A 120,678-nucleotide genomic window follows, 5' to 3' on the forward strand; every position below is an offset into this window, starting at 1 on the left:
TGATACTGTAATATTATTCTGCAAACCACTTTGATGCAGTTATTAATGTTCAAATTAGCATAAAAAACATTATAAATCAAATTGCTTATATGTAACAAGTATTAGAGATAAGCATCTTCACTATCTCCATTGACAGGATGAATTAGCTGAAATCTACCTTATTTTGATACATAAGTACATAAGTAATGCCACACTGGGAAAAGACCAAGGGTCCATCGAGCCCAGCATCCTGTCCACGACAGCGGCCAATCCAGGCCAAGGGCACCTGGCAAGCTTCCCAAACATAGCTTTGGTTTCTTAAAGCAATCCAGGCAAGTATTGGGGGATTTTAGACAGGGGGGAGGGGCAATGTTCCCTCTAAGCCAGGGGTTCTCAACCCAGTCCTCAGAACATACCCCAGGTTTTCAGGATACCTACAATGAATATGCATGAGATGAATTTGCATGTGCTACCTCCATTCTGTGCAAAATGATCTCTTGCATATTGATTGTGAATATCTGAAAACCTGACTGGCCAGCAGGCTTATTTTCGAAAGTGATTGCCGGCCATTTCCCGACATAAAACGGGAGATGGCCGGCAATCTCTCAAAAGCGGCGAAATCGGTGTAATGGAAAGCGGCTTTTTTGACAGCATTGCCACTTTCCTGTCGCCGGCGAAAGTTCAAGGGGGCGTGTCGGCAGCATAGCGAAGGCAGGACATGGGCAGGCATGGGCGTGGCTACCAGATGGCCGACTTTCGCGGATAATGGAAAAAAAAAGTGGTGTTCAGCAGTATTTCGTCGGGTTTACTTGGTCCTTTAATTTTCATGACCAAGCTTCAAAAAGGTGCCCCAATTGACCAGATGACCACCGGAGGGAATGGGGGATGACCTCCCCATACTCCCCCAGTGGTCACCAACCCCCTCCCACACTAAAAAAAATAAAACACTTTTTTGCCAGCCTCTATGCCAGCCTGAAATGTCATACCCAGCTCCCTGACAGCAGTATGCAGGTCCCTGGAGCAGTTTTTAATGGGTGCAGTGCACTCCAGGCAAGCAGACCCAGGTCCATCCCCCCCCCCCCCCCCCCACCTGTTACATTTGTGGTGCTAAGTGTTGAGCCCTCCAAAACCCACTGTACCCACATGTAGGTGCCTCCCTTCACCCATAAGGGTATGGTAATGGTGTAGAGTTGTGGGGAGTGGGTTTAGGGGGAGATTTGGGGGGCTCAGCACCCAAGGGAAGGGAGCTATGCACCTAGAAGCTATTTGTATTTTTGTTTTTAATTTTTAGAAGTGCCCCCTAGGGTGCCCTGGCATGTCAGGGGGACCAGTGCACTAAAAATGCTGGTTCTACCCACAACCAAATGCCTTGGATTTCGCTAGGTTTGAGATCGCTGGCATTTTTTTCATTATCGCTGAAAAACAAAACCAGCAATCTCAAACCCGGCGAACTCTGGCATTTTGCCGGACTAAACTGTTTTATCGAAAGATTTTTTCGATAATACGGTTCCGGCCAGCTGTTGCACCGCCGGCGATCGATTATGCCCCTCTAGGTGTGTCCCAAGGACTGGATTGAGAACCCCTGCTCTAAACTGAGCAGGAGTTCTCCAACCGCATTCTTGCCCATGGGGGGGTGGTGCTTCAATATTATATTTTCGATTGTTCGGGACAGGCAGGTCCCCTGGAGACCTGCAGAGCTTGCCTGCCCCCTCTATTGAAAATGTGATACTGTAATGGCACCCCCCCCCCCTCTCTGGCAGGAGTGTAGATGGAACATTCCTGCTCCGCATAGAGCACTGTTTTCAACCCAGCCAGTCAGGTTTTCAAAGATATCCACACTGAATATGTATGAGATGTATTTGCATACAATGGAGGGAGCACATGCAAATCTCTCTCATGCATATTCATTGTGGATATCTTAAAAACTAGACTGGCTAGGTGTGTCCTGAAGACTGGGTTGAAAACCCCTAGCTTAGAGGGAACATTTTGGGGCAGGGGAGATTTGATCATGCAAATACACTGTCTTTTCAAGACATATTATCCCGAGAGTAATGAGACGTGGAGATGGGCAACCACTGGTGCTGTAGCTCTGACCTGACATGCCTTCAGTGGCTCATTTTGTTGCAATCTTGTTAGGCTGAAGCAGTGAGAATATGCAGTCCAGTAGCCAGTTTCAGGAATGGTTCAATTATTAGGCAAAGTAAAGCAGGGATCAAAGCAATAGCAGAAAAAGGCAGCCACCCCTGCTCAGCCAAAAGTGCAAACTGCTACCTCGGAACAACTGGATGGCAGTTGGCACAGCAGAAGCTGACTGGAGCACCAAGGAACATAAATTTAGGTACTAAGCCTTTGTAAATGTTTAAAGATACCAATTTAGGAGCATAAACCTTTTAAACATGTAAAATCAACCAGTGTTTTTATGAATCTCCATATAGCATCTAACAGCACCATTTGAGCAAACATTTGGCATTCTATTTTCTTTCTGAAGTAATGTTTACTTTTTTTCTTGTAGTTTCTATATTTATTTTTATTTTAGTTACATTGTACCCTGTGCTTTCCCACTCATGGCAGGCTCAATGCGGTTTACATATACAGGTACTTATTTGTACCTGGGGCAATGGAGGGTTAAGTGACTTGCCCAGAGTCACAAGGAGCTGTGCCTGAAGTGGGAATTGAACTCAGTTCCTCAGTTCCCCAAGACCAGAGTCCACCACCCTAACCACTAGGCCACTCCATACTCATATAATCCCCATACTCATTTTCACAGTGTCTATGCTAAGATTAATGTGAAATGAATTTCTCTCACTGACTGAACAATCAGATAGGGTTCTTACATCAGACACGAGGAACTCTGTTTGCTCCTAAAATGTCCCAATGCTTCTCCTGCCTTTCCAAAATGATGTATGGCTTAACATCTGGAAATTCATCTCTAGCACATGAATATATAAATTCACTCCACTGGCCCTTCTCAAAACTAACTGCCATGTTATGTGGCTAAACAGTGTAATTTCACCACCAGCATTAGACAGGGACTGTATGTTGAAATCATTCTAAGTTTAGGTGGCTAATGCTCTGCATTTCAAGATGTAGGCGACCTCAGGACTTTCTACAGCACTGAAGTTCAGCATCTGTCACTGGGGCCCTCACACCTGTGGTGGCAGATTCTCAGCTTTGCTATCAATAAGAGCAGAGACTCACGCATCAGGATGAGTGAATCCAGAAGTATGATGGCAGCTTGAGAACAACTGTGAAACTCTGTAGTGTAACAGGAAACAACCTCAATTTAGAACAGAGAACATTAATGCTACAGAAAAAAGAACCTCCTATCCTACAGCAGAGATCAAAAGACAGTTTACACAATATCATTCTTCCCATCAACCTTCATACAGTCTCCTCCACCCATGACCCGCAGCCTTGGCTGCCTTAGTACAATACACCAGCATCTGGAGACAATCCCACTTTTCAAGGAGCTCTTCAGCTAGCTTTTTATGGCCCAGCACAACTGGAATTTATAAGCCAGGCCTACTGTCTAGGGAGCTTTTCTGTCTCTGTGACTGAATGACCCTGTCTAGCCAGTGGACTAATGATGCTGCAGAGAAACAGTGTGTGTTGAGGAACGAGGACAAGTACTGACTCTGGTACAGCAGTGCCCCTAGGTGGTAATCTGAAGACATGACCACATGTGCAGTTTTGGATGCCACACTTACAGAATTTAATTAACAGAAAATTTAAGGAATGGGACTTGATATACCACCTTCCTGTGGTTTTTGTAACTACATTCAAAGCAGTTTACATAGTATACACAGGTACTTATTTGTACCAGGGACAATGGAGGGTTAAGTGACTTGCCCAGGCACAAGGAGCTGCAGTGGGAGGAGTGGCCTAGTGGTTAGGGTGGTGGACTCCGGTCCTGGGGAACTGAGTTCGATTCCCACTTCAGGCACAGGCAGCTCCTTGCCCCAGGTACAAATAAGTACCTGTATATGTAAGCCGCATTGAGCCTGCCATGAGTGGGAAAGTGTGGGGGTACAAATGTAACAACAAAAAAAAACCCCAGTTCCCCAGGATCATGTCCACTGCACTAACCCTAGGCTACTCCTCCACACTAGATATAAATGGTACAGTGAGGAAGAACATTAAATTCCCCCTAAACATGTGAACATCATCCCAGGAATGTGCTCATTTCCCTTAGGAATGCAATAGGAGATTTGGGATAAACTGACTTGGATCCTGCGACAAGATCCTAACATATGGAGATTGCATCAGGCTTTGCACACAGCTTATCTACTTCTTATGAAAGGAAAGCTCAGCAAAGTATGAAACACCATATAAATAGTAACCTGGCCAGGTTGAAGAGGGCAAATCATCTGCCGCACTAGTCAGTCATTCCTTATGCTATGAAATACAAACCATCAATGTCCATGAACAGAATTGGTATAATCCATAATTATATAGCAGATGCAAATAAATGTGCAGATATGTCTACATTTACATACTGTTCTGTGTTACAGTAGAGGCACAGAAGATCTTGCAGCATGCAGTGTAGTTGTGACATTGAACAAGGGGAAAAAAAAAGAAGAGGGATGGAAAATAGGAAGGCCTAAGCTACCTCATCCTTTTCTTTAAATCACCACAGTGAGTAGAGATAGGAAACATGCAAGCACACGTTAAAGAAAGCAAGAATAAAAAAGAGGGTTTTAAGAAATACAAAAATGAAAAGGAGAGTCAGAGGTGAAAAGCAAACTATCAATTTACATGTAATGGCAGAGGCTGTCAGATATTTTGTAACAAGAATTACCAATGAGTTTCAACAGCCCCTAGCCCCCTGATGGCGAACCTATGACACGCGTGTCAGCACTGACACGCGTAGCCATTTTCAATGACACGCGGCGCCGCCGCAGTGTGGTCCGCCCTCCCTCCTCACTCCCGGAAACTAACCTTAAAGCCTCCTTTCACGTCGCAAGCAGCAGCAGAGCAGGTTGATGTCCATGGCAGCCCCCACCAACCGGAAAAAAACTTTGCGGGCGGTCCCGCACGCAGGGCACGCCCACCGCGCTTGCGCGGCCATCTTCCCGTCCGTGCGCGACCGTTCCCGCTCAGTTGAATGACAAGCAAAGGAATGAGCAAAACGCAACTCCAAAGGGGAGGAGGGAGGGTAGGTGAGAACAATCGGCCTGCTGTCCTCGGAGAACACCTGCTACAGGTATGTATCATTCGCTTTCTCCGAGGACAAGCAGGCTGCTTGTTCTCACGACTGGGGTATCCCTAGCTCTCAGGCTCACTCAAAACAAGAACCCAGGCCAATTGAACCTCGCAACGGCGAGGGCATAACAGAAATTGACCTACGAAGAACAACTAACTGAGAGTGCAGGCTGAACAGAACAAAATCGGGTCCTGGAGGGTGGAGTTGGATTCAAACCCCAAACAGATTCTGCAGCACTGACTGCCCAAACCGACTGTCGTGTCGGGTATCCTGCTGGAGGCAGTAATGTGATGTGAATGAGTGGACTGATGACCACGTCGCAGCCTTGCAAATCTCTTCAATAGTGGCTGACTTCAAGTGGGCCACTGACGCTGCCATGGCTCTAACACTATGAGCCGTGACATGACCCTCAAGAGCCAGCCCAGCCTGGGCGTAAGTGAAGGAATTGCAATCTGCTAGCCAATTGGAGATGGTGCGTTTTCCGACAGCGACCCCCTTCCTATTGGGGTCAAAAAAAATAAACAATTGGGCGGACTGTCTGTGGGGCTGTGTCCGCTCCAGATAGGCCAACGCTCGCTTGCAGTCCAATGTGTGCAACTGACGTTCAGCAGGGCGGGTATGCGGTCTGGGAAAGAATGTTGGCAAGACAATTGACTGGTTAAGATGGAACTCCGACACCACCTTTGGCAGGAACTTAGGGTGAGTGCGGAGTACTACTCTGTTGTGATGAAATTTGGTATACGGAGCATGAGCTACCAGGGCCTGCAGCTCACTGACTCTACGAGCTGAAGTAACTGCCACCAAGAAAATGACCTTCCAGGTCAAGTACTTCAGATGGCATGAACTCAGTGGCTCAAAAGGAGGTTTCATCAGCTGGGTGAGGACGACGTTGAGATCCCATGACACCGCAGGAGGCTTGACAGGGAGCCTTGACAAAAGCAAGCCTCTCATGAATCGAACGACTAAAGGCTCTCCAGAGATGGCTTTACCCTCTACACGATAATGGTAAGCACTAATCGCACTAAGGTGATTCCTTACTGAGTTGGTCTTGAGACCAGAGAAGAACGAGGTTCTAGGGCCTTGCTCTCACACCAAACGACAAACCTCCTCCACTTGAAAAAGTAACTCTTTTTAGTGGAATCCTTTCTAGAGGCAAGCAAGACACGGGAGACACCCTCAAACAGACCCAACAAAGCAAAGCCTACGACCTCAACATCCAGGCCGTGAGAGCCAGAGACTGAAGGTTGGGGTGCAGAAGCGCTCCGTCGTTCTGCGAAATGAGAGTTGGAAAACACCCCAATCTCCACGGTTCTTCGGAGGACAACTCCAGAAGCAGAGGGAACCAGATCTGGCAGGGCCAAAAGGGCGCTATCAGAATCATGGTGCCGTGGTCTTGCTTGAGCTTCAGTAAGGTCTTCCCCACCAAAGGTATGGGAGGATAAGCATACAGGAGGCCGGTCCCCCAATGGAGGAGAAAGGCATCCGACGCTAGTCTGCCGTGTGCCTGTAGTCTGGAACAGATCAGAGGCAGCTTATGATTGGTCTGAGTGGCAAAGAGGTCCACCAAGGGGGTGCCCCACTCTCGGAAGATCTTGCGTACCACTCTGGAATGGAGCGACCACTCGTGCGGTTGCATGACTCTGCTCAGCCTGTCGGCCAGACTGTTGTTTACGCCTGCCAGGTATGTGGCTTGGAGAAGCATGCCGAACTGGCAAGCCCAACTCCACATCCCGACGGCTTCCTGACACAGGGGGCGAGATCCGGTGCCCCCCCTGCTTGTTGATATAATACATTGCAACCTGATTGTCTGTCCGAATTTGGATGATTTGGTAGGACAGCCGATCCGTGAAGGCCTTCAGTGCATTCCAGACCGCTCGGAGCTCCAGGAGGTTGATCTGAAGATCTTGTTCCTGGAGGTACCACAGTCCCTGGGTGTGGAGCCCATCGACATGAGCTCCCCACCCCAGGCGAGATGCATCCGTCATCAGCACCTTCGTGGGCTGCGGAATTTGGAATGGACGTCCCAGGGTCAAATTGGTCCGAATGGTCCACCAGTGCAGCGAATTGCGGCAACTGATGGACAGACGGATGACATCCTCTAGATTCCCAGTAGCTTGGCACCACTGGGAAGCTAGGGTCCATTAAGCAGATCTCATGTGAAGGTGAGCCATGGGAGTCACATGAACCGTGAAGGCCATATGACCCAGGAGTCTCAACATCTGCCGAGCTGTGACCTGCTGAGACGCTCTGGTCTGGGAAGCGAGGGACAGAAGATTCTGCGCCCTTGCTTCGGGAAGAAAGGCCTGAGCCATCTGAGAATTCAGCAGAGCTCCTATGAATTCCAGAGGTTGGACTGGCTGGAGATGGGACTTCGGGTAATTTATCACAAACCCCAGCAGCTCCAGAAGATGAATAGTGCACTGCATGGACCGAAGAGCTCCTGCCTCTGAGGTGCTCTTGACCAGCCAATCGTCGAGATACGGGAACACGTGCACCCCCAGCTTGCGTAGATATGCCGCAACCACCACGAGACACTTCGTGAACACCCGTGGTGCAGAGGCGAGCCCAAAGGGCAGCACACAATACTGAAAGTGCCGTGTCCCCAGACGGAATCTGAGATACTGTCTGTGAGCTGGCAGTATCGGGATGCGAGTGTAAGCGTCCTTTAAATCCAGGGAACATAGCCAATCGTCTTTCTGAATCATTGGCAGAAGGGTGCCCAAGGAAAGCATCCTGAACTTCTCTTTGACCAGATACTTGTTCAGGCCTCTCAGGTCTAGGATGGGGCGCATCCCCCGTTTTCTTTTCCACAAGAAAGTACCTGGAATAGAATCCCTGCCCGGGTGGCACGGGCTCAACCGCATTGGCGCTGAGAAGGGCGGAGAGTTCCTCTGCAAGTACCTGCTTGTGATGGGAGCTGAAGGATTGGGCTCCCGGTGGGCAATTTGGTGGAGTGGAGACCAAATTCAGGGTGTACCTGCACCGCACTATTTGGAGAACCCACTGGTCGGAAGTTATAAGAGGCCACCTTTGGTGAAAAGCTTTCAACCTCCCCCCGACCGGCAGGTCGTCCGGCACGGACACTTTGATGGCGGCTATGTTCCCATGGATCCAGTCAAAAGCCCGTCCCCTGCTTTTGCTGTGGAGGCGCAGGGGGCTGCTTAGGCGCACGCTGTTGATGGGAACGAGCGCGCTGGGACTGTCCCTGTGCCTGAGGAGGCCTTCGGGCCGCCCGGGTGTACCTACGCTTGCTGTAGGCGTAGGGTGCAGCCTGCCGGGCCCGGGAAAAACGTCCACCTGCAGAGCTGGATGCTGAAGGCGCCCGGTGGGAGAACTTGTCGAGAGCGGTTTCCCGCTGGTGGAGTTAGTCCACCAACTGCTCGACCTTCTCGCCGAAAATGTTATCCCCCCGGCAAGGGACATCCGCCAGTCGCTACTGGGTGCGGTTGTCCAGGTCAGAGGCACTCAGCCATGAGAGTCTGCGCATCACTATACCTTGGGCCGCAGCTCGAGATGCCACATCACAGGTGTCATAGATACCCCTGGACAGGAACTTTCTGCACACCTTCAGCTGCCTGACCACCTCCTGAAAAGGCCTGGACTGCTCCGGTGGGAGCTTGTCGACCAGGTCCGCCAGGTGCCTCACATTGTTCCGCATGTGAATGCTCGTGTAGAGCTGGTATGACTGGATGCGGGTCACGAGCATGGACGATTGGTAGGCCTTCCTCCCAAATGAGTCCACTGTGCGAGACTCCCGCCCAGGGGGCGCCGCGGCGGTATCCCTGGGTCTGAGTGGATCCTGTATTGGGACTCCGCTTTCTTGGGGATGGTGGGATTAGATAGTGGCTTCAGCCAGTTCCGAAGCAGTGTCTCTTTAAGGACATTGTGCAACGGCACCGTGGAAGACTCTCTAGGTGGTGATGGATAGTCGAGGACTTCGAGCATCTCCGCCCTCGGCTCATCCACAGTGACCACGGGAAAGGGAATGCAAATAGACATATCCCTGGCAAAGGAGAGACTCTCAGGGGGCGAGAGCTTCCTCTCCGGTGAAGGAGTGGGGTCGGAGGGAAGGCCCACAAACCCCTCTGAGGAGAAATATCTGGGGTCCTCCTCCTCCCCCCACGAGGCCTCCTCTTCATCGGTGTTGGACATGAGCTCTTTCAGCTCAGACCTCAACCGGGCCCGTCTCGACTGCGAGGAACCACATCCTCGATGATGGCGTTGAGCGGTGGACTCCCGCGCCGGCGGGGACGAAGCTCCCTCCATCGACTCCACCTGCGTGCCGATCGACACCGGTGCCGCAAGCGGCATCGGAGGCCTCGGCATCGGGCCAGAGCACACCGGCGCCTCCATCAATGGCGCCGGGGGCACAAGCACCCCCGGTGCCGGCAGAGCCTGGCGCATCAGCCCTTCCAGGATCCCAGGAAGGATGGCTCGGAGGCACTCGTCGAGGCCCGCTATCGGGAAAGGCAGGGGGGCCGGTGTGGGTGTTGGAAGCTGCTCAGGTCTAGGAGACGGTACCAAAGTACCCGCGGACTGACGCAGCGACACCTCTTCAACCGAGGGGGAACGCTCCTCCCGGCACTGCCACTTCCTGGGCGTCGTCATCCCTCGAGGTGCCGGAGCTGGCAGTCCCGTGTGCCGTGGGCGACCAATGACGGTGTTTCTTTGCTTTCTTTCGATGCCCGTCATCGGCGCTCGGCGGAAGGGACGAAGAGGAGGTAGAACCCCCCTGGCCTCGAGGAATCGGATCCGACAGGGTTCGTTCCTGATGGCCTTGGGTAGAGGGAGTGGCCGGGGCCGACTGCCCGCGCGGCCGCTCACCCCCGCCGTCACCGGCAGGCCAACGGTACCTGTACTCCTGGGGTTGGTACCAGGGTCGGCGCCCATTTCGTCGACATCGGTACCGGTACCGAAGACCCAGCCGTCGACACCGATGCCGTCGAGGACGTCAAAGGGCGGGCGCAAATTCCGAAAAGACGGTCCCGAAGAACTTGCCTCTCCACCTGTGTCCGCTTCCTCAAGCCGAGACACAAGGTGCACGTCTTGGAATTATGCTCCGGCCCGAGGCACTGGAGGCACCAAGCGTATCGGTCTGCAAAATCTGTCGGCCGCACCGACCACACTTCTTGAATCCGCTTGGGACCTCTTCAAGGACATCAACGTAAAAATCGCGTCGGCGAAGTCAAAGTCGTCGATGGTGGCGGTGAAAAGCACACCCGAAAAAGAAAACGACTGCGCGGCCACAGGGCCGCAACGAAGCGCCCTCACGGCTAAGAACGACGAGGACACTTTTTTTTTTAATTCGGTAGAAAAAAAATACGCAAACGCGTACGCTAAACAGAAAAAAAGCCGCGGCTAAGCCGCAATCCAGTTTCCGGGGCTAACAAAGAGAGAGACGATAACACGTCTCTCTCCAGCGCGGAATAGAAAAAACTGAGTGGGAACGGTTGTGCAAGGGCGGGAAGACGGCCGCGCATGCGCGGTGGGCGTGCGGGACCGCCTGCAAAGCTTTTTTCCGGTTGGTGGGGGCTGCCGTGGACGTCAACCCAGTCGTGAGAACAAGCAGCCTGCTTGTCCTCGGAGAAATATATATATGTGTGTGTGTGTGTGTGTGTGTGTATCTGGTTTATAGCTTTCTTTTAGTTAGATGGTTTAATTAGTGTGCATCTCACCTAATTTGACCCAGTCAGCGTGTATATTTCTTAACCATTGTATAGACTGAAGCAATAATGATTTATGCACTCTCCATTTAAATAAAGAATTTCATTTACCCAATGTAACGAAGGTTGTTATATTGGAGAAACAGGCCAGATCCTTCAGACAAGATTCAATTTACATAGACATCACATGAACAATATTTATTTATTTATTTATGTTACATTTGTACCCTGTGCTTTCCCACTCATGGCAGGATCAATGCGGCTTACATGGGCAATGGAGGGTTAAGTGACTTGCCCAGAGTCCCAAGGAGCTGCCTGTGCCTGAAGTGGGAATGGAACTCAGTTCCTCAGGACTAAAGTCCACCACCCTAACCACTAGGCCACTCCTCCACAATACTGCCAGTAGGGCCCCAACCCCGGTGGGACAACACTTTAAAGAACCAGGACACTGTACCAGTGATTTTACAGTGAGAATACTGAAAGGTAACTTTAAAACAATACAGGAATGTAAAACCTTTGAAATCAGAATGATTGAATAATTTTGACACCCAACGGACAGGACTTAACAAGGATCTGGGTTTTCTAGCCCACTATAAACCATAAGTTGTATTTCACTGCTTATCACCCTCCCCTCCCCACAGACATCCTGCTAGACTATGGAATGCTTTGAAGTCCCCATGCACATCTCCTACCCACCCAGCTAACACATTTGCTTATTTCTGCTCTGATGAAAAAGGGCAACCTTCGAAAGCTAATCAAGAAATATATTAAGTTGTCCAATAAAAAAAGGTATCATCTTATTTTCTTTTCCATGTTTTAATTTTGTTTGATTTCTAATGATTACATTTACCCAATACGAATCTGTAGTATTTTATTTCCAAAGACAATACAGGACACATTTCTGGATGTCTCCTGGCTGTTTTGGGGGTTGAAACAACATGGGTTATGCCGTTGTTCTAACAAAACCCATCCTTAATCCCTGTACCTTCAGTGGTATATAAAACAATCCTGCATTAAACCAGTGCTTTCCTCAAGTTTACTTGGCCATTAGCCATCTCTTTGCATTTATGTATATATCTTGGCTAATGCCTAAGGTACCACGTAAGCCATACTTAACCTACAAATAGGTGGGAAAATGTGGGATACAAATGTAACAAATTATCTCTTACTTTATAGCCAGAGCGAGGCTTGACCCCTTGGAAGATTTGTCCTAATCCATACACTTTGTTTTCCTCTGACAGGAAGTAGTCTTGTAGTTGGTGTAGCCATTTCTCTACAGCCAAGTCACCTCACCAACCCACTCAATTATGAATGCTTATCTTTTACAACTACCCTAATCACTCTCTTCCTTGTCTTTTTCCCTTCCTAATCACTACACATTACTAACTATCTGATATCCTGAAATGACAATGTTAACAAATCTATGTAAGCCACATTGAGCCTGCAAATAGGGGGGGGAAATGTGGGAAACAAATGCAATAAATAAATAAATAAAGAGGGGACAGGAAGCTGCTGGACCATATGGGCAGAGAGTAAATGCTGGACCATAATGGGGGGGGGGGGGGGGGGGGGGGAAAGATGAGGAGACAGAAGACACTGGGCTACAACAGTGGAGGAAAGGATGATAGTAAATGCAGAAGTGTAGTAATGGGGTGTGAGGCAGGGAAAGAAAGAGACAGGAGAAATAGGAGAGTGGGGCAAAAGGAGGAAATTGAGTTGATCTGAAAGTGAACAGAGGACCAAGAATAAACAGGTGAAATCTAAATGGAGAGACAAAAAAAAGATGCAGACAGATGTATTAAAGGAACAGGAGGAAAGGGGAGAAGAGGACCACTCCCACTGAAAAGAGAGCAGAAGACAGATAGGAAAGCAGACCAGCATGCTTGGGAAAACAAAATGCTAAGATTTTGACTTAAAGTAAGAATGTTAGCTTCGTGCATCACAGATGTCTTTGTAGAAGAAATGCATTTGTTTTCATTTCTCCCATGGTGTGGTATACACAGTTTGACTTCTTAGTATTCCCTGTTCACGATCCCTTATTCTGTATTTGGCGAGATTTATTTGTGTAACAGATGTAGTATTCTCTTAACATGTAAGTTTGTCTAAAACTGTAGCAGTCCTACTTGTTCTGTTTATTTGGATTTATTTACTGCCTTTTTGAAGGAATTCACTCAAGGCGGTGTACAGTAAGAATAAATCAAACATGAGCAATAGACAATTACAGCAGTATGTCAACATATGTAAGAGCATTTTAATTATGGTTAACATATAGTCACCATTTTCTAAACTACTCTTGCCTACTTTAAAGAGAAGTTGCACATAAAGGTCAGAGAGATGTTAATATATAGGTAAGAGGAAGAGGGGTTAAGAGAATAAAGTGACTAATTTAAAGAAGGTGCACATGAGATCAGAGATGGCTAAATATTAAGTAGAGGTAGTGGTGTTCTAGGGGCCCCTGTAATATTTGTAGTAGCACTGCCTATTCTTCAATAGGTTTAAATCATGGTAGTGCTACTGTTGCATGATTAGTATGCTACGATTGGTAGCGTATTGTGAAATACAATACCTGAGAATCTTCTTACCCTACCTCACCTATCCTCTCTCATACCTCTTTTATCCCATTTACCCTTGTTCATTTGTCCTACCACATACCTCCTTGTTGATTCAGATACTACAGATTGTATTCTCTTGTTACTATGTATGCCGCATTGAGCCTGCGATGAGCGGGAAAGCACGGGATACAAAAGTAATAAATAAATGGAGAAATTATATTGCCATTAGTCAGATGACATGATCATATTTTTTTTTTTTTTGGGGGGGGGAGGAGATAAGGTTTTTGTAGATGAACACCCTGTTCATATTTAAATTTCTAAGAACTGCCATGTGTCAGTGTGTGACTAAAGGTCCATGTATGCAAAGCCTTATCCATTAGGTGTCCCAAGTGAAAAGGTTGAAAACCCACAATGTCTTTATGGTAGGGTTACACAGAAGCCACATTACTTTTATTTTCAAAACTCACTCAATTGTTTCTCTGGCCACAAGACTTCTGTTCTATCACCAGCTAAATACCGTCCCCCCCCCCCCCCCCCCTCAACTGTCCTGAAAAGCCACAGGAAGCAAACCACATTCACAAGAAGCAGCCTTTTATTAAACAGAATCACCCAGATGACTTACACAATTAAAAAACAATGAAAAACAAGCATTTTCTGGTAAACCAGATTCAAAGTGGCATGGCATAGTGGTCAGCATTTAGTAACAGCATGTAATGTTACTTTGCTTTAGAACAGACCATGGACGAGGTCTCAGAGATCAGGCAGCCAGTGGTAGTGAATTTTGTCTAGTAAAACACTTTCTGCTAAGTAAAAGTATTATCTAAAGGTTTAACATTTGTACCAACAATTTTTTGTGATAACTTCCAATTTCATGTAGACATTGAGAAATTTATAAGGAAACTGCAACTACGGTTATTTTTTGGTCCAAATAATGTTTCAACAGATAGGACCATAATTCAACCTAATCCGTATGGAAACCATCTGGTCCTTTAAAGATCCGGTTTTAAGTACTTTCAAGCACATTTTGTTCAAAGATATTGAATCCATGAAGAGAAAGCTGTAAATGTCAAAAGAACCTTCAATTTGATGAGATCAGAACATGAGTCTTTAATGTCCCTAAAATATGATCCGGATATAATCATCAAAAAAGCGGACAAAGGGGGTGCTCTTGTTGTGCAGAAGGTAAAATTATGTATAATCATACCTGATAATTTTCTTTCCATTAATCATAGCTGATCAATCCATAGACTGGTGGGTTGTGTCCATCTACCAGCAGGTGGAGATAGAGAGCAAACTTTTGCCTCCCTATATGTGGTCATGTGCTGCCGGAAACTCCTCAGTATGTCGATATCAAAGCTCCATCCGCAGGACTCAGCACTTAGAGAATTACACCCACGAAGGGACACTCTGCCCAGCTCACCACCGCCGAAACGGGGGAGGGGAATTAACCCAGCTCATCCCCACACAAGTGGGGAAGGGGAATCCGTCCAGCTCATCCCCGCGGAGCGGGGGAGGGACACCACACCCGCCGATGCGGGGGGATCTGGCTTATCCTGCAACCGCAACCGCGGGAGGAGCTGACTGACCCTAACACCGCCGAAGCGGGAGGGGTACAAAGCTGCCCTACAGCCGCACGAAGCGGGAGGGAGTGCCGGCAGAATTTATGTCTCAATCCAGCCCCGTAAAACGGAGGGGAGAGGAATGCAGCAGCTCACTGTAACACAAACTCGTCTCAACTCTTGAAGAATCCAAGTGAAAGAAGAACTTGAACACGAAGTCCTCCTGAAGTAACTGAAGGCTAAACTTGAACCTAAAATTCAACCAGAATATAAACAGTACAGATATCTGGGAGGGGCTATGGATTGATCAGCTATGATTAATGGAAAGAAAATCAGGTATGATTATACATAATTTTACCTTCCATATCATCAAGCTGATCAATCCATAGACTGGTGGGATGTACCGAAGCAGTACTCACCCAGGGCGGGACATAGAAATCCCTGACCTCAACACTGAAGCTCCAAACCGGGCCTCCGCCCGTGCAGCCACAGTCAAACGGTAATGCTTGGAGAATGTATGAGCCGAAGCCCACGTTGCCGCCTTGCATATCTCTTCCAAGGAGACGGATCCGGCCTCTGCCATCGAGGCCGCCTGAGCTCTCGTGGAGTGAGCCTTCAGCTGGATAGGCGGCACCTTCCCCGCGGCCACATAAGCCGCTGCAATGGCTTCCTTGACCCATCTTGCCACTGTAGGCTTAGCAGCCTGCAGACCCTTACGAGGACCTGCAAACAGGACAAACAGATGATCCGATTTCCGGAAATCATTGGTCACTTCCAAGTATCTGATGATGACTCGTCTCACATCCAGATATTCAAGAGCGGAGTACTCCTCTGGGTAGTCCTCCCTACGAAAGGAAGGGAGACAGAGCTGCTGATTCACATAGAAGCGAGAACCAAACTTGGGCAGGAAGGCAGGCACTGTGCGAATAGTCACTCCTGCCTCAGTGAACTGCAGAAAAGGCTCTCGACATGAGAGCGCCTGGAGCTCGGAAACTCTTCTGGCTGAAGTGATAGCCACCAAAAAGACTGCTTTCAACGTCAGGTCTTTCAGAGATGCCCTCGACAAGGTTTCCAAAGGCGGCTTCTGCAATGCTCTTAGCACCAGGTTGAGATTCCACGCAGGCACCACTGAGTGCAGAGGAGGGCGCAGGTGATTAACTCCCTTGAGAAAGCGCACCACATCTGGCTGCGAAGCCAGGGAAGCACCCTTCAGGCGGCCCCTGAAGCAAGCCAGAGCCGCTACCTGGACTTTAAGGGAACTGAGCGACAGGCCTTTCTCCAGACCTTCTTGCAGGAACGCCAACACTGAAGAAATTGGAGCAGTGAAGGGAGAAAGTGAGCCTGCTTCACACCATGCTGCAAAGATACGCCAAACCCTGGCGTAAGCAGTAGAAGTAGAGCGCTTCCTCGCTCTCAGCATAGTGGCGATGACCTTGTCTGAGAAGCCCTTCTTCCTCAGACACTGCCGCTCAATAGCCAGGCCGTAAGACCAAAGGGAGAGGGATCCTCCATCACCACGGGACCCTGATGTAACAGGCCCTGCTCCACTGACAGCCGCAGAGGATCGTCGACTGAGAGCCTGAACAAGTCCGCATACCAGGGACGTCTGGGCCAATCCGGACCCACCAGGATTACCCTGCCGGGATGCTTTGCCACCCGGTCTAGCACCCTGCCCAACATGGGCCAGGGCGGGAACACATAGAGGAGCTCTTGTGTCGGCCACTGTTGGAGAAGAGCATCTACTCCCAGGGATCGAGGGTCCCGTCCTCTGCTGAAAAAGCGCGGCACTTGGCCATTGGCCGATGACGCCATCAGATCTAGGCTCGGCTGGCCCCAGCGCTTCGTGATGTCCAAGAACGCCTGAGCAGATAGTTGCCACTCTCCGGGCTCCAAGGTATGGCGACTGAGAAAGTCCGCCTTGACATTCATGACTCCGGCAATGTGGGCCGCTGAAAGCTGCTCCAGGTTCGCTTCCGCCCACTGGCAAAGACTCAGCCTCCTGGCTAGAGGGGCGCTCTTGGTACCTCCCTGGCGGTTGATATAGGCCACAGCCGTGGCATTGTCCGACAGGACCCGTACAGGCTTCAACACCAGTACCGGGATGAACTCCAATAACACCAACCGAATGGCTCTGAGTTCCAGGAGGTTGATAGACCACTTGCCTCTGCAGGAGACTAGAGCCCCTGCGCTGTCCTTCCCAAGCAGTGGGCTCCCCAGCCCATCAAAGAGGCGTCTGTCGTGACGACAATCCACTCCGGGGTCACCAGAGGCAATCCTGCAGACAACTTGTCTGTCTGCGTCCACCAGCTCAGCGCCTTGCGCACTGCTGGGTCCACGGGAAGGCGCACAGCATAATCCTCCGACATCGGAGTCCAGCGCAGCAGCAGAGATAGCTGTAGTGGTCTCATATGAGCCCTGGCCCAGGGCACTACTTCCATCGTGGCCGTCATAGAGCCCAACAGCTGCACGTAGTCCCAAGCCCGAATAGGAGAGGCTACTAGGAACTAGTCCACCTGAGCCTGAAGCTTGACAATCCGATTGTCTGGCAGGAACACTCTGCCCACTTGGGTGTCGAATCGAACTCCCAGATACACCAGGGACTGAGTCGGGCGCAGCTGGCTCTTCTTCCAGTTGATGATCCATCCCAGGGAGCTCAAAAGAGCAATCACCCGGTCCATAGCTTTGCCGCACTCTGCATAAGAGGGGGCTCGGATCAACCAGTCGTCCAGATAAGGATGGACTTGTACTCCTTCCTTTAGCAGGAAGGCCGCTATGACCCCCATTACTTTGGAAAAGGTCCGCGGAGCAGTAGCCAACCCGAAAGGGAGGGCTCTGAACTGGAAGTGTCGTCTCAGGACTGTAAAACGCAGAAAGCGTTGGAGAGGAGGCCAGATGGGAATATGCAGGTACGCTTCCTTGATGTCCAAGGAAGCCAAGAACTCTCCTGCCTTCACTGCCGCTATAACAGAGCGGAGAGTCTCCATGCGAAAGTGCCTCACTTTCCAGGCCCGATTGACCCCTTTGAGGTCGAGGATAGGCCGGACAGAACCTCCTTTCTTTGGAACCACAAAGTAAATGGAGTAACGTCCCTTGCCAATCTGATTTTTGGCACCGGAACGACCGCACCCAGGCGGATCAGGTTGTCCAAGGTCTGCTGCACTACCACAGCTTGACCGGAGACTTGCAGGGAGAGAGTACAAACCCGTCTCTTAAGGGTTGGCAGAACTCTAGCTTGTAGCCGTCTCTGATGACTTCCAGCACCCACGCGTCTGAAGTTATAGTGGTCCACTCGCCCAGAAACGAGGACAGCCGTCCTCCAATCTGCACTGGGGCGTGGACCAAGGCCCCGTCATTGGGTACGAGACCCTGGGGGAGGACCGGAGGGAGCACCTCCGGGACGGCGGTCTCTGCGAAAGGAATGCTGCTTGGGGGAGAAATTCCTCTTGAAGGAAGAGGGGGCAGAGGAACCCGACTTGCCCGGGCGGTACCGATGGGCTTCCTGCAACCGTCCTCTGGAGGTATCGGGACGAGTACTAACCCGAGCCCTGACCTCTGGTAATTTCTTGCCCTTAGACGTGCCGAGATCGGTCACGATTTTGTCCAGCTCGACCCCAAAGAGCAGCTTGCCTTTAAAAGGCAATCTAGCCAGGCGGGATTTAGAGGCGTGGTCAGCAGACCAATGTTTCAGCCAAAGCCACCGCCGCGCAGAGACTGTCTGAGCCATGCCTTTAGCTGAGGCTCTCCAGACATCATACAGCAAGTCTGCCAAATAGGCTAAGCCCGATTCCAGGGCCGGCCAATCAGCCCTCAAGGAATGATCCGAGGGGGAAGCCCGCTGCACCATAGTCCGGCACGCCCTGGCCACATAGGAGCCGCAAACTGAGGCCTGCAAACTTAAAGCAGCTGCCTCAAAGGACGACCTTAAGGCCGCCTCCAATCTTCTGTCTTGGGCGTCCTTTAGGGCCGTGCCACCTTCCACCGGCAACGCCGTTTTCTTAGTCACCGCAGTGATTAAAGAATCCACGGTAGGCCACAGATAGGCCTCACGTTCACTCACAGCCAAAGGATAGAGGCGGGACATAGCCCTAGCCACTTTAAGGCTCGTTTCCGGGACATCCCATTGAGCCGCAATTAAGGTGTGCATGGCATCATGCACGTGGAAGGTTCTAGGCGGGCGCTTCGTCCCCAGCATAATGGCAGAGCCAACAGGGGCTGAGGGAGAGACGTCCTCCGGAGAGGAAATCTTCAAAGTGTCCATGGCCTGTAACAACAGGTTGGGCAAATCCTCTGGGCTAAAAAGCCGCGCTGCAGAGGGGTCATCCGCTCCATCCGAGCGGGGATCTATCTCCACCAAGGAATCCGCAAAGGATCGTTGGGAGACCTCAGACACGCTGCCCTCATCTACATCGGAGGAGACAAAAGTCCTCCAAGGCCTGGAAATCAACCCGAGGGCGTTTACCTCTGGGAACCTCAACCTCTTTATCAGAAGAGGGAGCAGGGGCAGCGTTTTGCATGAGGAAAGCCTGATGCAGCAGCAAAACAAACTCGGGGGAGAAACCCCCCAGACTGTGCACTTCCGCAGCCTGGGCAACAGCCCTAGATGCACTCTCAACCGGCGCTCGCAATAGCGGGGGAGAGACATGCTGCGCATCCAAAATGGCGTCCGGCGCGAAACTCCGTGAAGGAGCCGTGCGGGAAGAACGGCGCTTAACTTTAGCCGCTTTTGTGCCGTCGCCCAAATTAAGGGCGTTCATGGCATTAATGTCTCCAACCTCAAGGGCGGCCCCGAAGAAGCCGGCCGAGCCGCGTGGCCGGCCAAGATGGCGGAGGCGAGGAGCGGGGGATGGGCGTTTATGGCGGGAAAAAACCGCCACGCCGGAGGAACGACCGGGACATTCATCGGTCACTAAACTATCACCCATCAAGGGCGAATCAGGTTGTAAAACCCCCGCATCCCCTCTAGAAGCGCTCCAGCGATCCGGGGAGCGACCCTTTGCGCCCTCGCCCTCCGACGCCATTGCCACGAGGAGAAGAATCGGGGAACCCCCTGCCCGCTATAAAAAGGTAAAATTACCTGCTTGCCGCTCCGAGCTGTAACGAACTGGTGTCCCAGTGAGTAGCTGCAATGAACGTTTAAAGAAACGTCGAATTAAACGCCTTTAAAGACGTTTAAACATTTTTTTTTTTTTTTTTTTTAAACGGAGCCAGCGGGAGGGGGGAGAAAAGGAGGGACCTGGCACCACCAGGTTTGCACTTGCTCAAAAGAGCCCTCAACCCCAGGCCTCAACAAAACCTAAGGATTAGGCTTGGAGGCCTAGCCAGAGCTGCTGCTGTGTGTGACCACCACCTGCTGAGATAGAGAACATACTGGGGAGTTTCCGGCAGCACATGACCACATATAGGGAGGCAAAAGTTTGCTCTCTATCTCCACCTGCTGGTAGATGGACACAACCCACCAGTCTATGGATTGATCAGCTTGATGATATGGAATTGAGGATTATTTACAAGAAGGACTGCAACATTTGTCTAATACTGATGCATATAGATACCTCTCAATCTGACTAAACACCTTTTATCTATAATTCAGAAAATTACCAACAAAGGCATACAAGAAGGATTTATTACTGTCAAAGATAAAAAGTTTGATAAATGATTCAACACCAATAATGTACTTCGACCCGGAGGTTGGGTAAGACCAATCCTTTCTTCTAAGAATTGAATTTTTGAACCTCTTTCTATGCTCGTGGATCAATTTTTAAGACATGAGGTATCTAAAAGTGGATCATACGTTAAAGAAACCACTCATTTCCTGAACAAGCTACAGGATGTGAATTACATCGTCACTCTAGCTGTAAATTCACTCTATACACCATCCCACAAGCAGAAGCAATTAATATCATCAGTGAAACAGCAGATAAAGACCACATTGCATACCGAGTTTTTGATCAAACTGGCAAGATTGGCCATTAAAGAAAATTTTTCTGTTCAATAACTACTACCTGCAAACGAGTGGAGTCACTATGGGCTCCACATTTGCCCCATCTATTGCAAATCTTTATATAAAAAATTTTGAAGAAACATGGATAGAGCATTTGTCTTTTTTTTTTTTTTTTGTAAAATCTATCGATGGTGGAGGTACTTTGCCCAGCAGATGTATGTGCAAATAAGAACAAACAGAAAGAATAATTGGCCACTATAAGTGTAGCACTTGCCAGCTCTGCAGGATTACCTCAGTGATGAAATTCTTTAATAATCAAACATTTCATCTAACACAATAAACTAATGGCAGATCAGAGTTTGTAGTATATGCCATCACATGCCCGTGCAAAAAGATCGATGTAGTCATGACAAGGATGTTTAAAGTCCAAATGCTAGAACATAGAGCGAATTTGGTGAGACAAAGCATAAAAGAACCTATTGTAGAGCATTTGAAGAGTTGCGCTGCTGTGTTCTTGAGAAAGTAGAGGGCAATCGATGAGGAGGAAATAGAAATGCTGCAACGAAAAGAAGCTAAATGGACATTTAAGCTTAAATCTTTAGAACCTGCGGACCTCAACAACAAGATTGGCATGTATTTTATTAACTAATTTAAATATTGATCCTATTGGATGCCTTCTGCAAGCAGCTGATCAAATTGTTATTTAAAAGTTCTTCTTGGTGTGTGACATCACAGCACCATTTTGTTTTTGAAGTGGGCAAACTGAATGTATGTGGACTGGAGTGAAGATCAATCCTTTGTGTTATGGTTATGAGTTTTACAACTGAGTTTTTTATTTTCACAGAAAACTGTAAAGCTCTATAAATACAATAAGCAAGTGAGCACAGGAGTCCCTGAGGAAGCCACTTTATGGTGAACGGTAGCGCCATCGGACATAAAGCTAAGTGCTACATTTATTGCTTCAGTAGAGTGTAAATGTTGCTCGCAGTTGGCGCTTCCAGCATTACTACGGTGAAGAAGTAATTCTAGTTGTAATTTTGAGGCATTTTATTTGCACATAATAAAAGGAAAAAAGTGGAGAAAAGTTTATAACCCCCGTGATAGAAACTATCAACGGCCATTTTTTTTGGCATATTGTAAACCTAGGACGTGTGGTCCAATAGGGTTTTCTCTTATAATATCACTATGTGATTGGCTATTTTGACTGGTGTGTTTTTAGTATAGATTTACTTATTGATCATGCCAGCGTATTCCTGCATTCACAGATTTGAGTGTGAAGCTATAAAAGCTGCCTGCTTATGCTTCCTACCTCTCACCTCCTGGCACCCCCCCCCCCCCCCCCCCCCCGGAAGAAAAAAAAAAAGTCCCTTGTGGTTAAGGACCCTAACCCACAATTTATTTTTAAACTTTTTGCCCAGGTAGTCTAGTGGACCCCCCCCCCCTTTAAGTTTTGCTGGTGGTCCCAAACCCCTTCCCATGCCCACCCCCCTTCCCTGTACAGCAAGGTGGAGGCATGAGCAACAGCTCCTGTCCCAGGCCTGCTCAGAACAAAATGGCAGCACCCAGGACCTGCCTAGTCGGTTCTGGAATGCAGTGGGCAGGGCTAAGAAAAACTCCTTATATAGTGTTTAGCCCTGGCAGGTGTGGTCAGGGTTAAACACCATTTTTTTTTTTTTTTTTTAAGTGTGGTTGGGGAGTTCCAGTGACAGAAGGCTGAAATCCATCCGATAGCTTGAACTCGCAAACAGTGAGGATGCACAAAGGGGGATCTGTGCAGCTCATTTGCATCGCTAGCTGTTAGCGATTCAGCCATATTTTACAGCTGCCTTTGTGGACTGAAGATAACCCCTTTGTTAGTCTGGTTAAGTGCAGAGAAATAAAGATAAGCAGAGGCGCAGGAGATTAGTTTCCTGAATTTGCAGCTCACCGAATTTCTATGTGCATTTGTTCAGCAGGAAACATGGCTTTAAACAATAAGACACTGACAATGTATACAACAGTGACATACAGCCTTGCTAATAAAGATTAGGAGAAGATGGTATGATTTTCAGCAAGTTTCTGGCCACCTCAGCAGGCAAGATTGCTCCTTTTCACCTGTGGAAAAAAAAAACCAAACTAATTTCTACAGTGGAGACAAGTGATTATTTTTTTCTACTTAAGCAGTAGGTTTAAAACAAGTTGCTAGAACATTGTAGAGCTTAACATAGGAAGCTGTCAGCTGCACCTCTATGGGTGGGGTGGCACAGAATTTATAGCTAGCTAGTCAGCATAGCACAACACTCCTCAAACACCCTTTCCAACTGTTTTAAATTAATGCTAGAGAGACAAACTACAGGCAAACCTTCAGCTAGTACATCTACTCACTATCTGCTCCTGCAGCAAACTGCGCAGACACCCAACTTGCATCTCCTGTTACAAGCTAGTAGAAATAACTCTCCAGAAGATTGAACATTTATGCTTTAACTCACTAAATTAGGCACCAAGTGGTATTATAATTGAAGTTAATTGACATTAAGTGCAGTTATGCATAGAACTGCACTTAAACCAGTATTCTAACACCTTAGTATGCAAATTCTATAATTTTGCAGAGAATTTAGGTGTGAGCATTTACACCAGCATTCTATAACAGCAATTATATAGATTAGAGAATTTGTGCTTAACACACAGCATCCAAGTGCCTAAATCTGCAGAGAAGGCTTTGGGAGAACTAACAGCACTACATCTCAAGCTTGAAGCCAACTTTAAGGGGGTCTTATTAAGCCACAGCAGAAATGAACTGGCAGTTATAGATAATGTTAAAAGCTGTAAATAGCTGACATAGTGGAGAGCTGCAGATTGTGGGAGCAGATGACCAGATGCCAGCATGACCAATGAGTCATAAGAGACATGTGAGAACAGAGAAAGGATGTTGAGCAGGTGAGCGGGTGTAGCAGATGGGTAAGGTGTGAGAAGCCCGGAAAGAATGTAACTGACAGCTGCAGAAAAGAGCAAAAGGGCTAAGTAATGTGGGAATAATGCTGACGTATGTGATGAGCTAACCATTGTGTGAAGATGTATATAAATGATACTGTGAAAGCTGAAAGCTAAGCAAAAAGGTTACAAGCTTTTGATTTGACTCTTGTAAGTATGTTGATTTTGCTTCCTGTATAGTGTTCTTATACAGCCTCTGTCCAAGGGCGGACAGTTGAAAAAAATAAAAGTTTTTTTTATTCTTTCTTGCTGAATATTGTGAATGTGATTTGTATAACCTAAGAGAATAAGGAGGTTTTAAACACAGTAAATGCAGAGGCAATAGGAACCTTAGCATTTACCACCAGCTGATCGCTACCACAGCTTACTAGAAGACCCCCTAAGTTCATAGAGCCAAAGATACTATAATGGAAGTGTATGTGTCTGACCCCGCAAAATTCAGAAGGCACACGTGCACAGCCACAGCCAAAGTGCCATTCCGAGTGAAGAAGGCCACTTTGATGTACGACAGCCTAAAATCACACCGCCCAAACCTTATGGCAGTGAGAGGAACAGCCGTCGGGGAAAGTGCTCGTTACAACAGAGCATATAAACAGTGAAATTCACATACCCTACACGTCTTTGTCCGAGAAATCACCATTTATTTGGCCCCACTTCAAAAAGGTGTAGCTCCTGCCAGAGAAACAAAGAAATCAGTTTTTGATGCTCAACTTTACGCTTGTGTTAGTGTGCCTTGAATGCTCTAATGATTTCAGCGCCAGAACCAAAACATTTTGAGCAGGTAATAAGCCCTGTTAATACAATTTACCACCTACTACATTGTTCTAAGCACAGTTTTTATGAAATGAAGAACTTCACTACCACCTTCAAAATATCTGTCTTTAAACCCTGGGGCATTATTTCAGCTTGCATGCATACACAAGTTTTGCTTGGAAAACCAAGTTTAAACTTGTAGTATTATAGGCTTTTTAATAACCCTTTATATAAATTATTCCAGGGTATTTCCTAAGGATTCTCATCTCTGCAGTTGTTGCTGGTATACCACAAAATGCCCCTTTAATACTGCAGCTCTTACTACTACCAAAAACAGTTAAGATAAATGAAAAGTACTGAATTTATACTAGCCGAGATGCGCATCTTTAGAGGAACGCTGCAATATTAATCACTTCTGAAACACTACTAAGTAGCCCTGTACAAATACCAAGAAATAGTCCTCTCTCTGTGGCACTTATAATCTAGATGTGACAGAACAAGAGAGTTCTAGATGTTACCAATATTAAAAGCAGACAAAAGGGTGAATTTTTAGACTGGATTGCAATATAGCACACTAAATCAGGAAGTTTGTTCTGGGAAAATGGTGCAGCAAAATGGTAAGAGTGCAACTGGAAGATGGCCACGGAGAAAGTTACAGATTACAATCATTTCATTTACCTGTTGAATGGAGCTCACAAGGAAGGATGTAAGGAGAGGGGAAGCCCCAAATATTTGCCAATTGCAAAAACTGGTGTTCAGGGAACATTACTATCAAAGTATTTCTCCACAGATCTGACAGCACCACCTGCTTCCCAAAAGAAATAGACGGGATTTTGCATTTTGTCAGCCGCTGTCCATCCTAGGTTGTCCGACCATCTCATTCTTGACCAGTGAGGGAGGAGTGCATCTTCTACCCATGGCAACCTGTACACCTAAAAGAAGGTGGTGAAAATGATGTTTATTTTGCTTTGTATATGATCAGATTCTTCAGACTTACTGGACTGCCAAAACCAATTGGAAGCTGTCCTTTGCATATGAACTGCAAATCTGAAATGAGATGGCATACCTAGTTTTCCTATAACATCGTCATAAAACAGATTCACTCCTACAGTAATTCAGATTATATTGCTGTTACCTTCCAATTCAGTGTAGCTTTATACATAAAGCTCAGTAAACAATATGGAGGCCTGCTCAGGGTATGCATATAATCACTGAGTAAATCAGGTGAAACACGGACTGAACATACAGATCATCATTGCAGAACCTCCAGTGTGCACCTGTTCCGACAGAGCAATACTTCAAAATAAGTACTAGTAGTGGTTATGGTAGCACTGTATATTCCTGGGCACTTTTATCCTCAGTCACATGGTCATAACAAGAAATGCTATACTAACTACTAAAGGTCTGCCTATGAAATGCATTTTCTACAATGGAGATCATTCTGTAATTTCAGTTGATATTCATATTCAAGGTATTTCCCCATCTCCATCGGGTTTATAACAGAAATTTGCAGCAGAGGCAACAGAAGGTGAAGTGACTTGCCCAAGGTCAGATCTGAAGCTTAGCTGCTTCTTGATTTGCTATTTTAAACTATGAAACTACTACATATCTTAATGCAACTATACACATTCACAAGAACATTTGTACACACATACAAGGCATCTATAAAGGAAAGGCAAGGGAGGAAACAATATATATTATATGGGTATTGTTTTTCGTACCTGGGGCAATGGAGTGTTAGGTGAGCTCAAACAGCTGGGGTGGGAACTGAACCCAGTTCCCCTGATTCTCAAGCCGCTGCACTAACCACTAGGTTGCTCCTCCACTCCAACTCAGGGCTAGAAAACTATACTTAAAGAAAACAGTTTTCCTTAATAAGCAATTTTACCGTTCAGTGAATCCAGACTATTAGATTGTAAGCTCTTTGAGCAGGGACTGTCTTTGTTAAATTGTACAGCGCTGCGTAACCCTAGTAGCGCTCTAGAAGTGTTAAGTAGTAGTAGTATGCAGTTTTTATCCCGCACCCCTCCCCCCCATTTGTCTCGCTTCCCAGATATGACCTGGTACGACAATCCACGATAACTCCTCAAAGACACCAAGGCACACGTACTCGGCTGCCCTCACACTCCCCAATCACTCCTCACACGCATTCTGGGACCGGTCTACCATGTCTTCCTTTCTCTTCCGCTATAGCAGATCCGCCCCCCTCTCCTTCCTGTCCGCGATCCAGACCCCCCCCCCCCCTCAATCAGAGGTTACTTAAATGGCTTGGAACAACAATCCACGATAACTCCTTAAAGACACCACAAGTCACACGTACTCGGCTGCCCTCACATTCCCAGCACCCTTCCTCACACTCATTCGGGTATAGGTCTCCCTTCCACGTGGTCTGCCATATCCCCCCCCCCTCCTTTCTGTCCGCGATCCAGACTCCCCCCCCCCCCCCGGTCAAACTCTTATCAGAAGCTGCCCACAACACTCCCGCAAATTTCCCTCTCCGATTCCCGTCTCCTAAGCCGCACAACCTTCTATCCAGGCCCTAAGACGTCCCGCCTTGCCAGAGACAGGAGATAAGCAGTGGTTGTGTCAGAAAAGACCGGAAAAGGAAAGCGGAGGGCGATCTCAAAGAGAAATTAGTTGCTTACCCGCGGTGGTGCTCCTTGGACAGTTGATCATTTAATCACACAGACCCACTCGCAGTTGCTACCAGCTTCTGGATCAAGAGAATCGGGAAGGGAGTGGGACAAAAGGAAAGAGAACAGTGAACACACACTATTTATAGTAGCTATCTCAGGCGGGAAGATTAGCACATGCGCAGAAAGCTCTGCGAGTTCGCTATGCTTTGTAAAGGGCGGCACTGGTCAGTGACGTCACCTTGGAGACAAGCTTCTACTGTGCGGCACAAGGAGGTTAACTTGAGAACAGGAGACGATATAAAGCTATAATCTATCTAGTCTATTATGTAGGTTGAAGCCAGGAGTAGGCAGAGATTGTCGCCACATTTGTTCACCCAAATCAATAGCAAACGATATTGAATAGTAAAACAGTAGGAATAACGAACTGCCTATGCGTGGACATGGTCCATCTGTAAAACGTCAAAACCCTCTAGTGGCCTACCCGGGATAGGACAGCCCCTTATTCTTCACAACATATAAGATAGAGTAACAGGAGTAAGAAAATAAGGTACTAATTTAAGAAAAGTTGCAAATGAGGTCAGAAATGTGCTTGAATATTATGTTAGCTAAGGTAGGATAAACATGTCCTGCTATAAAATGTGCAGCCGGTATCATAATTTGGTTTCTGGATTTTCCCTTAATTATAAACAATGCATTTTTTCTAGCAAAAAAGGTGCTGGTACTCAAAAGCTTGGCCACCCTTTAGGGGTGGGGTAATCAGGGACCCAACCCACAATAGCCAGGCACCCTGCAACCAGTCATAGAATCTATGACAAGGTAGAATTGGTGTGTAAAGCCTGAGCTCGTTTATTAAAACTTGGGATCCATGGGTCAATTTTAGCAGACTGTAGATAGAATGTATTTGGATACAGGCAGCAGATGATGTTTTGTATATTCCTGAGAATCTAGCATGTGATGTTTTTGTTCTTTCCTGAGAAAGTAGCAGAATAGCAGGTGATGTTTGTACATTCCTGAGCAGGTTCACGAGCTGTTCATGTAGAGTTGTTCTTGTAAGCAATGCATGATCATGGTTGTGTAAGCAAAATGTAACCAATAGTAATGATAATACATGTAATATCCATGAATATTCATAGAGTATATAAGAAGGGGATTGACTCCCAAATAAAGAGTTTTTTGCCCAGACACACGAGAGGAGAGTTATTTTGCAACATCTGGTGATCCCCGACGTGATCGGTGAAAACGTGACGTACTTACTACGACTGGAACAGTCAGCGCGCCATTCCTTCTACGGAACACTGTAAGTATGGGGGGAAATTTAACATCATCACATAAACAACATGCACAGGAGCTATATACTATAACGCAAAGATATGGTTCCTCCCGAAATCCAATAACTCTTAAAGATATAGAGCGTTTAATTGAGGAAATAGTTTGTCAATGTCCCTGGTATCCAGAGAAGGGATCATTCGATCCTCAAACATGGGAAAAGATAGGGCAGCAGTTTCGTTTAGAGCCTAGAGTTTCGACTCCTATATTATTGACTTGGAGAGAGATATATTCTACTATAGTAATTCTCTCTTCTGGATTGACAGGCATTACTAACGAAAATATATCCAACAAATTGCCAGGCAAGACCTGGTCTCTTTTACCTCCCGCGACTCTTGGACCTACACCTTCTCCTCCTTCTTGTCGGCTGGCCACCGATATGGGAAGGGAAGAGCAAAACAAAACTCCTGACTTTACTACTACTACCCCTAATAAACCAATTGAAAATATCCAAAACAACAACGCTAATGATAGCGTTATTATTACCAAAACACCAAAGAGCGTAGAACGACCTAGTTTAATTCAATTAGGTATACAGCAAGCACGAAAAAATGGTGAATTCATTTGGAACGATGATCTATGGGATAATTCGGAACCTAATCCTAATTTATACCCAGTTACTAGAACTACAACAATAGAGGCAGGGAACGAAACACATCATGCAGAATGGACTGCTCTACCTTATCAAGTTTTGAGAGAATTACGTAGAGCTATCGTAGAATCAGGTTTAAAAAGTTCATTTGTTCAAGGCATGATAGAAGGGATTAGTAACGGTTACTTAATGACTCCAAAAGATTGGAAAGACCTTTTCCGTATGCTGTTAACTCCTGCGCAATATGTAGTGTGGGATAATGAATATAAGCAAGCAGCACAACTTATCACTGGGACTAATTTGGTGCCTGATCAAATTTATGGATCGGGACCATTTTCAACCCTTGATATGCAAATTCAACAAAACGATACCTGTTTTCAAGCCATAGGCACTTGTATCTTGCGAGCATTTAAAAGAACACCAGAAGGGAATAAACCAACAAAATCTTTTGCATCAATTAAACAGGGTGCAACCGAATCTTACCTTCAATTTGTTAATCGATTGCAGGAAGCTGTAACTAGGCAAATTGATAATCTTGATGCGCAAACAGAGTTATTGATTAAATTAGCCCAAGAAAATGCAAATTCAGATTGCAAAAAGGCATTGCAGACTGTAGCTCATCGCCCAGGAATTACTTTAGCAGATTTATTGAGCGCATGTGCAGATGTGGGGACTCATGGTTATTCTATGAATTTGTTAGCAGGAGCTATACAAAAAGGTAATAAGCCACAGGGGACGTGTTTTAATTGTAAGAAACCAGGACATTTTCGAGCTCAGTGTAGAGCCCCAGGAGGGGGTGCCAACTTTGCAAAAGGACCTTCTCGACCTTCTCGAAAATGTCCTCGATGTCAAAAAGGATATCATTGGGCCAATCAATGTCGCTCTAATCCAATTAATTCCACACCGCCACCCCCAAAAAACTTTGCTCCGGGTTAACTCCTAACCTCGGTCCAAAGGGAGTGCAAGGGTCTTTTGCTCATAGTACTACTGCTACACAAGGTAGTGCAGGAATTGACCTTATTGCAGCGGAATGTAAAACTGCCATCTTACCTCATGAAGTTTTGGTATATAATACTACCTTTAAAGGACCCATTCCAGCGGCTACTGTAGGTTTAGTATTACCTCGCTCCTCTGCATCGAAGGCAGGTATTCATGTTATCCCTGGAGTTATTGATGCTGATTACACAGGCATTGTTAAAATTCAAGTATGGTCCTCATCACCTTTAACAATTTCTCCCGGGGACTCGTGGGCACAATTAATTATTTTACCATATTTTACAGCACCTATTCCTTCTACTGTCTCTCGTACAGGGGGCTTTGGATCTACGCGACAGGTAAGTGCAGTTTTAAAACCGGTTTCTAATGCACGACCCACTGCTCAATTTTTATTGCAACAAAAGCCCTTTGTTGGTATATTAGATACCGGGGCGGATGTTTCTGTCATAGCTTATAAACAATGGCCTGTGGAATGGCCCATTGAAGATACTTCACATGTGACAGGAATAGGGGGAACTCAGTCAGCCTCCCAAAGTTCTCAATGGTTATCTATTACATATCCTAACGATACCAAGGTTCTAGGACATATTAAGCCCTGTATTTTACAAGTACCCTTTAATTTATGGGGTCGTGACCTTTTGGAACAATTAGATGCATCATTGATCCTACCTGATTAACAGTTCATAAATATGTCTTTTTCTCTTCCTTTGGAATGGAAAACTGACAAACCTGTTTGGGTAGAGCAGTGGCCGATTACCAGAGAAAAACTGTTGATTTTACATCAATTGGTGGAAGAACAATTACAATTAAATCACATTGAGCCTACCAATTCTCCATATAATACTCCGGTATTTGTGATCAAGAAAAAATCCGGAAAATGGAGATTTTTACATGACCTACGAGCTATTAATGCGATTTTAGAACCAATGGGCCCGTTACAATGTGGTATTCCAAATCCTAATTTGATTCCTTATGATTATCAATTAGCTATTATAGATCTGAAGGATTGTTTTTTTTCAATTCCTCTCCAGGAAAAAGATTATAAATACTTTGCTTTTACTGTACCTGTTTACAATAATGCACACCCTACTACTAGGTATTGTTGGAAAGTTTTGCCCCAGGGAATGTTAAATTCACCCACTATTTGTCAATACTATGTTCATCAAGCCTTGCAACCATTTCGTGCCTATTTCCCTCAACTTTTGGTATATCATTATATGGATGATATACTAATTGCAGGGATAACTCTTCCCCCTTCTTGGAAATCTACTTTAATTTCTATCTTGGCCTCCTCAGGATTAACAATTGCCTCAGAGAAGGTTCAAGAAAAGGAACCCTATTTATATCTAGGTTTCCGTATGACTAAAGCTGCAGCCCAACCTGTCGCTCCTCATCTCAATTTACAGTCTCCCACGACATTACATCAATTACAAGAGATTTTAGGAAATCTCAATTGGTTACGTCCCTACTTGAAACTTCCTACAGAATTTTTACAACCCCTGTTTCTCGCATTAAAAGGTCATAAAACACCTGCTGAATTAATTACACTCACTGCATCGCAACAAACAATTCTGTCACAATTGGATCAAATCTTACAAACAAAATGGACAGATAGACGAGATGCATTTGCCCTTTTTTGTTTTTGCGTTCTCAAAGACCCCACCCACCGACAACCGTTTGGTGTCTTATATCAAGATACAACTCCTCCGAAATTGATAGAATGGGTCTATTTACAGAATACTCTCCATTCTACTATTACACAATGGCCCCAGCAACTAGCCTTGCTGATTACTAAAGCTCGAGAGCGAGCAACATTCATGACTGGTTTCGACATTCTTAAACTCATCATTCCTCATTCTTTGTGGCAGTGGGAAAAAATGATTCAGTTCTCCGACGACTTGCAATTTATTTTAGCCACTTATGTTGGTATTATAGATTGCCACTATCCTAAAGACCCTCGCATACAGGGCACATCCATTTTGCCAATCACTCTTCATGATCCCATTTCTTTACGTCCACTCCCTACTGCTCTCACCGTCTTTACAGATGGTAGTCCCACTCGTGGGGTGGTTACTTGGTACAATCTGAACAAATGGCACGTCAAATTTACCTCTCCACAAACCTCTGCTCAACGTTCAGAGCTTGCTGCCATCATCCTGGCTCTTTCTTTATTTTCAGATCAACCACTGAATCTTATTGTTGACAGTCAATATTGTGCTAATCTTGTCCGTCGCATGCCCGACAGTTATGTATCATTCAAAATGGATGCCTCTTTTTATGCTTTACTGTTAACCCTCCAAGGTTACTTGGAGAATCGCCTTTCTTCTCTCTTATAGGTCATATCCGCAGTCATCAACCTTTTCCTGGTGGTCTGTCTGAAGGGAATGCTCGAGCGGATCGCCATCTTCATTTTTTCTCCACAGCACACTGCAGTCATGAACTTCATCATCAAAATGCACCTAGCCTAGCTCGCCAGTTTCAAATTTCTTTAGAAGAAGCTAGAGCTATTATCAAAAATTGTCCACAATGTTCCTTTTCAGCTCCTACTACCTTTTTTCCTGGAGTTAATCCTCGTGGTCTGGAAGTTAATAGCCTCTGGCAAATGGACGTTACTCACTTTCCCCCTTTTGGTCAATGGTCTAAGCTTCATGTGGTTGTTGATACTCATTCTGGATTTTTGTGGGTCACTGCACAAAAAGGGGAAACTACATCTCATGTCCGCTCTCATCTTCTCCAAGCTTTTGCGGTCATGGGTGTTCCTAAAACTCTCAAGACAGACAATGCCCCTGCTTATACTTCCACCTCCTTACAGGAGTTCCTGACCCTCTGGCATATTGAGCACCTTTTTGGTATCCCCTATAACTCCACTGGTCAAGCTATTGTTGAACGTGCTAATCGCACACTGAAAACTGCTTTAAGTAATCTGACTACAAAAAAAGACGGTATTCTCCGTCATAGAGTAAGCATTGATGAATGCTTAGCACAAATCCTTTACACACTGAATCATCTCAATCTCATCAATAATCCTGCTACAAAAACTTTTTCTTCCAGATTTGAACAACATTTTCGTACTCCTGCCCCACCTTTATCTCGTCCTTTGGTCATATACCGACAACTACCTTCTGATCAGTGGAGTTCCCCTGTGCCTCTCCTTACCTGGGGTCGTGGTTACGCTGCTGTTCAAACAGATTCTGGCCCGGTGTGGATTCCAGCAAAGTGGGTGAAACCTCATGTCGTGGCATCAAGGTCTTCACAACCCAATTCCCAATTTCACACTCACCCTTCAAGGACCGCAGATGCAAACACGCAAACGGTCAGTGACTCGTCAACCTAATGCTCCTGTTACTTGGGGACAAATTAAAGCCTTGAGTCAACAAGCTACAGAGACTTTAGAAAAAGCTCATATTGAAAAGACTGATGATAACTTCGTAGTGGCTATTATTGCAGCGCTTAATGCTAATTCCATTACATTGCTTCTACTGTGTTGTTGTTTGTACATACCTTGTGGACAGTCACAATTACTTCCCACAAAAAATATTTGGGAAGCGTTTGCAATTTCACTGAACCAAACTGATTTCTGTCTTTCTCATCAAAAGGCAGTTGGAGAAGTTTTGGCAACTTGCCTGATTCCAGTATGTCATGATCCTAAAGATATGCAAAATGATACTTGGTTTTATTCACAGCTTCCTGTTAATTCATCCTATCGAAATGCTTCTTATGAATACCATAATTGGGGAACACAAACCCTGTTGCCGCCTACTTTGGCAATGCATGTGAGAACCAATCAAATAGCTAGTATCAATATGACATGTGCTCGTATGGTTAATTGTACCCGATCAAATTGTGTTAATTTTGGACCAACTTTGTTAAATTGTAGCTCCTACGAAAATGTTTCATATATTTATAAATTTACTCATTTACCCCCTGGCTGGTTTTGGTCATGTGGAATGTATACCTTTAATTATATTCCAGCTAATATATCTGATGGTACTACATGCTGTCTAAGTCGACTCATTATGGTACCTCCCAGTAAACATATTTTATTTTCTAACTCCTCACATATGCGATCCAAGCGTATGACCCTTGCTGCCAATTGCAATGATAATGTTAAATTTCTGAGTCAAACTGAATATCTGGCACTTGCATTTTCATTAATAGGTGTCCCTGCATTGGCAGCGGCAAATGCAAAAAATATTCGTGAATTAGCCTGTTGGGCAATTAAATCAATCAATGCAACCTCCACTGCTATTAGTTTACTTAATGCTGAGCAACAGCAATTACGTCATGGAGTTTTACAAAATCGAGCAGCCATTGATTATCTTTTATTACTTAACCATCATGGTTGCGAAGAGTTTCAGGACATGTGCTGTTTTAATTTATCTGACAATTCAAAGGCCATTGACAAACAATTAGCTTTCCTACGGAATTTAACTACTCATATTACTATTCATAATAACCTACTCTCTGATGTATGGAATCAATTGTGGCAATGGATCCCTTGGACCTGGCTCCGCCCTATTATCCAGTATTTAGTCATTGGTATTTTTGTTTTCACTATTTTTTGCTGTTGTATACAATGCATTCCTAACCTTTTTTCTTTATGTTTTCCTCGTCCATTCGCTCCAACACGTCACTCTGCTCAATATGTTTATAAGCTATTACAAACATCTCCACCTCCATCTCCAGCTGGCACACCACGGAGATTTCATTAAAAAAAAAAAAAAAAAAAAAAAGGTGGAGATGTAGATAGAATGTATTTGGATACAGGCAGCAGATGATGTTTTGTATATTCCTGAGAATCTAGCATGTGATGTTTTTGTTCTTTCCTGAGAAAGTAGCAGAATAGCAGGTGATGTTTGTACATTCCTGAGCAGGTTCACGAGCTGTTCATGTAGAGTTGTTCTTGTAAGCAATGCATGATCATGGTTGTGTAAGCAAAATGTAACCAATAGTAATGATAATACATGTAATATCCATGAATATTCATAGAGTATATAAGAAGGGGATTGACTCCCAAATAAAGAGTTTTTTGCCCAGACACACGAGAGGAGAGTTATTTTGCAACAGCAGACAATGGAAAAAGTGACAGTATTCAGTACCCCCCAAGTACCTCCTCAAAAAAAGCCCCGATTATAAACAAGTTTATACACTTCTAAAGTTAGAAATCTGCTTCAACAGTTCTATATCTGGTGCTTCCTACTCTGCATTGTGCTTCAGCTTTCTTTACTATCCCTTTCCTAATAATTCCTAGCATCCTGTTTGCTCTTTTTGGCCGCCGTCACACACTGAACAGAAGATTTCAGCATATTGTCTACAGTGACACCTAGATCTTTTTCTTGGGTGCTGATTCCTAAGGTGGACCCCAGCATCAAGTAACCATGATTTGGATTCTTCTTCCTGATGTACATCATTTTGCATTTGTCGAAGTATAACTGCCTTTACGTAGTTAGCATTGTGGCAGATTGCCAACTGCCCTATTTGTGATTCCAGTATTTGCTCATGAAGGAGTGTAACCTGCATGGAGTGGCAGGTACGATGCTAGTTGCCTTGCTGGGCGGCCTAGACTGACTGATAGTCTTTATCTGCCATAATTTACTATGTTTCTATATTCCTCAGGAGATAGATAAACAAAATCTGTGCCAATAGGAAAGAGAAAGTGGTAGAACTTGAGAACATGAATTGAGGTTGGGGGGGGGGGGGAGGTGATGAAACGGTAATGCAATTCAAAAATGTGTGGGACAAACACAAAGGAATCCTGTATAGAAGACATGAAACTAAACAAGCTTAACGGTAGTTAGATGGCTACACCAGTAACTGAGAAGCAAAACCAGTGCCCTGAAAATGGCAAGGACAAATCAAGATCATGTATACATACATAGTATCACATAATACCTTATAGTATACATTTATCTTCTTGGTCAGGGTGGATGGACTGTAAAGGTCTTCATCTGTCATCATCTACTACGTTACTATGGGGCTCATTTTCAAAAGAGAAAAACATTTAAAAAGTGTCATAAAGCAGCACTTGGCATTTCTTCTCAAAACATCCACATTGGTATTTTCTAAACCTGTTTTGCAGGTTTTTTTTGTTGGTTTTTTTTGGTTACATTTGTACCCCACATTTTCCCACTCATGGCAGGCTCAATGCGGCTTACATGGGGCAATGGAGGGTTAAGTGACTTGCCCAGAGTCACAAGGAGCTGCCTGTGCCTGAGGTGGGAATCGAACTTAGTTCCTCAGTTCCCCAAGACCAAAGTCCACCATCCTAACCACTAGGCCACTCCTCCACTCCTATGCAATCTATGCAATTCATCTGCAGTGCATCCAAATCACAAGGGGCGTGTCAGGGGTGTTTTGAAGATGGTATTTGGGCATGCCTAACACTTGGACGTTTTACAGCCATAATGGAACAAAACCAAAATGTCTAGGGCGAAAATGTCAATGTTTTGGTCTAGATCTGTTTTTATAACGAATAACACACAAAAGGTACCCTAAATGACCACTGAAGGGATTCAGAGATGACCCCCCCTTACTCCCCCAGTGGTCACTGTCCCCGCTCCCCCCCCCCCCCAAAATAAGAATAAAAATAGTACTCACCAGCCTCTAAGACAGCCTCAGATGTTATAGCCAGGTTCATTAGAGCAGCATGCAGGTCCCTGGAGTAGTCTAGTGTTGGGTGCAGTGCACTGTAGACAGGTGGACCCAGGCCCATACCTACCTGTTACACTTGTGGTGGAAATTATGGGCCCTCCAAAATGCACAAAAAACCCACTGTACCCATATTTAGGTTCCCCCTTCACCCATAAGGGCTATTGTAGTGGGAGCAGTGGGTTTGGTGTGGGTTATTGGGGGCTCAGCAGACAAGGTAAGGGAGCAACAGTGAGATGTGTATTGGGAGCATTTATATGAAGTCTTCAGCAGTGCCCCCTAGGATGCCCCATTGCTCTCACTGGATGTCTGGGGGACCAGTCTGCTACAAATGCTGGCCCCTCCTACAACCCAGTGGCTTGATTTTGTGCATTTTAAACTTGTGTGGGTAGTTTCTTTTTCGAAAATGGCCTGAAAAGATAAACGCACAAAGCACAAAACCTTGTTTGAAATTTTATTTTGAAAAAAAAAAAATACTTTCTTTTTTCTAAAATGGTTACATTTGCTATTCAGATTTTTGACTTTTAGAGCAAAACATCCAAAGTCCGACGTCATATCAAAAATGCCTCTCCATGTAGAAAAGAAACAAAAATAAGGTGTGTTGTGTGAATTAATTCTAAACAAATAAATATGACCTAACAGTGAGAGCGTCCAGGTGAAACTTTTTCAAATTTTGTGCAAAAATATGTTGTCACTCCATAGAAGAAAATGTCTGGCTTCACAACTTTATATGAAAAAATATGCTCTTAAACAACCAGTCTTTAAGCCATTCAAACAACTGCCCTTGGAGAAATCAAGCATTCTCCCTACAGTTGCCTACTGGAAAATCCACTCATAGCGGATGGGTTTAGTTCTCCATCTAAATGAAATCAGCACCACAAACAAAAATAAACAAGGCTTCAAGTTAATCACAGTTAACTACGTGATCGATACATAAATCTCTAATCACGATTAAAGAATTTAATCATGCTGCAGCATCTCCCATCTCCTCCAAACATCTCATCTTCTCTCTTCCACTCCCGACTCGTCCTCAGCATGGTCCAAAATCTTTCCCTCCAACCAGGATTCAACATCACCCCTCACAGGTCAGCTAACTTAAAAATGGTCTTCTGTTGACCCCAGCAGCGGTAGTGGTGCACATATGGTGCCTGTGGTCTGCTTCAAAGCTTTTGTTCTGGCCTGTTCTGCTTCCTGTTTTTGCTTGGGCAGCCACTGCCAGGGACCAAAAGAAGGCAGACTGGGGGGGGGGGGGAGGAGAATTGAGAGGGGGCAGATGCCGAACCCAGAGTGGGGGGAGTGGAGTGAGCTGCAGACCTGCAAGCAGAACTGGAGGGATAAACAGTGGAAGCTATTGCCAAAGCAATAAGCTCCAGCAGCCACAAAAAGTAATTTGTGTTGCTCACCACTAAGTTTGTGTTGCTACTCATGAGGGTTGGGAGGGTGACATGCTGAACAATAGGAGGGAGAGAAATAGAAAGAGATAATGGACGTAGGGGAAGAGGAAAGGGAGGGAGGGAAGGAAGGAAGGAAGAGAAAGGGAGATTATCAGTCCTTTACAGAAGGGAAGGGGGATGGGATTTGATATACTATCTTTCTGTGGATTGCATATTATATACAGGTAATTATTTTGTACCTAGGGCAATGGAGATTTAAGTGATTTGCCTTGAGTCACAAGGAGCTGCAGCAGGAAATAAATAAATAGATAAACAAACTATAATGTGCAATTAAGGACAAAAAAAAATTAATCATGCTTAAGAATTTTACTCAAACTGCAGCCCTAAAAATAAATAAATTGCATGGCAACTTAAAAGTGTGTTTTGTGAGTACACAAGCTAGCAGGAGCTATGTCTTACAGCCACAGAAGTCTAGTTTATAAGTGCTGAAGGTATGTGGATATAGGGGGGAGGGGAAGAGTGAATCCAAGAGCTTCAGACATCTTATTATGAGCATGTGTGCTATAAGACCTCTGGATGTGTATGTATGTTTGAGAGAGATTGTCTCAGTGTATGTTACAGTCAGTGCATTTTTTCTAGCGGAAAAGGTGCCGGTACTCAAATACCAAGCCACCCTTCAGGGACAGGGTGATCATTGAGGGACCCACCCCACAATAGCCAGGGCCCCTGAAACCAGTCACAGAATCTATAACCTCCTAAACCTCCACTACCCTAATTGTAGAGGACTCAAATACAAATCATTACACGCATCTACCTTCACATACCTCTGCATAAAAGCATGGAATAAACTAACGAACACTGTAAAAATAACACGGGACTTGACAGATTTCAGGAAATTATTAAAAACACACTTGTTCGAAGAAACAATAAGAATCCTCCTTAACGACGTAATTACTCTATATCTAAACCAACCACATACTGATCCCTCTGAATTGATATTAATCATATTATCATTTTTGATCATTATATTTTACTGCTTCTTAGTATGAGTTTGTAAATCATTCTACAGACATATCTTCCTCAATTCTTGTATAATAATATGTTAAATTAGAACAAACACCAGGGACAGAGAAAGTACCTCCATATAATATATGTAAACCACTTTGGTTGTACCACAGAAAGGTGGTATATCAAATTCATGACCCTTTACCCATCTGTGTTCTTACTTTAAACTGGCACAACATTGAGGTAGACCCCTTCATACCCAATGCAACTTGTAATTTTGGAGGGGTATCCTTCCCCCTAGTTGGAGAGGTACAGCTGACAGTTTCAATGGCTAGGGGCAGCCCGAAGGTTAAATCCACCACTATATGGATCCGGGTAAGCTCAGTTTCTCCTTTCCCTTTGGTCAAAGCAGCATCTAGATCAGAGGTGGGCAACCATGGTCCTTAAGGGCTATGTCCCAGTCGGATCTTCAAAGATTTCTATAAAGAATATGCACGAGATCTTTTTGCATACAATGGAAGCATTATGTACAAATCAAGCTCATGCATATTCATTGAGGAAATCTTGAATACCCACCAGAGTTATGGCTCTCAAGTTGTTGCCCACCCCTGTTCCAGATGATAACAATATTTCACCCGCATTCGCATGTGAGAGGAGGTGAGGACTGGGACTTGGGCCAGCAGGACAGTCTTCAGATTTTGGAAGCAACCTGACAAAGGCAGACTTTAGCATTTGGCACCAGCTTTCATTCCAGCACTTATACTGGCACAGTGAATATGCACAGTAGTCCCCACAACCTATGAAACTCAAACATCTTGTTCACAGACTTTAATAATACACACAAAACAGAACAATAGAGTTTTAATTCTCTTGTACCAACAATGTGCAGGAAAAAACAAAAGTTTTGCATATCCATGAAACAATCACAGTGCTGAACTGGCTTTTAGCGAAGAGTAGCGTATCAAGTCCAAATAAACATAAATGTAAAAATTAATCCAAATAAACATAAATGCAAAAATTAAATCTATCTGCTTGAAAATCAGAGCTAGTAGCAAAAATTCCATAAATCTATCTGCTTGAAAATCAGAGCTAGTAGCAAAAATTCCAGCTTCTGTTCTCTTCCTTTCCCCAAGTGATACACTATGACTGTCTAGCTATTCTAGAACACTGTTCTTCAAGCTGGTTCTAGACTCAACCCTTAGCCAGTTTCATTTGCAGAATAGCCACAATGTCCTTCAATTGCATGCATACTAATCTCTCCTATTCACGGTCATGGTGGATATCCTAAAAAAGCTGACTGGTTAGGGAAGTCCAGAACCAGCTTGAGAACACCTGTTCTAGTAACTGTGGCCTCTATTGTTCACATCTCAGCTACTCTATCCTAATGGAGGAACTGAAAGGAAGAACAGTCTAGTAGAAAAGTGAAAGGTCTTGAATTTTGTTTCAGGAATATCAGCTTTTGCTCCATTTTGGTTGGACTATGATATATTTCAGCTTTATAAATATAAAACACTTGAATCAGATTCTGTAATTTACGCTACTTTGTTACAATAGTATCTCAGATCCAACTCTCTGCAGATACCAGAGCATGAATACAAAAGGTACTCTTTCTGTTCTTTGCAATAAGCTATTTTAGTCAATAACCCCAATAGGCTGTACAGTGTGCTCTTTATGCAGTTGCTGCTTAACCAGCAAAGGGAATGTGTGTTTGGCTGACATGGGGCCACCTCAGTTGCAATCCACTGTGCAGCTGCAGGCTTGCCTTCAAAGATCAGCCAATTCTCTTGTCTTTGTTCCAGTGTGCTGACATTGCGGTACTGGGGGAGGATAAGGAACTATTTCTTAGTGACACCCTTCACCGGGCCTCTACCTTGTCAACACCAGCCATAAAAAATTAAATCCATCTGGTCAGGTTTCTGGATACCCCTAATGAACATGCAAGAGAGAAATTTGCATGCAGTGGCGGTAGTAGGCATGCAATTTTCTCTCATGCACATTCATTACGTATATCCAGAAAACCTGATCTGTTGGCTCATCTTGAGGACTGGGACCAAAGCCCAAAGCTCTATGTCATTTCCACTACATATAGCAGAACTCGGATACATCTCACATGTACCCAGAACGTACTGTATCTTATTATCATACATAGATGAATGTGATGAAAGGAAGAATGCCAACTAGAACGGTTGAATTTGAAAACCTTGTAGTACTGCAGCAGATCTGCTAAGTCACCAGTTTCAGGAATCCTCTTCATGCTCTCTCGAAACAGAAATTTCATGCCCAAGGTGAGAAACTTTACAGGTGGTGGCCTAAAATGCACATGAAATTTGAGCTATAGCAGAGGAAGAGCAATAGAAGGCTATCCTATGGCAGCCATCACTGGGTTGCTTCTGTACTGGTGCCATGAGCAACTTCAAATCTTGCAGTCCCCAACTATTTACTGATTTCTAAGGATCTGCATCAGAAAATATGGTCCTGCACAATTTGAAGTTGCTTGTGGTGCCAATATAGACGAAAGCCAACAATGGCTGCTGCATTGCAGAGGTAAGTGGCAGGAGAGGCTAAAGCTGGAGGAAGGAGGGGTAGATAAGTGGGGAAAAGGAGGAAGTAGATTTTAGGGAAGAAGCAGGGAATAGACCTGGAGACGTGATGGGAAGCAGGGAGTGGATATAAGCGTTTCAGGGGAAAGAGGCAGAAGGAGGGTGGATGCTGGGGAAGAGAGAAATAAGAGGTAAGAATGGGAAATGAGACATGGATGAGATGAAGAGTGGGAGACAAATTGAAGGGCAGGAGAGAGAAAAATTAAGTGATAGGATAGGTGGAGAAGGCAGATGGAGAAGGCAGATGCTGAGAAAAAGGCTAGGGGGGAGGGGAAACAGGAAAAGGTAGGGGTGGGGAAGAGAAATGGAGAGATGGTGAGACAAGGAGGATTGATAGGAAGGAGGGATGAAGTAGAGGGGAAGGTTAGAGAACTGAAAGATGTAAAAAAAGCTCTGAAGTGAAATGTGAGCTAAGAACAGAAATGACCACCATATGGCCAATCAAATCTGCCAAAAAACTGCCCAGTCTCTCCAACTCCTTTCCCTTAGAAATCAAACCCAGAATGAAGGAAGAGGGAGAAACAAATTCATGGGGCAGGGGGAGGGAAGATGAGAAAGAAAAGGTCTCAAGTTCATAGGAGGAAAAAGCCGACAGAAGCCAGAGAAATGGTGATAGAAAAGCACACAAGAAGAGACGAGCGAAACAGGAAGAAAAAAAAAATGAGAGAATGAAGAGAAAGTATTAAAATGTCCATTCTGCACATAAGAAATGGAAGGAAGCGAAAATAGCAAAAAGAGGGTTGATAGTCAAATCAGTTTAACTGGTCAGAACGGTTCCTGACCAGTTAAATCATCTGTTTGGGGTGAACTGTCTTTGTCAGTGGCACTAAACTGGTTAGTGCTGTTGAAAATGACCAGTTAGTGCCTAATGTAATACAAAACAGACTATTTGGGGAGCACTGGGGGGGGGGGGGGGGGGGGGAGTGTCAGCACTTGGCCGATTAAGTTCCAATATTCAGCATTTAACAGGCCAAAGTCACTGCGTAAGTCAGTCCTATCTTTATGCAGTGTCCCATAGCCGGTTAAGTACTAAATATTGCACATAACCGGCTATGGTTTAGCTGGCTCCAGAAATTCAATGCTACAGCCCAGACATGGTCCAGCAATGATTTTCTGGGCATAATGCTATCAGTGGCCAGCAAAACGAGCACCACCAGATGAAAATCGACCCTAGAAAATAAAAAGGGAGGATTCCAGAAAGAAAAAGGAGACCGAATGGAACAAACAAGACAGAGAACAAGAATCAAAATTAGACTGCAGACACAAGTTGGGGAACTATTTCTTTGCATATTGCCTAGGTAGGTATTGTAAGGCAAGAGCTACCCCCTAGGTAGGGGAAATGGCTGTTAATTGTCTTTCACATTCATCTGCCTTGTCACCGGTGTAACATTTTTTAGTTTGAAGCCCATGAATGGAGGGAGAACATGGGACATGCTGTGCTATACTATGGTGGATGCTGAAAATCTCCCTCAAAAACTGTTCCCCTTAGCAGCTTTCCTGTAGCCCTTCTTCACCCACAGGTTAAGGGCATAGTAGCAGTCAGTTACATCCCCCGTAAGAGATTCTTGCTGCAGGTAACAGGAAAAAAGACATTGCAACCATTTACCCATTACTGGTTGAACTGAAGCCATGGTAGTAGATATCTCAGATTTGGAAGAGCATATAGATATGGCCCTCCAACCTCAGGGACAGAGAGTGAAGGATAAGGTGTTTGAGTCTCCATCCATGTTTGAGTCTCCAACCATGTTGGACTACCGGCAGTAACTGCTGCCTCTTGCCAATGTAGAAAACATTGTTTGCAGGGTCAGGTTGTGCTCAAGCAGAAAAGGTCAGCTCTTTGCCTTTCATAGAAAGAAAAGAAAAAGATATCAACTAACATCTGATGTTATTCCATTACGCATCAGTCCTTCAGAAACACCGAGGAACACATAACTGCCTTATGGAGGCCCAGCTGAATATCAGCCGGGCCTGCATAAGCTCAGGGTAACTAGGCCGCCTGGTATTATCCCCCAATATTCTGTGCCAGTGCCCAGACATGGCCTGATACTAAATATCAGAGGATAATTTAGCCAGCCATGACCAACATTTAAAAAAATGCTGACCAACCCCAGCTGAATATCAGGGGGAATGACTTTACTCCCATGATGATAAAATGGATAAACAAAACAAATAAAAACAAATATTCCCAGAAATTACATGAAACAAATATTTTGTAGCTACCTATTCCTAACACAAAAAAGGTTGAATTTAATGGGCTCGTCCTTGCTTTCAGACCCAGTAACACACAAGCTGTGTAAACACCAGTAAACAAAGAAACAGCACATGTGATGCAGCATTTAAAAGGAGCTTGTGGTGTATCACAATTCAGTCTACTTACTTCAAATGTGACCAAACCCATTTGCTGTTATCCTCTCCTCTAGTGCTCTCAATGCCTCTTCAACCATCTGAAAGATGAAAAATGGGGCAAAGTCAGGGCTGTTTTCTTCTATGTTGGGGCCTAGGCAAGTAATTTGGGAGAGGTCCCCATGGCCCACCTGCAGACTGTGCCTCCTCCAGCTTCAGGAAGGCTTCGGGCCCTCTGTGGCAAAGTAACCCAGGGCAAATGCCTTGATTATACATCTCTTTAATACCGACCCTAACAAAAGTCGCATGTAGGATGAGGGTGTAAGGCACAGGTGACACAGACAAGCAAGACACAGTGTGGGGAGAGATTTCAGGAGAAGCAATGTGGATAAGATGCACTCAGGGTGAAGGGGGAGATTTATCTTATTCTTTAGAAATGCCTGTAACCAAATATACAATTGTAACAGAAGCAGCAAGAAGAAGAGATATCACTGGAACATGAATCTGTGCTAGAGTAGGTTCTAGTGAGCCAAAAACCAGGCCCATCTCTGGTTAAAACTCTGGACCCAATTTATCAAAAATCTCCTCCTGCATTCTCTGCCTGAGGAAAATACCTTTACAGATTCTGCTAATTATACACTAAAAACTGCAAATGATAATCTGAGTGCCACATTTTGAGTGCTTTTGGATATTAATGTAAGGGCACAACCCAATTTTCTTTTCAAGGTGGGGACCACTGGTCAAATTAGATCTAAAGCAGCTAATGGGTTCCTAAGAATAGCTTCTATAGCACCTACTGAATTGAAAACTCTTGATGGCATCTAGCGTGCCTCAATGTGGGATGTAGCTGACCTCCTTATTGGCCATGGTGCGTATGGGAATAGATGCAAAAAAAAAAAAGGAGACATAATGGAGAAAGTTCCAGATTGCCTGGGAACCATATTTCAATCCTCTTTCCCCTAGAGTGCACAGCTATTTAATGAATAAACAATTTCTTAATATTTAATAACCCTGATCCAATGGTAGACCATATATTGGTGAACCATACCAAATATACACTTCCCCCCATTGTGAAAATTTGGGGGTGTCTATATCGACCACTCTTTAATTTGAAATCTCCTTGGCTCTTTGACTAAGAGTTATTTTTCTCCTTCAGAACTTAAGACATACATGCAAAGTTTTCAAATTCAAGCAGTTTAGACTGCTATTACAATCATTAATGTTATCGAAGTTCATTGGCTGCCCATAGAGGCTAGGATCAGGATTAAGTTCTCCTGTCTGATCTATAAGATATTGAATGAGGAGTGTTCTTCATATGTGATAATTCACTTTGAATTTCAGTCCCATAATTGAGTTAGAAGATCCTGCTGTCATTAGTTTTTTTGTTTCCCCTTCCATTAGGGGTATAAAAAGATTCTGAGTATTTAATAGCCTCTCAACTGTGCAGTCACCAAAATTACGGAATGATCTATACCCTTGTGTTAAGTTTCAGTTGGATTTTAATTCTTTTAAGAAAAATCTCTTTTTTAAAGAAGAGCCTAAAAACCATTTGTATCTTTTAATTTTCCCAAGAACATATCTTGGCTTCTTTGTTGTAAACCGCTCAGAACGTGGAAGTGTGGTATAAAAATGTGGTGTGTAATGCAATGTAATGTAACAATGAAAATACCTATTAAAGACACTGAATTCTTTTGGGGAGTTCTCTCAAGGTATCAAAAGACTTCAATCTCCCATAAGTTTACCATGAACCTCAGCGGTGTCACTCAGATTCATACCTTAGTTTAGCAAGAATTACACACCCACCTCCTCATCGATATATGGTGAAACAATTTTCTAATGTCAAATTTTGAATATTTAACTTTAGTTTTTTTCTTTTTAGTTATTTTCAAGAATAATTTTCTTTTTTTAATAACATGATTCTTAAAAAAATCTTCACTCTTTTTATTTTCTGGGAGACTGGGCATCCAAAGGGCAGATGATGTTTAATGTGAGCAAGTGCAAAGTGATACATGTGGGAAAGAGGAACCCAAACTATAGCTACGTAATGCATGGTTCCACATTAGGAGTCACCGACCAGGAAAGGAATCTAGGTGCCATTGTTGATGACACACTGAAACCTTCTGTTCAGTGTGCTGCAGCAGCTAAGAAAGGAAATAGAATGTTAGGTATTATTAGGAAAGGAATAGAAAACAAAAATGAGGATGTTATAATGCCTTTGTATCGCTCTATGGTGCGACCGCACCTTGAATATTGTGTGTAATTCTGGTTGCCGCATCTCAAAAAAGATATAGTGAAATTAGAAAAGATACAGAGAAGGGCAAAGAAAATAATAAAGGGGATGGGACGACTTCCCTATGAGGAAAGGCTAAAGCAGCTGGGGTTCTTCAGCTTGGAGAAAAGACGGCTGAGGGGAGATATGATAAGGTCTATAAAATAATGAGTGGAGTGGAACAGGTAGATGTGAATTGCTTATTTACTTTCTCCAAAAATACTAGTACTAGGGGGCATGCAATGAAGTTACAAAAGTAGTAAATTAAATTAAAAATTGTGTTACATTGTTGCAGTGGATTCACCTGCTTCCTGTTTTAAACACACCCTTTCCCTTTTTTAACCCCGCTTACAGTATTGGATGCCTGGACATGCACTTATTCAGTCAGATGTGGGCAATTTCCAAAGTTTACCTGAGTAAGCGGCTTTGAAAAAGTGCCCTTTCCACATATGAGATTCAGTGGCAAACATCATTACACTTATTTATAATTAATGCATTTCACCACAAGCTGAGATTGACAAATGAATTTAATCTCAACTATGCAGCGGCAAACAGAGGATAGAGAAAGGAGATCTGGGTTCCAGTCCTGCTGCTGTCACTGCCAACTCACTCTGTAGGCATAGTAGAAGATATGATAACCCACCCAGATCCGAAAACTTAGCTCAGTTAGTCTAGGATCTGAGGTGCCAAAAGGGAATTTCTCATTTGCCTCTGTGCAAAAATGCTTTACAGCCGACTCTTAGGAGACAACTTTCAAACAATATTTGCAAGTGTAAAGTCTATGACTATTTTTTACTCTGGATCAATTCCGAAATAGATCAGTTTATAAATCATTTACAACTTCTTTGGAGCAGGTACAAAATTTGGGCAAGAGAATTTGTGCACTATAGAAGCTGGATCTGTGAACGAGTTTTATAAAAAGCACATAGGTGTCCAGTTATGAAATTACCCACTAATTAGCACAAAAAACAATTATACAATTATAACCAGAATTATAGTTCATTTTCTAACCTGTGTAATTTTTAAAATCTAGTTTGTTTCTTCTTTTTCTTGACCTCTTCCATTTCCATTCTTTTTATCCAGCCTTGCTCTCGTTTCTTTGTCCCTTTTTTTCTCTTCTATTTTGGCATATTTTTCGTTTGGTCTCTACAACCTTCTCGTTTTTTCAGTTTCTCCCTGCTAATAAGTGAAATGTCCAAAACCATCCTTTTCATTCTTCCCCTCTTGTCTCCACAATTCATTTTTCCATTCTTTTTCTTTTTGTTTTTTATTTCCCTCCTTAACACTTTTGTCTTTTTTCATCCACTGTTCCTCTTATCTTTCTGTGCATTTCCCCCCCATCCTTATCTTTCCTTCTACCCAGATCTCTCCATGGCCGAAATCCTCTTTGCTCTTTCTTGCTTCTCTGTCTCCCAGTTCATCCTGCACTCCTATGTCTTCCTGTTTGTCTCACCCCCCCAGTTGTTCCTTCTCACCTCCTCTTCTACTCTCACCTCTTTCAACCCTCTGTCTCTCTCCAACTTTTCCCTTCTTGTTTCTCCCTTTCCCATTAGTGTTGCCTTTTCATTACTTTCATATCCAGGAGCACTGTGGTAGTAACAACATTGTAACATAGTAGATGACGGCAGAAAAAAGACCTGCACGGTCTATCCAGTCTGCCCAACAAGATAAACTCATATGTGGTACTTTATGTGTATACCTGACCTTGATTTGTATCTGTCATTTTCAGGGCACAGACCGTAGAAGTCTGCCCAGCACTAGCCCCGCCTCCCACCCCCGGCTCTGCCACCTAATCTCCGCTAAGCTTCTGAGGATCCCTTCCTTCTGAACAGGATTCCTTTGTTTATCCCACACATTTTTGAATTCCTTTACTGTTTTCATCTCCACCACCTCCCGTGGGAGGGCATTCCAAGTATCTACCACTCTCTCCATGAAAAAATACTTCCTGGCATTTCTCTTGAGTCTGCCCCCCTTCAACCTCATTTCATGTCCTCTAGTTCTACTGCCTTCCCATCTACAGAAAAGGTTCGTTTGCGGATTAAAACCTTTCAAATATTTGAACATCTGTATCATATCACCCCTGTTTCTCCTTTCCTCCAAGGTATACATGTTCAGGTCAGCAAGTCTCTCGTCATACGTCTTGTAACGCAAATCCCATACCATTCTTGTGGCTTTTCTTTGCACCACTTTAATTCTTTTTACATCCTTAGCAAGATAGGGCCTCCAAAACTGAACACAATACTCCAGCCAGGGCCTCACCAATGACTTATACAGGGGCATCAACACCTCCTTTCTTCTGCTGGTCACACCTCTCTCTATACAGCCTAGCAACCTTCTAGCTACGGCCACCGCCTTGTCACACTGTTTCGTCGCCTTCAGATCCTCTGATACTATCACCCCAAGATCCCTCTCCCCGTCTGTACATATCAGACTCTCACCGCTTAACACATACGTCTCCCGTGGGTTTCTACTCCCTAAGTGCATCACTTTGCATTTCTTCGCATTGAATTTTAATTGCCAAACCTTAGACCATCCTTCTAGCTTCCGCAGATCCTTTTTCATGTTTTCCACTCCCTCCCAGGTGTCCACTGTTAGAAATCTTAGTATCATCCGCAAAAAGGCAAATTTTACCTTCTAACCCTTCGGCAATATCACTCACAAATATATTGAACAGAATCGGCCCCAGCACCGATCCCTGAGGCACTCCACTACTCACCTTTCCCTCATCCAAGTGAATTCCATTTACCACCACCCTCTGGCGTCTGTCCGTCAACCAGTTCACCACATCTGGTCCTATCTTCAGCCTGTCAAGTTTATTCAAGAGCCTCCTGTGGGGAACCATGTCAAAAGCTTTGCTGAAATCTAAGTAGATTATGTCTATAGCACATCCATGATTCAATTCTCTGGTCACCCAGTCAAAGAATTCAATGAGATTCGTTTGGCACGATTTCCCTTTGGTAAAACCATGTTGTCTCGGATCTTGTAACTTATTGGCTTCCAGGAAATTCACTATCCTTTCCCTTCAGCATCGCTTCCATTACTTTTCCAATAACCGAACAAAGGAGGCCATAGGACCACTGAAAGAGCAGAGTGATCTCTGTCCCTGTGGCTACCTTTCCATTTCTACAGACACATTCCCTACTTAAAGCAGATGTGTGCACAGATTCAGGAGGAGTGGCCAAGGGGACTTGTGACCCATGGTCTCTACATTCCAATAGGCACTATTAGGTGCTATCATACAGATCAGGATAAACATGACAGCCTGGAAAACACCAAAGAGATGAAGGAACAAAAGCCAAGGATGCCCAACTTGGCTTTTCCTAGTTGTCTTCCAGGATAATAGCAGGATTTGATATTTATGAGACTATAAGAATGCACTTTATCAGGCAGTAGCTCCTGCAACTACTGCTGGAGCTGTAAGAATACTAACTGTTATTATTAGTGCAAGCGCAGCCTGATTTGAGTGCCAGAGATATACTTACTGCACGAGAGACATTGCCTTCAAACGGTAGGATTATCTGGACTCTTCTCAGTATTGTGTTTCTTATCCTCTGTGAAAAGTGGAACAGCTCTTCCAGAATCCAGCGGACTTCCTCGCACAGTGGAAAACTTAACTCCAGCGACCCAACGAGTGGGATGTTGAGGACGGCAACTTTGGAAGAGTGGCACATATCCAAACAGATCTGCATGTTTCTGCGGTAGGCCTGAAACATCAAGAAGGCATCATTTACATCAATGTTTTTGCATACATTTCAAAAGGGACACCGTGCATGGATATTTAGCAACATGGCCCAACTGAATTAAGTAAATGGTTCTGGAGAAAACTATAATCTGTTGTGATCACTGTTATAGTATATCCGATGCTCTGCAAGCACATTTGAGTGTGTTTGAAAGATGCTGAAGTGGCTGATTTCTTCTGCCCGTTTGTTCTGATATTAGAACTGGAGTCTCTTCACTTTTGTCTGAACAACCCAAGTACTTTTAATTAGAAAATTTATTATATGAAAGCTTTGGACAGTTTGCATAAGTTTATTGCACATGTGGAGTTTATGTAGTTTTTCTGACCCGTGATGTTATTCCTTGCTGAAAGCTCTGAAGTATTTCATCTTATGGAGCGCTATTGTTAAGGTCTCACTGAAGTCTTTTCTAGATATTTTTGTTTTGTTTTCCTGTTCTAGTATTGCTGTGTTTTTTTGAATGCCACGTGGTGAAAATACTAATTTTTATAGTTTCATCAACAGAAGATACCTTCCAATATCGTCAGACTTCTGAAGATGGGTCCGTATGCTTTCAGAAGCTCACGTGTTGCACCTGTTCTATTGTTGTAGTAAAATAAAGTCTATAGGTCCTTTTTAAAAACGCTTACCAAGGGCGCACTTAAGCATCCTGCAGTAGTTTTAGGATTGGGGCACGCTTCCTACGTGCTAAAAAATATTTTAAGGGCTTCCTTTACTAAGCTGCCCTAGCAATTTCCAGTGCAGCAAACGAGAGAAAGCCCATTCAATTCCTACAGGCTTCCTCTCGTTTGTCACACTGGAATTGTTAGCGTGGCTTAGAAAAAGCAGCCCTTCATTTTTTAGCACTGGGGGCGTGCCCAGCACTAATCGGTTAGCACAGCTACATCACCACGCACTAACTGATTAGTGCGTTTAGCATGGGAGCCCTTACTACCAAGAAAACAAATGTTGGTAAGGGCTCCTGCACTAATAGCCATGCGGTAATGGGAAATTAGCATGTGGCCATTAGTAGAGTAAATGGAAAAATGTGGCTATTTTACAGCCACGCTAAGCACTAGACACCTTTTAGCGCAGCTTAGTAAAAGGGCCCCTATGACTGATAGATTCCAGACATTCTCTCTAATGATGGCTGTGCACATTTTGCCAGAAAAAAATGCCTTATACAGGGGGAGGTAACATCCCTATTTCTTCCACCCCTTTGTTTAATGCAACCCAAGAAGCAGCCAGTTGTGGCTGTTCCCTGGAACAGTGCTTTCTTTCACAGTTTTGGATTGGCTACCATTGACCTGATGTTTCTTTTAGCTATCCACAGTGCACTCTCTAATCCTACTCAGTGCTACACTACATCAACCCCATCCATTACTATCTTGTATTTTCACAGAAATACATCCCTGGTTTGTTTTGATATTTTGGTAACTTATGTTGCAGAGGAGATGTCAGAAAAGGTTTACCTTTTTCCAGATGATATCAAAATCTGCAACACAGTAGATGCAGGGGCGTAGCCGACTGGGCTTCCCTCTCCCTTCCCCGGCACATTAAAAATAATACCTTTGCTGGTGGGGGACACCAATGTCCCAACAGTCAAGGAAATTCAAATTTGCTGCCCCAGCTGCTCCCCTCCTCCTTGTGCTGCTGCAGTACTACTACTACTTATTTCTATAGCGCTACAAGGCATACGCAGCGCTGTACACCAAACACAAGAAGACAGTCCCTGCTCAAAGAGCTTACAATCTAGATAAGACAGGCAGACAGACAGAACAATTAAGGGTAAGGGAATAAAGAGGTGAGGATAAAAGGAAAGGGCAAGTGAGCAGTGATTAGGAGTCAAATGCAGTAAAGAGGGAGTCATTGGTATGCCTCCAGCCACCAACTTTGGGACTCCCCAAGCTCACTCAGTTCTTGCGCAAACTAAGCATGCGAAAACTGAGCATGCACAAGGAGTCCTGTCATCGGAGGCTGAAGACTCACCGCCAACTTCCTCTTTACTGCAGCAGCACAAGGGAGGAGGAGAGCGGCTTGAGCAGTGAATTTTTTTTGACTGGTATGACTTTGGCATCCCTGCTAGTCATTTAACAGGTGCTGCAGGTTTGCAAGGGGCCTGAGCCCAAAGGCTATACCCATTGCTTGCAAGGTTTGAAAAACATGCAGAGGGATCTATTGAATCTTGGTTGTTTAGAGTTTGACCTCTAAGATTTAATGCTAAAAAAAAAATGCAGGGTCATACATCTGGGCTGTATAAAACCCAAGAGAACAGGACATGGGGGTAACTGTATCCAGTGGTGTTCCTTGGGCAGCTGCCACCCAGGGCGTATCGCCGCTGCGCAACCCCCGGGTGCAGCATTGCCCCCACCCTCCCCCGGTGCGTGTTGTCCCCATCCCCCAGCGCATCACCTCCAAACCCCTCCTCCTGCATTGCTCTTACCTCCTGGGGTACTGGGAGCAGCCGTGTGGTTGTCGGCTCCACTGGTTCCCTGCCCCAGAACAGGAAGTAACATCAGAGGGAGAAGGGAACCGGCGAAGCAGACAGCCACACGGCTGCTCCCTTGTCCCCCCCTCCCCCCCCCCCCCCCCCCCCGCAGCGTGTACCCAGGGCGGACCGCCCCTCAGCCTCGGTACACCACTGATTGTATCTGTTGCTCTTAATATGACCAATCAAGTAGAAACAGGGAGAGAATGGCCAGCAGGAAAAGGTGATAGTGCCTCTGTGTAAGTCTCTAGTCGGACCTCATTTGGAATAATACTATGTGCAATCTTGGAAATCACACCTTCAAAATGATATAAACCAGATGGAGTCTATCCAGAAGAAAACTACTAAGATGGTAAGTGTTCTTTATCATAAAGCTAATGGGGACAAAAAACATGTATATCCTGGATGAAATGCGAGAAAGGAGAGATATGATAGATATTTAATTGCCTCCAAGGTACAAGTACACAGGAGTAAAATTGTTTTCAAGGGAAAGGGGGCTCTAGTCCATGGAGTCGTAGGATGAAGTTAAAAGGGAATAGATTCCAGGGTAATCTAAGGAAATATTTCTTAACACAAAAGGGTACTGGACATACAGAACAGCCTCCCAGTAGAGGTGGTGGAGACGAAGACAGTACCTGAGTGCAAGAAAGCATGAGACATGCAGAAAGGATCTGTTAGGGAAAGGAAGGGGTTGTAGAGTCTGGACTGTTGGTTTGGATGGGCAGACTGGAAATGCCATGTGGGAGTCAATATTCAAAGGGAACAGCTGATATAGCAAGAATGAAGTGGATGAATGATATATGACTGAATTTTATTGAAGCACAAACACGAGCATAATATCCTCAAGGGAAGTGATTATAGTTACTTTGCTAGATAAGCGATTATATTGCATGTAGTCAGGGTAAAGCAGAACATGTGGGGAGTTTATTTGGTTGTCACTTATCATTGCATACCTCCTTAATAATTTATTTAACACTGCAAGTTTATTTAGAAATGTATAATACTGCAAAGTAGTTCTGTGTATTTAGCTATATCTAGATGCAGCACATATAGCTCTATATTTAGCCTAGTGCATTAAACATGCAATTTACTATACAGGATTTGGTTATATACATGTGTGGTGAATATTCTCGGGTTGACTTCAGTGTATGTACGTACATATTTTGGAGGGGGACATCAAATGTGTGATGATGGTTCCATCTGTGACACTACCACATATTCCCCTTGGGGATATAATGGTTTGAATGGGTATGGTCTGAGCACATTTCATAACACATTAATATATTTGAATAAATGCATAAGTAAAAAAGATAGATAAAGTGAGTATCCAAGTTTATAGTAAGCTATAGGTTGATTAACTTGGGTTTTTTTGTATTGTTCTTCCTGTTATATATATCGCATATTTTCAAAGCACTTAGCCTTCCAAAGTTCCATAGAAACCTATGGAACTTTGGAAGGCTAAGTGCTTTGAAAATGAGCTTGATATTAAATAGTGAGTCAATATTCAAAGCCAGTTAATTATCCCTGAGTGGGCCCCGAGGGAATACTCAGCAGCCCTTACCTGGATAGTACCACTGAATATTTCCTGTGACACCGCCTTCAGCTATCTAGGTCCTAAGCTTTGGGATTCTCTTCCCTCCCACCTTTGGACTGTCTCTTCCCTTTCAAAGCCCTTCTCAAGTTTCACCTTTTTTTTCTGACTTTTGATCTTTCCTCCTCTTAGGTCTTCCTGTGCTCATTCTGTACTCCCTAACTTGTCACCGCCCTCAGCTTTCTCTGCCCCTCTACCTCCATTAGCATTACTTTTTGTTTTGTAAACCGCTAAGTCACCTTTTGGATCTATTTGCGGTATATAAAGCTCTGGAAAATAAAATAAAATATTTAAAAATTAAAAATAAATCTCTCCTCTAACTGCTAAGGCCAAAACTGGCTGTTGAGTGGGCGACCCGGGGGCAGAGTCACACAACCAGACATGGGCGTAGACTGGGGGGGGGCGAGGGGGGGGGGCAATGCCCTCCCAAACGACGAAGACGACGAATCTTCTTTCCCGCAGCGGCGAACAGGCGGCCGTAACGGTAAAAGCAGCAAGCAAGCAGCCAGACTCAACTCCATCCTTCGCTTCCTGAATCCTGCCCTCTCAGCGTCCCGCCAGAAAGGAAATGACGTCAGAGGAAGGCGGGACGCAGAGAGGGCAGGATTCAGGAAGCGAAGGACGGAGTCGACTCGAGCCTGGCTTCTTGCTTGCTGCTTTCCCGCCCGCTCGTTCGCCGCTGCAGATTCAGGAGTGGAGTGAGCCAGCCTGTTTAAGTAAGGAAGCCATTTGGTTAATCTAAATTTCCACTCCCCCGCGCAGCTGTCATCGTTCACTCAAAACACAGCTGTGAGCTGCTGCATCCACGTTGTCGTTCTTGGGAGATGCTGTGAAGGGGGAGGGAGACGCTGGATAGAATGGGGAAGGGAAGGGGATGGTTTAACAGTACAAACATGGTGCATTTTATAAATGTTTTTCTTTTTGATTATATTGCTGGTAGAAATTGGACAATAAAGGCATTTTACACTTTTCTCAGGCTTAAAAGAGAACAGTAATTGCCAGGTTGGAAACAAATACAAAAAAAAATACATTTTTAACAACTTCTTGTATTACCTTCACAAAGGTAAGTGCAATATACCACCTGAGGGAGGGAGGGGAGAGACGTCAGTCAGGGAGGAGATGCACATGGATGGAGGGGAGGGGAGAGAGGAGAAATGTTGGACATGGATGGAGTGGAGGGCGGGGAAGAGAGGAGAAATGTTGGACAAGCATGGAGGGAAGGAAAGACAAATATCAAATGGAAAGAAGACACTGCATAAAACAGAAGACACTGGGACCAAAGTGAATAGAAAAACTAAATGATCAGACAACAAAGGTAGAAAAATGTATTTTATTCAGAATTTATTAATTGGAATACGTCAGCTTTTTGAAATGTGCATCTGTGATATTTTGCATGTAAGTTTCAATTTTTATGGTATTGCTGCATGCTGAGTCTGACTTCTTGAGTTAACTTTCCAGTATTTTGCCTTCATATTTTTTGATTTCTAGTTCCTTGTGTCATGTGTTTTTCATGTGTGATCAAGGTGCAGTATTCTGCTAGCGTGTAGTATTTGCAGCCCTTTTTGTTTTGCTTTTTTTTCACGAGGTAGTGTATTGGTGTTTTAGAGCCTGCCTGGTGTAATTACAGTTCTGCCTTTTCACGCATAAAGTTGTAGCTCGTCCTGTCCTTGGAATTAGTGCTGTTATGGTTTAGTAAGGATACGAGTGTGTTTTTGCACAAGTTTGTGTATAGTGTTTTGCAGTGGAGAGATTGTGTGTTGGCCTTACTGAGGTGGCACCAAAACATCAGAAAGGGTGTAGAGCCTAAATCATGACACACACTACCTCTTGAAGGAATATATATAGAGCATATGTATTTCTAAGGTCAACACTGGCATGCTATGGGAAAGGGGGTGGGGAAATACTACTGGAGAGGAAGAGGGAGTGAAGGAAGGAAGGAAGGGTGAAAGAGCTGGCTTGATATCTCATACATATTCATTATGGTTATTCCCAAAAAAAGCCAGCTTTTTCCCTTCCTTCCTTCATATTAGCATATTCATTTGAATATATATATATATGCAAATGAATATGCTAATATGCTCCGCCCCATCCTTTGCCCCCCCCCCCCCAAATGAAACAGCCACTACGCCCATGCAACCAGATAAGTGCCAATATTCAGCCCTTAACGGTTAAGTTAACCGGCCAAATTGGACCACATTAATAGAAGTCCTATCTTTGCCCAGTTTATCTTATCTGCCAACATATACCTGGATATTTAATGCCAATATCTCACGTGGCCCAGAATTTAATATCCAGGCATAATTTTGGCAGTGGTGGTTTGCGTTTAAAAAAAAACAACAAAAAACACTGACCACCAGAGGCTGAATATTACCCCCATGGTATTCTATTCATGGTATTGTATTCTGTGACCCGGAAATGGCAATCGCCATTATGGCAAATGTAAGCCACATTGAGCCTGTGAATTGGTGGGAAAATGTGGGATACAAATGCTAATAATAATAATGGTCTTTTTCTGCTATCATATTTTCTGTTTTTTTAGGACCACCTTTCAGAAAAAAAAACTCTCTCACCTTTTCTGCTTCTTCTGGGCCATGATTCAAACCCTTATAGGGGAGAAAGGTCACAAAATAAACAGCCTTGCAGAATAAGTCAGGGTCCTCGTGGATTTTCACCTCTCCTGGCTGCAGGGTCTTACACCCCCAGGACGGGAGCCTTCCAAGTCTGTTATAGAGTGAGTATGAAAACTTATTTGAAGTTAAATCCAGGTTGCTATCGATCGGACACACAAGTACTGCCTGTAGGGAGACAGGGGAAAGAGATTCAGCCATGGCTATTACCCCAAAACATGCTTATAATCTGGATCATTTATCTTTTTTTCATATATGTTTCAATCTAAAGACATGTATGGCGGTATGTGAGCGAGATTGCTTCCTGCTGCTATACTCTTATTAAACATCTCACTAAATGGTTTGCTACATCACTGATTTCAGGAAATCACACTGTTGTGTCATCAGCTATCCTTCAGAGTTTGGTTTTTGTGTATAGTTGAGAGCTTAATTGCAACAGGAGGCTCTTGGCTCCATCTGAAAAAGTGACAGGGATAGACAGAGAGACAGACATCTAGTAACTCTATAGAGATAAGTAGTAACAGTAATATTACCTGTATCAGCTTATTACCTCTTTATCTACGATCTCATTGGCTTTGATGGATTCTACTTCAAGGGGCAGCAGGTTTTGCAAGTCATCTGTAGAGCTGCAGCTGCTATCCATGGATACTGGTATCTCCGCCTGCCCTGAGCTTTTGGGTACATTCTGCCCCTGAACTGCAGACATCTTCTTTGATGTTTTCTGTGCAGATGTCTCCTGCCCTTGGGCTGTTGGTATACTTATCCCTGGCTCTATGGGTATATTCTGCCCTGGGGCAGCTGCTATATCCCATTCTGCAGCGGTGTCCATCTGCTGTCCAGGAGTTGCTGAAGTTCTCTCCCCCAGACCTTGTGTCTCATTTACTGGGGCTATATGAGCAGTGGGCGTTACATGCAGTGGGTCTGTGTGTATATCTTGCCATTGAGCTGTGGGTCTCTCCTGTCCTGGGGAAGTGAGTATCGCTAGTGATGTGGGCTTTTCTTCTCCTAGGGCATGTAATGTCTCCTGCTCCTGGGCAGCAGGTATAGCCAACTGATTTAATGTGGGAAGCTCCTGGCCAGGCGTGGTGGGTATCTCGTTCTCTGGGACAGCAAGAGTTTCCTCATTTGGGTCTTCCTGGATATCTGATCCTGCGTTTGTGGGCATCTGCTGCAGGACTGGTGTGTCTTTCTTTGGAGTTTTCTGAGTCAGTGTCTCAGGCATTGGGACTGCTAGTATATTCAATGCCTGTTCTGCAGATATTTCCTGCCCTAGAGCAATGGGTGTCTCCTGCACATGGGATTCTGGAATATTTATCCCTATAGAGGTGAGCATCTGCTGTCCTGTGCATGCTGTAATATTTATACCTGGGTCACTGGGCATCTGTTGCCCTGGGTCTGCTGGAATATTCATATATGGATCATTGGGCATCTGATGCTTAAGAGTTGCTTCCCCCTTCCCTAGGGTTTGCTGAGTGAAGGTCTCCTGCTTTGGGGCAGCAGGAGTCTCTAGTCCTTGCTCAGTATATATTTCTTGCCCTGGACTATCAGGAGTCTTCTGCTCTTGGGCTACAGGTATATCAATCTCTGTGGCCATTACACCAAGGCAAGACATCTCTTGCATTGATATTGCTGGTGTAATGATCCTTGTGGCCGTGGGCACACCCTGCCCTGAGACAGCAGGTGTCTTCTGTACTGGGACTACTGGTATATCTAACCCTTCAATCTTAATAAGCATCTCTTGCCCTTGGGCTACTGGCAGTGGTATACATATTTTTGTGGTTATGTCCCGGCCTGAGGCACTGGGTGTAACCTGCTGTGGGGCCAACAGTATATCCAACTCTGAGACTTTGGGCATATGCTGTTCTGGAGTAATGAGTGTCTCCTGTACTACAGCTGCTGGCATACACATCTCAGTGGTTGAAGGTTTGTCCTTCCTTGGGGTACTGGGTGTCTCATGCCCTGGAACTGCAGGTATATCCAATGTTGAGTTGGTGATCACCTCCTGGCCTTGGACTGCTGGCACACCTGTATCTGTACATATATCCTGGCCTAAAGTATTAGGTTTTTTCTTTTCTGGACTGGCTTGGGATATAGGCATCTTCTGCTCTGAGGATGTATGTGTATCCATTGCTGGGCATGTAGGTGTTACCTGTCCTTGGGCTGTTAGTAACTCCAACCTTGAGGCAGTGGGCATCTTCTGCCCTGGAGCTGCTGGCAGACCTGTCTCTGAGTGTATATCCTGGCCTGAAGTATTGGCTACCTCTTGCTCTGGAGCTGCTGCTATTTGAAATGCTGGAGGTCTAGGTATCTCCTGTCCTTGGGCTGCTGACAGATCTGCATTTGATGCCTCCAGCCCTGTATCTGCTTCTACTTCCAGTGATGAAGATCTAGGAATGTCCTTCCCTAGGGTGGTAAGTGTCTCCTGTACTAAGGATGCTGCTGTACTCATTTTTGTAGCTATAGGACTATTCTGCCTTGAGACACCCAGTGTTTCCTTTCCTGGGCCTATAGGCATAACCTGCTTTGGGATGGTTGGTTTCTCCAATTCTTGAGATGGTGATGTCTCCTGACCTAGGGCACTGGCCGTTTCTAGATCTGGGACAGCGAGTGTCTCCTCCACTATGATTTTTTGTCTGTCCATTCCTTGAGTTTGGGGTATCTGCTGTCCATAGGTTGCAGATTCCTTCTGCCACAGGGCTGTTTTCTCCTGCTCTGGGACTGCTGGTGTATCCCACACATATGTTTGAATCTCCTGCCTCAGGGCAGTGGGTGGCTCCTGCACTGGGGCTATAGGAATGTGTTTGTCTATGGCCGTGGACATATCCTGCTTTAGGGAAGTGGATAGTTCCTGCCCTGGGATAGGTAGTATATCCAGTCCTTGGAATATGGGCATCTCCTGTCCTGGGACTCTGGGTGTCTCCTTCCACAATGCCACTGCTATATCAAATTCTGGGACTGTTGTCTTCTTCTGTTCTGATACTGCTAGAATATCCAGCCCTAGGGTAGTGGGAACTTCTTGCTCTGGGGTTGCTGCTTTAACCATTCTTGTGCTTTTGGATATATTCTGCCTCGAGTCCACGGCTATCTGTTGTCTAGAATCTGCTTGTGTCTCTTGCTCTGGAGCTGCCGAGACATCCTTCCCTGGGGCAGTGGATGTCTCTTGCACTGGAGCTATCAATACATCCTCCCCTAGGGCAGTGGGTGTCCCTTGCACTGGACCTACCGATTCATCCTCCCCTGGGGCAGTGGGCATCTCTTGCTCTAGAACTGCTGATACATCTGATTCTGGAGCTTTGGGCATATCCTCCTCTGGGGTAGGGAACGTCTCTTCCTCTGAAGCTAACAATACATCTGACCCTTGAGCTCTGGGCATATCCTTCCCTGGTGCAGTGGGTGTCTTTTGCACTGGAGCTGCTGATACAGCCTCCCCTGGAACAATGGGCATCTCTTGTTCTGGAGCTGATACATCTTCCCCTGGAGCAGTGGGCGTCTGTTGTTCTGGAGCTGCTGATACATCCTCCCCTGGAGCAGTGGGCGTCTGTTGTTCTGGAGCTGCAGATACATCCTCCCCCTGGACAGTGGGTGTCTCTTGTACTTGAGCTGCCAATTCATCCTCCCCTGGTGTTGTGGGCATCTCTTGCTCTGGAGCTGCTGATACACCCCCCTCCTGGGCAGTGGATGTCTCATGCTCTGGAGCTGCCAATATGTCCTCCCCTGGGGCAGTGGGCGTCTTATGCTCTGGAACTGCAGATACATCTGATTCTGGAGCTTTGGATATATCTACCACTGGGGCAGTGAGCGTCTCTTGCTCTGGAGCTATCGACACAACCAACACCTGACCTTTGGGCATATCCTCCTCTGCGGAAGTGGGCATCTCTTTCTCTGAAGCTGCCAATATATTTTCCCCTAGGGCAGTGGGCATCTCTTGTTCTAGAGCTGCTGATACATCCTCCTCTGGGGCAGTGGGTGTCTCTTGCTCTGAAACTGCTGATACATCCAATTCTGGAGCTTTAGGCATATCCTCCCCTGGGGCTGTGAGCATATCTTGCTCTGGAGCTACCAATACATCTGACCCTTGAGCTTCAGGCATATCCTCCTCTGGGGCAATGGGCATCTCTTGCTCTGGAGCTGCTGATACACCCCCCTCCTGGGCAGTGGATGTCTCATGCTCTGGAGCTGCCAATATGTCCTCCCCTGGGGCAGTGGGCGTCTCATGCTCTGGAACTGCAGATACATCTGATTCTGGAGCTTTGGATATATCCACCACTGGGGCAGTGAGCGTCTCTTGCTCTGGAGCTATCAACACATCCAACACCTGACCTTTGGGCATATCCTCCTCTGCGGAAGTGGGCATCTCTTTCTCTGAAGCTGCCAATATATTCTCCCCTGGGCCAGTGTCTATCTCTTGCTCTGGAGTTGCCATTACATCCTCCCCTGGAGTAGTAGGCATCTCTTGCTCTGCAACTGCTGATACATCCGATTCTGGAGCTTTGGGCATATCCTCTCCTGGGGTAGTGAGCATAGTGAGCATCTCTTGCTCTGAAGATACCACTACATTGGACCCTTGAGCTCTGGGCATTTTCTCCCCTGAGACAGTGGGTGTCTCTTGCACTGGAGCTGCTGTTACATCCTCCCCTGGCGTTGTGGGCATCTCTTGCTCTGGAGTTGCTGATACATCCTCCCCTAGGGCAGTGGGTGTCCCTTGCACTGGACCTACCGATTCATCCTCCCCTGGGGCAGTGGTCATCTCTTGCTCTAGAACTGCTGATACATCTGATTCTGGAGCTTTGGGCATATCCTCCTCTGGGGTAGGGAACGTCTCTTCCTCTGAAGCTAACAATACATCTGACCCTTGAGCTCTGGGCATATCCTTCCCTGGTGCAGTGGGTGTCGCTTGCACTGGAGCTGCTGATACAGCCTCCCCTGGAACAATGGGCATCTCTTTTTCTGGAGCTGATACATCTTCCCCTGGAGCAGTGGGCGTCTGTTGTTCTGGAGCTGCTGATACATCCTCCCCTGGAGCAGTGGGCGTCTGTTGTTCTGGAGCTGCAGATACATCCTCCCCCTGGACAGTGGGTGTCTCTTGTACTTGAGCTGCCAATTCATCCTCCCCTGGTGTTGTGGGCATCTCTTGCTCTGGAGCTGCTGATATACCCCCCTCCTGGGCAGTGGATGTCTCATGCTCTGGAGCTGCCAATATGTCCTCCCCTGGGGCAGTGGGCGTCTCATGCTCTGGAACTGCAGATACATCTGATTCTGGAGCTTTGGATATATCTACCACTGGGGCAGTGAGCGTCTCTTGCTCTGGAGCTATCGACACAACCAACACCTGACCTTTGGGCATATCCTCCTCTGCGGAAGTAGGCATCTCTTTCTCTGAAGCTGCCAATATATTTTCCCCTAGGGCAGTGGGCATCTCTTGTTCTAGAGCTGCTGATACATCCTCCTCTGGGGCAGTGGGTGTCTCTTGCTCTGAAACTGCTGATACATCCAATTCTGGAGCTTTAGGCATATCCTCCCCTGGGGCTGTGAGCATATCTTGCTCTGGAGCTACCAATACATCTGACCCTTGAGCTTCAGGCATATCCTCCTCTGGGGCAATGGGCATCTCTTGCTCTGGAGCTGCTGATACACCCCCCTCCTGGGCAGTGGATGTCTCATGCTCTGGAGCTGCCAATATGTCCTCCCCTGGGGCAGTGGGCGTCTCATGCTCTGGAACTGCAGATACATCTGATTCTGGAGCTTTGGATATATCCATCACTGGGGCAGTGAGCGTCTCTTGCTCTGGAGCTATCGACACAACCAACACCTGACCTTTGGGCATATCCTCCTCTGCGGAAGTGGGCATCTCTTTCTCTGAAGCTGCCAATATATTCTCCCCTGGGGCAGTGTCTATCTCTTGCTCTGGAGTTGCCATTACATCTTCCCCTGAAGTAGTAGGCATCTCTTGCTCTGCAACTGCTGATACATCCGATTCTGGAGCTTTGGGCATATCCTCTCCTGGGGTAGTGAGCATCTCTTGCTCTGAAGATACCACTACATTGGACCCTTGAGCTCTGGGCATTTTCTCCCCTGAGACAGTGGGTGTCTCTTGCACTGGAGCTGCTTTTACATCCTCCCCTGGCGTTGTGGGCATCTCTTGCTCTGGAGTTGCTGATACATCCTCCCCCTGGACAGTGGGTGTCTCATGCTCTGGAGCTGCCAATATGTCTTCCCCTGAGGCAGTGAGCATCTCATGCTCTGGAACTGCAGATACATCTGATTCTGGAGCTTTGGATATATCCACCACTGGGGCAGTGAGCGTCTCTTGCTCTGGAGCTATCAACACATCCAACACCTGACCTTTGGGCATATCCTCCTCTGCGGAAGTGGGCATCTCTTTCTCTGAAGCTGCCAATATATTCTCCCCTGGGGCAGTGGGCATCTCTTGTTCTAGAGCTGCTGATACATCCTCCTCTGGGGCAGTGGGTGTCTCTTGCTCTGAAACTGCTGATACATCCAATTCTGGAGCTTTAGGCATATCCTCCCCTGGGGCAATGGGCATCTCTTGGTCTGGCGCTTCCAACAGATCCTCCCCTGGGGCAGTGTGTATCTCTTGCTCTGGAGTTGCCAATATGTCCTCCCCTGGGGCAGTGGGCATCTCATGCTCTGGAACTGCGGATACATCTGATTCTGGATCTTTCGGTATATTCTCCACTGGGGCAGTGAGAGTCTCTTGCTCTGGAGATACCAATACATCCAACTCATAACCTTTGGACATATCCTTCTCTGTGGCAGTGAGCATCTGTTGCTCTGAAGCTACCAATATATTCTCCCCTAGGGCAGTGGGCATCTCTTGTTCTAGAGTTGCCGATACATCCTCCTCTGTGGAAGTGGGTGTCTCTAGCTCTGGAACTGCCGATACATCCAATTCAGGAGCTTTGGGCATATCCTCCCCAGAGACAGCGTGTGTCTCTTGCTCTGGAGATACCAATACATGTGACTCTGGAGCAGTGGATGTCTCTTGCTCTGGAGCTGCCGATACATCTGATTCTTGAGCTTTGGGCATATCTTCATCTGGGGTAGTGGACGTCTCTTGCTCTGAAGCTGCCAATACACCCTTCTGTAGGGAAATAGGTGTCTCTTGCTCTGGAGCTGCCAATTCATCCTCCCCCGGGGCAGTGAGCATCTTTTTCTCTAGACCTGCCGATACATCTGACCCTAAGCCAGTGGGAATCTCTTGCCCTGGAACTTTGGGCATATCATTCTCTGGGGCAGTGGACATCTCTTGCTCTGGAGCCACCAATACATCTGACCCTTGAGCTTTGTGCACATTCTCCCTTAGGGCAGTGGGTGTCTTTTGCTCTGGAGCTGTCGATTCATTTGACCCTGGAGCAGTGAATGTCTCTTTCTCTGGACCTGCCGATACATTCAATCCTATTGCAGTGGGCATCTCTTGCTCTGGAGCTGCCGATACATCTGATTCTGGATCTTTGGGCATACCCTCCTCTAAGGCAGTGAGCATCTCTTGCTCTGGAGCTGCCAATACACCCTTCCCTGTGGCAATGGGTGTTTCTTTCTCTGAAGCCATTGATACATTTGACCCTTGAGCTTTGGGCATATCCTTCCTTGGGGCAGTGAGCGTCTCTTTCTCTGGACCTGCCGATACATCCAATCCTGGGGCAGTAGGCGCCTCTTGTTCTGGAGCTGCTGATAAGTTCGATTCTGGAGCTTTGGGCATATCCTTCTCTGGGGCAGTGGGTGTTTTTTGCTCTGGAGCTGCCAATACACCCTTCCCTGGGGCAGTGGGTGTCTCTTGCTCTGAACCTGATGATACATCCAACCCTGGGGTAGTGGGCATCTCTTTTTCTAGAGTTGCCAATACATCTGATTCTGGAGCTTTGGGCATATCTTCCTCTGCGGGAGTGGGTGTTTTTTGCTCTGGAGCTGCCAATACACCCTTCCCTGTGGCAATGAGCTTCTCTTGCTCTGGAGCTACCAAAACACCCTTCCCCAGGGCAGTGGACATCTCTTGCTCTTGATCGGACAATACATCCAACCCTGGGGTAGTGGGCGTCTCTTGTTCTGGAGCTGCCGATACATCTGATTCTGGAGCTTTGGGCATATCCTCCTCTGGGGCAACGAATGTCACTTGTTCTGGAGCCACCGATATATCTGACCCTTGAGCTTCAGGTATATCCTCCCCTGGAGCAGTGGGCATCTCCTGCCCAATGGCTACTGGTTTACCCATCAATGTGGGCATATCCTGCCTTGGGTTACTGGGCAACTTCTGCCCTGGGGCTGCTGATTTATCCTGCTCTGGGGCTTTGGGTATGTGCTGTCCTGAGGCTACTGGTATACTCAATATTTGAGTTGTGGGTATTGCCTGCCCTGAGACTGATGTAGTTTCCAACCTTAGGTCTGATCTCATTTTCTGCCCTGGACCTGAATGTAGTTCCAGCTCTGGGGCAGCGAGTTCCTTCATCTGTGTGTTTGTGGGTATATTCTGCTTTTGGGCAGTAGGTTTCTCCTGTCCTATAGTGGATGATATATCTGAACCTACAATCATAGGTATCTGCTGTTCAGGATTCAGTGGTGTCTTTTGCCACTGGACTGCAGATATCTTCTTTCTTGGAGTGTCTTGTTTCTCCTGTACCAACTCTCTTAATATCTCTTCGTTTGCAATACTTGGTATCCCCTGCCCCATAAAGCTGCTGGTGAATTGCATATTTGACCTGTTGGCATCACTCTCTTCAGAGCAATACATGTCTTCTCCACTGGAGCTACTGGAATGCCTCTCTCTGTGATTGTGGACATATTCTGCTACCTGGGAAGGTGTCAGGCCTCTGCGTATTCCCTGTCCTGTGGTTCTTGGAATCTTATGCCTCTTGGCTACTGTTTTCTTCTTTCCTGTATGACCTGGAGCTGTAGACTTTTTCTGTACTAGAGAACTGTGTGTCTCTTGCCCTAGATACTTCTTCATATCATGATCCACTGCTTTAGGCATCTGCCTATTTGCTGTCAGGTTCTCCTGGTCTTTGCTGGTGATGGATGGATAATGTTCTCTGTCCTCTTCAGAGATGTTTTTATCTTGAAGAGCTATAAAAAAGAATAACTGTTATTTGCACAGCATAAACTATGTTATAAATACACATGGAAACAATATTTAAAGCTAAGTATTTTTTGATAAGCACTTTTTGCTGTGAAGAATATTTAAAAAATGAAAATTGCACATTTTTGCAGTTGGAAAAGTTGTATGAATTGAATAGGGGTTTTTGACCAATGATTAGTCTGTCATCTGGTGGCTGCAAGAAGCAAGTTTAAAAACAGAGTAATAGTCACAGATTGCCAAGGCCTTTCCCCCTAATTGTTCAGCAGTATATTGAATCCATTAGTAGAATTTTCCACATTGACATGTTTGTTTTGTGACAATTAATTATTAATGTGGAAATTTCCCGGTGTGTGCAATAATTATAAAAAAAAAATTTTTTTTATTTGTACCCCGTGCTTTCCCACTCATGGCAGGCTCAATGCGGCTTAGGTACTTATTTGTACCTGGGGCAATGGAGGGTTAAGTGACTTGCCCAGAGTCACAAGGAGCTGCCTGTGCCTGCAGTGGGAATCGAACCCAGTTCCCCAGGACCAAAGTCCACCACTCTAACCACTAGGCCACTACAAAGTGGGAATTAATAGTGGATTGAAAAGGTTCCTGGAGGCCAGGTAGACTTGGGAGAGCCATTTTCATTCCTCAAAATGAACAATGGAAAATAGATCTTCAAATATGGGATCAAACAGATTCTAGTTGATTGCTCCTCTCCCTCCTTTCTCCTGCCACTATGGAATCTTGAAGGTCAGTCTTCAAAAGCTATTCACCCAAGGAAATGACCATTTATCTGGGTTTTTGAAAATTACCCACTAAGAAGTCAGGTAAAAGTACACGTTTTTTGCTTTTGTGGAGGTGCTTGTTTGGGGGAGTCAAATGAATTCAGTTTTGTTTTCAAAACCAGACAAGAGGCTGACTTTATATAAGGATGTACACCTATTTGAAGCTTGAAAGTAAGAGCCTATTTTTCTTTAGAAAATATTAGCACTTAACCGGCTATCTCCCGCTGAATATCACGTTAGCGCTTAGCAGATAGCCAGTTTTTGGAGGCCACTGTGGATTGAACAGAAGATGGTCGGATCTGGCTGCTTAAGGGGGCTCCTTGATACAGAATTTGTGAAACTTGCGCCATGTCGGAATATATCCCCTAGCCAGCTTCTTGCTTCAAAGATAAGATGATGAGTATATACTTTGAAATTTTGAAGATTTAAAAATTTTAAAAAAATTGACCAGTGACGATTCTGATGCGCAATGCTCCTTGATAAAATAAGACCACTGAGTTGCATTGCCGAGGTCAAAGAAAATATCTAAACAATTCTTCACAATAACAATTGTTTACATATTTTCTTTGACCTCGGCAATGCGAAGTAGTCATGTGGCTGACAGTTCTGCCGGTCCCCTGCCCCAGAACAGGAAATAACATCAAAGGGAGCAGGGGACCAGCAGGCCTGACAGCCGGGTGACTGCTCCGTGCACCCCCCCCCCCCTTTGCTAGGAGGAAGGGTGGTGGGGGTGATGCACAAGAGGCAGACCGCCCCGTCCTTGGTATGCTACTGCTGGCTGCTCTGAGGCAAGAAGAATTTTGTGCATGCATGTGCCAGTAGGAATCTGTGCATATGCACATGTTTGATAACACACACATACAGTCAGTTCTACCTATACTCTGCCTCTAGGGACATCTACATGAAAGCAGGTGCTACTGGATCAATTTTACTTATACATTTACCCCCTCAGTCTACAACTTGGCGTCTAGCCGCTACGGTACTATGTGAGCCACATTGAGCCTGCAAATAGGTGGGAAAATGTGGGATACAAATGTAAAATAAAATAAATAAAATAAAATAAAGTTAAGCGCTATTTGTGAACATACATTATAGAATACTTGCACATACGCATGTCAGTCATATGCTTTGTGGTGTTCTATAGCATATGTGTATAAGTCACTAAGGGTTGGATTCAGTAAAGGGCGCCCAAAGTTAGGCAAAGAAGCAGGAAAATAACCTCTGCAGAACCAGTAAGACACAAAAACAGGCAAGGTGGTCGAAGCAGGAGGAACAACCAATGATGCAGGTATAATATTTTATTCTACACATGGGATGGATTCTGGGGAAGAAATGGACACCTCCTGAATAAGGGAGATTGTGATCAACAGTGAATTCATTGTCTCCAGATGAAGGCTATTGTCAAAACTTGGTTGGATCCTTCTCCAATAAAATATTACACTTGCATCATTGGTTGCTCCTCCTTCCTGGACCACCTTTGCTGTCTTTGCGTCTCCACCCAGAGTTAGGCGCCATTAAGATCTGCACTAAGCGTCAATTCTACAAAGGTCACTTAGAGCTAAGCAGCCTTTATAGAATATCACTTAAGCCATACCCAACTTACGCCTGTTGAAACCTGGTGTAAATGCTGGCACGCAACCAAGGGCAGTTAGGAATATAAATGACCCTACTCTAACACTGCTCCCAAATTTTTGGGACGCCCCAACCCACCCACGCCCCTCCCCTGGCCATGACCCCTTTTGAATTGTGTGCAAGACAATTTAGAGTGCAGTGTTATAAAACAGCAGTAGACAGATCTGCATGTCACTTCCAATTAGTGCCAATTAATGTCAATAATTGATTGTTAATGGCTCATTAACTAGTTTCTGCGTGGATCTGGGATCCGCACCCAACTTTGGACGACCTTTATAGAATCTGAGGGTCAGCGCATAACAAATGGGCGGAACCTGACTGTGTTTCCCACTTACACACACGGGGTGAATTCTATAAATCATGCCCCCCCCCCAAAAAATCAGCACCCAAAAAAAAAATGCTTAAGCACTATTCTATAAGCTGTGCCTAAAGTTAGGTGCGATTTATAAAATAACAGTTAAATGCAGGGCTCATGTGTAAACTTAGGCACATCCATTTGCACCAATGGAAATGTGGTGCAAACGCTCTTGCCCTTATTCTATAATTGGGCACGTAATTCGAATCCACAACCACGTTCCACCCTGAGACACCTATGACCCTCCCATTTCTTTTTTTTCATTGTTTATTTTCTTTTAATGAGAAGGTAGTACAATAATACAAAATTATCAATAAAAAATACAACCAAATCAAAAACCAACCCTATTGCATAAAGCATAGGAATAAATGCTAATAGCAGTGTAACCCCAAATCCCCATTCCCTCTCCCTCCCCTCCCAAGATGGAACTCTCTGATCTAGGTATCAGGTGACTAGGAAATGTCCGGTCGTGAGGTCCATTTAACATATAAGTCCAAAATGTTATGATATTTATTTAAATGTCCTGTGTGCATAGCTGTGAGTCTTGACATCAAGTGAATATTGTCCAGCTTACGTAAAATTGTTTGAAGGCCAGGGAGAGTGGGGCTCTTCCATGCCACCGCTAAAACCATCTTGCTTGCCACAAATACCTGTGTGGCAAATTGGTGAATAGGCCTTTTAACTCCACAAGGAGACAAGCATCCATTTTCATGGGATAACTAGCTGCAGTCACATCGAAGATAAATTTCAGAACATCCACCCAAAACGTCTGGGCATGCAGGCAGGACCACCAAATGTGAAACATATCTCCCTCTAAACCACATTGGTGCCAGCAAAGTGCTGAACCAGAGTAGAATATTTTTGCCAAGCGCTGGGGAGTATAGTACCAACAATAAAATATTTTGTGCTCATTTTCCACCATTGCACTTGAAATAGAAACCTGAAGTAAAGATATAAATACTTGTTCCCATTGTGAAAACTCGTATGTTACACCCATAGCCTTCTCCCACTTAGATAGTACTCAATAGATTTACGGAATGAGAGGAGAGCTCTATATAGTCTAGAAATGCCACCTCTCCCTCCCCCACACATAAGCCCTTGTTCAATTAATGTTTCTCGTATCCTACTCCAAGTGGTCAAAGGCCATTGCAGCAAAGGTGGGCAATCTCTAATTATCTCTCCCAGGACCTACCTAGGTAGCCATGGTATTGCTCTCAGCGGGTGACGATCTAACCACCCCTGCTCAAGCCGCTTCCAAATCTTCTCAGTACCCTGAAGCCAATCTGACAATATTCTAAGATGGGCTGCTTGGTAGTGCAATAGAAAGGATGGGACTCCCATCCCCCCAGGACTCTCAACTGGTACATCACCTCTTTACGCACCTCTGGTGGGCTTTTCTTCCATATGAAGGAGAAAACTCTACATTGCAAACCCCGTAGAAATTTGTCTGGCAAGGAAATAGGCAACTCCATGAATAAATATAGTAGTTTAGGTAGTATAATCATTTTTACTGCGCTGATCCTCCCAACCCAGGACAGCGTCAACCCCTCCCAACGGTCTAGCTCTAGGAAAAGTACCCGCACCTTAGGAGGGAAGTTAACCTCATATAGCTCATCAATCCAACGAGTTATATTAATTTCCAAATATAGCCAGGTAAGAATGTCGTTAAAGTTCAAACCAGTCAGGTGACCTGGATGGCAGATTGCTGGCGCTGCAGTCGTCTAGGGCCCTTCCCCACGCGTTGCCATTTAGGAGGGGGTGCCAAAGAAGGAGCGATCTTTCCAGGGCCCGAGGGTGCAAGCATCGCTGTTGGGCCCTCTTCTGGGAGAATCTCCCGGGCCTCTGATATCGATTTAATTTGATGCATCTTCCCATCTTTATAGAAAACTAGTGCAAAGGGATGACGCCATCTGTAGTGGATGTCTAGTTCTCAAAGCCTCCTGGTGACTGGTTTTAACTCCGCTCGACATTTAAGTGTGGCTTCTGCCAAATCTTGGTATATTTCTATATTGTAAGAATCCCACTGAAAGTTCTGGACCTGATGCGCCGCCTTAATAACTTGTTCTTTAAGTTTATAGTCTTGAAAGCACGCGATAATATCTTTAGATAGATTGTTTCGCGGTGGGCCAAGCGCTCTATGAGATCTTTCCAACTGGATAGTTGTGGGTTCAAGCGTGACCCCGCTCGCGGCCAACAGATCGCTTACCAGCTTTTGAACTACCGACTCGCAATCTTGGTAGGTAGGAGTTTTGGGAAGACCCCTGAATCGCAGATTGCGCTGGCGGCTGCGATTTTCTAAATCCTCCAATTTATCCAGTAGTTGTTGTTGACCTGTCTGGAGATCCACTACCTGCTGATCTAGAGTTCCAATTGCCTCTGAGTGCGCATCTATATGATTTTCCGCATCTTCTAACCTGGATCCCAATTCGCGTATCTCCCCTGAAGATCCACCCCGAGCGTCACCAGGTCAGCCCAAAGCACTTTTAAGTCTGACCTGATTTCTTGCAGCCATTTCTTCAGATATGGGAGAATCGCCACCTCGGATTCCTCCGATTCTTTTCCTGAGGTAGGTAAGTCTTTGGGAAGAATTCTCAGAAATTGCCTTTTTGTGCTGCGTCGTGGCCTCCAGCATGCTTCCTTGTTGCGTCCCCCCCCCCCACACCGGGGTAGTCCACCGCCTCCTGCCGCAAACTCATCGTTTGTCAAGCTTATCAACTAAGTTATTGACCTTCTGCTTCTCACTCGTAAATTTAACGCAAGGTTCCTGGGTTTCGCTGAAAAGTTCTTGTGGGCTAGTGGGAGCTCAGCTCTTAGGCGGCCATTCTGCTCGATAACGTCACTTCATGACCCTCCCATTTCCATGCCCCCTTTTCCAAGATGCGTGTAAAATTTAGGCGCGGATCATATGCCTAAATTTACATGCATACATGTTAACTGATTTCAATTAGCGCCAATAATTGCTTGTTAAAAAAGCCAATTGGCCTTAATTGGTTCATTACTCAATTAAATTGTGCACACAATTTTTGATGACTTTTTAAGGAATTAGGGGGGCCGCTTACAGAACATTATAAGTTGTGCACATAAGTGCAACATTCAGGCACTAACATTCACGCCCGCCATAGACCGGTGCAAATTTAGGGCCTAAATGTAAGTGTGTTGCTGCCAACTTGACAGTATTTTATAAAAACACTTACATTAAGGCTGCCAACTGGATCCAGATTCGTAAGACAGGGTTGATCCAGTCCTGGGGTTGCCCCGTTGCATGCTGGGACTTAGGGTCTGCTTTCCTTCGGGAATGCAATGGGGAAATCAGAACTACCCATCCCAGCATGCAACGGGGCAACCCCACAACTGGCTCAACCCTGTCCTACGAATCTGAATCCAGTTGGCAGCCTCAATTTACATGCCTAAGTGTTTTGATAGAATAACGTTCTGTGTGCATAAATCAGGTGTCTAAATTTCTAGCCCTTAGGGGGCAATTTTATTACTGCTCACCTCCATTTAGGTGCCCTGTGGACACACAGTAGGAGCCTATTTTATAAGTGGGCACCCAGCCTATGTCTTGCTTGTGCTGCACCCCTCCATACACCCCCTTGCAAATAAGTGCTATGTAAGTTAAACAGCGCTTAGGCAGAATTTTTGCATTTATGTATGTATGTGGGCATATACTTCATGACTGTAAATACCATACTATTTCTAAGAACAGCCCATCTCCAATATTGGCCCACCCCACTGTTTCAGCACTGAAAAACCCTGCAAATTTCAACTTAAAAGCCAAATTTAGATTCCCTCGATAATAGCCCACTCCCTGGAATTTGCAGTAACCGACATTACTCCCCTCCACCCTGCCCCCTCGATGACCGGATCTATTTTCTTACCTTTTTCCATGATTATGGCACTGACTGGGCCAGTGCTGGGTCTTGAGCGTGCATAAATGTGCAAGACCCCACAGCAGCCCAGCGCCATAACCATGAGAAGAGGAGAGAAGAGAGCTCAGTCATCAGAGGAGGGGGGGTGCAGGGTGGAAGACAGCAATGCAGGTTACTGCAGGGGGCAGGGTGGAGGAGAGAAATGGTGGTCATCGCAGGAAGGAGGTATAGAGGAGAAAAATGGTGGTTATTACTGGGGGGAGGGGGTGAAGGACAGAAATGGTCATTGTGGGGGTGGGGGGGGGGGATTGGAGGAGAGAAATGATGCCTCCATTAATAGCCCACACTAGACTTCAGAAAACCCAGTGTTTCTAATAATAGCCCGGGCATTTATTAGAAACAATAGGGTATTTATATATAGGGTATTTAATGCATGTAAATGTGGGTGCCTAGGTTACAGAATTACCCTTTTAGTGGCTGCCAAATGTATAAATTCCAATCAGGGCTGCCGAGAGGGGGGGGGGGGGGGCCCGGCCCAAGGGTCTCTTGCCCTCTCCTGCTCCCAGCCTGCAGGCACCGCAGTCCCCCGTCTCTACCTGCCTACCCTCAGCTCCCTTCTGTCTGCCATCCGACCCCCTGAATTAAATAAAAAAAATCTCTAAAGCAGCAGCAGCACAGCACCTTCTGTGCGAAATCATAAGATCGCCTCAGGCGGGCCTTCCCTCACTGTGTCCCGTCCTCCTCTGAAGTAACTTCCTATTTCCGCAAGGGCGGGACACAGTGAGGGAAGGACCGCCCGAGGCGATCTGCCACTTTCGAACAGAAGGCGCTGTGCTGCCGATTTAGAGTTCTTTTTTTTTTTAATTTAAATGCAGGGTGCCGGATGGCAGACAGAAGGGAGCTGAGGGTAGGTAGGTGGAAACTGGGGACTGCGGCACCGGCGGCCTGGAAGCAGGAAAGGGAGGCGAGAGCAGTAGCGATTTGGGGGGTGGGGGCGGCCCAGCTCAGTCTCTTGGCAGCCCTGATTCCAATCAGTGGATTTTAAGCACCATAGAGCTGTTGTAAGCTTGCTTTGTGCTTTGGGAATTTAAAGTTTGGGGTTTAAAGGAAGAATTGTAGGTTAGTGTTAGGCAAAATAAAAATATAAAAAGCAAACTTTATTAACTAATCTCCATAGTCTTTTCCACTTAGTTTTAAAAAAACTTTGTACCACAGCATTAACAGATAGCCTCTAGCAGGCACTGCAGGATCTAGTTTAGTCTTCCCACCCACCCTCCCCTACTCCTGCCCACCCCTAGGACAACTCTTCACTTATAGTCAGTTATTGTAATTAGGGTAACAAGCAAGGAGTGCTCTTACAGAGTTTTAAATACATTTTCATTACCATCTAAGAAGGAAACACTAAATAAATCATACAATATACTATATAGTAAACATAGTAGATGACGGCAGAAAAAGACCTGCACGGTCCATCCAGTCTGCCCAAGAAGATAAATTCATATGTGCTACTTTTTTATTTGTGCTGTCCTCTTCAGTGCACAGACCGTATAAGTCTGGCCAGCCCTATCCCCGCCTCCCAACCACCAACCCCGCCTCCCAACCACCAGCTCTGGCACAGACCCTATAAGTCTGCCCAGCACTATCCCCGCCTCCCAACTACCAGTCCCACCTCCCACCACCAGCTCTGGCACAGACCATATAAGTTTGCCCAGCACTATCCCTGCCTCCCACCACCGGCTCTGGCACAGACTGTATAAGTCTGCCCAGCACTATCCCCTAAAGTCACTTTTCTATTAGGCTAATATCCTTAATACTGCAGCAAGTTTTAAATGATTGAAAAACTCAAAAAACACTAAGATTGAGTCAGCAGTCCAGCAGCGAGAGGGGTGCTATCTAGTGTTTTGCATTGAGTGTCACATGTATGATTATCTCCCAGTTGGTGAGATGTCATATGTGTGTGCCCGATGCAAAGAGCTCCTAGCTCTCAGAGAGAAATGCTAAATAGTAGTAGTAGTAGAGAACGTGTCCGTTCTCTTCAGGCTAGAGCAGCAGACTTGGTGGAGCTGAGGGAGACATAGAGGTACATAGAGGAGACATACAGGGATGTTATAGAGAAGTCCCACCTCCAGTCTGGTAGCCCCTGTGCTACCTTGGAGGAGGGAGGTCTCCTAGGAGAACATCACCCTGGTGAAGTAGCAAGTAGTCCTGTAGCCAGGACCTGCCCACCAGGTGATGTACTATCCTCTCGCAACGAGGATATGTCTCCAAATGCTGACTGGGAGGGAAAAGTTAGGACAGCTGTTGTAGTTGGTGATTCGATCATTAGGCATATAGACAGCTGGGTGGCTGGTGGATGTGAGGATTGCCTGGTGACTTGCCTACCTGGTGCAAAGGTGGCGGACCTCACACGTCACCTAGATAGGATTTTAGATAGTGCTGGGGAGGAGCTGGCTGTCTTGGTACATGTGGGTACCAATGACATAGGAAAATATGGGAGAGAGGTTCTGGAAGCCAAATTTAGGCTCTTAGGTAGAAAGCTCAAATCCAGATCCTCTAGGGTAGCATTTTCTGAAATGCTACCCGTTCCACACGCAGGGCCCAAGAGGCAGGCAGAGCTCCGGAGTCTCAATGCGTGGATGAGACGATGGTGCTGGGAGGAGGGATTTAGATTTGTTAGGAACTGGGCAACGTTCTGGGGAACAGGGAGCCTATTCTGAAAGGATGGGCTCCACCTTAACCTGGGTGGGACCAGGCTGCTGGCATCGGCATTTAAAAAGGAAATAGAGCAGCTTTTAAACTAGAAACAGGGGGGGGGGGGGGAGGCCTACAGTCGCTGAAAAGCGAATGGTTCGGGATAAGGTATCCTTCAAAGATATCAACAAAACAGGGAAGATAGGGTATCCTGATAGTGAGGCTGCAAAAGAGACCGTAGTAGATCAGGTGTCCTTTAATAAAAATAAAAATCACACAAAAGATTGCAAATTAATATTGTCAAGTACTAAGCATCATGTAAATAGGAACAACAAACATACTTTGAAATGTCTATATGCGAATGCCAGGAGCCTAAGAAATAAGATGGGAGAGATAGAATATTGTGCACTAAATTAAAAATTAGATATAATAGGCATCTCTGAGACCTAGTGGAAGGAGGATAACCAGTGGGAAACTGTCATACTGGGGTACAAATTATATCGTAGTGATAGGGTGGATCGAATTGGTGGAGGGGTAGCATTGTATATTAACATAAGACTTGAATCAAATAGATTGAAAATTCTGCAGAAAACAAGACACTTCTTGGAATCACTGTGGATTGAAATTCCATGTGTAAAGGGGAAAAGGATAGTGATAGGAGTGTACTACCGTCCGCCTGGCCAGGATGAACAGACGGATGAAGAAATGTTAAAGGACATTAGGGACGCAAACAAACTGGACAACACGATAATAATGGGCGATTTCAATTACCCCGATATTGACTCGGTAAATGTAACATCGGGGCACGCTAGGGAGGTAAAATTCCTTGATAAAATCAAGGACAGCTTTATGGAGCAGCTGGTACAGGAGCCGACGAGTGAAGGAAAAATTCTAGACCTAGTCCTTAGTGGAGCGCATGATCTGCTGTGGGAGGTAATGGTGCTGGGGCCGCTTGATAAGTGATCATAATATGATCGGATTTGATATTAGCTTTGAAGTAAGTATACTTAGGAAATCAAATATGTTAGCGTTTAACTTTAAAAAAGGAGACTATGATAAAATGAGAAGAACGGTGAAAAAAAAAAAAAAAAAAAAAAAAACTTAGAGGAGTAGCTGCGAGGGTCAAAAATTTACATCAAGCGTGGATGCTGTTCAAAAACACCATCCTGGAAGCCCAGGCCAAATATATTCCGTGTATTAAAAAAGGAGGACGGAAGACCAAACGACAGCCGGCGTGGTTAAAAAGTGAGGTGAAGGCACCTATTAGAGCTAAAAGAAAATCCTTCAGAAAATGGAAGAAGGAACCGACTGAAAATAATAACAAACAGCATAAGGAATGTCAAGTCAAATGCAAAGCACTGATAAGGGGAAGGGAAATGGGACTTGATATACCGCCTTTCTGAGGTTTTTGCAACTACATTCAAAGCGGTTTACATATATTCAGGTACTTTGTACCAGGGGCAATGGAGGGTTAAGTGACTTGCCCAAAGTCACAAGGATCTGCAGTGGGAATCGAACTCAGTTCCCCAGGATCAAAGTCCATTGCACTATCCACTAGGCTACTCCTCCTCTCGATAAGGAAGGCTAAGAGGGACTTCGAAAAAAAGATTGCGTTGGAGCCGCTAGATGACCGAGGAGTAAAAGGGGCGATCAGGGAAGACAAAGCCGTAGTGGAGAGATTAAATGAATTCTTTGCTTCAGTCTTCACCGAGGAAGATTTGGGTGGAATACCGGTGCCGGAAATGGTATTTGAAGCGACGAGTCGGAGAAACTTAATGAATTCTCTGTAAACCTGGAGGATATAATGGGGCAGTTCTACAAACTGACGAGTAGCAAATCTCCTGGACCGGATGGTATTCATCTCAGAGTACTGATAGAACCGAAAAATGAGCTTGCGGAGCTACTGTTAGTAATATGTAATTTATCCTTAAAATCAAGCATGGTACTGGAAGATTGGAGGGTGGCCAATGTAACGCCAATTTTTAAAAAAGGTTCCAGAGGAGATCTGGGAAATTATAGACCGGTGAGTCTGACGTTGGTGCCGGGCAAAATGGTACAGACTATTATTAAGAACAAAATTACAGAGCATATTCAAAAGCATTGAAGGTGTGAACAAACGTGGATAAAGGTGAGCAGGTTGATATTGAGTATCTGGATTTTCAAAGGCGTTTGTCAAAGTACCTCATGAAAGACTCTAGAGAAAATTGGAGAGTCATGGGATAGGAGGTAGTGTTCTATTGTGGATTAAAAACTGGTTAAAAGATAGAATACAGGGAGTAGGGTTAAATGGTCAGTATTCTCAATGGAGAAGGGTAGTTAGTGGGGTTTCTCAGGGGTCAATGCTGGGACTGCTGCTTTTTAACATAAATGACCTAGAGATGGGAGTAACTAGTGAGGTAATTAAATTTGCTGATGACACAAAGTTATTCAAAGTTGTTAAATCGCAGGAGGATTGTGAAAAATTACAAGAGGACCTTACGAGACTGGGAGACTGGGCATCTAAATGGCAGATGTCGTTTAACGTGAGCAAGTGCAAAGTGATGCATGTGGGAAAGAGGAACCCGAATTATAGCTACATCATGCAAGGTTCAACGTTAGGAGTCACAGACCAAGAAAGGGATCTAGGTGTCATTGATGATACGCTGAAACCTTCTGCTCAGTGTGCTGCTGCGGCTAAGAAAGCAAATAGAATATTAGGTATTAACCAAATGACTGAGCTTAAAGAAGAGGTGAAAAAACTACAAGAATTTTCAACTGTGATTATAAAAGACAAAAACTTGATTCATAGGAAAATCGAACAGATTGAAAATTATAATCCAAGATTGAACTTACACCTCTTAAATTTTCCTAACTTTTTGGGGATTAGTCCTCTTGATGCATTTACAAAATACCTGATAGAAGTTTTGAAATATTCTCCAGAACTTATTCCTCCAATTAATCGTATATATTATATTTCAAAGAAGAAAAACACAGATACAGATTTGGATATGGAGTCACAACCCCCCCCCCCCCCCAAAAAAAAAAAAAAGGATGAAGAAAATCTGAATTTGACTGATATTTTAGAATCATCTGTGTCAGAAACCTCCAATCGTATGACTCTAATTGTTTCCTTCATATTTGAACAAGATTTAGAAGCGGTCAAACGTTTATTCTTCAGAAATTCACAATCTTTGTTTTATGGGGAAAAGATTTGGATGTATATGGATGTTACTAGACAAACTCAAGATAGAAGAAGAGCTTTTCTAACTATTAGGAAGGATGTTTTGGCAATAGGTGCCTCATTCTCTCTTAAATTACCCTTGCAAATGTGTAATAAAATATTTAGGGCTTAAATATATCTTTTTCTATCCAGAACAATTAAGAACTTTTGTTAATGCTAAAAAGTTGGAAACAGCTTGACATCTGTGATTGAGATTAAGATTTCGATGTGGGTCTGAGCTAAGATGTGCTAAGCAATATTTATGATTTTATACCTGAAGTTTCTCTCCTGAATAATATGTGTACTCCTCCCCTAATTTAGTGGTCTAAAGAAGACTAATAATACTTTTTCCTTTTCTTTCTTCCTTGCTGTAAAACTGCAGAAATGTTTATGTCTGTTTTGCTCATCAAGTATTTCACTTGTAAAGTTAATTATAAATTTGCAAAAATAAAAAAATAAAAAAGAATGTTAGGTATTATTATGAAAGGAATGGAAAACAAAAATGAGGATGTTATAATGCCTTTGTATCGCTCCATGGTGCGACCGCACCTCGAATATTGTGTTCAATTCTGGTCGCCGCATCTCAAAAAAGATATAGTGGAATTAGAAAAGGTGAAGAAGGGCGACGAAAATGATAAAGGGGATGGGACGACTTCCCTATGAGGAAAGGCTAAAGCGGCTAGGGCTCTTCAGCTTGGAGAAAAGGCGGCTGAGGGGAGATATGATAGAGGTATATAAATAATGAGTGGAGTTGAACAGGTAGATGGGAAGCGTCTGTTTACACGTTCCAAAAATATTAGGACTAGGGGGCATGCGATGAAGCTACAATGTAGTAAATTTAAAACGAATCAGAGAAAAATGTTTCTTCACTCAACGTGTAATTAAACTTTGGAATTCGTTGCCAGAGAATGTGGTAAAGCCGGTTAGCTTACCGGAGTTTAAAAAAGGTTTGGACGGCTTCCTAAAGTAAAAGTCCAAAATAATCATTATTAAATGGACTTGGGGAAAACCCACTATTTCTGGGATAAGCAGTACAACATGTTTTGTACTTTTTGGGACCTTGCCAGGTATTTGTGACCTAGATTGGCCACTGTTGGAAACAGGATGCTGGGCTTGATGGACCTTTGGTCTTTTCCAGTATGGCAATACTTATGTACTTATGTAAGTGATCATGCCTTAAATGTATGTTTTCTGCCCCTTGCTCTAGTTGCTATAAAAAAAAAAAAGTAGGTGCCTACTTTGCTTCATAGAATAGGTTTGAAGTAAGCACCCTCTTATCCTGGGTACCCTGTTACAGAAGTATTATCATTATCTAAATGGCATCACAGAGGAAGGATGCACACACCCATTACCTGAAAGTCTCATTTCCGCTTCAATTAGAGATGCAACCTGCTCCTGAATCCAGTTCATGTATTTCAAAATCTCTTCTTTTCCTGCAAAGACAACTGAACGAAACCCCACCAAAACCAGCTGGGTGGGGCAGGAGAGGCTTGGAAAAGTGTGGATCTCAATGGTCTTCCCTTCCTGGTTGAGTTCTCTTCCCAGCATGTCCATGAAATTCAGCCAGACTGGGCTACATAGATGCATTTGAACAGAGTTAGGTACATAAATATATTCCTCAGAGATCACTTCTTCTAGAAAACTCTTTGCATGACTGATCTCTTCCACCGTCATCCCAAAGAGCTTAATCTGCTCCCTGACCTGGAGCCACACTAGTATCTCATTGGCAAAGAAAACTTTTTCAGTGAATACTTCCTCATTCATGGACCTGAGAAATGAGGCCTGGAGTCCGGTCAGCAGCAATTCCTCCCACCTCATGGCATTCACTAGATCATTACAGCGCTGCTCTGCTGCTGAAACCATTTCTCTGGGTCCTTCCAAAATGATCAATCCATCTGTAGCCTCATGGGAGGTTCTCACATTGGGGAACTGTCCTTCCTGCCTCAGGTATTCTAGGACTATGACAGATGTTGCCCAACTGCCTGCCCGCCATTGTTTTTTCACAAGTTCTTGGTTGAAAGCCAAGTCCTGGAGTGTTCTGAGAAGCTTCAGGACTTCCATCCTATGTCCAATCAGTCTATTTTGTTCATAAATACAGACAGAATTGAGTCCGTTCAATAGCTGGCCATGTTTGCTCAGGAGCAGTTGCATCATGGAGGCATCTCTCTCTTCATGCACAATATAATTATCCCATACAATCTCATAAGCTGCTAGGACAGCCCTTGTCCACCTCCTTAAGCTTTCTTTACAGCATTCTTCGGATACCAGCGCAATGATTTGCAATGCCTGCCTGGTCCCACCTGCTGAAATGCTTGCTTCTAACGGTTTTAGCCTGTCACAGAAGTCTTTATAAGCATCTGTGCAGCCAGTGAGGTAGTCCACAAATACTTTGTCTTCCATGACACACAAGCCCAGATTTTCTAGGATAGGTGAAACAAATTAAAAAAAAAAATTATTTTACTAGAACTGTTTTTACCATTATATAGTGACAGGTCAATATTTAGCCAGCAGCAGTCAGATAATAGCCCCAGATATTCTATGCCTGGCCATGTGCAGTCACTGGCACTGAATATCCGTGGTTAAAAATCAGTGGCCACCAGATATCAGCTGAGACCTGCATAACTTTCAAAATGTTTCCCAGTCACTCCAATCCCCCTCCTACTCCCCCCCCCCCCCCCCCAGTGGTACTATGGTTGCCACTAGATGTCACGGCAGCCATTTGATGAGGCAATCACTAGGGACAGGAGTAGGGTTTGTTCCTACCCCCACCAGGGACGTTAGGTAGGCCCGGGGGGGCCTATGATGACAGTGGGAGGGGGTTGAGTGGGGGTGTATTGCTGTTTCAGGAGGAGGGGGCTCAGAAAGGAGGGCTGTTTTGGGGGAGGGGATCAGAAGGGGGAACATGAGGCGGATCAGAGGGCTGGGATACATTTTAAAAGTTATGTGAGTGCCAGCAGTTATTCAGTGCCGGCACCCATACAACTAAGCACCTGAATTGCTTTTTGAGCTGTCCTAAATTCGCCCGCTCGGCTATGTGGATGCCAGCGCTGAATATTGCTGACACCTGCATAACTGGCGGCTCCTCCCCAAACACTGCCCCCTGACCTGTCCATTTTTTTGATGGCTGGTCAGTGTCCTGTTAAGTGCTGCTGAATACTGGCAGCTGCACAGTCCTGAGCAATTTAGGCACCAGATTTGGGCAAGTAACAAAATGCAAATCAACTCTCTCAACATCATTTTCACCCTATTTTTTATGATTATTAATAGATGCCCTAATGGTGCAGTTAAGGCTACTATCTCCTTCAACCTGCTTTTGTTGTTGTTGTTTTTAGTTTTAAATTTGAGTATTTGATACTATAAATTGTCACAAAATATAAAACTGCATGACACAGAACATTGCCAGACACAACCATTCAATACAAAGCACAAATTTGAATGTTCTTGTCATGCTGTCTATTACGGTATTATTTGCACTCTGCTGACCTCAAATTTCCATTATATAATTGTTCTACTGTGCTGTTTAATGTGTATATTTTGCATACTGTATCATGTTACTCCCATTTCTAAGGTTCAATTTGCCATCTCCAAGTTTACCTCATTGATTGTATTTATACTTAACGTTTGATCATTTCACTATTGTTATGTTAACAGTGTCAAACTATACTTGCTGTACGCCACCTTGGGCAAATCTCTTCATAAATATAAAGCCCAATTAAATACATAGATTAATTAATTAGCTAGCTAAAGAACTGAAGTAATGTATACATTTTTCTTACCAAAAGATTTTGCTATTTCTTGATGTACCTGAAAGACAAAATACAGTTTTATCTGAGTAGATGAAGCTTGAGAAAGTGGAGGTTTGTGTAACACATCTGAGAAAGTGACTGTTTGCGTAACACATCCAGCCAAGAGACAGCAGAGACCGTCTGTAAAGAATGAGAGTTCCTGGAACATATTTGGCAAGAAACAGCAGAAACTGTGTAGAAAGACTGGATTTTCCCCATCCCTCTCTTGTCCCTTTTTCTGTTTACCACAGGTGGGGCTTGGTCCTCTGGATGTAGGAGCAGCCGAATTTTCCGCAGTGTGCTATTCCACCGTTGTCTCTCAAAGCAGGAGATCTCTTCCAGCGCCACCCTCAGGGCTTCACTGGTGGACAGAGGCCAGCTTCTCTGGCCAAGGATAGGTATAGCAAGGGATCCAATGAGCGATTTATCGCATTCATCCAAACACTTCCTTATTGCTTTTGCAAAAGCCTGCAAGGAAAGAGTTTTGCAGGAAAGTTTAACTGCACTGCATCAAAAACAGGCAATGCGAGCTCCTCTCCACCCAGTCCTATCACAGAATGTGTACAGCACAGGCACGCAGGGGTGAGAGATCCCCTCATACACACACACTGGCCCACCACAGAAAAGTACACCATGGATAGTGGCAGCAGAAGCTTAATCCTTTTAGTGATGTGTGCATGCATAGGAAGAGTCTGAGCCTCTCAAAATCAATTTATTAAATTTCTTATACACTGCCTGCAAGCTATCAAAAGCAGTATACATTCAGATACAATAGGTACTTCCCTCTCCCCAGAGGCTTATAATCTATGGGGCCCTTTTACTAAGATGCGTAAGCATCCACGCATGCCCACCACACGCCAAAATGGAGTTACCGCCCGACTACCACGTGGCTCTTGCGATAATTTTATTTTTGGCAAGCGTCCGATACGCGCGTCTGAAAAATCTTTTTTTTATTTTTGGGCGCACATAATGGACACACGCCAAGTGGCATTTGACACACGTACGATGTTACCGCCCGGATTCTGTACCGCACATCAATTTTCGGCAAAAAAACCCAAACCTTTTTTTTTTACAGGAGCGCTAAAAAAATGGATTGGTGTGCACCCAAAACCCGCGCCTACACTACTGCAAGCCATTTTTCAGTGCGCCTTTGTAAAAGGACCCCTATGTTTATACTAAAAGCAATGGAGGCCCAAGATCATAAGGAGCCACAGTGGGCTTTGAACTCAGCTTCACTGGTACTGAGCTTGCTGCTCTATTAAGCTACTCTTCCACTCCACCTCAAACTCAGAGAAATGGCCTTCCAGAGCTGCACAAAAGCTTGTCCAGCTAAGCAGAACTTCTACTTAATAACCTTGGGGGGCAATATTTGAAGCTGAACATATTTACCACCCCAGCTAATAGGGTTTATTATTTGCCTAATTCTTCAAGAAAACCACCTGGTGAAGCAGCCACAAATGAAGCCGGAGTGGAGCAAAAGGAACTTTTAACTAAGATCGCTGAAGGAGAAAAGAATAAAATAGATTTGGACCTAAGTAATCTGTCTGCCCTTTTAGAAACCTCTACAGTTGAAGTGATAGAGAGAGCAACCTTGTTGGTTATGTTTGTTTTTGAGTACGATTTGAGTGTTTTGATGAGGTTGTACTTTAGGAAGTTTAGTGATCTATTTTTTGGGCAGAAAGTTTGGATTTATTGAGATATCCAAAAGTACTACAGGAAAGGAGGAAAGCTTTTCTTTCTTTAAGACAGCGAGTTAAAGAATTAGGAGCCTCCTTTTTTTTTTAAATTAAACTACCCTTGTAAATGTGTTATAAAGTACTTAGGATTACAATATGTTTTCTTTGTACCCGAACAGTTAAAATCATTCCTTGATTATTTCCACTGCTCCAGATAGCAGTGCTAAAGGGTGGTGGAGATGAAAACGGTAACGGAATTCAAACATGCGTGGGATAAACATAAAGGAATCCAGAAGGAATGGATCCTCAGAAGCTTAGTGGACATTGGATGGCAGAGCCGGTGGGGGGAGGCGGGGCAAGACTTCTACGGTCTGTGCCCTGAAAATGGCAGATACAAATCAAGGTAAGGTATACACAAAAAGTAGCACATATGAGTTTATCTTGTTGGGCAGACTGGATGGACCGTGCAGGTCTTTTTACTACTACTACTACTATTTAGCATTTCTATAGCGCTACAAGGCATACGCAGCGCTGCACAAACATAGAAGAAAGACAGTCCCTGCTCAAAGAGCTTACAATCTAATAGACAAAAAATAAATAAAGTAAGCAAATCAAATCAATTAATGTGAACGGGAAGGAAGAGAGGAGGGTAGGTGGAGGCAAGTGGTTACGAGTCAAAAGCAATGTTAAAGAGGTGGGCTTTCAGTCTAGATTTAAAGGTGGCCAAGGATGGGGCAAGACGTAGGGGCTCAGGAAGTTTATTCCAGGCGTAGGGTGCAGCGAGACAGAAGGCGCGAAGTCTGGAGTTGGCAGTAGTGGAGAAGGGAACAGATAAGAAGGATTTATCCATGGAGCGGAGTGCACGGGAAGGGGTGTAGGGAAGGACGAGTGTGGAGAGATACTGGGGAGCAGCAGAGTGAATACATTTTTTCTGCCGTCATCTACTATGTTACTACGTTACTATGTATATGTAGCTGGGTTTTGTCATGCTAGTGTCTTTTTCTCAGTTTTCTTTTATTCTTACATTTTCCCTCAGTATAGGTTTGGTTAGTAGTCCAACCCCCCTGCTTTTTTGTGGTCTAATCTAAGAGTTAAGGGGCCCTTTTACTAAGCTGCATAGGCACCTACATCCCAACGCACATCAGTTTGGAGTTACCGCCCAGCTACTGCGTGGCCCGTGCAGTAATTTCATTTTTGACGCGCGTCCACTGCGCGTGACAGAAAATATATTTTATTTTCTAGCTCATGATGAAAATTGGGCAGTAATCCAACTTGACATGTGTAGGCGATTACCGCATGGTTAACGCGAGAGACCTTGCCCTTAAGTCAATGGCTGGTGGTAACGTCTCAGACCCAAAATGGGCACGCGCCAATTTTTACTTTGCCGCAGGTCCATTCCTGCAAAAATTTTAAAAAGGCCTTTTTTTTTTTTTACAGGCGCACTGAAAAATGGATCTGCACACGCCCAAAACACAAGCCTACACTAGCGCAGCCCATTTCTCAGTGAAATCTTAGTAAAAGGATCCCTAAATGATTTCCTGTGAGGTTATTGGAACTATATGTTCTTTTTTTTCTTTAAGACATTATTTACTAATGCTCTGCATTTCCTAAAACAAGTGAATTCGTGTTTATTGTTTGCTTAAAAGGACAAATAAATAATTTTTTAAAAATCTAGTTATTCAGGTAGCAGTGCTCACCAGACTCAGGCCATGATATTCAGTGGAATTAACTCGATAACACTGCTGAATAGCATGTCAGAGCACCTTGGTAGTGCTGTGGTGGTCTTTGGGGGCTAAGGTGAAACCAGAAGTTATCTGGGCACCGCTGATATTTGGCACTGGATAAGCTGTCCAGGCAAGTTAGGTCAGACTAAATAGTTGTCTTAACTTTATTCAGTGTCGGTACCCGGACAGCTTTCCACATACCAGTGCTGAATGATCAGCGATACCAGGATAACTTCAGGCAGTCACCCAAAGCTTCGATATTCAGTGCTGGTATCAGAGTATAGCCTGGCACTGAATTACTGGGAATAGAAAACCCCCCAGTGGTTAAGTTTTAAAACACACTCACTCACACACACACACACACACACAAACACACACACGCAAAACACTAACCACAGTGGATTAAGTATTACCCCGCTTGACTTTACAAATCTGTGGGGAGGGCTAAAGGGTGTGAATTTCGTCTCTGCAATATGTAATTTCCAAAGGCTGGTCAGAATACTGGCTTTGTGATAGGGGAAGGTGCTGTGTCTACCCGGGAGATTCATCCACCCTGTCTGTCATCCCAAATTCCTGCTTTTCTATTATATGGCCTTGTAAATGACCCATGAACCAGTCTTTCCAGTCTGCTTTTGATCTTTATTGGGCTCTGTTGGTGTTCAACATTGAACCGGACTGAATAAAAACACACCTGGCTTAGTATTTACTAATCTTGGCCCCACCTATCTGTTTAAAACACACACCTCTATCTGTCCTGTTGTAAAGCATCCAGGTGAGCTGTAAGAGTTCAAATCTCCATTCTTACATTAGGTACCTGGGTAGCTAATCTATACTAAATGTTATTGGTATATACAGTCCCCCACCCCCCCCACCCCCAAATCACCTCATTTTGAGATACTAAAATGTAAGTTTCAGTTTTCTTCTTCCTATGAGGTCTTGTGGTGCAGTTGGTAGGTTGCATGCTTCCTGCAGAAGTACATAAGTACTGTCATACTGGGACAGACAGAAGGTCCACCAAGCCCAGCATCCTGTTTCCAACAGTGGCCAATCCAGGTTACAATAACTTGGCAAGATCCCAAAACAGTACAATATATTTTATGCAGCTTATCTATGACCTAAGTTCAAATCTCACAGTGGAATTTCTCTCAGGTACAAGCCTCTGGCCAACTCAGCCATCCAATTCTTCATAAAAACGCTTTCAAAAATCATAATAGCAGGCAGTATTTAAATATCCCACATTTTTTTTGTACTCTGTCAAACAAACAAACAAACAAACTGCCATCCATACATTTTCAGTCAGTAAAAAAAGTATCCAGTCTTAGCTAGGGGTCAAGATGACTGGAGAAGTCAGTGATAGACCATCCCACTAACATTCTGCCAAGAAACTGTCACACAAGTGGAAACCCCCATAAGTCATTCACAACATGGTACTTGCAAACAAGGGACTGCCTTCACCTTTACTCTTCCTATAACCACATCTATTTCTTTTTAGTGCTATAAAGCCATTATTTGCCTTCTGTTGTGTACTGTCTGTTTTGACTAGATGGTAAATTCTAAGCCCTAGGGAGTGTCTGAAATTAAGGCTATTTTATAACAGGCTGGCATATAATATGCAGGCGCAGCCCCGAATTCTAGCGTTGTGAGATTTAAAGGAGGTTTAAATAACCCACTACAAGATAAGTACACAACATTTTTGACCTATTAGAAGATAAGCATACAATATTTTTTGACTTCTAGTTCTTTCAGTAAAAATCTATAAAAATAGTTTTGAAAGGTGTTTCTTATCGACCGATGACGAGAAAGGTGGGAATTAATGCCGCAGAGAAAAGGATAGCGGTGTACCGCCAATAAATGGAATACCGCCTCTGAAGGTCTGAAGAAACCTTATATTTGAATCATTAAACGTGTTATAATAGTAACTGAATATATACTGTTTGTGTGTGAGTACGTATAACATGCAGGCCTCTATATGCCTATGCTGTAAAGGAATATAGAGGCACATGGTGTGGCTGGTAACATTCACCTATGTCCCTTTGATAAATTGCCTCCCTGAAAGTTATACTGCTTTGAAGCCGACGCTTTCTGTGTGTATATGCCAATAAGAACTGGCACCTGAGTGTGCGTTTTATACAGTGCAGTTTTCCTAGCGAAAAAGGTGCCGGTACTCAAAATGCCAGGCCACCCTTCAGGGATGGAGTGATCACTGAGGGATCCACCCCACAATAGCCAGGCCCCCTGCAACCAGTCAAAGAATCTATGACAAGGCAAAATTGGTGTGTAGAGCCTGAACTCTTTCATTAAAACTTAAGGACAATGGGTCAATTTTAGCAGACAAATGAAGGTGCCGGTGTACTCAGTACCCCCAAGTACCCCCTCAAAAAAAGCCCTGGTTATATAAGATACATGCATAAGTTCCAATCTTACTCCTAACACCTATATGTATGTCACACAAGTAGATGCTATGTTTTCTGAGTGACTATTTTTAGGTATAAATATGTTGGGTAAAGTTTCTAAGTGCCTACTTGAGCATGTCAAATGCTGTTGTACATACTCAAATTCCTTATAAAGATGACTTCCACATTAGAGAATGACATGGGACAAAATTTTCCCCGTCCCCACAGGTTCTATCCCTGTCCCCGCGGGCTCTGTCCTCATCTACAGAAGCCTTGAACACTTATGATTTTATATTTAAATCTTTTTATTAAAGTATAAAAAGGAACAATATGCTGTGCAACTGTTGTGTATAAGTTACAAATAGAAAACAATAACAACAGTGAACAGCTATAATAACCCTCCTTCCCACCACCACCCTCTACCCTTCCAACTAGAAAATGACACTGAGGGCTCTGTCCCCATCCCGTGGGATCTGTCCCCACCCCATCCCTGCAAGCTCTGTCCCTGTCCCCATCCCCACGGTTACTGTGGTTCCCCATCCCCGTGTCAATCTCTACTCCACATGCCTCTGTATATCTAATGATAATAAAAACATTAATAAAACATATCTTCCATTGAAGGACAGATACAGTAGAGGCAGCAGCAGTGCAAGCTTTTTTCTCAAACTCATGCAGTACTTCACCAACTTACTTTCATTTATTACAAGAAAAAGTGCCACAAAGTGGTTTACAAATTTAGAATGCGATAAAACTATCATCACAAAAATAAAAGATACATCAGTATAATAAACCTAGAGGCCTTTTTACTAAGGTGCATAGGCGCCTACGTGCGTACAATGTGCATCAAATTAGAACTACTGCTGGGCTACCGCGTGCCCCTGGCGGTAATTCTAATTTTTATGCAGGTCAGATACGCGCGTTGGAAAATATTTTTTATTTTCTGCCGTGCAGCGCTAAGCGGGCGGTAATCGGCAGTGTACATGTGCCGATGATTACTGCCCGATTAATGCGTGAGACCTTACCGCTTAATGTGTGAGACCTTACCATAAAGTCAGTGGGTGATGGTTAAGGTCTCAGAGCCAAAATGGACGCATGCCAATTTTTATTTTGCCGCACATCCATTTTCGGCCAAAGAAAAAGAGAGGCCTTTTTGCGGGCATGCTGAAAAAATGGACCTGCACGAATCCAAAACATGCGCCTACACTAGCACAGGCCATTTTTTGGCGTGCCTTAATAAAAGGACCCCCTAAATGCAAACCTTACCACCACTCTTCCTAGGGCTACACAACATACTACAATACTCCAAAATACAGGGCAATAACATTAAAGATTAATAATCCCCTCCACCCCAACATATACACTCCTAATAAAAACTGTCCAGGACGTCTTTATGTTCACTTTCAAGACCCTGTCTTTCCCAGTCTCTGTCTTTTAAGTTTTTCCCTTAGGTGCTAACATGCCATTTTTAAGGAGGGCCCTTCAGTGGTAATGAGGCAGCCTGGGCAAAGAAATCATATTAATTTGGTGTTTAACTTTTCAGTCCTGTAAAGTGGAGGAATGCCATCTGGGTTTAATTGCTCATAAGTCTAGCTTTTGCTAGACTAGAGGTTAGAAAGGTCAGAGAGAAATGAAACTTTCTTTGTCCTGTTTTGAGTGATGGATGGTTAAGGCTAGTTCATATTTACCACACATTCTCAGTAAGGCATACTGCAGTTTTAAAAAGGATTAGGCTAACGCTGGTTAGAAGAAGATAGTTTAGAGATAAATAATTCTAGATGATTTAGAATTTGTCTTATAAGGAATTCTGATTTCTGCTTATTTTAGAATATGTTTTATTCTGTGTAATTAATAAGTTCTATTTCTATGTAGAATATCTTTTCAATTCAGTGTTACATCAGTGGCTGACTTTTCAAGTGAGCTTTGTCTGCAGTTTAAGAGGTCATCATCTGGTTTGAATTATCCACAGTCCTAGCTAGTTCTGTGTAGGAAGCTAGGTGAAAGAGGTCAGGAAAAGTCTTCTCCTTGATTAATTATAGCTAAATGTAGGCCTGGTATTCTGAAAGTAATAACAAATCATGTATGTGTGCCATTAAGCAAGATTGGCCCCTTGACCCCTTAATGAATGCCAGAACCCAGTTAGTATGAAGTTGATTGGGAATCTGATTATGAGAAATAATAATAAAATGCAAGAGATAGGTGCCACATTGTCTAGTTTGAGAGGCCCCAGGTCATAGGTCAGTTTAGGAAATATCTTAAACCTATGTAACTGATATTTTGAAGTAAATGTATAGAGATAATTAGTTCAAGACAGGGTAATCAATCTATTCTTTACCATCTGGTGAGAAAGGGGGGCTAGAGAGGTGTAGGACCCTATATAACTGAGAGCAGAGGCAGCTTACGTTAGAGGACAGACAGGAGACGCAGGATCCAGAGAGCTCAGAAGAAGAGAAGGAGCTGAGACGAGAGAGAGAAGACACAGAGAGCTGAAGATAAAGAGAGACCTAGAGCTGATGTCCTACTTTGTTTGCTGGCAAATAAAGAAGACTTCTCTCTCATTCTGGTGTGTGGTGTTTGACTCCTGAAGTACCACAGATTCTGCTAACAATAGTGGTAATTCCTGCAACAGTAACAGGAAAGCAATGTCTACAGTTCTCTTCCACTAGAGGAACAGCCTCCAACAGTGAAATCTGAATTTACACTTTGTTCCCCTTCACTCTGACCTCTCAGATGAAAGAGCCACACATGGTGCCAGTTACAATGGTGTAAGGTAAGACTCAATGACTCATTTTAAAGGTTTCTTGTGGTTGAATGATGTGCTCCCTTATTCAAGCAATGCCACAGTGCATCAAGAACATCAGAAATCTGCTCACTTGCCTTTTTCAAGCACTCTGAGCCACTGTCATGTACACATCCACCCAGGAGATACAACTGCTGGAACTTCAAGTGTGTGTACGGCTCTGTGGGAACCACCACAACGCATCCAGCGTGCAACTCTGCCACTTCTGGAATAAAATCCCACAGGCAATCCAGCACACCCAGACTCAAGCCCAGGACAGATCCCATGTTGACGCCTGATCTTCTGTCTCTTCCCAGCAGGACAGGCACCGCTACTACCTGCACCTGCACAGTCACAGATCAAATACATATAGTAAGCAGAGAAAACTGTAAACTTAGTATCACAACATCAAGACAGTGCATCTTTACCACACAGATCAAATACATATAGTAAGCAGAGAAAACTGTAAACTTAGTATCACAACATCAAGACAGTGCATCTTTACCAATCAGTAGGCAGGGAGTGGGTGTACCTGACTGACCTCCTTCCTCTCCCCTCTCCAACGTTTGTAATACATATTTTTATTAAATTTTAAAAAACACAGCATACAGACTTAAAGAAACACATGTACCAAAGTACAACAAAACAAAATACACATTAAAATACACAAAGCTGAGTCTATAACAAAAAGTCAACTCGTAGGCGAGAGGAAAAGATCTAAAGTGCTCCATTTCTGAAGACCAGATTGATGGCCATGCATAGAAGGCAGTACAGTCTGCTCATATTTTTGTAGAATAAAATCCATTTGATTGAGGGTCTGTACTAAGGGAACCGAGCAGTGGTGTACCAAAAGAGGGGGGGTTAGGAGGAAGCCATGGGCTCCACAAACACTGACCCCAAGGCACTGGAGACCCATAGTAAGCCACTGGAACTATGAGGTTCTGAGATCCAAATATGTGCTATGACTGCACAACTCACTTTCTATATTTGTCATGTATTTATTGCACGATACTGATTACACTCATCAGCTCAATTTTTCCTCTCGCCCAGTCACTGCCAGCACAGTGACAACAAAATTCAAGGCTCAAGATAGGGACATGGATGTGAGTGGGTATGCTGTAAAACCAAGTCAGTACACTCCCATGGTCTGAATATTGGGCCCTAAGTATGTACTATTGTAATCTGTTTAGGACTACAAATGGAATACTGTGGCGATAACCAGAGCAGAATACTGTAAGCCACATTGAGCCTGCAAATAGGTGAGAAAATGTGGGATACAAATGCAATAAATAAATAAATAAATACTTATTTATTAAGGGGTCCATTTACTAAGCTGAGGTAGGAGCTAACATGTGCATAACATTCTGCATTAGTAGCTAACATGTGCATTATGTTCATTAGTTTTGCCATCTGCATGTTATTTTATTTTTGTATTTTTTTGGAAGGGGCATGTCAGGGATGGAGAATGGGTGTGGATGCAGTAATCAGCTGGCACACTGACATTATCACCGCACTAACTGGTTAGCGTGTCCATAAAAAAGAAAGAAAAAAAAAAAAAAAAGAGTGAGGCGAATCCAAAGAGGATAAAAAAAAATAAAAATCTGTATTATAAAAAAAAGTCATAGAAATGACCCGACACGGCCGTGTTTCAGCAAAGAGGCCTACCTCAGGGATCAAACAAATCTGTCGGGTTGTAGTAAAGAAACTTGGCTTTAAAACGATATTAATATCCTGGCTGTATGAAATGTCGTGTCTTCCCAAAGGAGAAACCGCTCTGCGATACAGCAATGTCTTACCGGAAAACCAGCAACATGATAAATAAAAAAAAAAAAGAAAAACAATTGCAGGAGCCCTTTGTGCCTCCTTAATAGGAGGTGGTAAGCTTTAATTTTTTTAAGAGGCTGAGTCCTAATGCTATTATTGGCACATGTCCAGAAAAGATATAATAGAAAAAGGCTGAATTTATAGCCACACTGGAAATGGGTTTAGTACACAGGGAAGTCCTGCATAAGGACGCTCTAAGCCTATTTCTTAGCGCAGCTTAGTACAAAAGACCCTAAATGTTTCTATGAATCTTTCTATGTTGGTTATCAGAGAGCAGTAGTGTAGCCAGAGTTTAATTTTTAGATGGGCCTGGAGGTGGACTGGGTGGGCACAGGCCTCACATTTTCTCTCCACTCACTACCAACCCCCCCCCCCCCCCCCCCCGCCGCCACATTTCCTCTCCACCTGCTACCTCCCCCCCCCCCCCCCCCCCGCGACAACCCCCTGCACATGGTCAGTTCTGGTCATTTTTACTGACCTGAAGCGCCGTTCTCCCTCCAGCACCAGCGATTCCCATAGCCAGCCTTCTGCCAGCGTGCGTCGTCGGAGCCTCTTCTAAGGCCACTCTGCAACTTCCTGTTTTCCACAAAGGTGGGACGCAGGAAGTTGCAGAGTAGGCGGGACGTGCCTGAGAAGAGGGCCCCGACGACACGCGCTGGCAGAAGGCTGGCTATGGGAATCGCCAGTGCTGGAGGGAGAACGGCGCTTCAGGGCAGTAAAAGTGAGCAGACCATGCGGACGGTGAGAGCGGGCAGAAGAGGCTGGGCGGGCCTGGAGCAAAAGTGGCTGGGCCTGGGCCCGTCCAGGCCCACCCGTGGCTACGCCCCTGTCAGAGAGTAAAAGTTAAAATAGATTTTACAGCAGCGTTTCTCAACCCTGTCCTGGGGGCATGTTGTAACTGGTCTCTTTTTCATCAGGACACTCATAACAAACATGTGAGATAAATTTGCATACACTGGAGAGCCCGTGCATGCAAACATGTTTCAGGTATGAAAAATTTGCATCTTTGACTGTAAACAGCAAAAAATTAAAATAAAATAAACCCTCAAGAGACTGGTTAGAAGTGCCTCCAGGCCAGGATTGAGAACCAAGTAGTAAGATAAACAAAGGTAATAAGAAAACAATTGTATAAATACACGAAACCTGAGAGGCAGGCTCAAATATGAAGGAACTCTGGCAGCAACACAAGGATATAGAAGGCTTAAAATTATAACTGAAAAGATTTAGGAAGGGCTTTTAAACTGTGAGAACAGCCAAGCACTAGCACAAGTTTCCTGAAAGGGGAGGGAGCGCTGGATTTCTGATACTCCTGTCACCAGGTGTTAGTTAAATTGTCAACATGTACAGGGGATCATTCTTGTAAGGAACAAAGGAATACACTGGATCAGCAGTTCTCCATGCTGAAACCATCTGGCCAGTCTGGTTTTGGGATATACATATGCACACGCGTGAGATACATTTACACAAAATAGAGGTAGTGTACGCCTCAGTATGTAAAGGTCAGAGATAAATGTTACAAAATTTTAAGGATTTGAAAGCATACTTCCTTATTGTCCACGCCTGACCAATCCAGATGAGTGGGTTATGTCCCCCTGCCTGCAAATGAAGCTAGAGCAAAATAGCTCAGAGTTGACTTCACTCCCCTTAAAGAGCCGTTTTCAGCTTCTCAGTATTTCTCTAGTTCCAGCACATGCAGACACATGACCTGGTGCAGCAACTATGAGTAGGTTGAGTAAGTTGCTCCAGGCAGGGCAGCTGAGAGACTGAGTCAGGCCTAGGGCAGGGCCGCCGCTGCGCCCCCCCCCCCCCCCCCCCAGGACCACCGCTGCTGTCCCCCACCCAGATCACTGCGTATCCAGACCACAAAACTTGAGGGTGCCAGAACCCAAAGTTGGGGGGGGGGCACATTTTGCCCCACCTCCCTGCCCCCCACCACAATTCTACATACCTTGGCTGGTGGGGATCCTCAATCTCTGCCAGCAGAAGCCTTCCTCCAGTGCTGTTCTCTGCCGCATTGCCTGCCCTGCAGCTGCTTTTCCCCCTCACATTTGGGTCCTGTCAGGAGCAGGAGAGAGACAGACCCCGATGCCAGACCCCCCCCCCTTGGAGGTAGGGCCCAGGGGAATCTTGCCCCCCCCCCCCCTTGCATCCCCTCTTGGCAGCCCTGGCTCCAGGGAAGGCTGTAGGCCCAGATTCCTGTCGGAGCACAGACCGAATCAGGGGGATGCCGCAGGTAACAGTCCTTTGGGGCTGATTTTCCTCCTCCCCTTAGGAACAGACTAGAGGGCTAGAACTGGTGGAGACTGATCCATAGAGCCAAGAGTGCTAAACCCAGCGGTGCCGGTTCCCTCCTCGATCCTTTTGGGGATTGTGGAAGAAGAAAACATTAAAACGAAATAAAAGAAAGTCATCAGTGTGCTCTTTTCCTAGCTTGCCTCCTAGTCTGCTATGGTGCTGTGTGTCAGATTGGGACTTGATCAGGGGATCTGAAGTGATCAGTCTCCCCCTCTTTTTCCCTCCACTTGCTTCCAGCATGTCTGGAATAAAGGGAGGCGACACACTGCAGCTAAGTCATAGCAGGTCAGTGTGTCAGCTGGTGCATTTGGCCTGGCTTGAGAGCATGCAGCCAAGCAGCATAGGCGGTCAGTTGCTTGGTGGCTCAGCTGTTTGGGGAGGCTAAAGTGGGAGGGACTGGGGCTGGGCCAGGGCAGAGCTTTGAGCCCACAATTATCTGAGAACATATGTCAAAGAATACAAATGGCAAGAGACAGTGCAAACTTCAGTAGATTATATTAGTTCTTATAGGCAGCGGAATTACAGTGGATTGAAAGAAGTTTTCATAGATGATGCCTACACCTCCCTAGAGGCCAGAAGCCAGTCTGCCTCTCTCTTTCATTCCACCTCCGCACAGCTAGTCTAGCCCCGTCTCTCATCTCATCCCACCTCCTCACTACCAGTCTACTCCCCCTCTCTTATATAACGTCTCTACCTCTCTTTCCACCTCAGAGAGGTTGTTGACTTTGCTGTCCCATGAGATTGGAAGCTGCAAGATCAACAAGTTCTTCACGAACCTTGTTGCTCAGAATGAGAGCTCGGTGGCTGCACAGTACAGCTGGAAGAAAAGTACATTTCTGCAGCATAGACAGCCAGGACGTTTGGAAGACACAAAATCACCATTGCCAAGGTCCAATTTCCAGGCACCATAGCAATCTGGCGCTCAGGATTTGTTTAGCCTCGACTTGAATGACCTATACATGTCTAATGTTTCATATTATAAGCATACAAATCAACAGATCCATAGCTATCAGCAAAAGACATATAAGTATGTGTTAACCAATAGTTGTCCTAGTAACCTCTGTCACCAATGATAAGCACAGTGCATACACTCCAGGGAATCAGGCACCAAAATAACACAACAAACAGAACAGTATTTGCTGTATTCTGGAAGTATATATACCTACTTTAACACATAAAACAATGACTAGATATCAAATACTTTTGTTGTGCATGGGGTAGGGGTAAGGAAACTGTTAGACACGGAAGCAAGGAAGGGAAGGAAGATGCTAGAACAGAGTGCAGAGTTACCAAGGGTGACCCATCCCAAAGAGTGAGCCCTACTACCCTAATGAGTGAGACTGAAGGCCAATGCATGGAAACCAACTTTTCAAAATTATTGGGGGTGCTAAACACAATGAAAATAACTTTTTCCTGGACATAGTCAAGGAGTCTGTTAAATATAGGGGGTGCTCAAGCATCCACAGAGCTGGCTCCTATGGGCCAATGAGTGAGATTTTTCTTCCACTGCACTTGGTGTATAAATTTAGCATGGTCGTGAAGAGATTGAGGCCCAAGAAAGGGCTGCTGGCTACTCTTGTTGACAAGACAGACAAGTAATAGCTTCAGGTGCACCTAAAAATGAATTTCTGCTTCATGGGTGACATGTTACATATTTTAAACTCAATTATTTCAAGCACTTACCAACACTAAACCACATATACGTATATGGAAACTCTTCAACTGTATTTAAAGATCCCTCAAAAGGCAGTATACCATATTTCAAACCTGATCACACAGAAGTCCGCTATAAAAATAACCATCTCATCAGAACCAGCAGAAGTTTCTAAAAACACGTCTGATGTTACAACAAACTAAAATTAAACTTTTGATGTCACCTCAATAAGATACACAATGCCTTCACTGCAAAATACTATACCCAAACTTGTGCCCAAAACACACTCAGAAACTTACCATACCAGCACTAACTCCCAGGACTCAAAAAGGAACAACTTATCTATGAAAAGGCGGCACTGTAAATATTACACTTGGCCCTAAAAACACCAATTCACCACCTAGTGAAAAAAAAACTCCATAAAACAAACATGATTGCAGCAAGATCTCTACATAGGCACTTCATGTTAGCAGAATACTGCACCTTGGTCACACACTCAGAACAGAGACAGACACTCCACAAATGTGAAACAAGGGACCACAGTTTAGTAATAGAGATATGAAGGCAAAACAAAAAACCAAACAAACCCTGAACTGAAAACCACAAGAAGTCAGACTCCGCATGTATGTTTATGTTTATTGTTTAAGCTTGATATACTGCAATTAGCTGTCTAGCATATCCATGCAGTTTACAAAAAGGTAAAAACATTAAAAATCAGCAAGGAAAGGAACATCAATAAATGTATAGAAAAGTTAAAACTGTCATTGTAGAAACTGAAATGCAAAGTATCAGAGCAGCACATTTCCAAAAGTCAACATATTCCAATTAATCAATTCAGAATAAAATAAATTTTTCTCTGTTTGTTGTGTGAGCATTTTATTTTTCTATTCACTTTAATCCCAGTGTATTGTCTACTATTCTGTTTTTTTCCTGTCTTTGTAAGGGTCTCCTATCCATTTGGCCTATCACCCATCTTCTCTCTGCATCCCTATCCAACTTGTATATCATCTCTCCTGTGTCCCTGTCCCTATCCTCCCCATTCAGCATCTACCCTCGGTGTCCCTATTTTTCCCTGCCCTGCATTTCCCCCCTGTGATCAGCATTACACCTCCGTGTTCCTGGTCCTTCCCCCCCACCCCCATGATCAGCATTGCCCTGTGTCCGTCCCTGCAATGTGATCAGCATTGCTCCTCTCTGTGTCTCTATCCCTTTTCCCATGTACAGCATTGTCCCTATATGTCACTATCTGCTCTCCATCCAGCATGACCCCCATGCATCCTTGTCCCTATGCTCCATACCCACCATTTCTTCTCTGTCTTCTTGTCTCTCCCCTCTGTCTTCCCTTCCTCCACACTCTGCATCCCCTACCTTGGGGTCAATCTCTCTCTTTCTCTTCCCATCCCACACTCACAGTTCATTATCTCTCTCCCCTCTTCTATCCAGCATCTTTCCCCCTCCCCTCCCTCAGTCTTGTTTCATCTTTCCTTCCCCTCCAGCACCTCTTCCTGTCTGTTTCTCCCTCCCTCCCAGCAAAGGGGCAGTTCTCATTCCCCAGGTCGGGCACACCTCAATCCCACCCCCACCACCTGGTCCAGGAAAGTAGCACTTCTCATTTCAGGAGCCCAGAACCCCTTCTCTCCCTCCCCCCCCCCCCCCCCCCCCCCCCCCCCCACCAGTCCAGCAGAGTAGCACTTCTGACTTCCTGGATATCCCTCCCTCCCTCCACAGGTTCAGGCGTCTCTCTTCTCCCTCTCCAGGCCCTCCTACAATACCTCCGTAGCTGCACTTCAGCGATTAAAGCAGGGCTGCCTTGGAGCCTCGGCCTTTCCTGAGGGCAGGATGCATCTCAGGGAAAGCCAAAGCCATATTTCAAAAAAGATATAGCAGAATTTAAAAAAGTTCAAAGAAGGAGACCAAAATGATAAAGGTGATGGAACTCATCTCATATGAGGAAAGGCTAAAGAGGTTAGGGCTCTTCAGCTTGGAAAAGAGACAGCTGAGGGGAGATATGATTGAGGTCTACAAAATCATGAGTGATGAGATTTTTTACTCTTTCAGAAAGTACAAAGACTAGGGGACATTCAATGAAGTTACATGGAAATATTTTTAAAACAAATAGGAGGAAATATTTTTTCACTCAGCAAATAATAGTTAAGCTCCAGAACTCATTGCCAGAGGATGTGATAACAACAGTTAGCAAGTCTGGGTTTAAAAAAGGTTTGGACAAATTCCTGAAGGAAAAGTACATAGTCTGCTATTGAGATAGACATGGGATTGGTAGCATAGAATGTTGCTACTATTTGGGTTTCTGCCACGTTCTGCATTTCTCCGTGTCCAACACTCTCCTTCTGTGGGTAGTGTATTGTTCTGACAGAATTGGGCTGTTTCCAGCGATAAAAAATACCCATCAGTTGTTGGTCACCTTTGAGATGTTTTTAAATGCCCAGGTCCTTCTACATTTTGGGATAGATTTTTTTTTTCTAATGGTGAGTCCTAATAAGGCACAGTGGTCTTCTAAGACATCAATTCCGGAAGTATCATGCAGATAATCACCTTGGACCATACCAACAAGAGTTGCCAAGTCCCAGAGGGCTTGCTAGCCCACACAATCAAAGCACAAGAGTCCTTGTAGGCAGAGTTAGTCTGTCTTCCAGAGGATACCGATAGGCCAGTGTCATTGCCTTTATAGTACCCCTTCTCTAAATGCCTCAGAATGGGTATGTAGGAGTTCTGATATCTATCATGGCTTTCTCCCACCCAGTCTGGGTAGAGCTTGGATACAACCCATTCATTTGGATTGATATGGCATGGATGATAAGAAAGGGAAAATCTGGACTTGCCTGCCTAATGGAAGCCATGGCAGTCAAGGGTTCTTGGTATGACAAATTCAGAAAGCTTACAGAGTATGTTGTAGCCCACTCTGAAGGTAGTTGTTCCCTTAGTGTATGGAATTTTCATTCCTGGGTTAGTAGCCACGCACCAGGTTTGGCTTTAGGAGTAAACTCAAAGCCCAATATATAAGAATTCCTTTCAGTAGTCTTAGCTTTAATATAGGATACTGAGGAACTGAAGGCAACTCCATAAGAGAGGAGTGAAGTCAGCAACAAAGCTCTCTTTCTCTAGCTCCATCAGCTGGCAAGAGGATTTAACCCACTCTATAGATTGTTCCAGCAGGAATCTAGGAAAGGAACAGGTAAATCCAAAATCTCCCCCTTTTCTATTCAGGCATAATCTTGACGGGGAGATGGCACCACTTGCTGTACCAAAATAATAATAATAATATTTGTCATCACTGTTATATTATTTTGTATAGTGATATGTCAACTATGATAATATAATTTTATTTTAATGACATTATCTATCTGTATATATATTTATGCTCACGAGATACTGAAAACCAAACTGGCTGAGTGGTTCCCCAAGGGCCACTTTGAGAACTGTTGGAGTAAATGCCCTAGTGAGGCCCTTTCCAGAGTCTGTAAAGCTCAGGATGTGTTTTACCCTGGTGATATCACTAGACAGCAAAATTATCCTACTGACAGAAAACAGACATCATACTTGTATTTCTCTGTACAGTAAGGGGCCCTTTTACTAAAGCTTAGCAAACGCTACGTGCTAAGAAGGCACACTAAGCTTTAGTAAAAGGGCCCCTAAATGTGTCAAAGAAATGTGGGGAACTTATGGAACCATAAAAGGCAACTTTAAAACAGATATGTATTCAGTACCTACCTTCTCCTGAGCAACATACCCAGAGTCAATATCTATCTGTATGTTGTTATCACCTTCATGGCTCCAAGGGCACAGAGCAATTTGCCTGCAGTTCAAGCTTCTCCACTTCCTCTGGCACCTGGAGGAGAACTTAGAGAGAGCAGCTTCCTGGTTACTAACAAACATAACTTGCTTCAAGCCTGGGAAGGGACAGACGTGACTGAACATTTCCAATGCCTTTGCAACACTTCTTGTGTAGGCTGAATAAGCAAGAACATCCCTTTTAGATTCTAAGCAAAGGATAGCCAGTGAGGCAAAACCTTGTTTTTCTGTATAATCAAGGCCAAGATATATGGCCTCGGTCAGACACTGCTCCCAACCCTGGAGAGCCCCAAACAAGTGCTCTTCAGTATTCTCAGGTACCGTCACTAGATGGATCACCCTTTGTAACTTCCCTGTGTGAGATATGATGGTCTGGGAAGAGATTGCGATCCCCTGCTTCAAAGTTCGGCCTTGTCCTGTAATCTCTCCCAGAGTACTAGAGGATCCACAACTATTTACAGCATATCTGGAACATTTGCTGTGCTCTAGTGTGTAGATCAATACATCCACATTGGGCACTGAACCTTCACTGTCGCCCCTGTGGAGTAAAATTATAGAGTCCCCTGTCCAGTGGAAGCCAGAATTGTGTGGAGTCATCCCAGAACCTTTCTGGAGTCTTTGTTTATCCTTGATGATCAGCTCAGCTATGATACCTTTGGCCATTTCTATATCTTTCCTTAGCCCATGGAACAGGATAGCAGGATCTCTCAAGTCAAACTTGGCTTCTATCTCCACCTGTAAGCACGACAGATTGAGGATGCTTTGCAGTTCCTCGAACTGTAAAAGCTCAGAGGAACCTATGGAGACATACTCAGTGGTATATTCAAGACTGTGCAAAAAGCTCACAAGGTCATTTTCTACAATGGAAAAGCAATCCTTAAACCCTACCAGGACCACCTGAAAGGATCCAGTGTCCCCATTCTGGAAGATATCAATGTGTATTCTCCACCTCAGCTCTTTCAGTTTGCTTTTCAGCCAGTGTTTCATGACGTGCCACTCACACAACTCAAAGTTTTTGATGGGGATCAGGAACACCCTCTGCTGAATTAAGCCACGAAGGAGTTGTTCTGCTTCCAGAGCATCTTCCAGGGACGGTGCAGTTCCATGCAGCTCCCCATCCAGTTCCAACTCAATGGGAGCTCCCAAGATGCTAAATATCTCCAGCATAAGTTCTTGGAGGTTCAGGGATTTCAGGAAATTCAGCTCATGCACAGAGAACTTCATCTTCCATTGACACTTCTGGTTTAAGGAAACAGAAGAGAAGAAGGTGACAATTGAACATTAGTTGAAATAAAACATGCAGAATCAGAGAGGCAAAAAGAACAGAACCACACTAAATGAATAATAATTCTCCTAGGACTCGTGCAGAGAACTTCTGCCTCCAGATCTCAAAGCATAGGAGCAGGGCAGGATTAAGGCACAGGCAAACTAAGCATTGTGCTTAGAGCACAAATGTTTAGGAGGGGCCTTCTCAGATGTGCTAATTCAATCGCTCCAAAGGGAGATTTTTGCCCTGGTCAGTTAGTTACTGACAGAAGAAGAAGTAGGGGGTAGAAGAGGGTGGAGAAGAAGAGAGGGAACCATTGTTGTCCACAGAGGTCTGTCTGTTCTTCTCAACCCCCTGTTCACTGTCCTCCAGTCAAGAGGAGGAGTTAAAAAAAAAAAAAAAAAAGAGCCATTCTTACCTGCTGCTTATCAATTTTCCTCTGCAGTCAGAACCACATGGAAGCCGTGTGGGAATTTGAGATCTATATTATGATGGAGGCTCAACAAAGGTTTCATCCTACCCTCAAAGTAAATGTGAATGAAGCTTCCATGGGAGCGTTCACTACACTAGCATAGCTTTGCTGATAGGCATTCATCCCTGCCTTGATTTATACCATCTGACAAAACCTAAAAAGAGACTGCTGTAAAATAACCCATTCCAGCAGCCTTTTGGATCAAAGGCAAAGAATGGTTCTGCCCTTCATTCAAAAGGAGAGCACTACTTTTTGGCCAAGGTGTTCTGTTATCTTACATTAGCAGGGGCTCACTGAACAGAGAGATGGAGAAAGATGTAAAAGGAGGAAGAGATGGGAGAGGCCTAGTTAAATGAAGACAGGAAGGACAAGGGGATGTGGAGAAAAAGAAACAAAAAGGATATGGAAGAAACTGCATGAAGCATACTGCTGGCACCAACATCACCCTCGCTTTAAGTGCAAAAGCGTTTTCCTTTTACTTTGATGAATTAATAAGTAAATATCATGGAAGGACACTAGCATGAGGAAATGTGGATATTTAAACATAGCCTGGTCCAACTACAAAATGAATGCAGTAGAGAAGCAGAAGTGCAAAGAAAGCATATAGAGTAAAGATAAAGTAGAAATACCTTTCTGTTATATGATCTCTCCAGAGGATTCTCTGTGGCTTGCTGGAAACCCTCTAGTGACATTGTTGGTACTCGTTGCCTTCCCTACACAAAGAACTGGACACTTGGTGATAGGGAGCTGAGATGCCTTGTCCTGGAGCTCTCTTCTATGTAGAAAAACAATTTTACCATTAATGGAGAATGCATCCCATGCTTCCAGTTTTGCACATTCAGAGTATAAAGTCGGATTGGCCTCACTCCTGACAGCCCCAATGCCATACAAAGTGGAGGAATGTTTCCAGCCCCAACACTCCCCAGGTCAGACCAGCTTCCTGGTGACTTTTTGCACAGTCACACCCCCCCCCCCAATACCTCCACCCCACAGGACCAGGAAGTTGCCTCAGAGGGAAGGCTCAGGCCAGCACAAGCAGCTGGTATGAGTCACTGCTGGCCCAAGACGGAAAGATTTAAAGGGTACGGGGGGTGGGGGGGGGTTAGGGGAGGGAAGTTAATAGATGCCGGATCACCTTGGGGGGGGGGGGGGGAGGAATGCTGGGCAGGAGATGGGGTTTACATGCCCACACACTTGGGGCTCAAGCCACCCAAAACTGGAAGTCTAGCTATGCCCCTGGTTCACTTACTGTACATGTGAGGGAAAGCTGAGATGGCAAGTTAGCTCTACCCACATGACTTGCAGAGATACATGGGGTAAAGCCCACCTGGCCTTTTACAAACTGCTCATGTAGAGACAATTTTCAAAGCTGTTCACATAAGCAATTTTTGTGTGGCCTGCTACTTTTTCCATGAAACTTAAGTAGCCTAAACACCCCCACTGGGAACATCTCCTCTCAATAAGGGTCAACTTAACCATTAGGCATACTAGGTGGTCATCTAAGACGACAGCTTCTGGGAAGGGAGGCAAAGAACAGGTGCTGTCAAAGGAATAAATAAGAAATGCAATGTCCAATTATGTGGATTTACAAGATCATTCTGGGAGGGATAGTGTTGGGGTGATTAGGACTGTTAACTGTCAACATCTCAGGGAAAGAGTCTGAAAGATAAGTGTGTGAGAGGGGTGAGAACACAAGGCTGAAGACAGTGCTGGCTTTATAGTAGGATAAGGAAAACACTCACTAAGAATGCTGCTCACACACAAGAAAACTCAAGAACCAGAAGTGCTGCGTGTGAACCAGATCGTGTGGCCTCATGCCAACCCAACCCACCTGAGTACGTGCAAACCAGCAGTGTTCTGTAGTGGCCTTCCCACTGACACAACCCATCCCCCTCTAGAGATGGGTGAAGCACACCATCAGCACATCAACCCCAACACCAGCCCCAGCTGAAAGTTTGCCTAGGGTGCCAAGAGTTTTATTACTACTATTTAGCATTTCTATAGCGCTACAAGGCATACGCAGCGCTGCACAAAAATAGAAGAAAGACAGTCCCTGCTCAAAGAGCTTACAATCTAATAGACAAAAAATAAAGTAAGCAAATCAAATCAATTAATGTGTACAGGAAGGAGGAGAGGAGGGTAGGTGGAGGCGAGTGGTTACAAGTGGTTACGAGTCAAAAGCAATGTTAAAGAGGTGGGCTTTCAGTCTAGATTTAAAGGTGGCCAAGGATGGGGCAAGACGTATGGGCTCAGGAAGTTTATTCCAGGCGAAGGGTGCAGCGAGACAGAAGGCGTGAAGTCTGGAGTTGGCAGTAGTGGAGAAGGGAACAGATAAGGAGGATTTATCCATGGAGCGGAGTGCACGGGAAGGGGTATAGGGAAGGATGAGTGTGGAGAGATACTGGGGAGCAGCAGAGTGAGTACATTTATAGGTTAGTAAAAGAAGTTTGAACAGGATGCGAAAACGGATAGGGAGCCAGTGAAGCGACTTGAGGAGAGGGGTAGTATGAGTAAAGCGACCCTGGCGGAAGACGAGACGGGCAGCAGAGTTTTGAACCGATTGGAGAGGGGCAGCAGAGTTTTGAACCGACTGGAGAGGGGAGAGGTGACTAAGTGGGAGGCCAGCAAGAAGCAGATTGCAGTAGTCTAAACAAGAGGTGACAAAGAGTGTGGATGAGGGTTTTGGTAGAGTGCTCGGAAAGAAAGGGGCGGATTTTACGGATGTTGTAAAGAAAGAAATGACAGGTCTTGGCAGTCTGCTGGATATGAGCAGAGAAGGAGAGAGAAGCGTCAAAGATGACCCCAAGGTTTCAAGCTGAGGAGACAGGGAGAATGAGAGAGCCATCAACAGAAATAGAAAACGGGGGGAGTGGGGAGGTGGGTTTGGGGGGAAAAATGAGAAGCTCGGTTTTGGTCATGTTTAATTTCAGGTGGCGTTGAGACATCCAGACAGCAATGTCAGACAAACACGCTGAAACTTTGGTTTGGATGCAAGGTGAGATATCAGGGGTAGAAAGGTAGATTTGGGAGTCATCAGCATAGAGATGGTAGGAAAAGCCATGGGATGAGATTAATGAACCAAGGGAAGAAGTGTAGATAGAAAAGAGGAGGGGACCAAGAACAGAACCCTGAGGTACGCTGATAGGCAGAGGGATAAAAGTAGAAGAGGATCCACCAGAGTGAACGCTAAAGGTGCGGATGGAGAGGTAGGAAGAGAACCAGGAAAGGACAGAGCCCTGGAATCCAAGTGAGGACAGGGTATCGAGAAGTATGCTGTGATCAACAGTGTCAAAAGCAGCGGAAAGATCAAGAAGAATGAGGATGGAATATTGACCTCTGGATTTAGCCGGTAATAGGTCATTGGAGACTTTAGTAAGCGCAGTTTCGGTTGAGTGGAGAGGGCGAAAACCAGATTGTAGTGGGTCAAGAATAGCATGTGAGGAGAGAAAATCAAGGCAGCGGCGGTGAACAGCACGCTCAAGTAATTTGGAGAGAAAAGGGAGGAGGGAGATGGGTCGGTAATTAGAGGGACAAGTAGGGTCGAGTGAAGGCTTCTTAAGGAGAGGTGTGACCACAGCATGTTTAAAGACAGTAGGGACAGTTGCAGTGGAAAGTGAGAGGTTGAGAATGTGACAGATAAAAGGAATAAGAGCAGGTGAGATGGCATTAAGAAGGTGGGTGGGAATGGGATCAGAGGAACAGGTGGTACATTTTGAGGAAGAAAGGAGAAGTGTAGTTTCCTCTATAGTAACTTCAGGAAAGGAGGAAAAGGAATGAGGGGAAGGAGAGAGAAGGGAATGGACTAGTGGAGGGAGAGGTGGCGAGGTAGAGAATTCAAGGTTTATTTTTTTAACCTTGTCGTGAAAGAATTCAGCAAGGGTCTGAGGAGATAATGAAGGGGGAGTTGGGGGCACCTTGAGGAGAGAGTTCAATGTGGTGAAGAGAAGTCGAGGGTTAGAGCCAAGAGAGTTGGTCAGTTGGATATAATAATCCTGTTTGGCGCGTAAAAGAGCAGATTGGAAGGAGGTCAGCATGAACTTAAAGTGTAAGAAATCAGCAAGGGCCCGAGATTTTGCAGTACCATTGATCTCACTGTAGATAGTACATATGTTATGAAACACCATGCAGATTTTTAGCTGTAGTTTGAGAGGGCTAATCCCCAGACAGCTAATTCACACACAAAAATGGTCTTCAAGAGGGCATTTTTAAAAACTGCCTGGGCAGTACAAAGTCTGCAGGTACTTTTGGCCTTGTATTTTTTCTTTGAAAATGGCCCAGGAAAAACATTTGTAGACATTTACACCTTTTTTCTGCAGGCACTTTGCCATGCAAAATTTAAAAAGACAGTTCTGAAAATACAGGACTAAGGTGGTGTTGCCTCCATCAGGTATAACTCAGCCTTCATGGAAATACAGGTGAAGGGGGGGATGGAGATGGGATTTGATATATCGCCTTTCTGTGGTTACAGTCAAAGCGGTTGACAGATTATATTCAGGTTCTTATTTTATACCTGGGGCAATGGAGAATAAAGTGACTTGCCCAAAAAGTCACAAGGAGCTGCAGTGGAAATTGAACCAGGTACTTGGGGCCACTGCACTAACCATTAGGCTACTTGACACCTGTAGGAACTCTCCTCTCTTCTCCTATTGGAGCCGGAGTGGAAGATGACACCCTGAACTCAGTATTTTCCTCCTTCCCTCCTCCATAAAGTTATCACTGGGTAAAGAGTACACACGTTGTGGAGCAGCATTTACTTTCACCTGCATACAAAGCCTGCAATTTTTGTTTTCAAATAACATTTTTGCCCTCTAGAACAGATACAGGTTACAATTTATATACCGCTAGTACCTGAACAGTTCAAAGCAGTTTACAATCATATTCAGAATATCATCCCATCCTCATTAATAATAATTTTAAAAAGTCTAAACTGATTAGAGATAATAAAAAAAATCTTTAGTTTTAAGCATTTTTCTGAGGGACCCTTTTACTAAGTTGTGTAAGTGTCTATGCATGTCCAACACGTGCCAAAATGGAGTTACCACACAGCTACCACATAGCTCCTGTGATAATTTCATTTTTGCTGCGCATCCGAAATGCGCAGCTGAAAATCATTATTTTCTGCCATGCATATCGTACGCGCACCAAGTGGCATTTGGTACGCATAGGTCATTACCGCCTAGTTACAGCATGAGACTTTACCACTAGGTCAATGGCTGGTGGTCTCAGACCCAAAATGGACACGCAGCAATTTTCATTTTGCCACATGTCCATTTTCAGCAAAACCTTTTTAAAAAGGCGCTGAAAAAGGATTCTGCGTGTGCCCAAAACCTGTGCATACACTACCGCAGGCCATTTTTCAGCACACCTTAGTAAAAGGACCCCTAAATTATCTTAAGAAACAAGAAGGAATATGACTGCCAGATTTGGGGTGTTTGATAGGCAAGAAGCATATCGCACATTCTAAACCTCGTAACACCTTTAGCTGAAGGGGATTATTTTAAAAAACGAACAATTTAAAGTTCTTTTACTTCTAGAAGAGCGTGGACGCGCATAAAAAATGAAATTACCAACCAGGCCATGTGGTAGCCGGGTGGTAGTTCCAAATTGGCACGTGTTGGGCGTGCTTAGGTGCCTACATGGCTTAGTAAAAGGGCCCCTAAAGGGGCATGTCAAGATGGCAGCATGCTGCTGATCGTGGCTGAGCTCTTTTGCTGGTTGCTCTGAATTAACAGTTTTTCCTCAATCCTGATGCCTCCTACTAAACGCAAAGGGACGGTTAAGACTGGTTCCGCGATGGCCAGAACCACCTCTCCACAGTAGCAATCAATTGAAAGGTTCGCCACGAGAACCCCCACCCAAAACACCAGGAGGAGCCCTGCTGTTGCTTTAGGAGGAGGAGACCCTGGAGACTTGGGGCTGGATGTCACTCTTTCTCCCCCGGCTCTCAACCCACCGCCTCTCCCAGAAGGTCGCTTGTCTCAACGGAGGTCTCCCGAATCGGAATGCATTGAGGGTAGGCCTCTGGATCGAGGCACTGAGAAGGCAAGTCCCGATGGAGGTTTGAGGCCTGTTTGTGTCTCAACTGAGCACATTGCACCAACAAAAAAGCCAGAGACAGTAACATTGGAGAGCATATGGGAAACTCTCCAACAATTGGATACTACAGTGGTCTTGTAACTTAAGAAGTTACAAGACATTTCAGCTACAATGATAAAAGACAAAATGATATTCATCAAAAAGTTGAGCAGATTGAGAATTACAACCACAGATTAAATCTTTGCTTTTTGAACTTTCCAAAATCCCCAGGTGTTACCCCTTTGGAAGCGTTCAAGAAATATTTTAAAAAAATTTTTTTTAATTTAAGAAAAATTTGAAATTTACCCTGGAAACTATTCCTCCGATAAACCGGATATATTATATACCAAATAAGAGAGTCTCGGAGGAACCCTTGGAAATGATTCATCAAGAAAGAAAGATTTATTGAATATATCTGAATTATTAGAAGCATCATTGTCTGAAGGTTCTGAAAGAGTGACTTTATTGGTTTCATTTGTATTCGAGCAAGACTTGGAAGCGATGAAGCGTTTATCCCTTCGAAATTTACAAACTTTGTTCTATGGTTAAAAAAATGTGGATATTTCCTGATGTTACAAAATAAACAGAAGAAAGGAGGAAGGCTTTCTTGACTGTAAGAACAGAAACTTTGGCAATAGGGGCATCTATCTCAACTATCAATGTAAATGTGTAGTTAAATATATTGGGTTAAAATATGTATTTTCTCTTCCAGAATAATTACGTGCCTTTATAGATTTAAAAAAGGTGACCACAGGTAATATCCAACAATTGAGATAAGTAATGGCTAGGGTGGGGATATAGCGTGTTAAGCATTTTGTGTTTAAATTTCTTTTTATTAGTTTTCAATACAAAGATAAACAAGAGCTCACAACAAAACCAACAGAAAACACGTTACAGCAAAAAGTAACCCTGGAGCTCATAGGTGAAAACAACTTTCCATGCCTGGGTTAAGATAAAAGCAAAAAAAGAGAGAGGAAGCATAGAGGGGAGCTGGAGGAGCCAAATCAGAGTGTAGAGGCATGCAAGAGACATGAGACACATCAATATTTATTTATTGTTCACTTATATCCCACATTTTCCCATTCATGCAGGCACAATGTGGCTTACAAACATTAAATAAAATGCAGAATAGGAAAACTTAGAAGAATATACAAGGAGTATGCAGGGGGAGAAGCATCTAACAGGGCGAACTAGCAGGGTAGGAGCCAGCGAGGGTGCATCAAGCAGCGGTATAAAGTGAGGAGTAGGTCTTGGCAAAGAAGTAGGTCTTCAACAACTTCTTGAAGAGGGCATGGTCCGCTTGAGTTTTAAGGTGTTGCGGGAGAGAATTCCAGTGCTTAGGACTCCAATAGCGAAAGATGAGGTGAAGATCCTCTTGTACTTGACACCCTTACAGTTTGGGAAGTGAAGGTGGAGGAAGGAATGAGCAGCAGGGTTGGCATTCCTGGGCGGGAGGTCGATCAAGGGGTGCATATACTCCGGGGCAAACCCATAGATAATTTTATGGGTCAAGGAGCAGAGTTTAAAGGCAATGCGCTCCTGAACAGGCAGCCAGTGTAATTTGAACCGTAAGGGTTCGGCATGTGCAAAGCGTTGCTCTCTCAGGATGAGTCTCACAGCAGTGTTCTGAACTGTTTGGAACTTTTTCAACAGAGAGGCCTGGCAGCCCAAGTAAATGCCTCTGCAATAGTCCAAGTGGGAGAGGACAAGCCAGTGGACAAGTGTGCGGAACAAATCTATAGGAAGGAAGTATCTGATACGCCAAAGCCTCCACATGGCGTGAAACATTTTTATTTATGCGTATCACTGTACAACATTGAAGTGAGATACAAACTGTAGCCATTTCTCCCTATAACACACAAACCGTGGAGACTGCTTAGCAAGGTGTGATTCATACTTGTATATTTGAATCACAAGTTCCACCATTCCTGGAAGGTGGCTTGCTGTAAGGACTTCCAATGCAAGAAGATTACCTTCAGCGCTAAAGATACCTTCACTGTGAGTCAGCAAACTTCTATAGCACTGATCTCTAAGTATCACAAATTTAAAAGTGATTGAGCCAGGAAGGCGAAAAATGTCTACCAACTGTGACGAGACTTCTAACCAGTATTGCCGAATCCATACACAGTCAAATATAAGGTGCTTTAAATTGCCCACTTGAGACAGACAAGACCAACAGATATCAGGGGTGGAGGGGGCAATAACATGCATCTTATAAGGCGTCCATAAAGATCTATGCATAAAAAAATACAAAGACTATAGTGGAAGAAGAACTGGAGCATCTGAAAAGGGACTTCCAAAGCTGTTCCCACAATGAATCAGGGATAGGCTGTTGAAGGTCCTCTTCCCAACATCTACATAAACCCATACAATTAGTGCGGGATTTGCTGAGAAGATACTTGTAAATGTGGGAAGCAGCGTGACCAGTATGCTGAAGCCTCAAATGAAAAATCAATAAGCTCTGGGGTTTGGGTCAAGAACTGCATTTGCAATTTACCTTTATTCTTCTTTTTTAACATGGTGCTAATCTGAAGCCATTGGTAAAATTGGCCAACTGGCAAAGAAAATTCTGCTTGCATAACTGAGAATGATTTCCAGGTCTGACTACTCAGATGGATCATATCTTTTAAGGACCTGATTCCAATACACTGCCACTGAGCCCACGAGACCTGCTTATTACCAATTTTAAAGTTGGGATTATTCCATAAAGAAATGAGTGGCATATTAGACCAAGGAATACCCATAGATTTATCCAAAGATACCATTAATTTATAGGTGGTGCTAATGATCGGGCTAGAAACAATACTCTTAGGGAGGCGCATGCCAATGAGATGGGAGTGCTCTAGCGGGTCAATGAGGGCTCGTTCAAAGGATACCCATCGTGGCGGGGAGGTGACATTCCTGGGAGCGAGCCAATCCAAGCCCTGTCGCATAATGAAGGCTTTATGATAAAAGGAGGAGGTCAGGAAATTTTACTCCTCAATGCTTTTTTGAAAGCTTAAGTTTACTCAAAGAGATTCTGGGCAATTTACAATTCCATAAAAAATTGGTGAGCAGCCGCCTATAAAAGACACAAGGGATCATGCTCATAGCGTATGTGATTTTAGGGAATATCATCATTTTAATAGTACCTAGTCTTCTCCACCAAGCAAAGATGCAACGGAGACCAGGCCGCCAGAGAGGACTCAACCAGCATAACAAGTTTGTCCGTGTTAGCTTTAATGGTATTGGAAAGGTCTCTGTCAAAGAAGACACCAAGATATTTTATAGAAGAAGACATCCATTTACAGGGTAGCTCAGCAATGGTAAAAGGAGAACAGATGTCATTTAGAGGCATCATTTCTGTCTTGTCCCAAGTAACTTTATATCCTGAAATTTTTGAGAAACGAGAAATTAGATTAAAGAGGACTTTCAAGGATGATTGAGGGTTGGTGAGATATAACATAATATCATCCGCATAAGCAGAGAGCTTGAACTCCTCCATACCCAGAAGGATACCCTCAACATCTGTTGATTCACGAATTGCCCCTGGGAGAGGTTCCAGAGCCAGGTTGAATAACAAGGGGGAGACAGGACAGCCTTGTCTGGTACCTCTATGCAGAACGAATGGGTTAGAGACTTCACCATTAGCTACTATATGGGCCGAAGGATGGGAGTAAAGCAGCTGCACCATAAGAATATACGAATCTGGGAAACCAAACTGCTCAAAAACAACAAACAAATATTTCCACTCTACCCAGTCAAAGGTCTTCTCTGCATCAAGGGAAACAGACAGTATGGGATAATCCCTTGACAGAGCAAAGTGAACGTGACATAATAGTGTGGTATTATCAGCGCCGCTTCTGGACTTAATAAAACCAGCCTGATCCCTGTGAACAAGAGAATGAACTCTGCAACATAAAATCTTTGCATAAATGTTATAGTCTGTATTTAAGAGCGAGATTGGCCTGTAGTTCTGAACGAGGCTGCTGTCTCATTTGGGTTTAGGCAGCACTATTAAGTTAGCATCCAAAAAATGTCCTGTAGAAGCAGCCTCAAGCAGCGTGTGGAAATAAGTCAGCAAATAAGGTGATATAGTAGAAGAGAAGGTCTTATAAAATTCCAAAGGTAGGCCATCTAGACCCGGTGCTTTGCCTAGAGGAAGTTTGTTGATTGCAGAGAGGATTTCATCTTGAGAAATAGGTTTACTGAGATGCCTAAGGTGACAGTCCAAGACACGGGGCAGCTTTAAGGTTGATAGAAAATGGTGAACGTCAATATCTTGAACTGCAGATTCCGAAGAGTACAATGACTTAAAAAAGGACTCAAAAGCTCCAAGAATTTGAGAAGAGGAGGTTAGTGATGACCCTGTAGGGGACTTAACAGATGTAATCCTCTGACTTGTTTTCCTGCCCTTTAGATAAGTTGCTAGCAGCTTACCAGCCTTATTTGCCTCCGAGTAATAAACAGCACTCTGCTTAAAGGTGACCACACAACACATATTAGTTAGCAACGAATTGTACTACATTTTAAGCGTCTTGAGATGATGCAGAGACTTGGACGATGCGGTATAGCGAGACGATTCAAGGTGATGGATTTCCCCTTCCAAATTAATAATTTTAGCTCTATTGACTTTGCGAACATGAGATGAATAGCTGATTATTTCACCCCTAAGCCAGGATTTAAACGCCTCCCAGACTACTACAAAAGAAGAAACAGAGTCTGCATTGTCCTTCAAAAATTCTGCAGATTTTTGGGAAATATGCTGCAGAAATGAAGCATCCAAAAGCAAGGAGACACTGAGTCTCCAGAGAGTGGTGCTGGGTTTGCTGGCTGACCAAACAAAGTCACAAGATATAGCAGCATAATCAGAGAGAGATTTCATGGATTCTTGCAGCTGTCAACATAGGAAGCAGATCCTTAGTCCCCAGAAGGTAGTCGATTCTAGAATATGTGCAATGAGGTGCTGAGAAAAAAGTATAGTCTCTGGAATTCAGGTACAGCAGCCTCCAAAGATCGACCCAGCCATTGGAGTGCATGAGGTTATTTAGTACGCTTCTTTTTTTAAAATTAATTTTGCAATATTTACAAGAAGATTTTAGTTGCTCAGGTTAAAAAAAAAAAAAAAAAAAGAGAGTATATTATCTAAATATCGTACTAAACATTTACATGGGTATGCGAGTAAAACACTCGCTCCCAAAGCTTTTGTCTCTTCTCTTAAAGCCAGAAAAGCTCTTCTTCGATCTTGGGTAGATTTTACTACATTGGTGGTCTAAAGAGGAATAATAATTCTTTTTTTTTCCCCTATAGTGAAGTATGCTGGCTTATATAATTTACTTTTCCGCTTTTCTTGTTCAAGTATTTGACTTGTAAGAATACTTTGTATAACAACAATAAATAAAGGGCCCCTAAGTTGTGCACACAAATCCAGTATATGACTGGATTTGCACGCCCAACTTAAGTCCGGAGGAAAGTGTGAGGGATCCAGGCAAAAATGCTGTGCACCAGTGGCATAGAAACATGGGGCCACGGGGGCCTGGCCCCCCCAAATTTTATCCGGGCCCCTGGTTTTGCTGGTAGGGGTCCCAACCCCCCACCAGCTGAAGCCTTGTTCAGCGATGGTCTCTGGCACCGCCGCGTTGCTTGCCCTGCTCTCTCTTCCTCATGTCCTGCACGCTTCTAAAAGTGAAACTGAGCATGCTCAGTTTTGCTTAAAGCAGCATGCAGGACGTGAGGAAGAAAGAGCAGGGCAGGGAACGCGGCGGTGCCAGAGACCATCGCTGAACAAGGCTTCAGCTGGTGGGGGTTTGGGACCCCCACCAGCAAAACCAGGGGCCCGGATAAAATTTTGGGGGGCCAGGCCGAACTCTCATCCACGCCCTCATTACCTCTCGCCTTGACTACTGCAACCTACTCCTCACTGGCCTCCCACTTAACCATCTAGCCCCCCCCTTCAATCCGTTCAGAACTCTGCTGCACGTCTTATATTCCAACTGAACCGTTATACTCCTATCACCCCTCTCCTCAGGTCACTTTACTGGCTTCCGGTCAGATACCGCATACAGTTCAAGCTTCTCCTTCTTACCTACAAATGCACTCGGTCTGCAGCCCCTCATTAACTCTCTACTCTCATCTCCCCTTACGTTCCCGCCCAAAACCTCCGCTCACAGGACAAATCCCTCCTCTCAGTACCCTTCTCCACCACCGCCAACTCCAGGCTCCGCCCATTCTGCCTCGCCTCACCCTATGCTTGAAATAAACTTCCTGAGCCTGTACGCCAAGCCCCCTCCCTGCTCAAAGCCCACCTCTTCAACGTTGCTTTCGGCACCTAACCTTTACAACTATCAGGAAATCTAGAGTGCCCCAATTTGACTGCCCCTACTTGACTGACTGTACATTTGTCCTTCAGATTATCAATAGAAATCAAACAAAATAAAACATGGAAAAGAAAATAAGATGATACCTTTTTTATTGGGCATAACTTAATACATTTCTTGATTAGCTTTCCAAGGTTGCCCTTCTTCGTCCTTTAGACTGTAAGCTCTTTGAGCAGGGACTGTCCTTATATGTTAAATTGTACAGCGCTGCGTAACCTTAGTAGCGCTTTAGAAATGTTAAATAGTAGTTGTAGCCCCAGTCTGGAAAGTTCTGGTATAAGGGAGAAACCTACTCTACCTTTATGTAACTTACCTTGAAGTATATTAAAAGTTGACCTTTAACAATAAGAGTAGTAAAGCTAAGCATGATGTTATGTACACAGAAAATGGGCCAGATTTTAAAATGTAATTCTGAAATAGAATACCCAAGTGGAAGTCTAGTTAAACTACAGTCGCCCGAGGTACACTGCCATTCCAGCTACTGCCCTGAAGGATTGTTTCAAAGAAGGTGATATTTTTCTATCCGCCCCACCGGCACATCTTTGGGCAGAGCTCTACCAGAAGGAAGTGAATATTTTGCAGAGACAGAGAACAGTTTCTGCCCTGAGAAACGAAACTTAAGACACTGGAGTGTGGCCAGCGCCACTGGAGGTTTTTGTTTTTGTCTTAGATCCCTTGTAGTGGGGAGTGCAATTGAGTCACACACAAAACAACAACGAGAGAGAGAAAGTGAGAGAAACAGAAACAGGAGTCTGAGAAAAACATACTCCGAACAAAAAGACTGAGAACATGAGGGGGGGGGGGGGGGGACGAGAGAGAGAAAAAATAAAAACAGCATCAGACACACAGAGAAAGAATGAACCAAAAGAAAAGAGATAAATATCTTTATTTGCACTGAATTAAAAGGTTTTAAAAACTGAACCCTAACTGCAAACCCAGGTGTAATGAAAGAGCAGTGAAACAGTCATGCTTTATAATAAAAAAATTAAAAAAAAAAAAAGAATCTGAGGCAAATCTAGAGAGGGAGAGAGACCAGGCAAGCTAAGAAAAAGGAAGAATCAGGAAAGCAAGGGGAAGAATTTATTCACCTTTCCGAAAGGGCAGGGTTCCCGAGTCTGTCTCGCTTGTGACACCCACAGTACAAGACTGTTCTTCTGTCAGACAATCACCGGGAACAGGTAGGATCCAAAAATCTTTACATTCTGCCAGAGCACAGGAAGTAACAGCACACACAGTCACTGAGGAATTAGGTATCAGGTTATGGGAGAACAGGGAAGCAACTGATGTGGATGGGCTCTGTAGAGGCTGGGCTGAAAGGATGGCTCCTCCAGCTCTGCACTTCCCTTTCATTTACCCCTTTTATTTCCTCTGGGTGTGGCCAGTGTGGAGCACCAGGAGGAGACAGAAAGTGCCTTAACCCTAGACCAGCCATTCTTTCAACTCCCAGCTGTGTGACAAGGAAAGGTGGTATATCAAGTGCAATAAACCATTGGTCACTGTTGGAAACCTTTCTTCTAACCCTGTATGGCATATATAGGGTCCTATGAGAGAGTTTAAAAGAAGCAATTCTCTAACTGTAGGTTTCACTGCACCTAAGTTCCAATGGGAGTACAGAATGACACGGGGTGGGAATGGGACAAACTTTATCCCCTTGTCACTTTCTGCTTTGAAGCCTGTTAATGAACTGGACTGTTATTTATGTTTGATGCAGACGGCAATAATTTTTACTTTTTGGCAAAACAAGCAAACATGCTGGTCACAGCTAGCAACATTTGCACGGGGTGTCCTGTACATCCTGCTACCAGCACATCTTCTAAGAAGGCATCTTCTATTGCAGGAAGGTCTGTGGAAGAGACAGGAGAGCTAGACTGAATCCTGAGATTGTTGATGACTTTTTCATCCACAGGTTAAAAAACCATAACAGTGCTTCATAGAGCATATTTCTCCCCTCTAAAGCATACAGAACGGGTTGTATCCATTTTAACAGGGTGGATTAGGATTCCTTGGGGTAGTAGAAGTCAGCTATTGTTGGGGTTGGAAGGTTATTGGTTGGTTATAATAGCTGCTCATTGTTGTTATTGTTTTCTGTTTGTAATTTATATGTAACAGTTGTTGTTCCTTTTTATACTTTAATAAAAAGATTTAAATATAAAATCATAAGTGTTCGAGGCTTCTACAGATGAGAACAGGTCCATGGAGGATGGGGTGGGGACGGAGACAAATTTTGTCCCAGTGTCATTCTCTATATGGGAGAAGCAGTTCCAGCTTCTACAGCATAGAAATGTATTTATTTATTGGGATTTATTAGCCACCTTTATGAAGAGATTTACACAAGGTGGTATACGGCAGGCACAGCTTGAAATAAAAACAACATACCAATAGTGAAATGATCAAACATTATAATAAATACAATCAATCAATCAATGAGGCAAACTTTGTAGACAGGCAAATTGAATCCTAGACACAGAAGTAACAGCATTTTAGAAATGTTCAAATCAGAACCAAGACATCCATGTAAGGATGTCTCAAGTTTCACTATTGTTTTTACAACAGAATCTGCTCACATAGAGCATCTTCTAAAACATGTGGACAGATAGGTACAGCATGAACATAGTAATATAGTAGACGACGGCAAATAGAGACCTATATGGTCCATCCAGTCTGCCCAACAAGATAAACAGAAAATACGGGTTAGGGAATGTGCAACAATGAATATAGCACCCCAATACCCCCAACTACAACCGTTAAGACCCTAAAATGTAACAATGTTTTTCTTCTTGAAATGCGTCAAGTCTAAAATGGAACAATGTACTTGACCTCTTAATGTAAGTCATGCTGAACTCAGCCTGGGAGTGCTTGCGACTAATAAGAAATAAAGTAAAGTAAACTCATAGCATAAGGCAGCATTTCTCAAACTTCTGCAGCGACCTCTCTGGGGTGCCGTGGCAAATCCCAACCTCCCTCCTGCCCGAACCACTACTGCACACAGCAGCGGCAGAAAAACAACAAAATAAAAGCAAGTGCAGGACCGCAGCAGCTTTCAAGCATGTGCTGTCAGTTCTGCCAGTCCTCTATCCCCGGAACTGGAAGTTGACGTCAGCAGGGGCAGAGGACCAGCAGAGCCGACAGCTCATGCCTGAAGGCTGCTGCGTCCCTGCACTTTTTTTTTTGTCGCGGCCAATAGGGACAGGGAGTAGACGGTGTTCGAGACTCAGAGGCAACTGCTAAGGAGGTTGGATGAAAACAGGAGACGGGATGAAGTAAAAAAATTGAAGCCAATAGGTCAGTTGTCTCTGTTTCCACTCCCATTCAAAAAAAGAGCAAGCAAACCTATGAGCTGCTGCATCCGAGTTGTTATTCCTTATTGTTGGCAGCATTTTTTATTTAATCTCACTTATATTTTTAAACATGCTGGCTTATGCAGCATACAGATGTACAAAGAGAAAATATAATGATAAAATTACTATTCTACCTATGAAAAGTTATTTGTTATAAATCATAATCAGTGTGTTATTTGGAGGGGCTGGTTATAGGGACACCCTAGTACTAACATATTTATGCAGATAATAAAATGGATACCTGTGTGGCTGGGGGGGGGGGGTGGCAGGGCTGCTGAGAGGGGGCAGGGGGGGCAAAATTCCCCAGGTCTCCAAGGGGGGCCTGGCGCCGGGGTCAGCCACCGGCGCTACAGTCCCCGGTCTCACCTGCCTATCCTCGGCTCCGTGCGCCACCGGGCCCCCTGCATTAAGATTGGCAGCGCCTCAGCTCCATTTGGAAAGGCAGATCGCCCTCACAGAAACCGGAAGTTACATCAGATGAGGGCGGGACACAGTGAGGGAAGGCCCGAAAGGAGGCGATCTGCCTTTCCAAATGGAGTTGAGGCGCTGCCGAATTTAATGCAGGGGGCCCGGTGGCGGAGGGGGGCTGCCTTGCCCCGGTATATATATCAGTGCACTCCATTTAAGTGCATGTCGGATAAGCACATGCTCTGTTTAACTGCATGCCTTCAGTCCCGTTTCTGTCGCCATCAATTTCTATGGGGACAAACTTTGGTTTAGTGCACCACTGAAAAGTGCAAGATTCGCTTATATGCATGGATTAAGACCACTCCTCTGCAGGAAAGACTCTGCATAAGCGTGCACACGGAATATGGAAGCCGATTGGCACGTGACAACCAACGAGATTTCAAATTTACAGCCAATTTAACTGCCACAGGCAGAATAAGTAAAAGAATGTTAGAGTATACACTGGAGTCGTCGTCGCGCAACTGTAAGACTTTAACGCTGGCTGAACAAATAAGTTCTTAAAAAATTAGAACACAAAGTCAAGCATCTATTGCTAAAGAATATGGTGTCAATCCCAGTCAAATTTCACGTATCTTGAAGCAGAAAGACCAGCTTCTGGAAGACTGGCAAAACAATACAAATCCACACCGTAAATGAAAACGGGCGGGAAAAGCTGAGGAGGTAGAAGATGCTCTTCTTCGGTGGTTTTCTCAAGTCAGGAGCAGACAGTTTCCTGTCAGTAGTCCACTGCTTATGGAGAAAGCTAATCAGCTAGCTGAAAGTTTTGTACTAACTGAATTCAAAGCTTGGAAAGATGGACGGAGAGGAACGACATAAAATTCAAGAAACCGCATGGTGAGAAACAAGACGCTGATGACTTTGGTTCTGAAAATTGGGTTGTTTCAGTTCTTCCTACCATCTTGAATGAGTTTGCACTTCGTGACATTTTCCATGCTGACTAAAACAGTCTTACTGGCGAGAGATTCCTGATGGAACACTTGCATTCAAACAAGCCAAAACTACAGGAGGTAAAACGTCGAAGGACTGACTGATGATCCTCCTTTGCTGCAATATGGATGGGAGTGAGAAGTTAGAACCACTCATCATTGGAAAGAGCAAACAGCCCCATTGCTTCAAGAATGTTAAGCAACTTCCTGTGTCATACGAGGCCAACACAAATTTATGGATGAGTGGGGAAATTTGGAAGCAGTGGCTAAAGAAGTTAGACACTAGAATGCGGGCACAAAAGCATCAGATTTTGTTTTTTTTGTGATAATTGTGCTGCACACAGTGATGATGTCAAGCTGTCTAACATCAAGGTGGTCTTCCTGCCACCAAACACTACCTCTCTGATCCAACCTATGGATCAGGGCATAATAGCCAATTTCAAACAACATTATTGGGCTCTTGTGCTACGTCGTCTGATGAGCATTATGGATGACCAGACTGGCAAGGATAAACGTGCTGTTGAACTGGTTCGTAATCTATCACTGTTGGATTCCCTACATATGCAGAAAGAAGACTGGAATCATGTTACACAGGCAACCATTGTGAACTGCTACAAGCGGGCAAGCTTTGTTATGGATGTGGAGAGGGACGAAACAGATGCAGCTGTTGCAAACGCGTCAGATGAACAGGCTATTGACATCCCAGCCAGTGTTACTGAAGAGGAGTTTCATCACTACGTAGCTGTTGATTACGATCTACAAACAGCTGACAACATCACTGACGTCCAGATATGCGCCTACACGCAGGCAACGGCTGATGATGAAACAGATTATGAAATGAGCAGCGAGGCACATGCTGACAAAATTCAACAACCTCCTGTCAGTTTTGCAAGAGCACTGGAGAGTCAACACCGTGCGGGCCTATCTGGAGGCCACTGGATGTCAGTGCTATGACAGTTTTTACCGTCTGGTAGACGTAGACTATGGAACTCACAGACACAAAAGTGTAGAGAGGACTATGACTGATTACTTCAAGTAAGCCTAACGTCAGTTAACAGACTGTACAATGTCAGTTAACGAAGACTGTATACTGTACATATAATAACAGTACTGTACATATGTTTATCAGATGTCAAGCTTCTTTGGGTCACAACAGTTAAGTGCACGCTCCGGTTAACTGCATGTATTTCTTTGGTCCCAGACCCTTGCACTTAAGCGGATTGCACTGTGTGTGTGTGTGTGTGTGTGTGTGTGTGTGTGTGTGTATATATATATACACACACAGATATATATTGTTTATTCATCTTACTATACCATTTCAAATTGTAGTTACAAAACAAAAACAGTTTACATGGTAGTATACACAGTATATACAATTGAT

The 120,678-nt window shown here is 44.6% G+C and overlaps 2 protein-coding genes, 1 long non-coding RNA gene and 2 other non-coding genes across 5 annotated transcripts; all 5 read right to left on the reverse strand.

The window, feature by feature from the left end:
* Window positions 1-22,557: 22,557 nt before the first annotated feature.
* LOC115480153 lies at window positions 22,558-27,394 on the reverse strand. The gene is made up of 4 exons (XR_003943791.1): window positions 27,263-27,394; window positions 25,296-25,549; window positions 24,475-24,536; window positions 22,558-22,988 (listed from the first exon to the last, which is right to left on the reverse strand). It is a non-coding gene; the product is annotated as an uncharacterized LOC115480153 (long non-coding RNA).
* LOC115481244 lies at window positions 24,282-24,425 on the reverse strand. The gene has a single exon (XR_003943910.1). It is a non-coding gene; the product is annotated as a small nucleolar RNA SNORA79 (small nucleolar RNA).
* Window positions 25,802-25,881, reverse strand: LOC115481246. Its single transcript, XR_003943912.1, has one exon. It is a non-coding gene; the product is annotated as a small nucleolar RNA SNORD126 (small nucleolar RNA).
* A 15,401-nt stretch (window positions 27,395-42,795) lies between the features above and the next one.
* On the reverse strand, window positions 42,796-61,991 carry LOC115480787 (proteoglycan 4-like). The gene is made up of 5 exons (XM_030219689.1): window positions 57,399-61,991; window positions 56,792-57,016; window positions 49,909-50,130; window positions 44,192-44,258; window positions 42,796-43,655 (listed from the first exon to the last, which is right to left on the reverse strand). Exons 1-4 carry the CDS (start codon window positions 61,974-61,976, stop codon window positions 44,193-44,195), a joined length of 5,091 nt encoding a protein of 1,696 aa, XP_030075549.1. The 5' UTR covers window positions 61,977-61,991; the 3' UTR covers window positions 42,796-43,655; window position 44,192.
* Window positions 61,992-62,073: 82 nt separating this feature from the next.
* LOC115480960 lies at window positions 62,074-115,802 on the reverse strand. Its single transcript, XM_030219944.1, has 9 exons — window positions 115,735-115,802; window positions 102,764-102,906; window positions 100,315-101,634; window positions 90,911-91,156; window positions 82,490-82,711; window positions 82,235-82,262; window positions 79,811-80,878; window positions 62,176-65,926; window positions 62,074-62,086 (listed from the first exon to the last, which is right to left on the reverse strand). Exons 2-9 carry the CDS (start codon window positions 102,824-102,826, stop codon window positions 62,074-62,076), a joined length of 6,711 nt encoding a protein of 2,236 aa, XP_030075804.1. The 5' UTR covers window positions 102,827-102,906; window positions 115,735-115,802.
* Between the last annotated feature and the right edge of the window lie 4,876 nt (window positions 115,803-120,678).

This window comes from Microcaecilia unicolor, chromosome 11 (genome assembly GCF_901765095.1).
Source record: "Microcaecilia unicolor chromosome 11, aMicUni1.1, whole genome shotgun sequence".
Taxonomy (NCBI): domain Eukaryota; kingdom Metazoa; phylum Chordata; class Amphibia; order Gymnophiona; family Siphonopidae; genus Microcaecilia; species Microcaecilia unicolor.

Excerpts from the sequence above, each read along its gene's own strand:
- LOC115480960 (XM_030219944.1), bottom strand. The coding sequence starts at position 102,826 with ATGTCACTAGAGGGTTTCCAGCAAGCCACAGAGAATCCTCTGGAGAGA. Across the intron at positions 82,712-90,910 it reads GCTCAGAGTGCTTGAAAAAG|GCTTTTGCAAAAGCAATAAG; the intron begins GCAAGTGAGCAG and ends CTTTCCTTGCAG. Across the intron at positions 82,263-82,489 it reads AGGACCAAGCCCCACCTGTG|GTACATCAAGAAATAGCAAA; the intron begins GTAAACAGAAAA and ends TTTGTCTTTCAG.
- LOC115480787 (XM_030219689.1), bottom strand. The coding sequence starts at position 61,976 with ATGCCCACAACACCAGGGGAGGATGAATTGGCAGCTCAAGTACAAGAG. Across the intron at positions 57,017-57,398 it reads ATGAGATCGTAGATAAAGAG|GCAGTACTTGTGTGTCCGAT; the intron begins GTAATAAGCTGA and ends GTCTCCCTACAG. Across the intron at positions 50,131-56,791 it reads GCCCAGAAGAAGCAGAAAAG|GCCTACCGCAGAAACATGCA; the intron begins GTGAGAGAGTTT and ends TTGATGTTTCAG.